Raw genomic sequence first — 128,868 nt, forward strand, 5'->3', positions numbered from 1 at the left:
CAGAAGGAAAAAAACCAACAAAAATCAGCAGCCAAAAAAACCCCACACCTCAAAAAAAATTAAAAAAGGAACTTATACATGTTAATCCAGTTACTAAAAACTTGTCTTAAAACAATAAACCAAAGGTAAATTCTAAAATCCAAAATTCTCTTTTCTGGCTGCAAAAGAAGTTTGACTATGTGTTCTCAGAGACAGGATTTGACTTGACCTATGAATTTCTGAATAATGAATTGTATTATCTGTTAATTAAAGCAGTACATAAAGAAAGCAAGTAATAATCACATTTCAGTCAAATAAAATTCAGTTTAACTTTATTCAAGATTAAGAAGGGGGGGCAGGATGGGGCAGAAACCAAGAGAGCCATGCCATGAAGCCATGCAGCTGAACAAAAAGGAAGTGCAACAATCAGACTTACGAATGTTTCAGCAATTTCTTAGAGGTAATTGTAACTCTTAGCAAACTGAGATCCCAAATGACATTTCTCAAATGCTTTAAGTTTACATAAGAGTCATATAGAAGAGGAGCGGTTCTTCAGCATTTCAGTAAAGGCTAAGATACACTTTTAAACACCACAATGGGCAGAACCAAATGCCTACATTTAATGTTTATTGAGATCCCCTTTTCTAGTTGCATATACACTTTCAATAAAAATTAACATAACTATTCAGCCTTCTTGTTGAAAAAAATATGCATATTGCAATAAGGAATGAGGCACAGCAGAGTAGACATCTCATACAACCTGCAGCAATCCAGAAAATTACACAATGGCACAAGTCTAAATTCCTTTCTCTTCACCCTGGGGTAATACATAGCTAAAGGAGAAAATTGGCATTTGCCAAGAAATGGCAAAATTCTTTCATGACTGTATGGAGAAAGCTTTATTAAAAAAACAAAGTCAAAAGGACTAGGAAAGAGACCTATAGAAAATCATATTTTCATTAAAAGTGGAAACCAAGAGACATGGAAGAAAAGTCCCACACTGACTTGTGGACATTTCAGATCCTGTCTTAAGGCTTTTAGTTAGAAGATCAAAATATTTTATAGTCTATAATAAAAATGCCATTCTGGGGGAATTGTTATGTTTTCCAAAACATTAGCTGCTTAACCACAAATACGCACATTTAAAAGAAATCCTTCAGCATTAAGAGTTAATGTGCTTAAATATTACCAAAGAGCCAGCTGAGATTTGAGAATCAGAGTTTGTTGGCAAAATAAATGTAAGAAATAATTAAAATAGAGGCTCTGTGGAGAGAAAATATTTAGAATCAGGTAAATGGAAAAGCTACACACAAATGGGAATGTACTAAGTACACACATGATGCATTTAAGTGAAATATACAGCAGGTAGTCTGTAAATGCTGGGGATGCAGAGGAGACCACACACTTTATCAAGAACACTATGAGGCTGTTAAATGAACTATAATGCCTAAGACAGAAATGACAGATGAAAAACAAGAGACAGATAAAGAATGGTACTCAGTGCACCTAAAACCACTACTTATCTAAGGCAAAGTATGGAAGTTTGGCATGATATAACCTGAGGTAATACTCTTAGTATGTACTTGGAGTACAGAATGATTGAAGTAACACCATCATTGTAACAGTTTTGAATCCCCTTATAATATTTTGATTAATTTACAATTTATGGGGAAAATTACAAGATTACCTGTATTTTTGTAACCTGCTAAATGGTTACTCAATACCAATTTAATTTCCTTACAGTAAATTAAATATCTGCAAATAAAGGTTACATGCTAGTTGTTTTAGATTTACAATAATGGAACAATCTGGATACTTCAAGCATCACCAACAATGTTAGAATCCTATCCTGTAGCTATAAACATCCAAACTATTGTCTGAAAATCATATTTTGGCAGTAGGTGCTTTCTATATGTGTAAGATATTTTGAAGACTTTGCTATGGGGATTTATGGAAACCTTCATGTAACACAGTATTGTTTCATGTAGTTTTTGTATCAACTGCAGTAAACAGCCATTCAACAATATTATGACTACTACATCTAAGAAATAAACAGAATTGCAGACATTCAAGCTAATAAAATGCTGCTGTCTGGGTATGAAACAAAGAAGTTTCCTTGGTAAGAAAAGTTAATAGAAGCAACTGTGACATATTATATGTATTATTTAATATATATTTGACTCCACTAGTGTTTTCTTAGCACACAATATTGTGTAATTCAAGGCATTTATATTTGGTATGCAACAGTGCACTTATAACCCCATAAACTCCTTCTTGAGTTGCAAAACTGTTACTAACTTATTAACTAATAACAGGCTTTTATTAATATTTTTAGTGCAGAGTTAATTCTCCCCAATACACATTTTTGTAAACTGTTACATTTTCTGTAATAATTGATAGAGGTGCTGCAACATCTCCTTGAGGAGGATATAAAAAAAATAAAAGCAACACTGTACTATAAATTAATTGTGACCTAGTCCATTCATTTAGAAAAACCCCTAATATTGCAAACTAGGCAGCCACTCGTGACTTAAATTGAAATTCTCTGATTCCTTCTTATATTTCGAGTTGTAACACTAGTGATTATGTTAACATTTCCTTTGACAGAGAAATTTGTATTTCAACACAGCCCCAAGTCATATTAAAACCAAAACATAAAGTAACTACTAATTATCACAATCAAATCAAAACTGGTAGAATTGCTCCAAATACTATCATAAGAATTATTCCAGAGTTCAATTTCAGTATCAAAGGTTAAGACAAACTCACTTATATATATATATAGTATATAATAAGCAGTATAATACTGCTTATATAAAAAATGAAATCTGAAATTCTTACATTAAAAAATCAAGGAAACCAAGACAAAACTTGGCAGATTTTTTTTTATGATTACATAATTTTTAATCTAACATCATCTACTTTTCTGATATAGAATGTTGTGACCATAATAAATAACTGGACAAATCTTCCCTCCTTCCTGTTTTTGCTTTTGTTGATGACATTCAAACAGTTCTGCTTGTGAAAGAGGAATTAAAAGGTAGCTGTTGAGTGTTCTTCATCTTGGTGCTTCTCCATTCATTACAATTTTGGCTGATTCTCTCGTACTTCTTCTAGTTTAGAAAGGATCCACTGTGTGAAGAAAAAAGCAAATATTAAAATCTTTCTGTGGTACAAAAATGGACAAAGCAGCTGAAAACTGGACTAGTTTTTGTCATTTCATTGTCTTTTCTACCTGTTCTTTTCCTAACCAAGTTTTAACACAGTGTTAAAAATTCTTCTGTAGAGTATAAGCCCCTGGCTTTCTAACATGAAAATGGAGCCATTTAAGCACCAATATTCAACATTTGATACCATGCACATTAAACTTGTTTCCTGGTTTGCACTTCAAGGAGTAAGATTTGAAAAAAACAGAAGACCAACATCTAACCCCCATCCTGGCTCTGCTTTCATCTACAGCTCTAGACAAATCACAGATGACAACAGAGAAGTGAGGATCACAACAGACAGAAGACAATAATAGGTTGCAGCAGTGTGATAGGTTATTTAAAAAAAAAACTTTCTTTAACTGTATCTTCTTTTGTTTAAGGAATTTCATATTGGAATGTTCACATAAAAGGGAAATTAGTTTCCCAAGACTATTAAGAAAAAAAAAAAAAAGGAGGTCTGGGGGAAAGGGCAGTGAGATGGAAATCTAGAGTAGGAAATGAAGTTGTATCAAGGGTCTGCCATAAAAGGTGTGCATACCGCTTTGAAGAAAGGAGAGTAGATTATTACAAATCAGAACCTACTACTGTATCAGGTTCTATTCCCTCATATGAACATTTATGTTGGTTTTGTGAGACTCCTGGGCAACTCTAGGAAAATAAACACCCCAGTATTTTTGTAAAAGGTGTATTCATTTTTTTTTACCTTTCCTTCCCTTACCTAAGACTTGTGGTATATGTAATATAATGTACTAATTTCACTTTTGGAATAGTTCCTGATTTAGCTTGGGCATAGATGGGATTCCTCTCCCAGAGAGACTAATGGACCTCAGCACTGCCCACCCTTGTTCCACACAGCCAAAAAGAAAAAAATGTAAAACCTCAGTAGCTCCAAAGATTACAGGTAAGTGAAATTCAGCACAGGGCCCTTACCTTCCCGAGCTAAGAGTTAAGTGGTATCACGTACCTATAACTAGAAACTAACCTCACAAAGACAAAAGCAGCCTAAACTGATGAGAAGATGTAAAATCAACTTAAACTAACGAGAGAATGAAATTTTTGCAAGCTGTCTCAAACCATGATCCCAGGGAACCACATATCTCTGAAATATACACAAGATGCATTCTTTTTTTTTTGTGAAAATTACTAGCTACACTAGTTAAAAACATGGCAGAACTTTGACAAGTACCTACCTTCTGGTAGCAGATCTGAACTGTTCCTACTGTCACAGTTAAAACTAATGATGTCAAAATGAATATGTTATATAGAAAATGTGTAACAATAGCAGCAATATCATATATCACATAAACTACTGGTATTTTTACTAAGGATTTTTCTTCATTCTTCAAAAAACCCTGTATTTTAAAGAACAGAGCAGTAACATTGAACCCCTGCCCACCACCTGGAACAAAACTAGGAGTAATTTACAAGTAATTTTGGTCTATTAAAATTCTAATTAATATTCTAGATTGTTTCATTTTTGTTAGCATTACTGTTTAATCAATCTTTTGTCAGACTGCTGTAATTCAGAAGATGTATGTAGGGAAAAGTCTGGTGTTGGAATTGACTATTTTTGACTGGTGTTGGAATTGACTGTACTGAGTAGATTATTGCTATTTCCATGTCTGTAATGGATAGGTGGAAATACTGAATTTTAACTATACATAGTTTCAGGTTAAGAGTTTTTCTGTTATACTTTTAAACAGTAACTATATTTTTAATTGTATTTTGATTTTACCTTAGCATCCTCTGGACTTCTAAAATTAATAATTTTTCCAAATTCTTTGGCATGGAAGACAGACTTAACTCGTTCCTAAAAAAAACCAAAGCAGTAATTCAAAATTGAATTAGTTACTTCAGAATTTAAGATTAGGATGCTATTTACTATCAAGGCAGCTATAATGGTTCAAACAGCCACGTGTACCAAGAACAGTCATCTGAGTATGTTTGCATCACATGCACATACCCTGAGAGAGGCCATTTTCTGCATGAAAGCACAGTAGGTGAACAGTCCAGCAGTAACAGACTCCCCTTTTTACCATGGAGTCCCTGGATAAGGGTCTATAAAACGTGTGTAGGAATGGAAGGCAGATAATGTACATGTGGTAGCAAAATCCATTACTCCCCAAGGTTGTAATTTGTAATTCTCCTTCAAGTCATTACTTGAGTGGACATTCCACCAATACTGACTTGCAAGTAGTGGACACAGGTACTGAAAACATAAACTTAAGCTTCAGAAAGAAAATCGTAAGGAGTTATTTGCAAAATACAGTTTTCAACCACAGATTTCAATAAAGAGGATACTGCAGACATGTTAATGGATTCTGAAATGACTGCTGTGTAGGGGTAAAGATGGATATGTTATTCAGCATTGTCTGAAATGGCAGAAACACTAAGAATTATTTCATCCTGTAAAAGTTCACTTGCAGTCAGAAATCCAGTTTGGAGGATTCCAAACCAATATGGCTCTGCCTTTCATGCTCTCTGCAATAGAAACAAATAATCTGAGTGAAAAACTGAATGACGTTGTGCACCATCAAGACTGTCCTGATAACCAATATGTGCAATTACACATGTGCAGCTTATTAAAAACAGAAACAAAATACTGGCAGAGAAACTTACTGAATGAAACTCAGTTCAGTTAACATATCAGTAAGAATTTAAGATTTTTTGTTAAGAAATCGCCTCTGTAAATAGCCATTGGTGGTCATCTTTCTCCTTATGTCCTTTGCCAGCTTACCAGGGAAAAGAATTTAAAGGATTTTTTAAGGAAAAATTGCAACTACGAGCAAAATTCTTCAATTTGTATTGAGAAGGAATATATGTCATTATGGTCAGTTTGAAGACAATAAACCTTATTATATGCCCCAGAGAGCATAATAAAAATATTCTGCAATCTTCTGAGCCTTTGGTTGTATCTGCATTTTCCAGACTATGAATACACCATGAACTGGGGCAACAAAAAATTCCTACAGATCAAGGAACAATCTCATCTGCAAAGACCAAGTCACTATCCTGCTTAAAACAGTCAGTGACTAATTATCTGAGGAGTTCACCCATGACAAGTTTCAACTCCTTTCTCTGAGTACATCTCAAATACAAAGGAGATCAAGAATTCAGAGGAGAGTGAACAGAAATTTAAAATTCAATTTCATAAATAGTAACACAAAAAGACAACTAAACATGGTAAGAGTAATGTACCTTGGCTTCAATGCGCAATCTTCGACCATCGACAATGAATGGTTCTTTGGTAAATTCATCGTAAGTGTATTGCCATTCACATGTCAGCTGTCCAAAGGCCCCTTTTGTCACAAATAACACACCACTAGGCACCAGAAAATAAAAGCAGTTTTAAAAATTAATGTAAAAATACTTAGAAGTTATCATGTTACCCTTGCTCTAGTGAGTTCATTTGTCATTGTAAAATAGGTTTCATTTCATGATCTCTAACTATACAGCACAGTTTCCAAAAGAGTGAATTTTGAAACTCCCTCTAACATTTAAAATGCAGTGTTTCATAGCAAAACTGTAACACTACTTCAAGCTGTATTTGAGAAGGATGCCTCATACTCCACTACTAGACATTGACTGTTCCTGTATTATCCTTTCTTTCCCTCAATACACCATTGTAAGTGAATCCCACAGTTCAGTTAATTTTGGCCTAACCCAGTTTATAACAAATCCTTCTTGGCTAAAGAAATGTTAAAATCAGTATTTCTTTCCCTTCTTAAATACGAGAGAAATAACACTGAACACTCTCCTACTAAAAACAGTGGCACTGTTGAAGATTATTACCAGCACACGAGGCATGCCTTCCCCATTATTTTGTCTACCTATATGGTGACAGTATAGTTACTGATCAGCAATCATCAAGGCATGCACATTTTTATGACTATTTTAAGTATATACTATTCAGAGTCAAAATTGTTTACCTTTTTGTTACCATTAACAGATCTGTACTGTTGACCATAGCATGTGCAATATATCTGAGTTTTGCAAATCTTCCATTTTCAATTTTCTAAAAGAGATAAAAGTTTTATAGCTTTGAATATGCTAGTAATGTACTAATTTTGTGCTTAGAAGTTATTTATGCTCCAAAAATACAAACCGTAACAAAGCATAAAGCACAGGCTTTTAAATAAAAGGCTACTTTCATTAAGTCAGAATATAACTAACATCTGTAATAGCTAATGTTCATAACTAATTGGTTGTTGTTAATACACCTATGTAAATAATAATCAATCCTAACCAAAACTGACAAGGAATAATATAATTTCTCTAAAAATGTCAGGACTCAGTTTTCTACACACTTTTGGTATACACTGAACTTCTACTAACTAATACATTTCTGAGACAGCAAACAAAATAAAGATTCCTTTCCTACTTTATCACATTGCCTCCAAAACAGTGGCTAATTAACTCTGAAAATAAATCTATACCTAGCTGTATATAAGCATCATTATCATGTAGACAGTGGGACTAACAATAATGCGCTTGAAGTAGTACTTAGCATTCCTCTACATTCTTTTGTTTACTCATGAACTAAACCATTTCCTACAATTAATGTGAATACTGTAGCAGAATACTTTTAATGAGCAATATATTTAAAATATTGATGACATCGGATTAATGACTTTTTAAAAACAGAAGCCCTGGACCTCTCACATGACTCAGTAACCACTGGATTTCTGACTTCCTGAGCAGTGAGTGATTAGTGGTCAAATTAATATTGCTGCATCTCGGCTGGGAATAGCAACACAACTGCTCGCGTGCTTCCCAGCTGTTACAACTTGGAAGCAACAGCAGATTAGTACATACCCGTATGATTCAATAAAGTTTTAACTACAAACATATAGCTTCAGATATGTATGCCAAAATTTTAAAAATATCTAGATTAGTTCTGAAAACAGTTAAGAAAGCAAAGCCATTTAATATGTGTTCCCCAACACAGGAAAATGATGAAGACATTTAATTAGTGTAAAAAACTTCAAATTTGAGTGTGTGGATAATTCCACAATTGCACAGACTTTTTAAAAATTATCTCTTCCCCAAAGATACTGATTCTTTCATGACTAAAATGCATGAATGTTTGAGTAGCAGGTAACCCTAAAGAGAGTTTTCAAAAAAGCTCTTAGAAGGTTCCAATTGTTTCTCTTCCCCCATCTCTTTCAGGCTACAAAATCACAGCTATTGGTCACACACCTACTTAGAGAAGTCACTGCTTCCATTTATTTCTGCAAGAGCTAGTATCAGGAGCAGGATGAATTCTGCAAGAAGAATGGCCTAAGAAATGAGAAACTAAGGGCTTGGAAAATAAGCTTTTTTTTTTTTTTTTTCCTTTTAATTTTTGGAAATATCTTATTCAAGCTTTATCAAGGCATTGCTCTGCCTCTGAAATGTGTCTCTCCCTGCTTCTTGTATTAGAAGCTTGGACCTAAATAAATAAATAACTGAAAAAAAACTCCCTAAAAGGTAGCCCCTACTGCATTCCAGCACATAACATGCTGGATGGTTAGAAGAACATAGCATGCAGGTACATAACATGCTGGATGGTTAGAAGACAAAGGAGGCTATATGGACAGACTATGGACAGCATGGATAGGCTACCTGACCCACAGGTCAAGCTACTAGTCTAGGTCTGTACACTTGTTATGGTTTGACACTGGCGCAATGCCAGCGCTTTCATGGAAATACATTTTCTTAAATAAATGTTGTGAGATGTTATCAGGAACAGAGCAGAGCAGGCTTAAGCTTAATAACAAAGGGAAAAAAACTTTATTAAACTACTACTACAGAAAACACATGAACTAAATTTAGGATGAAGACTTTTTAAAACACCCCTTTTCTTCTCAATTTCTAAAACACCTACTATGAAACATCACTTGGGATTCCTGATCAAATTACCACCCTTCAGATCATCTATTATTAAGGGAGAGAGAAGTCTATTTTGCACCACAGACCCCCCAGGAAACACAGTTGCTACCTCCTGTGTTTCCCTGTCACACATGGCAACTGCCTGGAGAAAATTTGCTAGTGTGACACTCTCCTTTCTATGTTACAGTGCTCTCACTACTGTGTATGGACAGACTGTTTACAGGGCTTTTTTAAGGATGCTTTGCCACAGACATAAAGATACAACAGTTTAGCTTCTTATTTGGGACTACAGTCCCCCCCATTTTCCCCTGGGGCTAAGGGTTTAAGAACAGAGATCATCTTTTTGAAGACAGAAGGCATCACTATTCTCTTTTCAACTTTTCTCTGTTCTTGCTATTTTTTCGCTGGTGGTTGCTGAAGCAGGTATTTTTGGGTCACTACTGCATCTCTCTAAAATGCAGTCTCTATTGCAGGAGATTTTGGTTTAGTTTATGGCTAACAGGAAAAGTCTAGCTAAAAGCTACTCTATCATCTCCTCCTATTTAAAAATTTCTTTTTCTAACATGTCAGGTCCCAGACTATCTCTTTCCTACTATAAATTAAGGAGGAGTAATATTTTACAAAGCCCTCATTTCCCAGAAAGGGTTAAAAGTTCAGACTCCCTGGACGGCTGAAATCTCTGTCTAGCATCCAGTCTCCCACTGGGCATTATCTCCCCCCTTTCTGCATCTCTTCTGCTGGTAAATTTCAGGTGCAGTCAGGCTGTGTGTCACTTTCCCTCTGGGGGGTGGGGACAAAGGTATTTCTGCTTCTCTTTACCTTTCTGTCTGCAGGAGCTGGCTCGGTTCTAGACCTATAGACACGCAGTATATGCATGTCTATACTTTTAGTGGTCACTCCAGGTGCTAATATCTAAACCTAAGTACTGATTGGTTTGACCTAACTTCTTAGAAAAAAAATTTACTTTCATGTCAAACTACAACAACACTGATGGCCTTTCTTAGTGGCCTAGAAAGAATGACAGGGAAATGGAAGAGAGGGTTGATAAGAACTTAAAGAAACATGTGGAAAGAGCAAGGGTGGTTCAGAATAGGTATAGAATATACTTCACTTAACTGCAAGACATTTTGACAATGACACAAATTACTCTAACTGACCAAAAATATAAATATCACACAGAATGACCAGTATCTCTGTTCTATTCAAAGTAAGTATAGGTAAAAGCATTTAGCAATTTAGCCTTATTAGGATGGAGAGGATTTCCCATGCTGGAGAAAGTAACCTTTTTATGCTTTGCATAGCACAGAAGTAAGGCTCTCAATCCAAATATTAATCCCCTTTAAGTGGGACTTAGGAAAGGGGTCCTCTTTCTGTCTTCTGATTAGCTTGCTAGGTAATTTTCAACTAGTCATGTCCCCCTGCTGTAACCTTCTCAGCTTACAGATAACAAATTGGGAATTGTGAAAATTATTATGGAAGTACAGTACTTAATTATTTTTGCACAAGCAAATTATTGTGCAAAATTATTATTGCACAAGCAACAACCTTAAACAAAAGCTACTTAAACCTATGCCAAATTCCACAACAAGTGTTTCATTCTCAAAGTTCCCAGATGTGATTTGTGGAGCACAAAAACATTGTTGGCATGTGGCATACACTGACATAGCTAGCCCGCATTGTTAGCTATGAGTCAAAAATCATAAACTATCTGTGTTTATAGTTTCGTAGGTAACAGGAGTTAATTGGGAAATAAAACACAAGGAAATGCTGCACAGGCTATTTATAAAGGGAACAAGAACTTGCTAATGCTAAGCAGTAACTACTTTTAAATTTTATGCCTTTGGATTTTTCTACATTTTATTTCCAAACTTTATCCCTTTTAGCATTAGACTTTTACCTATTCATTAGGAAATATATCATAGAGGGAGATTGCTGACAATTCTTGTAACAAGCTCACTACTGCACTCTGCTACCAAAGTGCCTTACACAACTCAAACATAAGACAATATATAATTGATCACTCAATAAGGATGCATAAATAGTTCTTAAAACTTTTATGGTATGTAGCTATTGTTTGGAGAAAGACAGCAACTTGGACCACTGTTTGGTGATGCAAAACTATGGTAGGTAACATTAATCAGTCATTTTTTGTTCAATGTTAGTTTCAGCATTGGAAGAAAACACATACAAATCTTTAAAATGCACTGTCTGTATTTCAAATTAAAAACATTTTAATCACCTGGTTAACTATATGCAAATCTATTAAAAAAAGACACTCCAGAAGCTGTAAAGCAGCTTCAGAAGTAACACAAGAAGAGATCCCCTCCTTTGCAAATTCTTACCTGTAGTACAATTACTTAGGTGTCACTGCAATAATCTAACAGTAAAAGTGATCAGTTGTGCATATATATGCAAATATGCTCAGTGTCTTAAAAGTGGTATCTCTGCACTTGGACAGATCACACCACACCCTCTTAATGTAATGAGAAGCAAGCTGAAAGGCCTTTGAAAAAGTTAGAAATGATACAGAGCAAAATTAAGTACTGGAGGCAAAAATTAAAATCTATGAATCTTCTGGTAATAGTTCTAAAAAATTCTAGTAGTATATGTGATACTTAAGTCAGAATGTTTGACAATCTTCTTGAACTCAGTCAGATGAAACAGTATGTAAAAAAACACTGAAAAGGCTGTTACTGCTTAAAAAGTCATTATAAATTGCTGTTCTCGCTTGATGCTCAAATTAATTTTCATCTGGACTACCGGCATATTTCCCTGTGAACCGGTCACTGTCCAAATGTGTGAATTCTGAAGGCAATCCACTGTCGTTGCTACAAACTCTAACCCTGAATGCATTTTTCAGCTCAAATTACAAGGTAATTTTTTCAAAAGCTGTAGAATTGCTAATTTCAGGAGGCTAACCTGGTATAATTACCTATCCAATCTTCCCCACAGAAACATTTAATAGTTCTAAGCAATTCCTAGGCAACTTCTTAGCTTGAATGAGTGTGAAATAAGGGGAAAAACCGTTAAAGAAAAAGTAACATGTAAAACATTCACTTTTCACCATGCAAAATTCTTTCATCATTTATGAATAATAATGACTGATAATCCTTTATTACCTACTTCCTCATTTCAGTTATCCTAATGTGCAATGTCCATGATGTGTTAGCATCTGTATTCAGATTCCATTTAGCCATGCTGAAAAGTAACTCTGAAATCAACCTGGTTTTATTAAAATCAGTGGGAATTTGTGGTCATGGTTCTCATTTAAATCTAAGGCCACAGCAAGACAATAAAAATTAGAACAGCAGCTTTATTCAGAATGCAAAACTCCTTCTTCACAGCAGAAATATAAATTGCTTATGCTGACTGGGAGAATTATCTTAATAAATTTTTGATCTGAATACACAGGAGAATTTGTTTGAGCAGCTGAAATGGAGAAACCATACTGATTTTCACTTTCATCATGATGACCACATCTAGGTGTTCTGTTTCCTGCCAATACAACCAAAACTCTTGGATTCATACCATCTGAAGCATGATTATAGCATCAGCAGGGAAATGAAAGAATATTGTCTTTACGCTTCAGTCACAATCCAGTTAAAAGGAAAACTGAGTAATGCAAGCTTCCATATTCCTCTGGAACAATGGGCGTCAGCTGGTTTCAGACAGCTTCCCATAACTGTCTTCTATTTGGGATTGGGCAATGGCTATGTAATAGTATCCAAATGTTGTATATTTAAGTGTTAAGGATCCTGCTTTTTCCTTTAACCTAGACAGACAAGGTTTTCCAAGTAGGACAGATCATGACATCTGTGACTCAGTAAAGGGACCAGCAAATGAGATGGCATGCATGAATACCTGCTAAGTCTGGATAATGTCAAATAAAAATGAAGTTATTTTAAACGTCATAAATAATGTAATTTTGCAAAGTGAAACCTTAGTTTTAGGGTACTTCAGGATATGGATGTTTATGTTTTGATTTGAAACCAAGCTCAAGAGCAGCAAAAGAAAGACAGCAAGGATTAGCATGACATACTTTTCCAAGTCCTCAGATGTTCTTTCTGGCACACCAAAGTGTGAATACTAAGGAACAAGGGCCTGCTCAAATAACTTCAACATCCTACCTGATACGAAGCTCATGACCAAAAAGAGTCACTAAACCAAAAGCTGAACACCTCCAGTACAAGAGGATATGGTATTGAAGCACAGCTTTGAAGGACTGTTTTCTCTGAAGCAACATAATTGTGCAGCAACCTTATACAACACAGTATAAGCATCTTCACAAACTCACAAGTTATAAAAGAAAATTAAAAATAATAACAAAAATATTTTGCTTATGTTTTGAAGTTGACACAGAGGACCACTGACTGCATGGTGCAACTGCTAATGACTTAGCTTCAAAAGCACAAAACCAGTGTTTCAGCTTTATTCCCTGGCAGGGCCAAGACCTCACACGTCTGTTGCTTCTGGAAATTACTAATAACAATTTATGCATAAATAGTCTACTAAATGATCCCTGAAACTGTCGGAAGTATCCCCTATCACTGAGCTATGTCTACAGAGCATCTTGAGAAAACCAGACCACCAGAGAGGCCTGAACAAAAAGGATGTTCTGGATGACGTCAAAGGTAAAGAGCACAGCCTGTTAATCACCTCAGCAAGGAGGAAGTTATACAAGTCACTGTAAGAGTAAAACTCAACTCTTGGGAAAAGCTGCATTGTCAATTTGTCAAGAGCACAAAATTTAACAATCTGAGACAAAAGGAGGGCACTTAGACCTGGAGTTTTCAGGAACAGTACTGGACTTCAAATTCAGTTCAGCAGTTAAAAAGGCATGGGATGGCAGAATTATGAAGCCAAAAGTTCAACTGTTAAAATACTTTAAATTGAAGAAAAAAAATTTTTGAAAATGTGGTCTCTCTTTTTTGCTAGGTTACTTTAAATCTCTAAAGAAATTCAATGTTTCAGCATTTTTGTTTTAGTTCTAGGGACTTTTCTATCCTGAAAGAACATCAGTCTCTGCTATTAGTTTTCACAGCTTTTTGCCCCATGACCTAAAGAGAAACTAACTACTAATATCCCAGATGGTAAAATTTTTTGTTATCCCAAATCCCCATATCCACAGATCCAATTTATTTCTTTTTCTATGTATGTTCAGAGAAGCCTAGACTCAAGAGAGAAACAAGTAAAATAATTGTCCAAAATGACTATATTTGCTATTAATACAAAACCTTCAAATATAGAAAAATAGAACTATGCTCCGCCAAAGAGACAAAATTTTCTAGGGCATATAATCATATTTGCCAACTCCCTAACTCCAACTGGAGATGTTAGTTTTGTTGGGCTTTTTTTTTAGTTAGCATTCTACAACTTTTTAATCTAGGAAGTAAAGAACAAATTATTTTCATTTATATGCACTGCAACTTGAATTAGTAATATCTGACCCAGAAATACTACCATTCATGTACTAATTTTACCTCCATGTTCTGCATAAACCTGTAGCACTTTAAGTTAAAAAAATTTAAAACCTAGGTCAATTTTTTTGTCAAAAATCATGACATTTCTAAAGCTGTTTTAGAATGAGGAAGAAATATGTTTTTTTTTTTCACAAAATTCACAAGCATTTTCTATTCAGATCAGTCATTACAAAAGAAAAACAATTTTATAGGATAAAAAACCAAACTGCAGTAAAGCAGCGCAAAGGAAAAAGATAATGTTAAGTAACATGATTCCAAATTTTCAAAACCTAGTAAAGTTAATTAAATGTCACAGTAACCTTTCCATTATGCTGCACTTAACAATTTCCTCAACTTTTTGACATCATGTGTCTTTCTTCAGAACTGAAGAGCAAAATTATTTCCTATGTTCTTCAAAGAAACATGGGAGATCCATTTGTACCTGAAACATTCAAAATCCTTCCCACAATGTTTCAGGCAGTAACACACTGCAAGAGAGCCTTTCATCTGTTTCTGCAAGGCATCCTTTTGAGGTGAGAGCATTACAAAACAAAACAGGAACACATGAACTGCAGCAATCATAAGCATCAGCAATTTTAGGTAAAACCATCTCGCAACTTAGTTTGTCCCCCTTTTTCTCGGTGACATTAAGGGCAAAGGATAACTGCCCAAGAGATCACCCTATACAGCAGTTTTTGAATGCACAGTGCCAGAATAACCAATCTTAACAATTTCACTGGTTCTTCCCCCAGAATTTTCATAAATTGAAGCCAACAGACAATGAAACACATAACATTACCTCACTGAATATGCAAACATTTCAGAAGCTCTTATTGTTTTAGAGCAATGCCAACTGCTCAGATGGTGTCAGAAAAATTAATTCTCATTATAATACCTACTGGTACAGAATTATCTATTACAAGATATCTTTAAAGTGCAACACAAAAATCTGAATTTAGTAACAAATCACAAAAAAATAACAAGAAAACTGTGCAAGCATTTCAGTGAATATAGAATAAATATTTTTTTAAGAAACCAGAAACTTGTAAAGGTATTTGGTAGAATTTATAATACCGAATTGTAGTCGATTAGTGTTCACACTTTCCCCTCACCCCCCAATATCTAGCTAAATAAAAAACTAAACACTTTTGCATATTATGTATGTTTTATTACAGAATGTCTTGAAGGACCACTGGTATTTTTTTACATCTGTCTGTGGTTTTTACATGGAGTTTAGTTCTGGGGCAGATTTTTTACTTTTTTTTTTGTTGTTATGAAAATAAAAATATTAACTTACAAAACAAATAATTTATAGTCAAAATAAAAACCAAAATAAACTGTTATTTTACATGTTTAAAGATACCAAAAGTTACACAAAATAAATATTAAAAATTATGGTAAAACAAATGATAAATGAAAAACTAAAAGCTTATGATAATGTTTCTTGAAAAATGTATGTATTTTATCTATGAAATACCTTTATAAGCCATTTACTGTTCTTACACTGTGTAGTTCCAGGAAACATGAGAAACAATGTTGGAACAGAACAGATGAATCCATTTTAGATATACTTTAGACATGTTTATTGTTAAGAAGAAAAGCAGACAAAATACTTTTGAAATAGTAATTGAATAAAACAGTCAAACAGCATTTTAACACCAATAAGGACCGTACAAATCAGTAAAGTTTCACTAAGCACATTTAAAGCAATAGTAAATAAACCCTGTTAAACATTTATATAAATGCAAAAAACATTAAACACAGCTGATAAAAATACATCTGGAAATAAACTCTAAGTCATGGTGTTACTTATGTCTTCATATTATTCAATACTGTTTTACCTAATGTCTGGTTTTATCTGTAAGACTATCTTTACTATATTATTTGCTTATTTGCCTAGCACTCATCATCATATATTTTATTATCCCCACATTTTTTTCACAGTTTAAAAAGTAAGACTTTAGTATCACAAAACGCCGATTTCTCAGCGGGAATTATAGCAGCAACATTTAAAACTTAAAGGTCAAAAGTATGTGACAATGCCATGTATATCTGTTACAATACACATTATCCTAACTGTCATCATCATCACTACTACTGTGAGCCATAGTCCACTCTTTGTAGGCCTGCCTTTTCTGAAAGCATGGTAAGGGAAGAAGAAAGCAGAAGTATTAGTTTAAAAGTACTAGTTTGCCTGGCAAATTTGTTAATTAAAGCAAAATAAAACCACAGAAAACTGAAATTCTGATGTGACATGTGTATGAGCACACAAAATAACCTATATCCTATTTCCTTCGATCAGCATTTACAATCTCGAAATCACCAAAAGAAGTTTTATTCCAGCCTAATCCTGCAATCTGTTGAAAAGCTACAATACAGTGACCACAGTGTGACCAGTCACCAGACCTGTATGCAAAGAAGCATTGCAAAAGGGGAGAGAAATCTTTTTATCCATAAGAAAATATTATTCTACTCAAACTCTTTCAAATAGTAGACGTGCAACACACTGAGTCTCATGCAAAACAAAGTAACAGCTCTAGAACCACAAACACTAAGAACCAAAAATATTAGTATATGTAAGCGTTAAATTAAGACACCGAATATCCTATAGCAGAACTTAATGACTGGGAAAAAAAATGCAAATCTCTATTTTCTTATTTGACTGTCTATAGGAAGAGCTGTCTGCTCTGCTTGGAGCTCTGAAAACCTTTCTTCAAGAGTAATTATGCCTTAGAATCATCAATAGCAAAAACTAAAATGAAGCTAACAATCCTTCAGTTTTAGCTACATTCAAATGTGGCTCCCAGCACAAAATATCAAAGGCATTACACAAGGCCACACCTTAGTGTATTTTAAGCTGGATAATGGAAAGTACTGTACTCAACCATACAATACAGAAAAATTAAAATTACATGTTACCTGGCAGATTTTTGTAAAGGTTTCTCAGAAAAAAACCCAAAATATAAAAACGTACAAATTTAAGAAGCAAATGCAATGTAAAGTCAGCTCATTAGAGTTGACTGTTTGCCAGCATTTGTTTTAGCAATATACTTTAAAACACACAAGGGTATGTTTTAAAATTTATTTTCATAACAAAAAGAGGATAAAGATTAGAAACAAATGTATGCTATCCATCAGTAGTAGCTTCTAACTACTAGAAAGCAGAGCGTAGTTAAGGCTTTATAACACCAATTATAAATTGGAGAGCACAGGTTAAAGCCATCTCATTTAGAAGAAAGGCACAGGTATAGTATTCATTATCAAAGCACTTTCACAGATGGCTGAACTACATGACCAGTGAATGGAACAATGAACATAGCTAAGGTGTCCCCAACAGATCAATCTTGTTCTAACAGAAAATGAATGACAAACTAATAAAATGCAGGAGAAACAGAAACGAGAGTGGAACTCAATATGGAATAAATAGCTGTAGCAATAATCAAAATTAGTCATAAAATGCTCTCCAAACGCTACTACATTCTTATTTACTTCTCCAGAAAGGTTATTCTCGTACAACATTATTGTAGCACACTGTGAATTCTTCCATGCGTATTTTTTTTAATTCTGTTTAAATTTATGCAATCACTCATGACTACTTTATTTGTTATGGTTGAACATTTCTAGAAAGAAGTTTTATTTCTAACAAAAGGAAAAAAACGGAAACCCAGTATGCTGTGTGCATCATAGCTGAAATTATTTCCGTTTCTGAGGGGAATTTTTTGAGTCAAATTTGTTTAAATGGCAGTTTAAACAATTCCATTTGTTTAAATGGAATCATTAAAAAGTGAGGGCTGCTCAGCATATACTTCCTGTGAACAGTATTCCATTTCAGAACTCTTTATGTTCTTTCAAAGGCTTCAGTATGACACAAATACAACTATTTCTAAGTGTCTTTAAAATGCCGTTTTACATAAATTTGAGACTTAAAAGTCACTATTTAAGCTATGTATTATAAAATTACTGAAAAAACAACATGTATTTATCAACAATTTTTACAAAAAAAAATTAAAGGCATAAAACTTTTCATTTGCACATATAAACCTTTCTCTTTCTTCAGAATGCTCTGTCAATAAGCTTTTATAGATATACTGATCTACTTTAGGGTGTCTTCCTCAAAAATTGCACCACAGCAGCCAAATCCCCAATGTGGTTACAAGCCTAAGAAATTAAATTAAATTCTTGACTACTGAGTTACTAGGTAAGAAGTGAATGGACATTTAGGAAGTGGGAAATTCTGAAGTATTTATTTCTATGTAAGATGAGTTTAAATTTATGTCAAAAATTTATATTTCATTTTCTTCACCTGTAACATTTGACTTCCAGTTCCATCTCTTAATCTGTAAGGTCTAATAACTCCATCTTCACCAAAGAAGCGAGGTGGTCGCAGGCTTATCACATCTTCTGATGAATCTGCAACCCTGACAAAGCAGAAAATTTAAGACACGTATCAGTATCTCTACTCAACTATACTATTTAGCTAAGGAACTAAATTATTTTGTATACAAATTAAATATAAGTTGTATAAAAACTATATAACAACAGTCTAAATATACACTTTTGCATAGTAACAGACATTACATAAAACAGCAATAGACTCAGACATCTATTTCCAAGAATAACAATTATCAAATTAGATGGCACAGAGCAGCACATACCTGCAAATACTTAATTAGTGTCTAACTACTGCACTTCAAAACTTCAAAAGTAAAGACAACTGTACCACATAGAATAGAACTGTACCATATTTCATTCTTATATTTTTCTTCCATTTCTCTGCTAAAAAACTTGAACAGGAAAACAAGAGACTGGCATTCTTATGGTAACAGAAGTGATCCAACTTACTAAGAACAGAGCCACTGAACAATGGTATTTAAAGTTACTAAGTGCCTCTTCAAAACAGTCTCCTCCTTCATTGCACAAAAAAGTATGGAATAGTCTTCATCAATGAATTTATTAAAGTGAGACTATCATAATATTTAAATGTAGTCTTAACATAGTTCTGAGACTGGCATAATCTAGTGGTCTTGGAACTCATTTCATAAAGTAGTAATAATATATAAAGTAACTTTGAATGCGTCTGAGAAGTCCTTTTTTTCCTGCTTATTTGATGTAAAAGCTAAAAATCATCAGCTGAAGGAAGTCTGATTACTGAGATATTTAAACTAATTTTTTTCAGTAATGCTAGAAATACCTGAGATTTGCGTCTGTGTTTTTTAAATTATATCAAGTGTGTATTTTGTTAAAGAGCCACTTATTTATTATGTAAATAACATAGAAGTGATACAAAGACACAAGGTACTACTAGTATTATTATGGTCTCTATGCCATATGATATTCTGTACACTTATTTTACTTACTTTTTAATACCCTGAAACGTGCTGCTTGCCATATCTATGATTCCACCAGTGGGCCTAGCTACTGCTCCAACTAAGCCTTTTCCAACACCTTTGAAAAAACCAGCTGCTCCTTCTTCCTGAGCTCCTAAAAGCATTAAAATGAGTAAATCATTATAAACCACAGAGTTTCTCTTAAAATCTTAACAAGTTTTATTACCATTTAATTACAAATCTTATTTGCTATACAACTACATAGGCTCCATACAAAGTTCATGTAAAATATGTTTAAACAGTAAGTCAGCAGGAATATAAAATCTTGACATAGAGTTTTAAAACTCTGATTTACAACAGCTTATCAAATATCAAGAATTTACCATTGTGTGAACAGTTAATGCATCAAGACCAAACTCACCTCTTATTGGTTTTGTAACTATTCCTGTTATGCCACTGACAAAACCCTACCAGGATAAACAAAACAGACATTAAAAATTTGCTTCCATATAATATTTTTCATTTTAAACATTTTTCTTTCTACTTCATTGGTGAATAGCCTCAAAGTACATGTGTTGGGAGTATTCTAGAATTCCCTACAAGCCAACAGAATTAGAGGCACCTGCTTCTACCTTCTTTTCTCCCCTCTTGCATTTTTCTATAAAACTATCACTTAATTGTAGCGATACACCAGCAAAACCAAAATTAAATTTAAGAAACTAACAAAAAACTAACTAAAAAAATTGAAAACCAACAACTAACTCTCTGGTGAATACAACAAGCACCTGGTATTCCTGCCTGCATAAAATTAATTAATTTTTGTTTTCCTCCTTACAGAAACTAGTCCTTTTCCACCACGAGTGATACCCTCTCTCAGACCAGTGGGTTGTTTATTCATGGCTTCTCTCCTTTTTTGCTGGTAATCTTCATCCATAGTTATTGCAGCTACTCCTTTTGCCATAGCACCCGTGATTCTTGAGGCAGCTCCTGCTAATCCACCTAATGGAATATAAACCAAATTAAAATTCTAATTCAATTTACAAATACTCACCTCTATTGTTTACTATTAGGCCAACTACTATTACAGCACTAAAACTTACCAACAGCTCCCCCTACCAATGCTTTAAGTCCTAGTGCCATTCCTTCTATAAATTCCTCAGGACCCTGGATGGCTCCCTATGAGAAAAAAAGGATACACTCATATTGAGCTTTGAATAGTATGTGTTATGTATTTTCAAATCTTACAGTTTCATTGGAATTTATATGTAACAAACAGGAAAACAGGATGACACTGAGTGATAAAGTGTGAAAGCACCCACAAAAGCTCCTGTGACAGAAAGACAATTTTAGAATACTAATTGATTCCCTGAAGTCTGCTTATTTTAAGGAGAAGAGAAAGATTTATTTTAAGGTATGAACTGTAAGAAATGGCCTTTTGGTAGTTAAGTAGACATCTCTGTCCTTTTTAATCTCACTTGAAATTTTAAATTGTAAATCAAAATTTAAAACCAAAAAGGTATTAATATATATTTTCAATACAATGTCCATCCATCTACTTGTAAAAGAGCAGCAGAGAATTTTACCTGGTATGGTTCATAGAAAAAAGCTTCTACTCCTTCCGACAAGCCTCTTATGAATCCAAATGGATTACCCAACACATCAAGGCCAAGAATAAGAATATACATCTGCTTAATAGCCTAAAATGAAAATAGGTATTAGTGAAAATATTTCCTAAATTATACTAAAACAAAGGCAAACAGTGTAGTATCTCAGATGAAAACAGGGAAAGAAACATGAGTTGTATATAAAAACCTCAAAATTGTCCAGAGAAGTAGAAGTAGTTGTACTAAAAAGATGAGAAAATGAGTGAGTAAACCATATTATGTCAGCCAAGAAACAACAGTACTTAAAAGCATTTCAGTAGCCCCTTATTAATGATGGATGGAGAGGACTAACGCTTTTATGCAAAAGTATTTTTGCTGGATTCTCTCCACTGGATGACAGGACTTCTAAAAATATACAAAAGCCAAGAAGGAACAATGATTCAAATAGTACTAATGTCCAAGAAAATGCATTAGTATTTTAATGCCAATCGTGTTCTATCAGAGCTCCATTGTGTTTGCTTCCCCTATCTATTCCAGCAAGCTGTTTTGTTATCCATGCCACTTGGCAAGGAAATAAAATCCTATTAATGAGTAATTGGTTTGTATGCATTTATTTAACCTTTGTATATAAATGCAAGGATGAAAGTAAATTTTATTTTGTTTAACAGAATGAAAGTGCACAGCAGCAGTTTCAAAATAAAATTTATTGGAATACTGACATTTTCTTATTCTCACCTGTTTTGAATAGTGCCTTACAACTGCCGATTGGAGCTGCTGTGTAGTACAGAAATGATACCTGAGCTCAAAGAATGCCAACCTAAAAAAAGAGACAAGAGAAAAAGTAAATCCTTACTATGCATAACAAAATAAAACTCATATGTAATATTGGTATAATCTTTGTGAGTGATTTTTACATTTGTATTTTTAACCTACTTAAAGACAATATCTTGTACATCAGTAAGGGTGGCCCCTATACTCTTCAGTAGGAGATTCAAGGACTGAAATGGTATCAATTCATTTTTTCTTTCTTCTTTGTTACTATCTTCTCCACCCGTACTGAGTGAAAAGCTCAAGTGTAACTGAAGGATATAAATGAGATTGAGAAATAACATGGTTAGTTGTTAGATGTACAATATTTCTATATAATATTTTAGATTATTTAAAAATTGAGTTAAGACATTTCTAGTCTGACTGAAACCACTCAGACTTTGTAACAGAATACACAAATACATAATGTAGGCCAAAAAAATCCCACTGACATTTAAAGCTGAAGTGAAGAATTTAAACTACCTCTAAGAAAACCAGAACTTGAAACTGCTTACTTCTATTTTCAGAGATGGTCTCCGGATTCTTTCAGCTATAATTTAGATTATTAACTCATTTTTAAAACACTTAGTTTGTCTAAGTTGTACCCAAAATCAAAGCAGACAGAACATGACAACACAGCATCGTGTCCAAGCAAGAGCATAACATAAAAGTGTAAAATCAAATAATTATTAACACAGGTTTTGCAGGTGCCAAATAATTACTGGAATATGCATACAGGAAAAATCCTACCTGTGCACCTGAAATAACCAAAGCAGTTGTTTCAAAGAAATCAGAAAAGAACAAAATTCAGGAAAATTGCTCACATGGCATTCATGGCACAAATGGTAGAAATCTATCCAGCAGTTTTCAAAGTCAGATTAAAGGAAGTTACACCTGTTTCTGATGGTCTGAAGACAATATCATGCAACATTAATTATGTTATAACAGAGCTTAACTGTAGCTCATTTCAGTGATACACCGCTTACCTTGCAGAATCATTGTCATTCAATCCATAACCACTAATCTTTTACTAAAAACTCAAGCCCATTTATTCCATCCTATTTCCTCCCTGCATTTTTTCTTGTCAAATAGAATTTCTAACATCTCACAAGACACTGTGAAGAGGTGCAATTCAAATAATTCTTTGATCTACCTCCCATGGATAGATGGGAGACTCTCTTACCAACTGTTATAGAGCCTATAAAGTCCTATCACAGTTGTAATAATGTCAGCTGCACACTAATCTCCTACCCTGGCTGTGTGTGTTTTTTTAGAAATTACGCCATTCTCCAATCCATATTACCCTGTCTTTTTGCAAAGAAGTCATAAATAATAAAACAAAAAAAAATTACTCATAAAGTAAGCCATAGGAATGCAACAGTAAGTTAGTGCTTACAATGAAAATACTTTCTTGGCCTTTTTTTTTTTTTTTTTTTTTAATCAGCTGTTTCAATTGTTATTTCCAGTGCCTACTATCCTGCATGAGACAAAAAAATTTAAGAGAGCAAACTCACTCCATAATGTGAAAAAGGAATACCTTAATTGGAGAGATATGGAAGTATTCATACAAGCTGATTTGTGACGTATCCATTGATGACACACTCATTAGTTCTTCTTGAAGAGATTCAACATCCTTTTCAAAAAGTTGTAGCTGTAAATGCATTTGAAAAAGATATTTCTTCAAAATTTGGAGTATATAAAACTACTAGTCATTTGTCACTGATACAATACATTGACTAATACTACTTATACTCTCTCATGTACAAACTCCTGTCATTGTCCCTGTACCATAACATTTAAAGCCTTCTTTGCATAGCATACAGGATGAGCATAAAGGAAGGGGTCTACCATCTGACTCAGGTAACAGTAAATGAAAACCTCATAGCTTCATATTATTCCCAGATACACAGAAATTAACCAATAATACGGACACAAAAAATAATTTTTCATTTTTTTTTAAATACAAGTTCAATAGTTACAAATTTAAAACCTATTTATCTTCAAACAACAAAAGGTTTCTACCTCTTGGTCACTTGGCACATCAGTCTGTGTAAAGAATTCACCAACTGCATACAGGAAGCCAAGATCTAATCTGAGATCCATCTCTTGAATCAGGACCTTGAAATATCTACACATTAAACAAAAAATAATTATTAAGGTATTCTACAAAAACATGTAACACTTAAAGCTTAGTACAGGGTATTTAGACCACTTACACTTCTGGTACTGGTTTTGGTGGGTTTTTTTGGTGTGGGTTTTTGTTTTGAAGTTTTGGGGGATTGTTTTTTGTTTGTGTTTCTATTTTGTTGTTGGTTTTCTTTTTTAATTTGTTTTGTGGTTTTTTGAGGGATTCATCATTGCTGGTGAAAAGAAGGCTTCCCACTTAGGTGTAAGATAAACACATTTCCAAATAACCAAAACAATTTGAAACATATAGCAGCATTTAACACTGTATATAGCACCACTACACACAGATTTTTTTTCTAAATAAGGATGGCTAAAAATATGCATTAAAAAGACATCTAAAAATCCTTGCTTTACTCTTCAGTTATGTGGATAATAAAGGACACTGAGCTTTCACCTCTCTTAAAATGCTCTGAGTTTCCAAGACTGAGTTTGTGTCAAAATTACTTTTCATTATGTTTGCCTCTGTAATAATTTTAATTTTAAAGCTTGATTAAACATATCCAATAGCAATAGAGATGGAACATGTCAAAATACTTACTTAATATGAGATATTTGTGAGTGTCCTGCAGTTCTCATGACAATACTGACATCAGTAAATGGTTTTGGTGCTATGAAGTTGTCAAATAAAAAGAGATCAGCACAGATTGCTTTATGATATACATAACTTCCTAAGTTTTCTTATATAAATGTCATATACATTCAGGGTTTTCTCAATCCTGTACAACAGGATTACATAATGGATATGACTGGCAAACAAGACAGGACAAAGAGCAGGAAGAGAAAGTAATAGGAAGCCAAGGATGAAATGAAACATGAAAATGGTATTTAACTGAAAATGCACCATTTTCATTTAAAAACAAATTAATATTGATGTAACATTACATTTATGTAATTACTTTATTCATGGAGTAAGATTTTCCAATGGCTGATACAAAAATGTAAACTGAACAAACAAAAATAAATTCTGCAGATTCATGCACTGTAGCTTAAAACCAATCATATTCAGAATGAACAACTGACATCCTACTAGTTTCTGATCAAAAGTGCAAGCAGTATTCTTTGTCTCAATCCAGAATCCCTTTTGATATTACTTAGGTTTTTCAAGTGACTTCAGTGTGAAAGAATTAATGAAAGACTCCAGTTCATCACTTAGTATAGCAACACTGAACTCTATGCTCTATGCTCCAAGTAATGCATAAAGCTACCCAAAAAACATACAAAATATAATCTGATATCTGGAGAGCTTATAAGCCTCACGTAACAACTTTGAGCTTAGGCACCTTTCTTTTCTTAGTAAAGATTACTTCAGATAAGTTACTAGGTAATGCACTGCATGATACTAGGGCAGTAGGAAAATAGTGGAAGACTAAAGACAACAAGTTAATCCTCACTGCCCCTAAACTCCAAATGTAAGTAGCACAGGAACAGTGCAACAGATTCACTACCATCAAAATTAAGAAAACTTATCTTATGAACAGACAAGTCTTCTCATATATTAGTCAGCATTAAATTTTACTGGTGGTCTGAACTGAAAAGCTCCTTTTAAGTTTATTATGTAGCTTTCACGTAATATGTTCTCCACAATCAATTAAGTAATGTGCCAAAAAGATGCTCTTAAAAGGTATGATAATGACAAATAAAAGACATTTTCTTTTTTTCTGTTAATTGTTAACTGTTGAAACAGTGTTCTGTATATCTTTGTAGAGGTAACTGCTTCTTTACTTCTACCATTATTATTTGTATTAGCTATAGTCAGAAAGCTCATGCAGACTTCACCTGATAAAAGTGATAAATCTGATAAAATTATTAACTTCAGTACAAGCAAGTTATCTTTTGTTTTAAATGGAAGGATTATGTTAAACTAGAACAAACCTGAATCCAAGGTGATGGACTTTGGAGGTTTAATAGGATAAAACACAAAGGGAAATATGGCTCCAGGAATCTGGTTTTGTATCTAGTAGGGGTAAGGACAGGACAAGGTGCAGCACATTAGCTTTTCAATAGTGAAATATTTTAAAACCAGGACAAACTCTAGAGATATGATCTTTACCTGCAGCCTTCCACCAATCCAAAAGCAGAAAAAAGCCACTACTGTACTTAAAATATATCTATTTTCAAAATTTAATATTCAAATCCTAATAATTTAGAAAAGCTTCTTTAAATTAGTAGTAATAAATGGTCCAAAAAAGTTTTGCAAAGGATTTGTTCTTAAAATATTGAGCATAACACGACAAGAAATTTCATCTTTTTGCTTGTTATACAGAAATGTTCCAAGAAAAAGCAAGTAAGATGAATGCCAAGTATTTTTTTCTGAAGAGTCATATTTGTCTTCCTTTTTTTCCAAGAAGCACTTAAGTAGTATTTTCAAAGATTGAGAAGCACTAATGCAAAAGCCAATGATTACAATTAAATTGAAAACATAAGAAATCCGAACAATTCTAGAAATGAACCCAAGTTTCCATAAAAGTTGTTCTTTCAGAATAAATAACAACTACTTTTTGACATGACTCACTTGTATCCTGTAAATTTGAATTCTGAAAGATTTCTGATGTGCAGAGGAACTGTATTCCACTTTCAAAGCTGGCAGATAATTTCTTCTGATAGGAATCTCATTTGGCTGTTGAATTGTCATGTTCATTCCATTTGGAGTTAAACATACCTAGTGTATTATTATTAAAAAAAATTTAATATGCCAAGTGTTTTAAAATCCTGCTTCATATAATATACTTAAAAATGTACACTGTTCACCAATATTGTAAAGCTCAGCAGTAAAAGTTCTGTACCTTTTAAGTTAGATGGCATAATTTTCCTCTATTTAAAGCAAACAAATTTTGCCATAAATTAAAAATAGAAATAAAACTACAAAATAATGCATTATTTGGGGGTTACTATCATTTATCACATAGCTATCTAGAAGAAAAGCTGAACAGTGTAATGGACCATGACTGACATAAACATTGGATCATTCATCTATCTAGTATTTATTTTCCCACAGCACATTTCTAATGAATGCCTAGAATTCATCCATACATAAGGACCAAGCATTTGTAGCATAATGTGCTTTTACATTGCAGAATAATTTCTGAAATTTCTTTTTCAATTTTATGTGGTTGAATGACAGCTAAATCATTCCACAACAAGCCACTTTAAAAATACAGGATATCAGGCTAAAACAAACAAATCAACCCCAAACTAATATATTTTCTGGTATGACATATGAACCAAATGCAAACCTTCCTCACTGTAGTTTTATGCATATTTTGTACTACAATGTTACTCTTCAATGTTACAACTCCAAAAACAATACACCACAATTTCAAAGTCAGGCACTAACAACAAAAAGCCTGTAGCAATATATCAAGTTTGTGGAATTTTTCCTGCATTTTTTTAATACAGGGATAAAGAAGTGTTTGCAAATGGAGTAGGTGAATCAATCATCTCAAATTCTACCATAAGTTTTATCAAAGACAGCAAAATTGATGTTTTTCTTGTGCATACATATAAGCAATTGAATTAGAGAACTATCAGTATTACCAAAACATTAGATTCCAGCTCAATAATCTTATTTTCTGAAGGACTTAGCTCACTGTAATCTCTGAATTCTTGTTCTAATTTATCAATTTGCTTAACACTCATTGGTCTCCATCTTGACTTCTTCTTGGGTTTTGTCTCCCACACCACATCAGAGCTTCAAAAACAAAACGAAGAACCAAAAGAGAAGGATTAGCTTTTTCAAAACAAGTTTTCAAGAACACACCTACTTTAGTGTGACTTCTAATATGTTGTAACTAGGGAAGGAGAAACCACAACATAAAGCACCACTATAGCAAACAGAAGCAACCCAAATCATGCACTGCCTTCTTGGAACTAAGCAGAAGCCAGTCTCTCCATTATGATGGAAAAAAAGAAGTTAACAAGTCTGTTTAACTTCCCACTTTGATGAAGATGGTTATGTAGCGATACTAAGGAAGCTCTATCAAAGAAGCAGTACTGCCATCCATTGTCCTACAATCTCAATGTAGTTTTCTGCTTATAGTCCTGCATTTATTTTGGCATTTTAAACTGACTACAAATTGAAAAGTTCAAGTCAAGATAAAATGCCTCCTGCACTGCGTCTTATTTTTGATAAGCGTGTTTATTTAGTCTTTCCATCCAAAATCAAGAGGTGGTTTTGTTTTACATGTTTCCTCTAATGATTTCATGGTGGGAGTTTTGGGTTTGTTTCTTCTTTGGTTTTTTTGAAATGTTATCCTTTCTTCTGTCTCTCAGTTTTATTATTGCAAATAATTAAACAACCTTAAAGGGCATTAAACATTTTTTCCACTGCTTCTGTGAAAAGTTCTGTGCCTGATTTCACCATATAGTCAAACTTAAAGCATAAAAATAGGGCACAAACCAACACTATCAGGCAGGTAGAAGGTACTTCTTTCTACAAATTACTCTCTAGTCTACAAATATGTAGCTTTCCAGAGACAGCCACCTAAGCTCTTTTAGCTATATCTGTGTCTGTGTTGAGACACATCAATGACAGAAAAAAAAAAGGTGAGCTGAAGTTCAAAACCACTACAAAAAAGAGTACTATCTTGATTGCTAACAGTTTCTCCCCTTTTTTTTTTCTTTCCACCTTTTTTGGTCTTGTTTTTGGGTTTTGGGGGTTTTTTCTTGCTCCTAAAAAAATGAAGCCAATTTCAACAGTACTGCCATCCATTTTCAAGAAATCTGACATCTCATCAGGGTTTGACAAGAAAACTAACTATAAGCACTGCTAGACTAATGACTATGGATGACTGCTTTCAAAGAAAAACCAATTTAGTGAAATCTCAACACTATTGTTAATCTCGGCAATCAGCTGCCACTTTTAATGGAGTGTTTCCACTGCCTAAATATCAGAGCATAGCTTTTCAGGTGAGGGCAAGGACTGGAATTTTCTTAGTAAATGATGGATATGATTATGTGAAGCCTATATGTATGAGAAGCTCACACTTGTTTGTTTTTCAGTAATGTGCAAAGAATTAATCAAGAAAAAATAACTCTCACTCTGTCAACCTCATAACTGAATAAAAAGAAGTGCATGGATTATGGCAATTATATTCAAGTGTCCCTTGATGATTCAAAAAAGCCCCTGTTCAAATATATGATAGCACACATTTCCAAAGCATTACATAATTTCCTTTCTGCTTCCCTCTGAAATGTATGATTATAGTAGGAAACACAAGCAGTAGAGTCCTGGATCACCATAATTAATCAACCAAAACTGAAGGGACCTACAAGCTTTTGCATCAAAATTTCCAACACAGAATTCAGCTATTTCTGCAGTGAAGATAACAAAACCCACTGACACAAACTATTTGCAGACCTTGCTCCCTAAAACTCTATTATCACTTCTCAAACTACGTGGACAGGAAATATTTTCTGTCCAGTGTATTGGGAAGTCTGCCACACAGAATTACAAATACATGTTCCAAAACCACATACGTCTAAATACAGTTAGCATATGCATTAGTACAAAACACAGTGAAAGCATTTCTCTTGGCAACAGGAAAATACAGTGATTAGACTTGAACATTATTAACCCAGACCTCTATTCGCTCTTTCAGCACAAGCCAAAATGAAATTCATAGAGTGAAAATACCTGAAGTTAAACATTTTAGACTGTTGCACACAAAGTAAGTTACCTTGTAATTCCAATGTAGGAAACCTCTTGTTTTGTATAATTATTAACCAATGAAATTCCAACATCTTGCAAAGACAGAATAATTTCTTGTTCTGCTAGTTCTGCTTTTACACTTTCATATGTCAATTTAAATACATTCTCATCTTCAGTGATCAGGACAATACGCTGCAAACCTTCATAAAACGACATTAAATAGACCACTTTTCTAGAATCCACACTAAGTACTTCCATTTTGTCCTACAAACGAGAGGAAAAGTTTTTACAACTCTATTAATCATTCTACTTCACCAAAAAAAAAAAAAAAAAAAAAAAAAAAAAAGCCAGAGTCTTAGCAACACAATAATGGAAGATATTTTTTTTATAGTAAAGGAAAAAAAGTAATTACAAAGTTTTGTGACAGCCTCTCACCACACACACACTGACACTTTTCAACTGAAGACTGCTTACTTGAACTTGTTCTGTGTTTGGAACATGAGACTGTTGATCATGCTCCTTGAATACGAAGTTTCATGCATACACTGATGAATGGACATATAAAATTAGACACTATTAAAAGAAGATTTTGATTTTAAAATATACCTCTTTTGCGGCAATTTCCTCGGTTCTATTTCCACATCTCCATTTTAGTTTCCTAGATCCTGTTGGGTCTGCCCAAGTATACAATACTGCCTTATTTGGCTGAAGGCAGTCTTCCAATTCACTCAGGGAGCTAGAACAAAGTAATTTTAAATTGAAATGTTAATGAATATTTTGTGTCAATGACCTTTGCATTCTAGCATTTCAACAAGAACACTAATAATATTTTCAAGTAATGAGAACAGAACAAAAATAACATTATGCATAAAAAAACATGCACAAAAACATTCTCAGAACAGCAATAAGAATGAGGATTTGTACTTTAATATACATACATATACTTTAAAAATAAAGTATATACAGTAGATTTTATATACTCATTTTCTTCCCCCTTTGTGATCAACATTTTCAGACTATTGTGCTTTAAACTCCATTCCCCCTCAGATATAGTCAAAAACTTGCAGAATTGTCTTCTACAGCTCGCTGAAAGAGGGTACCCCAAGAGAAGAAGTGGAGAGATGCTGATCTCTGCTTGCTGGGATCCAGTGATTTGAACCATTCCCTTGCATCTATGCTGTGCCAGGGGAGGTTTAGATTGAATGTTAGGAAGATTTTCTTTAAAAACACTGGAACAGGCTTTCTTGAGAGGCAGAAGATGGCCCAAGCCCTTGACTTGGACAATACCCTTAATAACATGCTTTAACTTTTGATCAGACCTGAAGTGGTGAGGCAGTTGGACTAAATCACAGGCCCTTCCACTCAAAGTATTGTACTTTGCTCTAATTAAATTGACAGTAGGGATGCCCACAATTCATCTAAAAAAGATAAAAATTACTAATCTTTACAGAGAAAAACCAAACCAAACAATTATTTTTCAGGCAAACAGGAAGCAAAACAGGATTTGACTAACAACTCTTCCACCTTCGAAGTAAAAATCTTCAAACAACACTGCTCTGTCTGAAGGGAGAAAAGAGTAGGCTGTTTGGTTTTTAAAGAGAAATAATTCAAGAATGCGGCAGGTATACATTTGTCAGCATTGCATAGTATCTGCATACAGTGAGAAAGCATTACATAAACATTACAGGTAGAGAACAGTGTAACTGTGTGCAGGTGCAGAAGTAAATACTCACTCATTGCAGAAAATTAATATTTGTTAAAATTATCTTAGTTTTGTCCTGGCTTGGCAAAATTAATGTAACTACCTCTCATCCTCTATTTCACATAACTTGAACCCATTCCTTCAGCTAAATTTTCTTTGTTACTTGTTTAGTACAGTCAGCACCTGCACAGTTGCAGAAATGCACATCCTTTGTCCCCCACCAGGAATGTAGATGTCACAAGGCCACAAAATTCATATAAAAAGACACCACAAAGCAGCTCACTTGTAAAACTACCTAGCACTATATAACACTGCTAAAAATTAATTGTCTTCAATTTACCAAGCAAGAGATTTTTGGGTACTCTGACAAAATTTGACAGCCATTTCCTCAAAACAGGCTTCTTTAGAGAATGCATGCTTACAATATACAAAACTAAAGTTCATATGTCTCCATGCAAACATCCACACTAAACCTCTTCACACATACCTTTGTCCATACTCAATAATTTCCTCTTTGGTATGGTTTATCAACAGAAATGGAGCTGCACCATCATGGTAATTAGAAAAGGTAATCACTGTAGAATGCTCAGTCAGATTGACATCCACTGCAATTCCTCCAAGCTATCAGTTGTAAAAATTATAAAGTCAGTAACAGCAGAATGGATTTCCAGCAAAGCAAATGTAATTTAAATATTTTGAAGGCCTTTTCCTCTCATCGTAAGATAAAACTATCATGTAGTAAAACTAGCTGTTTTAGCATACCTTCAAAATACTTCCTTGATCTCAATACTAGGTAGCAGGTATTACAATTCATAATTAAAACTATGCAGGAGTTCTGTACCATGAAAAGTTAAGACTGGTAGTAGAGTAACCTTCCTTATTACAAGCATACACATTCATGCCCTCAAGAACATTATACTACAAAAAACACTCACCTACTTAAAAACTACTGATAGATGAGACTATCTGCAACATACAAGAAAATTTAATGAAGTCAAAGTTACTCAGTGTTCCTTTAGAACTAATATTAATACTTCTCACAAAGAATACTTGCAAAACACTCTGTATTTTATCTCCTGTAGAACTACTCCCCAGAAAAACACTTAAAACAGAATACATTTTTACATCTGTTTGTACACACACAAAAGAGAGAGCATGAGAATATATTTGCATAAACATAATCTTTGCTTAAGCTAAGGTTCTGCAATAGTTGATAGCATGGGAAAACAAAGTTTTGAGAATGAAAATGAAAAAGTGATTTATGTTGTTTTACCTAACATGTAAAAATGGAAGGCAATATGTTACCTTATTGTCCAAATGCAGTAAAAGACAGTTTTCTTGATGATCAAAATTTATCTTCTTTGGAGGGAGATCAGAATTTTCAACTCTAACAAGCAGTTTGTTGGCATCATTTTCAGGCCAAAAGGGAATGCACTATAAAAGAAAAATCAGTAATTTCAAAGTGAGAATACAAATCAGGCTTTAAATGCCATTCACATTAGCCCAAAATCCATCGAATAAAGTCTATCCAAAAGTGTACCAATTGGGATCAGAAACCCTATTAAAAAACCCTGAAACTTTATCACTTACCTGAATACAGTAAATTGAAAGGAAGTCAAGAAACAATTCTGATGACAGTGAAGAAAGTGAGGTGTAAAGGATCTAAATGGGATATTAGCATAAATGCCACCCCAGAATAACTTGACTACACAAGACATCAGCTACTAGCAGTCCTTTTCAAAGTGTTTCATAAAAAGTTTTAATTGTAACTAGTGAAAAGTCTCAGAGTCCTGACACAAGAACAAGCTAAGATTAATAGTAACTCTCAGTTATCAACAGCCAAGTCTTTTTAGACAGACCATCTTTCCTGTATTTCAAACTGTTGACATGCAGCATTCAAAATTTTAGAACCATTTTTCTCTAACACAGTTTAAGAAATGAGATGTCCATATCTAATTGCATCAGAATCCTAGAATCAATTCTTCAGTGGTGAAAGACTAGTTCACCAACTTACCATGCCACTAAGTTCCCTTTCCCATTGTTTCTCACACCACAGGAAGCAGGAAGACAAAGGAAAAAAATATAGTTAAACAGTAAGATTGAAGGTATAATTTACATCAACATGTATCCCACAGAAAAAGGAAATTTAAATTGTGTTGTAAATTATAATAAAATGTAGCATGTAAGTCTCAACGCGGAATTCACTGAGCCCAAAGGAAATTCAAGGAGAATCAGTCAATAGCAAATGGAAGTTTAAAATCCAAACCAAATAAGTAAAAAAGATTGGCTAAACAAGACATTACAGAACCAACTACAGGGAACTGAAAAATTTTTGTAGTAGACTTTAGCCAGAGATTGTGTGACATAATGATGTCATTTTCAAGCCTTTTGCCACACACTCGCTAAGTGCTTCACCAAATGTTATATTTATACAACAATTTTGCTTCCACAGTGGGATCTTTAATTTATATTTAGCACTGGTCTTATAAACAGTCTTCAGCAATGTCTTCTTTCTCTAAGCATATTCGTTGATCAACTGCCTTGCACTACACATAATTCAAAGGACTGTCCTTAGCAAAGCACTGCACACTAATCACTGTCCAATAAACTCTATTGCAATCTTTGAAGAACAATGGATTTTTCTAGAAATAGTGATTAAGGTTTCTGATATATTTACTATTTTCCACAGGGAAAGATGGGACAGGGAAGATGTCTCAGAAAAGATTGGTTCTACATAAGAATTGCTTTCTTTCCTAAAGAGACAAGTTATCTGTCAGTAAGAAAGAAGAGTGAATTTAAAAAAAAAATCAGCAGGAAGGTCTCCACTTAACTTAAAATGACAAAAAATAGAATAGTGGGACAAAGGAGCAAGCCAAAATATGCATTAACATTTCAGCAAGCTGCTTAATTTTTTTTAAGATCAACCTAATGTAAGAGTTATGTCAGAAATACTCAAAAAAATTACAGGCATTAGTTAAAAAAAAATCTAGACTAGCAGAATAGCAGAACTGCTCATCTCAGCAACAGGATCACATGTAAACTTGCTCCTGGAAATTGTTCTGGATTAAAAACAGAGACAAACCAAAGAAAGACCAATAGAGGCTTGATACTACCAACATATAGAAGAAATGAAAGATTGGATATTGGATTAGGCAACTGAATTACAAAAGAACAACCCTGGCAGACCGAGTTGTCACAATATGGATTTTTAGTGACTGCCTCTCAAAGGGAAAAATATCAACACAATGTGAAAACAGGCTTTAGAAGAGATACAGATTCATCTGTTGACCTGTACTCTGTTTGGTCAACTGCCATATCTAACCTTTCAAAAGTTTTTAGGAGTGATCCTAAGATCTACAAGTCTTCCTTGGATTATTACTGAAATAAGGCTAAGATTAATTATGAAACACCTAAGAAACACTGACATTTGTGGGACAAACTAGAAAATCCTGTAGGCATACAAATAAAACAGCCAATATGGGAAACCTAGGGATGATATTGCAGAATGTATTTCAACTATCAAATCTACCTTTGAGTAGTTTTTACAGAAATTGTAGAACTTTTTGTAAATATTTTAGTTTATTCTAATAGCCAAGATATCAAATATAAACCACAAAACAAGAAGTAATACCATCTGAACATATTTCCTAAGAGTAAGAAATTAGATATGAAGTTGCCCACACACATACACTACTATAATGATGTAGTCATTTCAGACCTTTATCAATAAACTAGAGGAGCAATCATACATGTAAAGAACTCAAAAACAATGTAAGGCCAAACAAAAAAGCTTGGTTTAGAGGAACATAAGAATATTAGGAATAGAACAAAGAGGCAGGCGTATGTCAAACAGTCCACTGTTGAGTAAAAGCAAAGAAACTTATTTTGAAAATGATAAGCATAATGGGAAACTGAAGTGACTTCAACATCTAAAGATCTAAACCTTTATGCACACTTAACAAAAATCACAATGCAACAACATATCAATTTCAGTAACTGAAATAAACTGCTATTTAAATGGCGTATCTTTAATGACTGTATCATTAAAGATAATATACACAGCTAAGGAGTATGTACTGCAGGTACCAAAAAAGTAATAGAAAGACCTGGTTAGGAATCAGATTGAACACATTCTTTTAACTTTTGCAATTTGGTTTGCAAGCATTTTTAGTAACCGCTTGGAGTATTTACAATGCTGATATTGAGGTGCTAGACCATGTCCAAAGAAAGGCAACGGAGCTGCTGAAGGTCTGGAGTACCAGTCCTAGGAGGAGTGGGTGAGGGAGCTGGGGTTGTTCAGTCTGGAGAAAAGGAGGCTCAGAGGCCACCTTATCACTCTCTACAACTTGCCTGAAAGGAAGATGTGGCAAAGTGGGAGCTGGTCTCCAAGCATCAGGACCAAAGGAAACAGCCTCAGATGGCACCAGAGGACATTTAAAGTGGCTGTGAGGAAAAAATTCTTCACTAAAGGGGAAGTCTGGCATTAGAATAGACTGCCCAGGCAAGTGGTGGAATAATGATTACTGGAAGTGTTCAAAAAAATTGTGGATGCAGCATTTGGGGATTTATTTTTGTGGTGATTTACTTACAGTAGTGCCAGGTTTGTGGGTAGACTTGATACTTTATCTTAAGAAATCTTTTCCAAGTCTAACAATCCTAGGATTCTAAAGGATTCTAGGATTCTAAAGGAAATCAACTGGGCCTGCAACCACACTATTTTTTAGGCTAAACTTTTTTGGATCGTGCTCTTGTTGGAAGGGGAAGGATTTCACTCTTCCCAGAAGGCACTACAGATCACTTACAGCTTTAAGAAACCTCCAACACTACCCCAAACAAGCACTGCTTTTCCTACATGTCCTGCAGGAAGGCATGATGGCTCCAAGACCCAACTCACGTAAAAAACGTAATTGTGTGATACTGCAGTGCAAACCACCAAGATGCACACCCAGTCTGCAACAGTCTCTGGAGCACAGCCAAAAGCCCTAAATCCATTTTCACACCACTTGGCCTGAGGGCCAGGGATCCCTCCCCTTTCTAGGAAGCATGTATTGAGCACTTAGTAGCAGAAGTGCAACTAGGTCCAGAAGAACTATTCTGAATTGAATCACATGAGGGAATTTCTCCCCCTACCAAAGTGGCTTCATACATACCAGGTCAACCAAAATATTCTACTACAAACCACTGCTAAACTGAACAGAAGCTTTAGTGCCACTGCAGAGACCTAATACAGTAATAATATAATATAGTACAGGTCTTTTTCTCATACTATTTATGATACAAAGTGACAGAATAAAAAATTCCAATTACAATGTAAACCAGCTTTACAGTATGTCCTAATGCAACATTGAGAAATGGTAAAGGACACAGATCGTTTATTGAAAAAGCATGGTATAGTCAGGCATTGTCATGGAACACTATATATGGCTCAGGTTTTCTGTCAGAGAGTGTTCAAACCAGTTTTTTTCCCTTAGTGACACAACTTGGAATAGGTTCCATTATAAGTTTACCTGTTGCAAAACAATGGGAATCCACTTTTCCTTGCCCTCTTCAGCTACTTCCAAAGTATATTTACTTCTATTTGAAATCATAAAAAATGGAGTGAAGGTTACAATTCTAGTAATATTGAAACTGCTATTGTTTATGGTGACACCAACCTGTGAACAGAAAGACATTATTTTAAGGACACTTTTTAAACTCCATTTGTATCTCCTGAAAATAATTAATTTGAAAGATAAATTTAACTCACTTGATATTCCTTTTTATGACTCTTGCATTTCACAGAACCATGACTTCCAACAGTGTCCAGTGAAAACTGATCAGACAGTTCACTGTCAGTTACCCGAAGCTGCACCTGTGAAGAAGCACCCCGAATTAATTTTCACTTTACAAGTCACTGACAACATTTAAAATTATATATATAAAGTATGCATAATGATAAATGGAAATACTTGTGTTTCTAGTGTTTCTATTAAAAAAAAATCAAGATATAACAACTGCCAGTATCATCTAATAAATGTATTTTCTACTATGCTTAGTTAGAACCCATGTGGAATAAGCATTGTAAGTATAAGACATTCCAGAGGAAGCAATCAGATAAGGATTCTTTAAAAAACATCATAATTAAAATTTCAAAGGAAAATCAATGCACTCTTGTAATCTCTTTCATATCATTCATCCCTCAGTAACGTTCATCATTAAAAAACTCAGGAAACTCAAATGGTGAACTTAACTTTAGCATTCTATATACTGAGAACCAATCTACCAACCACCATTACAATTATTAATTTTTCAAGTAGCACTCATTGTTCCAGTACCGCAGCTTTACATCTCCTACACAATTTCTATGTCTTATTTGGAATAAGAACCTTTATTGATGCAGTTTAAATGTAAAAGGAATTTGTTTTATTTAGAAAACAACTTCTCAGTGAACTTCTTTCAAAGTGAGGATCTCTTCCTTAACAACACCTCTGATAATGTAAATTTCCTATCTCAAGCATATTTGACTACACACTTATTTAGAACACTGTTTTTAGATAGAGATATTATAGGTTTCATGCCCTTTACAGAGCGCAGGATAGAGTAAATACATTTTAAAGTGCAAAAATGCTTTCATACAACATAAGGGAGTACAGAGTTGTCAGGTTTACAAAACACAATACCTTGTTATTTTGAAGGAAGTTTTTAGGCTGGAAAGAAAAAAGGAGGGGCTTTTTGTAATCTGGAGGATGCTTGCGGTGAATACCATCTGCTTTGTATTGTAACATTCGACCGGTTTTATTCACCATCCAGTAGGGACTGTGAATTTCTATTATCATCTGCCCAGTTGTGTAGGTCACGTGAACAGCAATATCCAGCTCAGTCTTATCCAGCTCTGTGACACAGTGAAATGTTGTGAAGCTGATATCAGGCAGATTGCTTTTTATATGGTACTCGCTTCTCCAGTCTTGATCAAGATAGTTAAGCAACTGCAAATCTAGTTTTGTTTGGTCCAAGACTGCATTATGAATCTGGGCAGAACATCCTTCTTGTAGAGTGTCATATTTGTTCCCATTTCCCTTAAAAAGACAAGCAGACACCAAACAGGGTACATCTACATGAATCACACACAAAATTCATATCAACTTTTATCTTTTAGCTCTAAGAATTAAAATACAAGCTATTTAGGTACAATTTTAAAATACCCTTTGTGCTATTTAAATATGCTACTTTCCTAAACATCTACCTTAAAACAATATTTTGCAAAGAGAACCTTAATGCATGGTCATCAATATTCAACATCAAAAAGTCCATCTGTCACTAAATTCAAACACAAGTATTCTTACATGACAAATTTCCTCAACACAGTATTTTCTTCAGTAAATTTAAATTTGTAAAAGATATACAGAGACTGTTACTTCCAAACATTTGGTATAAGCCACAGTCTCCAGTCCTAGTAATTGTTAATTGTGATTAAGTTTTACTATTAGATTCTACTATTTGAGTTCAAATATTAATATTAAGACCATCTGAAAAAAAAAAATCTGTCTCCCAGTTGTATTTCTATTATCCTAAGTGACATCAATAAGGAGTTGGACACAATTATACCAGAAGTGCTAAGGAATCAATGTCTACACTGCATGTTTTAGGTATTTTACTCAAGACTGTCTCTCTGGCACTGGAAAGAATGCTTATTAACAGTCAAAGTACACCTAATTGTTTAATTTCATCTGGAAAGAATTTGAATTCTGCTAGTAGGCTAGCTTGCAATTCAAGCCAAAACCTGGCAAAAAGGCAGGCCTGTGAGAATTTGTTAAAAGCATGCTACTGTTGAAAGTCAGTGACTGCATATAAAATACTAACATAGGGTGATCCACCTTGAGGCAGTCTTTACAGAAAAAGCTGCACTATTTAATTATGCTGAAGTTACACTTGAGCAACTGAGCGACTCTTGTAGGGCCCAACTTGTACAGTGTTAAGTTTTTTTTGCATATATATCTAAAGTATGGGTTAATAACACATTTCACATCGTGTGATATTTCAATTCTGGACATACAGACTTTATGTAAGACTTGCCCTTATAAGATCTGTGAACTTGCTTCACAAATACTCCATCAGAACCCCTTTGTTCTAATCTCCATTTCAACCAGCTTTCATATTATAAGTGGAAAACATCACTAAAATTCAAGCATTATACAATTACCTCTACAGAATAAGTTATTTGGTAAGGAAGAAGATTGCGGAGAAGAACAGAAGGCCATAAATGAACAACATATGGAAAATCCCATTCATCTTCTGCACCTAATGAAGTTGTCAGTGCATCTTTTACAGGAACAATATTGATGATAAGTGAGTGGTTAGTTGACCTCACAGATTGGCATTTCCTTTGTAATAAACTGTCAACATTTTTCATAATTTCATCAAAAGTAATTCCTTCACACATATCATATTCTCCACCCACTCCATTTTCATTGGCTAGTGGTTGCAAACTCAGTATGGATCTGTAAATGAAAACATTTTTAGACACTTAACATGCAACTGAATGTTTCAATTAGAAAAAAGTACTATGCAACAGGGACATTCTAATATTATTTGTATTTAGGAAGACTTTTAGCAGTAGTTCATTGCCTGCCTTCATCTTGATTAAAGGAGGAATCAAATGATGTACTAGATCCCAAAATTTCATACTATTTTAACAGCTGGGGTTTTTTGTTCCATACCTCCACATGCTTCCGTTACAAAGGAAGGTTTACTGAGGATATTTATGAAGAGACTATTAGATTTCCTTATAAGTAATGCTCTGCTCCTTTTCCAAGCTAAAGGTCTGGATCAACAACTTACTCCTAAAACAGATGTGCAGAAAGTGCCCTTCTCTTCAGTCACACAAAGCACCAAGTTAGTTCATGGAATATTTACACCAATGGCTTTTATAAGGTAATAGCTTTAATTTAATACAGTTGCTCCTGAATGAAGATGATTTTGTTTTAACACATTTCCTGACTGCCTAGTGGAACTCATCTGTGCAGTGAATCAGAACACCAGTAAATGTTATACAGATGGTCAGAAATACCAATGAATTAATGAATCTACAGTACAGCGCTACTCAAGTAATGAAGGAGATACAAAGCTTTCACTGTAAAAAAATGAGGAGAGTGCTTGGGAGAAAACAGAAGGGAAAAGTCTCTGCAACCATAAAAAATCCATCAAAGCAAACCTACCAACCTACAATTTGGTTACAGTTCAGCTAAAATTTACATTCAAACTCATTGCAGTTTTCTTATTAGCTTTGACTGTGATAATAGTATAGCTATGCTATATGCCAAGTTTCTCTAAGGTTGATGAGTCTTTTTTAACATCTTTGATAGAGATTAAGTATATAGCTTTTAATCTTTTACTTCAGAATCAAAAAATCAAAAGAAGCCTTTTCAGAAAGAAACAAAAAAGCTTCACTGATTCACCAAACATCACCCACTAGGAAGTGTACCATGTGAATTACAATCACTGTGTCCCAAAAGTACCTGAGCTCAGATTTAAATTTTAGCAAATTTAACTTGCTCATAAAAATGGATTTCAAAATACTTCCAATTCAACAATGAAATAACATTTTATTTAACTAAGACTACATGCCCTGAGAAGATCCTACGTAGCAATGACAGTATTAGGTAGCAAGGGGAAACAATTTTTTTAGCATAATTGTATGGATACAATAATAAAAAATGTATAAACACATTCTACAATAAAAGAAAAAGACAATAAAGTACCTGTAAGAGGAAAAGGGGATGTTGAATTCATTTGCTGGTGAAGCAGTCCCTAAACATCTTCCTTCTTCAAAAACATTTAATGGGATTGAAAAGTGATTCCTGATCTATGTAAAATAAAAATCCAGCAACACACGTTAGGAAAAACTGTAAAGACAAAGTATTTCGAGCTTAGTAAAGCAAGAATGAGAAGTCTTATTTTTTATCTTACCCATATACCATTCAAGGTCAGTATTTCAGAAGAACTGAATCTTAGCAAAAAACAGCAAATCTTTTTAAATTATCTGGTTGTGCAGTTTAATGCTGTCTTTTATTTATGAAATAAATATTTTAATTGCAAAACACTTTTCAATAAGAAACACAAGACTTTGAAGAACCAAAGACAAGTAAATCTCAACTATATGATAACTTTCCAAACAGTGGTTTCCTAAATATATAATAGATACAAGGTTCAAAAATCCAAGTGTAAGGAAAGTCAGAAGTTTCAGGTTAAATCATTCATGTCCATTCCAGGGCATGTAGTTATCTTTCTTGCAAACGTTCTTTTTTATTTATTTCATTATGAATTTAATGGCATTAATTAGCTCCTAGAAAGAAAGAATTTAGAAAAGAATAAAATAGTAAATTTTGTTATTAATCAAGTCATAAACCACTTTGAGTGAAAAAGAGCAACTGAAATGTAACAAGAACACTATCTCCATAGAATTGTAATATCTAATTCATCGCTGTAGCTATAAACCATATAATGTCTATTAAAAATACTATGCAATCAAAAGCCATATATACTCAAAGGTCTCACTTTTCAACTGACACTATTAAATTTGAAAATAACATATCAATGGTACAGGATGAAGAAAATTAAATAACCTGACTGAAGGATAACTTGTGGAACAAAGGTAAGATTAAAAGAAGTTTCATCACTTCATACAAAGCAAACAGTTCAAGACCAAAATTACAACCAGTATTAGTTAACATTACTAATGAATTATCCTGATTGACGTCTACCTGCATTCAACCCATCTGTCACTTTGAAAATGCTTTTTTTTCTTAAAAAATCTAACACAAAGCAAAGTTATATGGACTATTCAGGTAAGTTTTAAAGTATGTTTTTTCAAAGTTTATTTAAAGACTACAGGATCATTTTCATTCATTTAATTTTTTAATGTATGGATATATAATGACCTGAATAGGGGAACGTATAGTTATCATCTTGCTTCCTTCAACAGTATCAATTTGACTGACGATGGACCTTTCAACACCTGATTCCTTGTGTCTCACTTTGTAAATACATCGACCCACTTTAGTCAACGGAATCTTTTCCACAGCAGAATGATTATGAGGACCTAGAATTTACAAGATGAGACATAAAACACTCAAAAGGAGCATAAAGAAAGAGTTGAAAGACAAAAATGTGCATTCAATAGAATTTTCTGTGTCATTCAATCTAATAATAAAAAAACCACCCACTGGGTGAAAAAGTACAATCAGCACACTTAATACGCTGCTCTTGCAGTGTTACTAAGGAGACAGTAAAGATTCTTTTCTTGCCACAAGGAAAAGAGTAAATGAGTCCATCACTCAAATATTTAAGTGGGTTTTGCTACTGCAAATAAAATTAGTGTCTCACAGGAAATGTTTACAACATGTAACAGCTTATTAACAAGGTATATATGGTATTATATTAACAAGGTATATATGGTATCATATTGTAAAAACAATTCATCGTATGGTCAAGTTTGAAAAACTGTCATTTGCCACAATAAATCAATTTAAATTTTAAACAAACACATCATTAAAAATAGCTAAATTTAAATTTTAGGTTTAGCTATGGTTGCTTAAAATTATTTAAAACAATCTTTTTTAAAAAACACCCCTCTTAAGAGTAACTTCTGTAAACACACATATATACAGAACTCAATTTTAAAACAAAAACTATTTTGAGCAGCTGAATCCTGCAATAACATACAAATGCAAACAAATATCTGACCCAATAAATATTATTACATAAATAATTTATCACAGTAGAAAACCTGTGCTGCAAAAATTAAGAAGTATGATATATGCAACTTTAAGCTGTAAAGGCTAAAGCAGGATTTCAAATACTGCCATGCATCTAGAATTCAAACAGATGCTCCTTTCATGTTATGTTGTCCTCCAACATTTATTGACCTGTACAAGATGTTGTATTGAGGATGATAAATATTTACAAAAACAGAAGATGTATGAACTTCGGAACTTACAGATCTGAATGTAAAATCTCTTGCTACTCAGTGTTGTCATTGCTGTGAACTGGTCACTCTCATTTCTACTTCTGACAAAATCCATATTTAAACTCTCTTTGTCTTCTAAATGAAATATTTTTGCTCCGAATTCAGCATTAAGGACACTAAAGGAATCACTAGGCAAGACCGTGATGGGAACGCCTAAAGAATTTATTATTACAAATGGTGCTCGGTCTTTTTTGAAGATGTCTGAAGTTTGACTTGCTGCTTCAGCAAATGCCTAGAAAGCAAAGAATCAATACAAAACATAAACATTCTGAGTAAGACTTCACCAAGATGATCTCTGCAAGTATTCATCTAGCAACTCTAACACCAATTAGTTAAGAAATCTTTCTTACCGTGCCCAAGTTACTCAACATTTGCAGTCCTAACTTGGACAGTGTAATGTTGAGCTGGTCTTTTGAGGAAACATTTATTACTGTTTTATATTCTGGAATTTTGTAGTTCTCTTCTTCTTCATCATCTGATTCAAACAGCGCTTTTTTAGCCTTCTTCATCTGAAAGGAGACGTTTAAAGAATTCTTATCTGACCACTCATTCTGTAGAAGAACATTTCACCTCAAGATTCTCTGTGTCTCCCTTTCCCACTTCTATGTCCTGCCACAGTTTTCTTTTTTTGTTGTTTAAATTTTTATTCTCAAATAAAAACCAAAGGGGAGAGAATAAGAGACAAATTATATATTCAGGAAGTCAATGAAATTCCAGTAACTAAATTTATGATTATTTCAAAGTAAAGAAAATACATACTAACTACTAACATATCCAGTAAGTACTGTGTGATAACATTCATCTTAATCTCTTGAGTCACACTGTGTAAAATGTTACACATAATTGACTTCCTAGTGTTAAAACAGTCTCCAAATTTAGTCTTTATGTTTCCAAATCAAACACCTATTTTGTTTTCATTTCGTTGAAAGAAAAAAAAATTTTAAAACCCTGATGGAATACATTTCTCTAGCCTTCAACACTTCTGGAAATTACATATTTCCAAATGTTTTATTTCATACTGGGGTCAGAAGACATGAGGTTTGACTCACTATCTTCTACCTCTCTCCTGTATTATGTCTTGTACCTTTCTGGAAAATTGTTGGGGGTATTTCTAATAGCAGTTTCTTAACTGCAGTATCTCAGTCCATAGTCTTTATCCTTCTGAGGCTATCACTGTAGAAAGTTTTTGATAATGACAGTCCTAGGAAAAGGGTGGGTCTTCAGTTCTGAGCAATCCCTCAAGTTAAAAATACTTGAACAGTTTTGAAGAAAGTCAGGAAACAATGAAATGAAGCAGTTAAGATGGAAGGAGGAAAAATAAAAGGTACCTCCCATCCTTTGATGATGCCTTACGTAGTTTGAGACCAGAATCTAGACTATTTCCATGAAAGATGAAAATTAAATGGTAAGAGCACTACTCCCACAGTACTCTTTGTGCTACTCAACAGCTATTAGTTTTTCCAATACAATTTTGCTACACATACTACTGTGGAACAAGAGCAGTGGCTTGTCTTTCCGAAGTCACTGAATGCATCATTAGCATATGGCCTAATAGGACAAACTGATATAAAGCTGTTATGATTACCTTATGCAACTATAGTAATATTTTGCCACTTGAAAGACAATATTTAACAGATCTGTGTGTCTGGATCTATCCTTGTATAAGAAGTGGTTTAATTTACTCTTTGGAAAAAAACTCTTCAGTAACCAACAAGAAGGAACAAAATTGTTGGATTAGTCTTAAAAATGAAAGGTGGAAAGCATTTGTTTTTCTTAAGGTATCATAATGCGATATTTGAGCTCAGCTTTGTAAACTATACCTTGATTTCAAGAATCCATGGCTTGAATAAGTCAGTCTTCTCAACTTCTAGTGGTTCAAGCAAAGGTTCCCACACGCCAAACATCTCATTAAAATAATGTACCTATCAAAATCCAGAAATCAGGAATTTACATAAAACTTAAATTAAAAGTTCTGATTTACAGGTATATTAATTATTTTGGTAATCTAAAAGATTCATAATGAGATTGCACTTTCAGCTGCTACCAGAAGATGAAACAAATGCATTAGAGAAATAAATCAGTCAGCTAAGTCTCTACTGCAAAGTTCTGATTCCAAATAAGTGGTAAAAATTGTGCCATTTAAAATACAATTTTGGCTTAAATTGTAGCTGCACTACCATTCAAAAGCACTACAAATAAAGACTCTACCTACAACAATCACTGAATTTTGCCACTAATTTCCAAATATGAGTCAGTTTGGATGTTTTATGAACAAAACTGCATTTTATAGAAACAATACATTATACATTCTACTGTAATAATAACTAAAGATTATTAGGGACTTTTAGCCAGCTGCCATTCCAACATTTAACACTAATGCAATACATCTTTAGGAACTTGCAAAGAGTGTAAATGTGAGGCTGCATAACACCAATTACTGTGCCATTAATTAACATTACATCTAGTGCAGTAGATTTTCATTTTAATTTGGCTATCTTAAGCCCTCATTCCCATCATGTTCCCACAACACATACTTGCAGGAGTTTAGTCACCAGATATATGGGTTATTTTTCTTTTATTGTTTAAATAATATGTATGTAAGATTTAGACAATAAGGTTTAGCATCCTAGGAAAACTTCTGTTTCTTAATGTAATATTCCTCACCTCTAGCTCAAGACGAGAATGTAGGTTGATCAGAGTACTCCAGTTCTTGACTTCTCCAACAAATGAGGACTTGGCTAAAAGCATTGGCACTGTTCTGTGCCCAACCCCAGCTTCAAGTGTTATAAAAACAGATTCTATATTAATTTTCAATGACTCTCCTGTGGGAACCAGTTCAGTGTTTGGATTTTTATCTTCATTTGCATTAGTCTCTTCAAGAAACCACATTTTCAGATTTTTTATATCTTTCTTATTCCACAAGTCAGGAGGAATTTGATTAATCTCTTCTTTTGTTGTTTCTGTAGTTTGATAAAGGGCTGATGTAATAGTAATTACTGTGTTTATGATTATTGGTGAAACCTATAAATAAGAAATTGGAATAACTGGAAATGAGAATCTAGTACAGAAACAGCGAGTTTCAGACACAAAAATATAATGAGTATGTTACAATAACAAAACATTTCCATTTTCTACAGGACTCTCATTGGAACATACTTCCCTTCCACAAGCAATAGGTCAGTCTTTCCAGATTTGCTATCCCTGCCTTATTTCCAGACTGAAGCTTTCTAAACTACATCATTCAATGATTTATCTGAACACTTCAAAACTTATCTCTGCACACCAGGCATTTTATAAAACACAGATTCAAAACTGAAGCATAGTGAGAGAGTTGTTTATTTTCAATTTTATTCATTTTGACATGCTCAAAAGGTACGTGACCTAATGAAGAACAGGAACAATTCACCACTTCAGTCATTCCTGAAGCAACTTCATAGCCTGCTAAGTGGGAAGTAGAAAACCACAAACACAGTACAAGTCTACTTACTTCTATTGTTAGAGATTTAATGGTTAGATCAGCTGTCTGTGGATTAGTACCTGACTGTTTCATTTCAAAGAAGAAGTCACAAGGCTGCAATACCTATATAATAAAGTAAAAACACATGTCATATATAGAGAAAAATATTTTCAGAAACCATACACATAAAAAGAAGTTTTTTATGTTAATAAAAGGTTCTCTTTCTTTTTACTGAAATAAAACTTAACAATATTTGTTTCTTCAAAATTAAGAGAAATCTGAACACTAGTAACATGTTGAAAGAAAAAACAAGTATCCAGAAGCATCACCTCAGCCATTCTCAATCATTAAAGACTGAAACGTCAACTACAGTAAAACGCATTACACTTCAGTAACTCCATTCTTATGGTAGAGTCTGCCAATACCTTCAATGCACTGCACCATCATGCCTCTGACTTTTGGGGAGAGCCAGTTTTTCAGTTGCAACAGAGCAACTGACACAGCTACAGTTTTCCTGAATAACAACATAACCGTCTGAATCACAATCACTCAGTTTCAACTTTGTTTTGCAATTAGTCCCTGAATGTTTTCACTTGCCAAATTTACCAAATCAGAGGTATGCTATAAACAAAACCAGTGCAATGCTATTAACAGAGGATTCACATGTAATTAGACTATACTAACACAGTACAGACAGGAAAATATGCTCTCAAACCCCATCTGAGATGATCAGTCTTTCAAAAACTATAATTTCAAACCATATTGATGCAGCAATCTTTTCTGCCATCCCTATCCATATCTGAATCAGATGCTGGAGGCATAGATATACCCTGAATCAGTCTGACCACACTTTTCCCAAATAAGTCTGATCTAACAGAAGTTTTTGTCCATAATAGTATTTTTTACCCTATTGCTCTAATTACCTTTTTTTCTTACTCTGTATTACATTCGGGAACCAAAAATAACAGATTTCTCTTTAGACCAACACACATATGAGAAATACACAAAGAACCCCTCATCATTCATGCTATTTTAAATCTGGAGGTTAGTTTCCCTACTTGACATCAGGACGTAACACTTAGGGATATGGTTTAGAGGTGACTATGGTAGCGCTGGGTTGACAGTTTGACTAAATGATCTTGAAGGTCTCTCTCAGTTTTGATGATTTTGTCATCAAATGGATGAATTCATCCAACCCAATTACTTTCTGTCTTAGGTTACAATGTAAGATGTACCCGAAAGTATGTACTCTATTACTATCTTCATAAGCTGTTAAAACCAGGTGGGGCAGTGTTCCTTATCTCCTCCATGACTCATCCCTGATAACTCCCTCGGGAGTATGGGGAAGGGGGGCAGATATCTTCTGCTAATGGGCCATCAAGCCTCACCGCATGACTGATAAAATCACATCATTCTACTGCAAGATGCTCTGCCCAGGGGGAGGAGCCAAGTATTCCTACCTGGATATAATCTTAAGTTTGAACACCCAAATGGCCACTGGATTCCCAGAAGACAGGAGCTCCATAGCCACCACTGGACTTTCAGTGGAAGATCAAACCCTTCTACGGGATCACTGCTTCAACAGAACCACATCTGACACTTCAATAGGATTGCAGCCACCATTTAATCAGACTGTTACCAACACCCTGATGAACACAGTGTCAGGCTGTTTTCGAACTCACTGTTTCTGTATTATTGCATTTATTTTAATTTTCCTATTAAATTGTATATCTGACTTGGGATTTCTGATTGGTTTGCTTTCAAACTAGCACACTTTCCCAGACTAAAATTAGTTTACAGAAAAACCTGGGTTCAGAGGTTTGCTTACACACGTTTTTAAAAGGAGCAGTTATGCTCCTACCTGCAGGTATTATGTGGGTTTTTTTGGTGGTTTTTTTTTACTCTTCTCAAGAACTTTCTGAATCTTTCAAGGTACTCTTTTAAGCACTGAAACTAGTGTCCTCTGAAGTTTTTTTCCCTATCTATAGCACAAGCATCCTGTCAGATTCAGGTCTTTTTCCTGTTTCTACAGTCTGAGATAAGAGATTCCTTCAGAAGATACTCCTGTACAAGGGAAAACTTGGTGTCCAACAGCTTTCTACAAAGAAAGTAACATTTATGCCACATATGCCAGCCACAAAACCAGAAGTCAAACAACCTTGCATTGTGGCTATCAATGCTAGTGCATCACTTTCTAAATGACTAGATAAACATTTTAGTGGAATTAAAGACTGTGTAAACCCAAGGAGTAAACTGAGGTGCTATGATTCTACCTGAAACTGAGATGAAAGCGAAGCCCCAGTCCTTTCTGCTTACAGCTTTCCTACATCACTCCACAAGTAAGCAGGCATTAACAGAGAGCTGAAAAGTTTTGCTCTTCAAAATTCATCTGTGGTCTGAGGACATGGGTAACTGTTGTATATACAGTCACTTTGAACTTTTTCTCTGATGCAACAATATCATCACAGAGTTAACTGAGGAACAGTCTGCTGTAGAGGCAGAAAAGCTGTAAGAAGCTCCAGGAATCAATGTGATTTTTACCTGGTCAGTAATTAACAAGTCTGATTCTGTTGCCAAATATTAATAGGCAGCTTTACTATAATAGATATATAGACCTTAACATAAAGGAATTTATGAACAGCATACAGTAAGTAAATGATTTCTCAAAAAGCACTTCCTTTTTTTTTTTTGTGACACTGTTATTCTCTTACATAGCTACTTAATACAAAGTTTTAGACTGATAGCACTCCAAATTTATTATACTGCATTTGATATAGCATACACTTACAAAATTCTATTTATTACACTTACATGGGATATATGAAAGATAACTAAGATTATACTCCTTGGGGCTCTGCATTGTAGCTTGTTATACAAAGCAAACCCCAATGCCATAGATCAAGATGATGCTTTAGGCATATCAGACAAAAGAATAAAATCAACAAAATGTTAGCCAGGAAGTTTTACTTATACTGTAAATCTACACTACTGTATTGTAGTAGACATTTTAATGATGAACATTTCAGAAATGAGATTCAGTTTAGTTACACAGCACCTTTTAAATACACTGAATGGTTGCAAACTCACCGTAGTAATGTTCCCTTTCCTTTCTTCTGGAAGAAATGGACATGCTTTCATCTGTATTTCCTTAACAGCAGCTGTCATGTTGTACCTTTCAGGGCTATTTTTAATGAACACCTCACACTGTGTTGTAACCACCAATGCAGGAGCATCACTTCTTGTTAAGTCAGCCACAAACACAATCTCTGGATTTTTAACAACAATGTTCATTTCCATCGTAGATACAGGCTGCACAGATGCTTCAGAAATATAAATTATATTAGTTTAATTGTTCAAAGATTAAATCTTAATTATTTTCTTGTTGTGATTTAATTATTAATATAATTATTATAATTAATAACATTAATTACAATAATTATTTAATTCTTGTAACTTACAGGGAGGCACTGACTATTTAGGGGTAAGATCTAGCATGACTAGTGTTAGCAAATCTGTAGATCCCTGCAACTGACATTTCTAGGCTCTTCATTACAGGCACAAAACCATTTAATATCTAATTACTCTTGGGTACAACAGAAGACTCCATCCACAAATCTTCTCTGTCAAAATGAAAAGGATAAACATTGTTGAGTGAAAATGAGGAGTATCACCACTGTTACTATCTCTGACACTAACAAATACATCAGCTTCACTCCATACGTACATCTGCCAAGTCTGATAAGAGTCTTACAAAATGCTGGGCACATTTTCTGATCTCTGGAGTAGCAGAAAAACCCTCATTTTTCCACAGGACAATAATGCCTTACTGATGCCTAATGTAAACACTTGCAATAAAAACATACTTTCACATAAGACCTCCTTATCTGTTCAGACTTTGATCATCAGCAAATAATCACAACAGGCCAGGCGGACAGGGACACAACTATAATATTTAGGGCACAGGAAAACAACACCAAAAAAACAGGGACTTGCTTTGGCACACCTGATGAGAACTACCTGAGGCCTGGAAGCATAAAAAGAATATTTCCTGCTCTGATGCATAATTGACCAATTTTTGTTGTCAGGTACTCAAGCTAAAAGTCTGGTTTCTGATGTAGGAAGAAATGCACATCAGTGGACAACTGAAATGTTCCAGGCAGCGATTTCAGGCAGGCCAATTCCACGTGTAAGCACAATATAATACTCCCCATTATTAACCTCATTTTATTTTAAAGATACCTAAAAATGTATCTTCTTTCTATAGTAAGACAAGACTTCATTTGGAAACAAAGACTAAAGGTCATGAATCTATTTCCATGATGCAAAGAAAGCAACATCAATGGTTAAAAGCTATTCTATATATATAAACATAGGAAAGAGCATAAAAGGAGTATTGTATTTTTTACACAGTATTACAATACCAAAATTAAGCTGATATTCAAATGCAGATTTTAAACTATTTCCAGTGTATACTGGTATATACCTTGGTCTTTTACAGGTAATGACTGTTTGAGATTTCTCTGTGCAGCAGCACTTTCTGCATTAGCCTTTAGAAATATATCTGCTACAGTAAGTAGAAACTCCATGCTTGCACAAAGGTATATCTCTTGAACAATAACATCAAGAACAGTGCCATCTCTCCCCTGTTTGTAGTTTACATCCACCATAACTTTCTTTTCAAATCCATGTTTCATTTCCACCATTCTGAAAGACAATTACAGAGGCATTTAATGAAACAATAAAAAGCCAGCCACAAATACTGAAAAACTCTCAAGATTTTCATTCCAGATGCAATACATTAACAAGACTGAATTTATAAAACAATACAAATAATTTTAGAACATGACTGATACCAAGATTAGCACAAATTTTTTATAAATTTAAAACTAACTGGAATCCCATACACTGGTAACTAAATATGTTAATAATTTAACAAGACAAACCATTGTAATTCTTTGTTTACATATCAAAAGTACTACATTTTACTGAAGTTTGTTACAATTCATGAGACATTATTTCAGTCTTACTTAGAATTTCATTAAAGTGGAAAGTAAAATTGTTTTCTATGCACATATTATATTTATATTTAAAGTTCAGTTTATTTCATTTTTTGTATCCAGCACTGGTCTCTTGCAAAGATATGTGGAACAGAAGGCATGTGAGATATATAAATGCACAGTAATAAGTACTTTAAGAACCCCTACACTAAATCAACTGCAGTTTTAAGAGAATACTAATAAAACAAAGATTATGAACTCTGTGTCTAACTCTAATAAATAGTAAGTTATGTAAAATTACAGACCTTGGTGTAGCCTTCTGGATTGACTGTCTTTTATCATCTAATGTACAGTTTGCCAATTTGACTGAAGCATTCATTGAACCATCTGATAACATTTTCAGAGCAGCTGACATGAGAACTAATTTAAACTCTGCAAGCTTCAAAAGGTCATCTCTCTGATCCAAACTGTTAACCTGTTTAAATGAAACATTTGTAGATTTCATTACAGGTAGCAAAAATAATATATAGGTATAGGTGTGATATACATATAGGGGTGTGTGTGTATATATATATAGGTGTGATACACAGTTTTACTCTAACTGATGGTATTTTCAATAATAACAAATTAAATAAACCCACTAATAATTCAAAAGACAGCCACAACAACAACACACAAGACAAAACTTTCAAAAAGCAAAGCTTTGCCCTTCTACCATCTTTCTAAAGCAAGTTAACATAAGTGAGAGAACTAAGTGTATAATAAATTAGAAACTTTTAGTTGGAAGTCTGGTAACAAGTTTTGTAAGTTTAAACCAAGATGAATATAAATGCATTCCTACTGACAAATTTAAGAATCTTTCTCCACTATTTTGTGTGTGTCCATGTACCCATCCCTATATGTAACTAATGAATATGTTCCATTCCTCTGCATATTTTTCTCCCAAACTATATTTTAAATTAATATTAATTTTCATCAGATTTTTAGTCAGGTGACAGAAGATGCCATGTATTATGTCCTACCACTGGTTATTCTATTTCCTGGAGTATCTGCCAAGCAATTTAGATAAAATAGCTGTTCTCTCATTTCCATCACATTTGTTATTACTGCTAGAACACACTTTCTCTGTCATAAATTAAGCTATTCTTGTTCAGAATTTCCAGGACTCTAGGCAACTTTAAAGCTGTTGATTACTCTTTGTAACCAAAATTATACTTACCTGTTTTGAATTTGGACTATACAACACTAAAGTGAGAGAGTCAAATCTGAAGTCCAGTTTTAGTGTTGTTTTTATTTTCATAGGTGAATGCAATTCCACCACAGCTGATGTCACAACAGTTACACCTTTCAGGAATCAGAAAAATGGTTAATATTAAGAAAATTACCTGACTGCAAATAAGGAGAAAATAAAATTAAAAAAAAATACCATCACTTACGACCATAAAGACAGCAACTCCCCTTTTTCTCCACATGTAAATCCACCCACACTTAGCATATGTTTATCATGCTTTATGTAACTACTTTTGGCAAAATCATACATTTGAGAATATAAAACACCTCCCTTACATATTCTACATAGGATTTTTACCATCTTTAAAACTCAAATATGCAACTTCTTGTTAATATACACAGTACTGTGTGCAAGAGTGTTACAAAGAATACAAATTCACTTTCCTCCTCATTTGTTCATCTGCCACATTGTTGCTGGTTTTCATATGTAATAATGCACAAGAACTGGCAGCCCAATGGAGGCCAGTGAGCAAGAAAACAGGCAAAGGGGCATCGATGAATAAAGAACTTCTGCACTACTTGCATATAAGCAGGAAATACATAGGAGATGTAGTGTAATGCATATAGAGAGGTTGAGGCTAAGTTGAGACAATGAAGCCCAAGGCCCATCATGAAGTAGATTTGGCCAAGGGTGTCAAGGACAAGAAGAAGGGCTTCTCCAATAAGGAAAGTAAAACTAAGGATAACGTGGGACCATTGCTAGATGGAGGGGGGACACTGGTAACAGAGGAAGTGAAGGAATTACTGAATGTCTTCTTCACATCGGTCTTCACTGACAAGACCAGCCCTCAGGAATCTCTGACCCAGAGGCCTGAGTAAAGGAATGTTGGAAGAAAGCTTTTCCCTTGGTCAGGGAGGACTGGATTAGAGAACAACCTTGACATCCACAACACCATGGGCCCAGATGGTATAGGATACATTTATGAATGCTGAGAGAGCTGACTGTACACATTCATCTTTGAAAGGCTGTGGTGATTAGGAGTGATGTGTGAGGACTGGAAGGAACCAAATGTCATTCCAGTCTTCAAATAGGACAATAAAGGAGAACCCAAGGAACTACCAGCCAGACAGCATCACTTCAATCCCTGCAAAGGTGATGGAGTGCCTTATTCTGGAGGCCATTTCTTCTATCGCCAAGGAAGACAAAAATGTGGTCAGGAGTAGTCAGCATGGATTCACCTAAGGGGAATCACATTTGACCAACATGATGTATTCTATAATGAAATAACTACCTGGATGGATGAGGTAAGAGCAGTTGTTATTGTCTACCTTAACTCCAACAAGGCTTTCAATGATGCCTCTCACAACATCCTGACAGGCAAACTCACAACTGTTGCTTTGATCAGTGGACAGTGAGGTGGACAGGGCAGAAAGTTAGGGACAGGAAGCTCCAAATAGAACCTCTTTACTGTGCAGATGGCCACACACTGGCACAGACTGCCCAAAGAGGTTGTAGAGTCTCCCTCACTGGAGATATTTAAGAACTGTTGGGACAAAATCCAATTCCATGTGCTCTGGGATGACCCTGCTTGAGCAAGGGGGTTGGACCAGATGACCTGTTGTGGTCTCTTCCAACATGACCCACTCTGTGATTCTGTAAGATCCTCTAGACTGATTTAGCCCCCTGATTATTACCCACTTCTGTTTGTACAGATTGGAAATCATGAGGTTGAGGAAAAAAAGTCCTACAGCAATTTGAAAGGACTTCAGGATGACTGGTTGAAGGCACAGGAGCATAAAGTGGTGTTTTCCTTGATCCCATCAGTAACAGGGAAGAATGCTGAAATGAACAGGACAACCCACCTGATGAGCACAATGCTTGAAGGTTGGTGACATCAGTGGAATTTTCTTGTTTTGACCATAAGGCAATTGATGTAATACCAGGACTGCTTGGGACAGATGAGGTTCATCTGTCTCAAAGGGGTAAAACAATTCTTGCCCATGAGTTGGCATGAGTTAAGAGGGCTTTAAACTAGGTTTGCAGGGGGATGGAAGAAGACCAGGCTCACTTAAGATGAGCTTGGGGGTAGGATTCCAGTGTTAGGAGTAAAATCAGTAGCCCAACTGAAGTGCAACTACACCAAAGCACACAATATGGGACACAAACAGGAGGAGCTGGAGGCCACTGTACAGCAGGAAAGCAATGACAGAAATGTGGTGGGATGACCAGTGCACTGCACTGGATGGTTACAAGCTCTTCAGCAGGGACAGGCAAGGAAGGAGAGGTGGTGGGGTGGCTCTGTACATTAGGAAGCGTTTTGATTGTACAGAGCTCTAGGATAGTGATGAGAAGGTTGAGTGCCTATGGGTGACAATCAGGGGGAAGGCTGAAAAGCAAGATATCCTGGTGGGAGTCTGTTATAGACCACCCAACCAGGATGAGGAGGTGGATGAACTATTCTATGATGTGATGGTGATGTTTCATGATCGTCAGCCCTTGTTCTTCTGGGTGATTTTAACCTGCCAGATGTCTGCTGGAAATTCAACACCAGAGAGGAGGCAGTCTAAGAAATTGCTGGAGTGTGTGAAGATAACTTCCCAACACAGCTGGGAAGTGAGCCTACCAGAGGAGCTGCCCTGCTGGATCTGCTGCTTAGAAACAGAGACAGGCTGGTGAGACGCCGTGGTTGGAGCCATCTTGAGCACAGCAACCATGACACAAGAGTTTTCAATACACAGGGGTGTCAACAAAATCTTGGACTTCTGGAAGGCAGACTTTCAGGACACTGGTTCAGACAGTCCCTTGGCAATAAGCCCTTAAAACCAAAGGCGTCCATGAAGTCTAGATGTACTTTAAGAATGAAATCTTATAGGTATAGGACCAGACTGTCCATATGTGCTGGCTTGGCTGAACAGGGAGGAACTCAGGGGGAAAAATGAGAGTTTATGACTTTTGGAAGCAGGAGCAGATAACTGGAAGAAAAGTACAAGGGATGCTGTTAAGTCACACAGAGAGAAAATTAGCAAGGTTAAAACTCAGCTAGATCTCAATCTGACCACTGCTGTGAAGGAAAATAAGAAGTGTTTTTATAAATACATTAACAACAAAGAGCAGGCAAAGGAATAATCTCCACCCTTTATTGGATGTGGAGGAGTACCCGGCCATCAAGGATGAGGAAAAGGTTGAGGTACTTCATGCCTTCTTTACCTCAGTCTTTAAGAGTGAAAATGGTTATTCTCTGGGCAACTGGCCACCTGTGCTGGTAGACAGGGTCAGAGAGTAGAAGAAAACTGCTGCAATCCATGAGGAAGTAATTAGTGACTGCTGTGCCACTTAGATGTTCACAAGTCTATAGGTCCACACAGGATTCAACCTAGGGTGATGACGGAGCTGGCAGAGGGGCTCACCAAGGCACCCTCCATCATTTATCATCAATCCTGGTTAACTGGAGAGATCCCAGATGAGTGGAGATTGGCCAATGTGATGCCCATCTACGAAAGAAAGATCCAGAGAACTACAAGCCTGTCGGTCTGGCCTTGGTGCTGGGGAAAGTTATGGAGCAGATCATCTGGAGTACAATCACATGGCACAAACTGGACAACTAAGGGATCAGGTCCAGCCAGAATGGTTTCAGAATGGCTTTAGGAAAGGCAGGTCCTGCTTGACCAACCTGATCTCCTTTTTTGACTAGATGACTAATCTAGTTAAAGAGATGTCTAGTTAAAGCTGTGGATGTCAGCTACCTGTACATTAGTGAAGTCTTCAATACTTTCTCCCACCGCATAGTCATGGAGAAGCTGACAGGCCAGAGCTTGGACAGGTAAATTCTTTGCTGGGTTAAAAACTGGCTAGATGGCTGGACCTAGAGAGTGGTAACTAGCGGAATTATATCCACTTGGCAGACAGTCACCAGTGTTCTCCAGAGCTCAATAATGGGACCAGTTCAGTTTAGCAACTTAAGATTAAAGATTTGGATAAGGATATCAAGTGCCCCTCAGTCAGTTCACAGATGACACTAAGTCGGGCAGGAGTGCTGATATGTTGGAGGGTTGGAAGGCTCGGCAGAGGGGTCTGGACAAGCTGGATAACGGGCTGAGGCCAATGACATGAGGTACAACAGTATGAAGTGCCAAATCCTGCTCTTGGATCACAACAACCCCAGGCAGTGCTACAGGCTGAAGACAGAGTGGCCGAAAAGCTGCTCAGAGAAAAAGGACCTGAGAATGCTAGTCAGTAGTGTCTGAACATGAGCCAGCTGTGCCCAGGTGGCCAATGTCATCCTAGCCTGTATCAGCAACAGTGTGGTGAGCAGGACCAGGACAGTGATTGTCTGGCTGTACTCAGCCAGTACTGAAAGAGAGGCCTCACTTCAAATCCTGTTTCCAGTTCTGGGCCCCTCACCAAATAAAGACACTGAGGTCCTGAAACATGTCCAGAGAAGGAAAATGGACCTGCCGAATGGTCTGGAACACAAGTTATATGAGGAGTGGCTGAAGGAGATGGGGGTGTTCAGGCTAGAAAGGAAGCTCAGAGAGAGAGACCCTATTGCTCCCCACAACTACTTGAAACGAGGTTGTAGCAAGATGGGCAGCTGGTTTCTTTTCACAGACAGGTAGCGAGTGACAGGGTAAGATGACACAGCCTCAAGGTGAGACAGGAGAGGTTCAGGCTGGACATCAAGAAGAATTTCTGCAAAGGAAGGTGGTAGAATCACCATCCCTGGAAGATGAAGATCTGGACATGGCACTTAGTGCTACGGTTTAGTTGACATGGTGGTGTTTAGTCAAAGGTTGCATTTGATGATCTTGAAGGTCTTTTGCAAACTTAATTATTCTGTGATTCTACAATATTGGTGTACATAGATTAATCTGGCATCCATTTTTAGATGCAATTCCAACAGAAGCCATATATTGACAATAATACCTAAAAATGCCAGATGATGTAATTTTAGAAAATATTACCTGCAGTGTGCTGAGAAGTACCTTGCATTTCACTAGAATGACTAGTTGATGCTTTCGATTCTGGCAAAGCTGTTGAGGCACCAGAGCTTTCACCTGCATTTTCATTTAGTGTCCTCAGTATTGTGGTAATATCTTCCTGACTGAGAATAAGCTTTGAAAAAGATTGGAATGGAAATCAGAACAACTCTGTTCGCATAACTTGTGGTAACTAAAATCTGAGCTTACAAGCAAACAGATAAATCAAATTAATCTCATCTGAGTTTCTGTTTAGGACCCTGAACATTTTTCTCAAATTCACACAACTCCTTACAGTAATTTCTAGAAATCAGAAATCAGTCACACGTTATTTTGTTTTCATCTACAAACTTTCCCTACCAAGTTACAGTTTAGAAACTGGAATGTCAGAACACATACACATACAGTTTGACTAATAGTTGACCAAAATTTTTATCTGCATTTAGTCACAAGGCACTTTACAGTAATACTTATGAGTTTTATTTCAAAATCTGGCAAATTGGTTTTCCTCACACACTTCACAACCTTTCTATTTTTAATGTTAAATTTAAATTATGTGCTGTTTAAATTTCAATTTACTTCTCTTTTTAATGTTAGATTTAAATCATGCTAGGATTAATCCCATCTGGCCCCATAGATCTGTGAGTGTCTATGGGACACAGCAGCTCACTAATAACTATTCAGGCTAATAATTATTCAGAGGGACAAATTCAGCACTGCAATTGAACAAACCAATAAACCCCAACTTTTCCAATCCTTCATTGGAAGACACTGACAGATAAAAGGCAAGAATAGAATAAGCATTTTTAACTAGTAACAGTAATTCACAGTACAAAGTCTAGCTGGAGTATCGCAAATGAAATACACACCTTAAATCAGACCTGAAATCTATTCATTTCCTTTTCCCCTGTGAAACAACAAAAGCTGTTCTACCTTAATGTCTTGAAATCGTACAGTACTTTAACTACTGAGCTTGGACTTTTATAGAGAAAAATGTATCTGTTTTCCACAAATATTTTAACAGTTGCTTTCAGAAACAAGTGCTTACATTCATAGGCTTAAGTCGGCCGGATATTTCAATATCAGGAACTTCATTATACCACGCAGCAGCTAAATTTCGTTCAACAGCTACTTCCAGATTGACTGGCTGTAGCAACTGTACTTCAGTTTGCAAAGCATCTTGCTCATAGTAAGATCTGTGAAAAGAAGCAAAACACTCCCAGATTTCACATATTTCGCATTCTAAAAGCCACATTTTTGTCTTTTCCTCATCCTTTTAAATAATGCTATAAAACTGCCTTTATACTACTCCAAATAGCTCTAGTTGAAGCCTTACTCCACCAAGTAGACCTCCTTCCTTTGTAGGGAGGTGGTATCAGGCACATACCAGGCATGCAACACACAAACCCTTGCAAGTCAGGACCTCTTACCTGCTCTCCAGTGGAGAAAAATTCCTTCTTTCTTCAGTACTCTTCAACTGTGTTTGAAAAGCCCCTTGCATTCCCTCTCCCTCCATGAACCCCCTGCACCAAGGACCATTTTCAAAAATTCTTAATAGCTATTTAACTGAGGACCTTTACTGCTATGCATAGCTTGAAAATCTCATCAAAACAGTCTAATACAAATAGGTGTAGCCTACTGCAAAGTAATGAATAATGCATAACTCTACAGTACTACACAATTTATCCTGAATATTTACTTCTATTTAAAGATGTGCAGATTGCTCTTTTACCTAAACCGTAAATTTTCATTGCTTTAAAAAATATTAATTTGCTGTTATATTCCAAGATAACAGTCTGTCAGTCACAAACCATTAACTAATTATTTAACTACTCCTTGAAGCTCTCTAACTGAAGAATCCCAAAAGGATTAAATGAATTCTAAAAAAATTGACATTACATTACCTGTATAACTTCAGTTCACTCAATTTCACTGTCATAGAGTCAATAACAGGTGGAAGACTACACCGTGTTTTTGTTTTAGCAATAAAGAATTGGTTCTTCACGGTGATTAGACCAAGATCAGCCACCAGGACATTTGCAGACATTGCTGACTGTGGAATTATCACAACAGGTGCCTTGATATTGATATCCAGCGCCAAACGGGAACTACGCTCTGCTAACTCTTTTACACCTGTAGCTGCTTTCTCTGCTGTTCGAACAGTTGCCTCAGTGAGAGCTTCCTTGGCAGTTTGAAAGTTATTTATAAAAGCCTAGGAAAGGAATACATAACTCAGGAATTAGTTATTAAGAATTACAGTACTTCAAAAACACTATGAATCATAGTTATTTAAATAGCGAACCATCCTAAAATGTTATTTTTGCTATACATTTTGTCCAAATTCTTTAAGAGGATACTCTTCTCTCAAATATGATAAATCATGCATATATAAAAATAAATTTCTATACCAAATATTTGGAAAATTAGATGGTAAGAGCAATGACCGTGTAACATGACTTGTAGGAATTACATTTTATTTAATCATATGAGCAGCAGAAGATTTACTTAGCAGTATTTATGGAAAGGGCATTAATTTTCATTGTTTCTTACTTATATTTCAGTGCTATAAATAATGAATGGTATGTATATTTAACAGCTGTGACAAGCTATCTAAGAAAAACATTATTATTAACAATAGTAAATCTTCTTGCTTACTCATCTGCTCCACAGTAACAAACATATGTAGAAGAAAAATAAACCATCAAGCCCAACCATCAAGCCCAGTAAAGCTCTTATATAATAAGAGCTCTTACACAAATTGACACCACCCCATATGGAACATTTATCCCTTTCTTGCTCTGACAACTTCACCTGGATGATAAGAAACAGCATCCAGAAAATTTAACTTACCAAAACAGACGAAACAAACTTGTTGACAAAAACTACTTGAATACACCCAACAGTTAGGTAAATACGATTGTCAACAACATCCATATTTGTATATGCAATGCCATCTGTAGCATTTACATATGATACCATTCTGAAGTTGAAGACTTCTTTTTCTGTGATGTAAAGAGCCTTAAGAAGAAAAAAAAATAGTATCTTAACTGTAAAAACTTACATACTGGAGAAACTTAACTTCAAAACAGAATGTAGTGCCTCACACCACTAAGATATTTTTACTTCAGGTATCTCAACAATGTATGAAAAAAAATCAAATTTTAAAAATCCATTGAAATAGCTGAAAATATTCAGCTGACATTTCAGCTTGAATAACTCTCTTCACAAAAGTCAACACAGTAAGAGGCACAATGAGCAGCTAAATATCACAGTTGCACAAATTAATGTTGGTCTAATAATTACTGGTTGTGGGAGCAAAATCAATCTGTCATATCAAGAATACTACTCCCAACAAATACATAAAACATGACTGAAAAAAGTCACAGTAGAGAGTCTAAAAAGTAAGTTTAATTTAGCATCCATTCAAAAAGAAAATCAACAATACATGCATATGCCTACCTTTTTATATAATGCTTTCTCATCAGAATCCACAATACTGATATTCTTCAATTTTGCAGTCACATCAGTTGCTGCTTTCTTCATGATCACTTGGCTATCCAGACCTCAAAAACAAGATATACAAAATCTATACACTATTATGGTTACAAAGTTTTGTGTCTTTGTGATTAAAGGTTTGTTCCTACCTTCAATGTGAATTTCAGCTATTCTACGGTTTTTCTCTCTGATAAAAATACGCAAACATGATAAATCCGCACAGATAATGAGGTCAATAACATCTTCACACTTCGATTTTTTTGATGCTATGGGAAATAAAAAATAACAAAAGTTACCATTCTTCAATGAGGACATGTACTGTTTTGGTATCCCGTTGAACTGCACAGCAAGCAAGAGGTTAATGCTCCTCAAGTATAAGGTAATAACCATAAGGCCATCAAATGCTTTAATTCATACCAGGAAAGAAACTATAAAAACCTGACAACAATTTATGGCTTTTCTATTTACATTGACTTAGCGCTTTACATAGCAAAGGTATGCCTTGACCTATATGTCAGAAAACTGCACATCGCTAAGGATACAACCATATAAATATATATAATTTGAAGCAAAATTTCTCATATCAAACATCATTGACAGGCTTGCAAAAATAGAAAGTACATTTGTTTTATTTCTTACTTAAGTGAAGAGAGAGGAATGAAAGGAGGAAAAAATAAAGAAACTTACTTAATTTTTTAAGAACATCCTTCTTCTCCTCTGGTTTTTCATGGACTGGTTCTTCCACAACTTTAGTTCCTTGTTTAGGCAGGAGATTATTCAGATAGTTCATAGCATTCAGCAGAGCTTCAGTATGCAAATGAACATCTAGAGAAGAAAAGTTCACCTAAAAGAAAAATTTCTTTTTATCCAGTATGCCTCTCCTTCCAAATTGAGGAAATTATATTAAAAAGAACTTTTCATACCTTTATTTTCTGTAGAACATTCTGACAGACAGTTTTCAGTTCTGGTCCCTTAATATCAGTCTATTTCACCAGAAGCGTACATAAAGCAAACAAATCAGAAGTTTGTAAATTTCATTAAAAAAAACTTATTTTCAAATCCACTACAACTTAAGACTTAAAAGTTATTCCTTTGTAGGAGCAGAGAGACTTTCCACATGACACTCAAGACATTAAAAACATCAATAAGTAAGGAAAAAAGCTTCAACATCTGATGCATTATTAATGTGATGCTTATGACAGGCTTACAATTCAAAAGCAAAGTCTACTGCTTCCTAACCTTTGTATACTCCAGAGTGAGAAGATCATCTTCTACATTATCCAGTGTAGTAATTATGTAAACTGGCTTGTCATTATCATCTAAAAAAATAAGAAAAAAGAGAATACAGAAAATTACTTATTTTAAAAGAAAAAAAAAAAAAAATCAAGACTTTCTTCATCTATAAACTGCCAGTAAGGCTACTAGCTGTCATTGCTGCTTAATAAAAAAACCTCTTTTGCAGACGTATAATAGTTAAAAGGCTACAATAATAACCAGCATATTTACCAAAGCACTAAAAAGCGGATGAGCTCCTGATTTACTTGCCCTCAGTCCTGCATTTAAGTTAGGAAGCAAATCTTCCTTATTTTACAAAAGTCCTACAGAGTTTTTGAAGACAAATTCACAGTGTTATTTGTGAAGAATTCCTTGACCAAATTATAAATACTTACCAATATACTCTGGGCACAGAAGACCAACTTCACGAAGGAAAGCACTCCCAGTCATGTCAAATGTTCTCATTTTAAGTTCAGTACCTAAGCCCAAAATATCAAGCTGGAGCACAGGCATCTCAGTATCACCAGTAAGACGGCATAATTTAATTAAGACCTAAAAAAAAAAGAACCAAAATACACATCCAAAACTAGTAAGGGATATAAGAAGTATAGATAAGAAGTATAAAAACTGCTTAGTTTTTATACACGATATAATATATTTACTTCAATTTTATTGGTTAATGTCTATTTGCGTATTGATCATTTAACTCTATACAGCAAATGCCTTGAAGAAAAATAAACAATTCAACAAGCAGTACTGGTTGCTGTTATTAAAACAAAGACTTCAAACATGCATGTATGTAATACCAAAGTAACAGTTGCACAAACTAAATTATTTTTCAAAAAAATTCTGCACAGCACTCAGTAATGTTCAATACAGTCAAAACTAGATTTTCAGTCAGCACAAAGTGTTTACTACTTTCACTGGAATTTCTCTGAATTCTCCTGCTAAGAGTTAGATTCCCAAGCTGAACATCTGGCAAGAGGATTTACTACATTTTCATCAATGCATGACAATACTGTTGTTAAATAAATACGTAGCTGAGCTGTTGTATCTGACTTTGACAACTAAACAAATATATGTATTCTTCCTTTCCATGTAATGCTGTCTACAAATAAGGAAAATCAAAACAAAACCCAGTAAGCAATTTGAAACTATGAGGAAAACAGAGGTGATTTCTAATAGATTCCCAAATTATTTTTTTCTTAAAGATTGTAAGTTAGTTGTCATTAGAAAATAATGTAAAACATAGCATCCTCATTTTAGACTAGTAGTTCTAAATAAGGTCTTATCATCACATAAACAGTACATTTCAGTTTTATTTGTAGGAAAGGTGTAATATATAGTAATATATAATATTACTATATTATAATATATATAGTACTATATTATATTATATATATATTATATATATACTATATTATACTATATATATTACTATATTATAATATATAGTATTACTATATATAATATTATAATATAGTAATATAAAAGTTAGCTGTGGTGTTTTGAAGACATTCTGTAAGCCCTAGCATAAAACAAAATTTGTAAAGTTAACTGAATTAGTATGACTTATTTTTAAAATAAATGTAAAGTAAAATACACTGAGCTGCAGGAATACCAGTGTCATGTCCATGACGGTCTAATGACAAAATTAATGGTAGCGTTAAGAGGTCACCTCTTTTAATAGAATTGATACAGTTAGCAAGTGTTCTTGCATTTGGATAAAGTACTCTTCCCCCCCCACCAGCAAGAACACACAAAACTCTTCATAATGAAGGTGCTACAGATTTACATGTGTGGACGACAGAATCTGGGAAAAACTAGAACAGAAAAATAAGGCGTTTGTTACAACATAAAACATAAATAAAGTTTTCCCATTGACCACAGCATTATCTGGAAAAAAGGTGCCACAAGCACCTATTTAGCTAAACAAAGATGTAATGTGATTTCTGAGACATAGGTAAAGAAAATTCAGTGAAAAAGTGAGTTGGGAAGTCAAGTGGATAAATCAAAGTGCTTCAGTGATGACAAGGATAAAGAAGCACAATTATGACTTGGAAAAAACTCTGCATAATAGTTTCAGGGAAAAATGGGGAATTAGTATCTCTCCACATGTAGAATTATAAATACAACAAATATGGAAAAAAATCACAGTCCTGCTGTGCTTCAGGGAAATTTTAAAAAAATAATTTTACCTCAGCTACTTCAAACTTTAGCTGGAAATCTGTCATATTTTTCAGAGATTCTTGTTTGTGTAGGTTTTTTCGCCTGGTACTGACAGCCTGCTTGAGGGAATCAGATGAGACTTCAAAAAATGGCATATCTTCCACAGGACTGCTTAGAGCATCATAAAATTCTTCTTCTGATTCTAAGGATTAATTCACAACAACATTACATATGCAGTTTACACAGCCAATACTTTACAGTATTATGACCTAGAGTTTTTACATCTAAAAGCTTAAATGTAAAAAGCTTAAATGTACAAGAATCTAACTGACAACTAACAATCAAATCTGTTTCCATAACAATCTCAATGCCTGCCTCCACAACTTTACACCCACCTACAGCTGCCTCCATGTCATCATAAACTTCAGATCTCATTAGCTAATTCTTTCATCAGCATTCTCTCCTGGCTTTACAGCACAATCGATGCTTTGACTTGCCTTCAGTGTGACCTAAAAGCTTAACTCATCTGCTGATCAGACTGCTGTTGACAGTACAGGAGCCTTGGCCTCATTATCAGCCACAGTACTTGGGATTTCTCACTGCTGTAGATTTCCCATTTCAGAGAGACTCCTAAGAATTATCAAGCTTTTAATCTACTTTACATTAGTGCAGAAATATAACCAAGATAAATAGATTGCACTATAGATTGTCTTGTGAAGGTCTTCTTCACCTCAAAATCATAAACACTGAAGTATAAGGTAATTGTGGAAGAAATATCCTTCTAAAAAAACTTAACAAATTACATGAAGTATTTTGTAAAGCTTAAAAGCAGCCCTGAGATTTTGGAAGGTGAAGATAGAGAACTAACATAAATCACTTAAAAGGACTGTATAGTATAGATTAAAAATCAGACTTGATTCAAATCTAAGTCTAGCTATTACTTTCTCAAATTACTTGTTGCTAGCATGCATTCTCACTTCAGCCTAGCATTTAAGAACTGAAAGACATTTCCACTCTACCGTTGGACACTTAAAGGAGCTTATATAAAAACAGATGTAGATGCATAAATACATATTTTTACACATACTGCATACACGCCAAATTTAAAGCTATGAAATAGACATAACTTTGCTGATAATTTTGCTAGAGTTTGCTAACCACACAAATCATTAACTTGAGAAAGGAGTAGTAGTCTGTTTCTCCAGTTGAGTGTTTGGCATCACAAACATGACTGACACTGAAATAACACTGATATATTTGATTATTTTTCTAATGTAACTACTAGATGAAATGTTATCTAGCTAAGCTACTTTGAACAGCAAGGTGGTATTGAAGACAACTGGTTCTCCCACGGTCAATCTTCTGCTTTATCCAGTACAAGTCAAAATGTTTGTTTATAAAAACACAGCAGTTTCTAATGGTCATAATTTCCCTATCTGTAATTTAAACAAATCCACCTAAATAGGAGAGAAATCCTTCACCATAAGAAAATAATTAAAACCATCATCAGAGAACTAAGTACATGCTAAAGCTAAAAATTTCATATTACTTCAAATGCCCTGAATACAGATCTGCAGTAACATATGCAGACAAAAATAAACCCACCGTACCAAACAAAATTTACTACTATACCCTCAGGAAGGAAACAACAAAAACAAGCATACAGAATTTTATTGCTATGAGAAAATACTCAAGTAGTTTGTACAGTATCAAGCTATTTATAAGCTAAACAGAATATAACACTACTCAGCCCTCAAAAACTTGAAACAAAGCCCCATATCCTTGCTTACAGCAAGAATAATAAATTAATTCAAAGAACTCAAAAACTTCTTGATTTGACCCGCTCCTTAAGCAAGACTTTAAAACAAATTATATACTACCTGACTCAGCAAATGAATGAAGATCCAAAACAGGATACACGCCTTGAGACAAATGTGGTCCTGAAAGCACAGGGGACACTGTAGCCTGAAACAGGAGACATCATAGAATTTTTTTCTTGTATTTATTGGTCATGCTATTGCATGCATATATGCTACATCCAAGTTTTACAACTTAGGGAAACTTAGCTTAAGTGACATTCAATAAAATTAAACACATTATAAGCATGGGGAGAAATGAGGCGTAAAATAGCTAGAAGAAGCAGCTTTTGCACTTGCATCTATCTAGAGGGAACACACTACAAAACACAGTGAAGAGGTTCAAACATTCAACTTCACAGACCAAAAGATAGTTAGAAATGGCACATTATAAGAAAAGTCATAAAAGACAAAACCTAGTCCCTCAAAGGACTACAATACAGCAACTTCAGAGAATAATAAAGATCAACAGTTCTTTACGAAAATAACATAAGTGCTGGGTGGGGAAAAAAGAAAAAAGAGATACACAAAACATTAGAGCAGACAGGACTGCTTTCTGTTTCATCGAATCACAGAAATATTTAGGTTAGAAAAGACCCTTCAGATCACCAAGTCCAACTGTAAAACTAGCATGGCAAGAGACATGGTTTAGTGGTAAGCTTAAATGCCACATCTACAAGCCTTTTAAATAGCTGCAGGGATGGTGAGTCATCCACTGGGCAGCCTGCTCCAATGTTTGACAATCGTTTTGGTGAAAAAATTTTCCTAATATCCTATCTAAACCTCCTCTGGAGCAATCTGAGGCCATTTACTCTTATTCTGTTACTCTTTACTTGGGAGAAAAGACCAACACCTCAGTCTTTCTCACAATGAGAGCCCAAAACTGAGCACAGGATTCAAGGTGAGGCCCCATCAGTGCCAAGGACAGGGGGACAATCACTGCCTTGGTCCTGCTGGCCACACTATTGCTGTGGCCAGCAGGAAGGCCAGGATGCCAGTGGCCTTCTTGGCCAACTGGGCACACACTGGCTCATGTTCAGCTGCCTGTTAACCAGCACCCCAGTTCCTTATCTGCTGGGCAGCTTTCCAGCAACTCTGTCCCCAGCCTTTAGCACTGCTTGGGGCTGTTGTGACCCAAGTGTGGAATCTAGCACTTTGCCTCATTGAATTGCACTGCTTCAGACATTAGGGAAAAACAAAAAAACTAGTAAGGTACTGAGAGAAGGCCTCACAGTAGTTCTCATCTTTCTCAGAATAGGAAGCAAAGGGGCAGACACCGATCCCTTCTCTCTGGTAACCAGTGACAGGACTCAAGGGAATAGCATGAAGGGGTGTCAGGGAGGTTTATACTAGGAAAAGAGCCCTTCCCGATAAAGTGGTTGAGCACTGGAACAGGCTCCCCAGGTAAGTGGTGAATGCACCAGCCTGAGAGAGTTCAACAAGTGTTTAGATAATGCTCTCAGGTATATGGTGTTGAGTCCTAGGGATGGTCCTGTGCAGGGCCCAGAGCTGGACTTCAATGATCCTTATGGGTCCTTTCCAAGCCAGGATAATCTATGATTTGGAGTCTTCAACTGTGAAATGCAGTTATGCACAATTCAGAATAGTAACTGAAAATGTGTGACATGCCACTAGAGTGCACTCTAGAACAGGAATCCTCTCCACGTGGTTTCATATATGATAGAATTAAATGCTCTTACTATCCAAATGATTTATTTATCATCAAGTCTCAGAAAGCAATCTCAGCAATCTGAGTTCATAAAGAATTCTCACCTGCAAGTTCCATATGCACATGTATTACACATGTGCCTTGCGCAAAGTAGCAAAGTAAGAGAACCATGCACTGTGTGCCCTTTCTTCTTGAGTGCCTTTGACCCTGGACTACACGGTTGACAGCAATTCTTTCCCTGCACCACACCTTCGCCTCTCCCGTTTAAACTGCACGTTTCAAAGGTCAGGCTCAGACAATTATTTACAATGTCACAGTATCAAATCTATACATTATGGCAACAAGAGACACTAATCTTGAATACTGTTTCAAGGCTACATTTTTAATCTCACTCTCAACATTCCCACATCTCTCTCGTCTCCAGCCTACGTAATCTGACTTTACTGAATATATTCATGTCTACAAGTAATAAATAGACAAAGTTTTTAAGAAATATGTGAAAATGTCTCATCTGTAAGACTTCCACATTCTAAGAAAACAAGGAGAAAAAACTGAAATTTGACTTCATAGTACCAAATAATGAAAAATAGTCTTACACACTGAAATGTCTTCTTAGACTAAAATGCTGAGCACAAAAATGTAGAATGTTCCAAAATGTCTTCCATTTTCACAGCTCAAGAACACTTCCACCACTAACTCAGAATGTAAAGAAGAAAACAGCAGTCTGAAAAGAATTTCACATTCTTTTCAGTTCAGAAATGATGGGATGTTAACAAAGTTCAGAAGAAATACAGCTGTAAAGATGAAAGCATGGTAGTACACCTGCCACCATCAAAGTACAAAATCCACTCAAATTAACTGAATTAACCAGCAATTGAAGTCTGTTATATTTTGAAGTAAAAGGAAGCTTGAGCAGACAGGTTAAAGCCTAAGTTTTGCTATGGATTCACATATAATGCAAATATATTTATACTTGGTCCACAGTCTTTCCTCACCTCATCTACTGTATATCACAACTAATGTACAGGTAATACTAACTACTTCAAGGTCACTTAAAATATCTCAGATGTAACAGTTGAATTCTATAATTAAATTCAAGTATAGTCATTGTTAGAAAGCACAGGACAATGTGCATCTTATACATGCAAATTCTATTTATGTAAAAGCAAAGTCCCAATACCTACCCTGAAAAAAAGTTAGTCTGTGATTAGTTGCACAAAACAACAGAGACTAAGGTGGCTTTGGCTGGGTATACTATTAGTACACGAAGAGTGAAAGAAGTCGTAATTAGCTAAAATTTTAATGGCACCACTAAAGAGATGGCAAGAACCACATGAAGAAAAACAGCCTTCACTGTATATATACACTTCCAATAGGTATGCATATCTAATTGTTGCATTTACTGTTACTAAATATTATGCTAATATAACCCACAGAAAATACCAAACTGCAGTAACAGCTTTGCAGAACAGTGCAGAATAATTTGTACAAAGATGGAAAGATAATTATCAAATAATAATAAAAAAAAAAACAACAATACAAAGATGACCATTATTCCTGTAGAACCAAGTTCATGAGTTACTAAATAACAGATTGTTAGAAGTATTTACAAACAGAAAAATGGACAGCCAAACTTTGTCTTTGACTTTTTTAAAAAAGTTCACATACATTCTAATAATATGACTGCTTTACACACATATACAACATAGCCAGATCACAAAGACTAGTCATGTCAAAAATTAGTAACTGTGAGTTAATTATCCTAATTTTGTTAAGAACAGCTCAAAAGGTGAAATATATTTTTCAGGAATAATAAGAAGGGGGCAAACTTCTGCTCTGAAGAAGGTATAAAACAGTGACCCAAACCATTTTCACCAAGGAAAGGGGGTGGTGAAAGAGCAAGAACCACTCTCCAAAGTCCTAATTGATACAAGCACAAGGAAAAACTTCCACCCCTGAGCTACATTGTGTAAAGGACTTGAAATGGGAAAAGCACTGAAGTCGGCTGAAAAAAACCTGCTATTTTTGCCAAGCAGGCACTCTTTATAAAACAGATAGTGAGTATTTTTTGTTTGGCTTTTGTAACTCTCATCTAACATCACATAATACTTGAACTTCAAAAATTTCAGCATTTTAATGTTTTCTTCACTACACAAAACAGCTGAACCCAAAGTCTGCAGCATTATGATACATTTGTAAATTTGAAGGTACAATTGAACTAATCCTCAACAAAAGTGAGTATGCTTGTTAGTCAAGATTATTATGAACTACAAATTAATTCCCATAGTAGTAAAACTGAGGGGTTCTATTTTGATCCAAACATTGGACAATTATTTCGTAATTACTGGCTAAAGTTCACAATAAACTAACTAAACAGAAAGAAAATTTTCTACAGCTTTAGAGAAAGAGCTAACTTTTTCAAGAGGCACTAAGTCAATGCTTGTTCATAATTTTTTTGTGCATCTCTCAAAAATGGAATGCTAATATCAAGAAGGTATTTTTCTGATAATTTTTAATGAAATCTCTTTTAAAAATCTTACCTCAGTCATTTTTGGAGGAGAACTGGTAGGAGGTGCACTTTCTGGCTTAGGAATGCTATCAATCAGCTCCAAGATACTTGTCACCTTCTGGTCTGATATTTGAATAGAAAGTAAAGGCAACTGTCCTGACAGTTTGAACCTGTTTTTAAAGAACCAAAGTCAGAAGTTCCACAGTTAATTAATCTCAAAATTATTTCAGTCAAAGCTCACATTATTTTTCTTCTGAAAAACATGAAAGTCTTCAGGGTCAGAAAATTCTTCATGTAACCACTGCATGTATTGTGCTTATATACATATATGTATATGTATATATACATGCAACTCTTCTGTTGCACACAGAAAAGTTACTTCATCAGCAACTCTCCACTTAGTAGCATAATTTAGATTCCATTTGCTACAAAATCTTGTGGATCAGGACCACAAATAGTATTCATAACCACTTCCGGTTTGGTTATATTAGGCACAGTTTCCTTACAATCAGAAAATGCCCCCTTCATGTTCATGAATTTAATTACTTACCGTAAAACTCATAACTGAGCTTTTACACAGTCTTTTGCAGAAGAAAAGGTGGAGGGGTTTTTTATTACATGAATGTTTAGGGCTCAAAACATTTAAAAAAGAATACAAAATACTTCCTAGAACTCATGTATAGTTAAGCAGATTATAGCAATAGTCTAGATATTTAACAAAGGAATAAGCATATAGCAATATAGGGTATAAAAGAATAAAATAACCATCTTTAAAAATGAAAACAGTAAAACATATTTTAAGTGTATTTGAATAGGATTTGGCCAAAAAAGAAGTAGAATCACATCAAACATACACACTGAATTTTTAAAGACTTAAAACACTACTTTGTTTTTCATACAAGTGAGTGTAACAGAAGCAGAAAATTTGCTCAAATAACATATTGTGTTACTATTAGAACTTCTAGTTGGAACAGATAAAGAGGTCTGTTCAACAGGTAACAGGGAGCACCAGATGCTTAATGCATGGTTTGTAAGGAACAAGACAAGCTATTTCCTTCCACTTTTGATGTGCTTAACTCACACGTCAGTCTTCAAATTGACATAAAATGTAAGACTGAAGAAGATGTGAGAATAAAAAGCTCCATATTTTCAACCAATCTCAGCTTACTCTGATACTGTAAGAGTATCTGAAAAAACAGTTTCTGACACTTAAGGAAGCATACAATTGTACATGTTAAATTGTGATAATAACTAGTTTTCTTCAGCTTATTAATTTCTTCACATCCTTAAACTTACAGGATTAATTCTCAACTACTATTCTAACTCTTAATTCCAGTTCTATTAGAGAGAGATTTAGACTCTTCCTTCTTTTTTTTCCCCTTTTTTTCTTTTATTATTATGGAGAGGGTTAAGGTAGATGTGTAACTAACAGGTTTGAAGGACCTCTCTCTACTGCGCTCCTCAGCTGATGGAGGAGCAATAGCAATTAAATATATAATAGCAATTCTCACGTACATTGCACTTAAACGTCTCAACAAAAATTTGTGTACATTGTTAAGACATTTTTCATGAGTGTTTGCACAACAGACAGCCCATACAGTCAGAAGGAAGGCACTCAGATACAAAGCAGACAACTGCAAATAATCTGGGCTCTCTACAGTGCTCTTTAAACAAGAGATTTTAAGGTTTGGAAAATCTCCATATGAAGAATCAATTACACCCCATTTGTGCAGACAGGCACGGGGAAGCGAAGTGCTTCAATTGATGAGGAAATCTGTGCAGAAACTTCTTTCAAGTTCAGTCTGGTTGTGTTTAGAAAGAAAGAATGCCACCATCAAAGCTGCAAATCAGTATATTCCTTCCCAATGGAATTTTTATTGTGTTTATAATGAATGCTATTATATAGGATGCTCTTAACATTGCTATCCTAATACTTTCTTCATACACCTTCAAAAACCAGACAGACAGACTCTCAGATACCTCTTTTCCAGAAAATGGAGGAACCATACAACAGGATAAAACAAACATAAAACAATACAAAACCTTACATTCTGTAAAACTACAGAATCATATCAGTGCTTCCAAATTTCAAGTAACAGAAACTATAAGGAGCAGCCTACTACCAGAAATTAAAGAAATGCAGATATTCACATCCAACCAGAATGAAAGTCCATTTTAATGATTAGGAAGTATGAGTAGATGAAAACACAGATGAACAGTGAAAGTCCTTTGATATAGTAGTCATTACCAAAATTACCTAAATTAGTATTCTCCCCAAAGTAGCAATATACAAATGTGCCTTTCTAAACAAAGTCAGGACAAAGCCTGGTAAATTCGTTACTGTTTTGAACAACAAAATTGCCAGGAATTCAAATGAGTTCAATGGTCACTGAAAGACATACAATCAAAGAATCAAAATACAGAGACACCACATCATCTGCTTTTCAGATGACTAAATGCAAACCAGGGGCCTTCCAAACTAAGAAACTAACTTGTAAACATCTACTACATTAAACAACAATTCTGATAGTAGGTTTTGCTGTAAAAGTAACATATTTCCACTCATTTTTCTCAACAGAACTATGCTGTTCTATGCAGGCAGTTCCAAATATTAATTTTAAAACTCTGGAAAAATATAATATTGGGTTTACATGACAGTATACTTATAAAAACTGAAATATAAAGGATCAGATACATGTACACTAAAAATACTTTATATATATATATAATATATTTTTTTATATATATATATATATATATATATATAAACTGATGTAAGCATAATATTTACCTATTCAACCCTATTCAACTATACTAAAATTTACAGTTTAGGGGATTCTTGCTGACACAAAACCTGCAGTTAACCTTTATCATTTGTGCCCAATGAGATATAGAGAAAAATTATGCAGAAATTTTACAGAATCAGTATGACATATTAACTGCCAAAGCACACCCGGTAGCCAAGACAGTTAGACAGGTAGTATTGCAATACTGCAACATGTGTACTCATTAAGAGAAGACACTCCTTAATCCAGGTTATATCAGTGTAATTTTTGAGAGATGTGAATTACAAACCTACATTAAAATTATGTCATTCTGTTATATGACCATAGAAATTAAATCTCACTTTCTAACACAAAAAGATTCCTGTGAATTGCATTCCCCTTATTTGACCACCTTCACCAGAGAAAAAGAAAGGAGGGAAAACATTAAGATGTTCTGTAAGCCTCAAAATTCAGAATCCGGCCTCTCAGGTTTCCAGAAGGTGGCAGCATTACATCATGCAATCACCGATCGTTATTAACAGTACTAATAATTTTCGTCTGATTGGTACAATTTCCATAACTAACAAGATTTTGCTAAACAACCCTAAGTGCAAACTCAAGGCATTAAGAATTGTTTCCCTAGCAGGTAAACCAACTAGAGCAATAAGCCAAGTGAAAAGAGAGGGAGTATGACAGCACATTACTTTTCAAAATACTTTTTTGTATTTATAGAACTGATTTTAAATTCAGATTTTTAGCTCCTTGGTAATTTCAACAAGAACTGAAATTTAGCTATTAGGAAGACTGAATTAGAAGAGGCAGTAATATCTTTAATAAAAATCATTAAATATGCTAAGCATACTACTATTCTATCACCTTTTCAGTATCTGAAAACTTTATGATTTATTTTCTGTTTTTCTAGATAAATGTATTTTACTTTCAATATTTAAATACAGCCAATGCAAAAGTGCACAGGTATGACCATATCCTTATTTTTTTCCTCTTTTTCCCCTCAAAAAAGTCATTTACCATAAAATTTCAAAACTGAGAAAAATACATACCTGGGCATTCTTGCATCTGTAACAACCATAGCCCTGCTAAATTCCAGTTTTACATCCAAGGGCTGCAAGATACACTGAGATGAGTTTTTCAGCTTCCGAGCTTCTCGCCAGTTCTCATCTAGAAGAGCAGAGAAAACCTACTTTAAACGCTGAAAGATATTCCTTCTCAGTACACATCACAGAATTCAAGTATCTGATATCAGTACGTATTCCTAAAAAATCAGGTGCCATGATCTCTTTTACAGTTCTATCAACAGATGTATTTATACAGGATCTGAACTTCAGACATATAAGACTAATTATTCATTTCTCCTATTCTTATCTTCACAGCTACAGCATCCATGGGGTAGACTTCTAAGGACACAATTCTTAACATGCATCGTACTGGGAGTTTAGGCTCTGGGTTCTCCCCTGAAGAGTTAAATCATTAAATTGAATTAAATCCAAAGGATTAAGAATTAAATTATTAAGACTTCTCTGATGATTGACTCTATGTTGCTAGTTCCCAAAATACTAAAGTTTCCTTTGATACCTTATTGAAGTAGTTCAATTCTCGTGTTTTCTTTACCCTCAAAAAAATTATCAAACCTACAACTACTTGTGGATTCTGCTTTAAATCTGGAGAAAAGCAAAGGCACTGAAGAAAAACACCATAAACAAAGTAATTACAGTCTTACACTTATTATGCAACAAATCAAATGAGATGTCTTCAACAAAAAGAATTTTATTATGAGTTTGCTAAGATTGGAACTGAAGTCCTAAAGGTACGTTTTGGAAATTCATCACATGTTCATAGTGAACATTTGATGATCAGAACCCTTACTTTTGAAGAAGTACATTCCAAAAGATTCTCCACTGCTTCAGTTAAAATTATGAGGCACAAGCACCACCACATTGTGTTTAGTCATATAAAGAAAGATTACTTTCATGAATACTTACCATGTTTGCTGTACAGTAACTGCATGCTGCTGAGCTGGACATCAAAACTGTCATAAGCTCTGGACATTATATCTTCAATAGAGGTTTGTCCTACTTTGATTTGTGATAAATCAGAACGGCTTTTGCTTGTCATCTTAAAACATGTCAAAAAAAAAAAAAAAGGCAGGATAAATCAATTTCAGAAATATTCAAAGCATTAATTCTACAAACACTTCCTCCTATCACAACAAATTATTCAGTCCTCACTATAGGTCACAGAGTCCTGCAACTATCACAGCACAGCAAATACCTAAAATTCCTAGACTGCACCAAAACAAAAAACAGAGTATTAACACCATTTCTTCCTCCAAAAAAGAAACAAAAAGCGAATTAAAATATATTATACACTATGTACAGAATAATTTTCTTTAATAAGTGGCTTATACTTCAAAGTATAAAGTCCCAAACCCTTTGTAATCAGTAGAATAATCATTCAGAATTTTTATATATAAAATATTACTGCATTAAACAACTCAGATATGTGAAAGGTATTTCTGAACTCTGTTGAATTCAGTTGTGACACATTAGAGAGGAAAAGATGATTTGGACTGTTCATCATCAATGTCTTTCCTTTAGTATCAGTCAATATTCCTCTGATACAGCTTTGGGGCTCCCATACTTCTTTGGTATTTTACATTTGTATGTGCCCTCCCTGATGTTCATCTCTGCTGAAATGTGTCTGTCCTCATCCTTATATATCTAATAATTTTGGATTCATATTTGGCTTTGTCAAACCTGGGTAATATTCAAAAGAACTAAAAGAGGTTTAAAAACTAGCATCAAAGACACAGCATTTATTTTTCAGTACTGCTGGACCCTAAGTCCACTGTAACTTTTATGTTAAAAATAACTTGGAGATGCAAATTCAGAATGACTAAATTAATAACCCTATTTATCTACTGAGAGACAGTTTTAATTTTACATGCCATTTTTCCTCCTGGGGCTTGATCTTTTCCAGTATGCAACTGAGGGAAAAAGATTATTTGTTTTGTGATAAACATGCTCATTAAACAAACTACCCACCTCTCACTTAAGCATGTCACTCAAAGTGAACACAGAATTACTAATCATATCCTGAGAGGCAACTAAATTTTCTCTTATGGTACTTCTATATTCTATTGAATCAGAGGAACCAATCTAGGAGTCACATTCACTACAAAAATTACTCATCCACTTCAGGAAAAAGATGTCACACACACTGAAATCTGATTTTGAAATGTGTTCTTCTATGTAATGCTTCCAAGAGTAATCTTGTATGGGTGGAAAAGGAGGTGGGCTATTTGATCTACGATTAGATCCAGGAGGCTGTCTCAGGCACACAAAAAACTACAAAGTGCCAATCCTACAAACTGCCTACAAATGACCAATACTCAGAAGAGCTGGTGAAATTATTTGTCACTGAAATAACTTGTATTTACAACCAGATCATATAATTTTTAGTATCTACAGAACAAGTTTATTCATTAATTCTACTCTGTGAAGCAATCCAACACATTTTTTTTAAACATGACCTATCGCACAGACCTGTACTTGGACTGGAGCAGCCCATTACCAAAGCATGGTACCACCATGACTGATGCACCTGATCAGAGCTCTGGTGGGAACATGCTGCCACCCAGGTGCCAAGCTGCAAGATGCGCCCAACTCATGCCAACACCACACAGCAGCAGTGAGCACACCTGTGGGAGGTGTGCCCAAGTAGACAATCCCTCTGTTTAGTGACATAGCTCAGGGAGGAGAGCAGCAGGCCAAGCTAATTGCCAGCCATCTGAATGAGAGCCAGTGAGTGCCCAGGTGGACAAAAGCAATAGTGTGGCCAGCAGAACAAGGGAAGGGATTGTCCCCCTTTAGTGGGCACTGGTGAGGCTGCAGCTTGAATACTACACTTTATTTGGAGCTCCTCACAGCAACAAAGACATTGGGGTGCTGGAAGATGTCCAGAGAAGGGCAACAGAGCTGGGGAGGGATCTGGAGAACAAGTCCTGTGAGAAGTAGCCAAGGGAGCTGGAGTTCTTTAGTCCAGAGAAAAGGAGGCAGAGTGAGGCACTTACCTTAAAACTACCTGAAAGGAGCCTGTAGCTCTTGAGAATGTGGTTCAGGAGTTAGGCTCTTACAACAAGAAACAAGCAACTGAACATGCAGGAAGAGCCTCAAGTTGTACTAGGGATGGTTTAGAATGGATATTAAGAAAAAATTCTTCATTGAAAGGGTTACCATGCACTGGAACAGGCTGCCTAGGGACATGGTTGAGTCACTGAACTGGGAGGAATTTAGAAGCCATATAGACATAAGGCACTTAGGGACATCATTTAGTGGTGGACTTGGCAGTACTGAGTTAATGGCTGAACTTAAGGATCCTAAAGGTCTTTTCCAATCTATGTAATTCAGTAGTTCTATGATCAATATAGGCTGCTCACAATGGGACTGAGAGTTGCTCTATGGAGTAGGGCCTGGGAGTGCTGGTGGATGAAAAGCTGGATGATACCTGGCAATGTGCACTCACAGCCCAGGAAGCCAAACATATCCTGGGCTGCATCCAAAGCAGTGTGACCAGCTGGGCAAGGGAGGGGATTCTGCTCTCTACTCTGCACCTCACCTGAAGTACTGCAACCTGTGGGACCAGGTCCACAGAAGAGCCAGAAAAGTGATCAGAAGGACAGAACACCTCCACTCTAAGAAAAAGGCAGAGAAAGTTGGTGCAGCTCAGCCTGAAGAAGAGAAGGCTCTGGGGAGATTTTTCAGTAGCCTTTCAGTATTCAAAGTGGGCCAAAAAGAAAGATGGTATCAGACTCTACCAGGACTTGTTCTGACAAGTCAAGGGGTAACACTTTAAAACTAAGAGTAGATATAAGGAATTTTCTTAAAATGAGAGTGGCAAGACACTGGCACAAGTTGCCCAGAGAGGAGGCAGATGCCCACCCCTGGGAACATTCAAGGTCAGGATGGACAGGCAGATGAGGAACCTGATCTAGTTTAAGATGTCTCTGCTCATTGCAAGGAGGTTAAACTCAATGACCTTTAAAGGTCTCTTCCAAGCCAAACCATTCTGTAATTCGAACTCCAATCATAGGTTCAGAAAGTAATTATGTGGAAATTACATAGAAAACTAACTCTATTTAGCAAGATTTTAGGATTTGAAACAAATTTTTGCTAAAACACAGACAGTAATCTAAATAGATAGTAAGGGGAAGAATCAATTTCACCCAGAATACAAGTAAATAAAAAGTAAATTGCCTGTGCACATACAAGATCATTTATCCTGAAGAACACAAGTTCATCAATGAGTAAGAAGACTGCTAATATTATGGACAAAGTCTCTTCTAATTTATTTCAAAGTCTATTTCTTTTTTATAGTGATAAATTATAATTTCACATACCTCATGCAAGGGAAAAGTCAAAAAGATAAATTATTATCTCAAACATACCTCTCATCTCATCCAAATTATCTTAAATATTGTGAGTATGTTCACTTTTCTTATTTTAAAGTTAATTCAGTGATTAAAGGGTAAGTAATAATAATATGAAAAATAAGAATACCATTTAATCATGTAACAAAGAAGTTCACTATTTTATATTATAAGGCAATGTAAAGAATTACTAGACATTTTCCATGTAGCAGTCCAAAGTATCAACAGTAATTTCATACTAGGGAAGGAGTATTTCCTAGCAATTCTTTTGCACTGAACGATTCCACCGAGAAGAGTTCGGTAACTTTTGCCTTGACTAGAAAGCACTTTAAAATAAATATCTAATAAATAAACTGCAAGAGGTACTCTTACTCTTGTAAGAGTAAGAGTAAGTACTGTGAGACTCCTCACTACCATAAAACTCAAATTAAGAAACTGTAAATCAGGTAAAAAGCTGAATTAGAATTTTTGGTTAATTACTGCATTACATAAATACATACTTTAAAACTACCAAGATCCAGAAGTAGTAAATTTGATGTATGATCATAGAATCCTTTTTGTGGAACAATGATGTATGAAGCCATGAGGTTTATTTTGAGGTCAAGAACTTTCTGGGTTTCAATAATATACAACAAACCTGAAAAAATAGTACAATTATTAAATACAAACAAACAAAAGTAATTCACACAGAACCTATAGGATTAAAAGAAAGCAACAATAAGAAAATCAGGTCTAATTTTAAACAAACTCTTAGTTATCTGTATGCCAGATAACTAAGGTACATATGCTCTTCATATTTCTTCTGAACCATTCATTATAGACACTCCTTAAAGAAGAATCAAGTAGATGAAATGATGATAGCAAATGGTGCTAATTGACAAGTACAGACAACAACGTGACATATGCAAACTCAAAAACGTTTCCCACTGAGCAGAGATTAAATGAGAAGAACTGGAATGTGAACTGCAACTTCAAAAATAATGAATTAACCCACTGTGTTCCATAGATTCAGAAATTTATTTGCTCTAGAATTTCTTATTGGGAATATCCAAATCCACTGGTCAAATTGTGAGTGTTTTTTGATGCTGAAATACACAAGTTTACACTAACTCTGCTGACAAACATCTCCATCTTGAGATACCAAAGATATGCAAACATATGATCTTACAAAAATTAAATTTAAAAATCATGCAATTAGCTGGGAAAATCAGACATTCATACTATTTGAGACCAAATTCTGCTTTTTTGCTCTGCTGAAGAGTGAATGATATTGCTTCAAGTTAGCTCTGGAAACTGTCTTATAATGCAGCCTCAACTCATTAAATATTTACAGTTTACAACAAGCTGATGATCACATAAGTAGAGATAATGAATTACAAAGATGACAATATGACAGTAAACACATCCACTGGTAAGAAAACAATTAAAACTGTTACATTATCAAAGGTTGCACTGTCACAGGAGAGCTAGGCTAGTCAGTAAAGAACTGGATTTTATCAATTTGCACTGCCTAGTTGAATTTGAGTGATGTAGAAAGGTCAAGTAAACATTTTCTTGTTTCTTTTATTTGGGAAGAAAATGTAGTGGAATCCATAAATTTAGCTCTGGTAAACCAAGGGTTTTTAATGTATTTTAATGCTGAAAATCATAACTACTCCAGTGTAGCAGGTTCCTTCAATTTTGCAGTTCACAGCTCCCCTATATTTTCCAGCTACGTTCTATTGCTTCGTAGAAAACTGTTAAGAACTCATTCTTGAGGACTGCAGGTCCAGACATATTAATTACATTTATATGTTCCCATTTTTCTTATTCTACCTCTGAGATTAGCATAGTCTCCTGCAATAGAAATATTCTGCAGATCAAATCTTTTTTCCCTGGCAATTCTCTAAGACTCAAGACAAGATTACACAAGCAATGCACTGCAATATTTTTAGATATTCTCATCAAATTTTTCATTTGTGACTGGGAAAAGGTTTTAGGTTACTCTGGACAATACAGCATTCTTGTGAGGGTCCAAACAGTGTTGGATATACCTTTACAGTAACAATATGCTCAAACTGTAATAAACACAGAGCATGATTGCATATTTCCACAAAATATTAATTATGATCAACACCACTATATCTGGTGCTAATGAGCAGAAAACCAAGCATATTATATCTAAGCAAATTTTAACTTTTATCTCAGAAATCAACAATCAACTGTTGTACCAATATACTCAATATTGCTCAAGACATTTCTGAAAGAAAAGACAATCAAGCTGATCCATGTAATTCTAGTTAATCTGATATTAGTCCTTAATTCAATAGTTCACTCGAAAAAGAACTAATGAATAAAAATACCACTGAAGTTTGATTTCCCTCTCAATACTAGGTTGATAGAAGCAATCAATTAAATAAACCTTTTCTTGAGTTTTCTTTAAATCTTTATCACTTGAGTATTCAGATTTTTTTATATTTACAATTTAATTATTAATAGGTTAAGAAATTATAAGAGGTTTAAGAAAACATCCATTGTTTGGTTTTTTTTCCCTTTTAAAAATAATTTATATATGAAATCTCCCCTCCGCATCCACTCCCATCCACAGAGACAGGACACTGTGCTGGACACATCTCTGATTTACGAAGCCTCAGACATCCTTACTGGAACAAATAAAGTCCACAGATCTCAGTGCTAGTCTTCACAGTATTCAGCATTTGCATTCATGTCTTAAAATACAAGATCTCTAGAGATAAACAGGATGAAATGAAAACTAGTGTAATGACTGTAAATCTGAGCAGCTGTAAAGCAGATAAATACAGTTTACACAACCTGAACTGAGTCAATGCAAATCAAAATCAATATTCATCAAGGAAGTCAGAAAACCAAAAACACCTATGCAAAAGTATAATGTCCTGAAAAACGCGAAATCTGAAGAGGATTCAGAGGTTAACTTAGAGGACTATGATCTCAGAATCAGTATTTGAGGAGTAATAAATAACTAAGGCCTTTTATATATCAGATGAACAAAACAGAAGATGTAACAAACTTTTTTAACTCTGTATGGAGTAAAAATATTGAAACACTATCTGTGGCTTTGGAGCATATTTTATAAATAAGTCATAAGTATAAAAAAAGTAGAAATAGTTTAAGTTAAAAGAGATACACGCATAAATGTTTATTGCAGTATGTCTATTCAATACCTAGAATAAACATACTACAATAAGACTGAAAAATTCAACTTGTTTAGGTGGTGTGTTAGAAATCTATGACTTGGATGCACACATCTCCATAGGGAAAGATACACTCTTAGCATTCCTACGATCTAAAATTTGTCTGAGTGTGCTGTCAGAAGAGTGTGCCGTCAGAAGAGTATGCAGCACTTGCCTGTTGATGTTTTTTCACGGAATTCTTCAAGTTTCATCAGAGTTGCTGATGTCAATTGCTCTAAATGTACATCTTTTGGTGGTCTGAAGAAATCCACTAAGTTATTTACTGTCATCTGTTAAAAAAAAAAAAAAAGGGTAAATTTACTATTAAGCTGGACTTTTGAAGATTTATAGTTTATTCAAATATTTACTTACTGCATCATATACTATTTCCAGTGGTTGTGATTCTATTCTAATCCTCTGGTCTGCTTTCTCATCCAAAGGGTTAGTCTCAAACATTATGCTTAAAAGTGAGGTACTGTCATCTGAATAGACCGTTCGAGAAGACAGGAGACGGGGTGTACACTTTTCTTGAGATACTCCTGTAACTTCAAGAGAGGTAATTTTTGTTTCAAACCTGTAAAAAAATGTAAGTAGACTGTTCAGATGCAATATCCATCTGGCTAAGTACAATTACATGGCAAGAGTATAAAAACTTAGATGGGAAAAAAAAAAACAAATCACAAACCAATACAACACATTTCTACCCTACCTTAAGTATAAATAGCTTATTCTAAGGATATAATACATCCATCCATGTGTTAACTCTTTTCCATTTCATTATCTTTTGTGTCTATTAGTTGCCCCTATCTAAATACAAAAGGGCATCCAAGTTATTTCCTTCATACATTTTTCATGAGGACAGGTGTCAGGGCAGGTAAAAGATTCTGCAAAGTTGTAGAATTCAAATGAGAATTCTTTAGTACGACTTCAGGAATTAGAAGGTGTATTTATAGTGGGAAACAGACATACAGCAGAGAGAAAAGGGTTCTGGTGCAGAGAAATTAAAGAAACAAAGATAAACAGTCTAATTACTCCAAGAGGTACTTTTTAGATCTTGAATTTTTTTTCCAAGATGCTATCCATCTCTGTAACAGCTCTGAGTTGAACACTTTTTTATCTCCCAACACTCTAAGAAAAATATTTCACTGTAAAAAATGTAGTGGTTTTTTCCCCCTTTTTTTAGTACTATAGCATTGTCAGGGCCATTTAGATGAACAAGAGTATCAACAGAAAACACTGATGTAAAATCTTAGAAAAAATTATACATGAAACTAATCAAGATCTATAGTATCTTAATATCATATATATATTATATTTATATATCTCAAAGTAGAGGGAACAAGGTTTAAAACAGGAGGGTTACCTACTCCCAGAATTTTAAAGTCATTACATTTGAAATAAAATTGAAATATTTCAGTAGATGCTTTTCACCACGTACTGTGAGAGCACAAAACAAAGGAAAAATCATCAGTTGCATCTTTCTTCCCCAAATCTCAAGGTGAACTGGGAACACAAGAACTTTCCAGTCATGTTAAATGCCCACGAACAAGTGGTTGCAAGATCACCTTGCTCAAGTTTAGTTTCAAAAGGAAACTTAACAGTCACTTTTCAAAGCAAATAACAATAACTGGATTGTTTGCACATAACAATGACAAACTGAAAAACAAAAAAAAGGAGTATATCCATATTAGCACAAAAAGCTCTGGAGACGCAGAGAATTCAATCATGGGAAGAGTATCCATGATTCATCCCTTAGCCGCAGAATAATTCCACTCCAAACTGCACAAGAAATGACACTTAAATACCACAACACAGTCTTAAAATGCCTACCAGTCATCATCATAATTTCATGAGAGGCAAAACCAGTTTGATAGAGAAAGCTCACCTTATAGCTTGTGCACCTGGTCGTTGGGTAAATACTGTACTCAAGTCAGCTAATGAAAATTCTATTAGCTTAGGAGTTTGCTGGTTTTCTCTTATTGATATCGACATGCTTAATAAGTTCACAGAGAACTTCATGGCTTCATACTAGATATGCCAGAACAACAACAACACAGGAATATAAAATACATTAATATACATCTTGATACAGTTTAGGAAGAGATGAAGGCTACAACTAAGTTTGAAACTATTGCTTTCATGCATAGCTTGTATCATAGCTGGTGTAAAAATCTACAAAGAGGCAAGGCTTTTATATTTTTACCACATTTTATGAAAAAGACTCTCTGATGCAGAGGTAGAAAGCAGTTCATCATGTCATCCTTAGTATCTTACAGTAAGAGAACTTATCAGACTATTTCCAAACAGTTCAACTATTTCAACAGTTCAACATGTTACTCTTTCCTAGTACAATCCTTGAATCATCTCTTTCCTTATATAATATATAATCACTTATATTTTAGATTACAGTGCACTTCCTGATCTTTGTTAAGATTCCCTAGTGCATTTTCTTAAAAACCTTTTGAATATTGTAAGATAATATATGAATATACTTCAATATTTAAACTACAGTACACTACATCTATTATCTTATTCTTGTTAGAGCAAGCAAAAATTTATTCTTTACTATTTCAGAATATCCAAAAGTAAGCTTTGTAGCCACTATACTGAAACTGCATCTAAGATTCAGAGGTTAACTTAGAGGACTAAGATCTCAGAATCAGTATTTGAGGAGTAATAAATAACTAAGGCCTTTTATATATCAGATGAACAAAACAGAAGATGTAAGGACGCAGAAAACCAGCATGCAGTATCAGAACAATATTCAAATACAGAGACAAAGCTTCAAGTAATTTAAAAGTGATTCCATATCATCTTTATAGATTTTTGTTGGTAGATAAAGCTACTGTTTGTTACCATATAGTCAGCTATGACTCACTGATTTTGGAAGGGTTGGATCCACAGCTGTTTCACTATATCCAATTGCTGCATAAAGTTTAGCCTTCTCTTCCTGTGTCATCAGTTCTTCAAGACCTGCCACATATCAAGAGGTTAGTTAAACTGAGTGTAGGTATCTGAAAAATGCAAATACTGTTATACACTTTCCAGTGCATGGTAGCTCTACAATATACAGTAGTCTTGCGAATCTAAAGCATGCTTTAAAATGTTCTTATAATTTTTTCCTTACTTATTCTATTTCCTATCTTGCTAACAACAGAAGCAGCCTTTGAAATTTACTTTCTATGTTCCATAAACTTTACTAGGTGCCTCATAAATCAAACATAAAATACACAAATTTTAAAATGAATGCAAGTAAAATTGTTTACATTCTGTTAACTTATACTGCATTGAACACGGATCAGAAGGAACTACGGAGGAGTTGTACAATTGTACAACCTCTATTACACACAATTAACAATTATATCAGCAAAAGAAAAGGCTAAGAGAAAATGTATACAGCAATCATTTGATAACAAGTTCCACTGCTAGTACCTAGGACTCTAATAGATTCCTAGTAACAAAAAGAATACCAGTAAATTATCATACTTGAACCCTTTACTTCTTGGTTTTGTTCATCCTTTTTTTGACCCGACCAGCTCCATATCCAGCTAAACCAGCCACCAGAATTTTCATCATCTTGTTTTACTCCTGGCCTGTAGATTTTCAATCCAGCCTTAGTTGCCTTAAATTTTAAAAATATTCAGGTAAGTAATTTTCTTCATGCTTTTTTATTCATTTTCCTAAGAAAAATATAGACCAAGAGCAGCTCTAACAAATCAGAACATCATTAGACAAGCATTGAAAAGGCAAAATGTTTTTATTTAATTTCCCTTCTAGTCACTTTTTCAAGTACACAGTGTATTATGGACCAATTTTATTTTGCATAGTAACAACCACCTTTACAACAGAACAGAACATGTAAAGGTCAATAAACATTTCTTACATAGCAGAATTCTCTCCAGCTTTCACCATATACATTATATGCAATGGCTTTCTAAAGGATAATTTAAAATTCATATTAAGCAATTAAACGGCCATCACAGGTCAAATTTTGTATTAGCCCTATATTTTTCATTTCAAGATGGATACCCAAAGCAATTAAAAAAGTATTTACACTCATAATACAGTATTTACTCTTAACTATTCCTGCATGTGATACATATTGTTAGAATAGTAAGGAAGCCCTCCCTCCTCCCACACTCACTATTTCCACAAATAGAGGATGCCCTGTCTGATGCCAGTGATGATTCCAATACTGGGTCCTCACAGAAAGTGTAGGCTACATACAAAGCTGACCACTGAAAGTTTGTCATGGGGATGGCAAACAAACATCAAGTGATCCAAATTTGTTCTCAGAACTATAGTGATCCACACAAGCTAACTTTCTTCGTGACTAATACAATCCAAAAAATACACAATCAGTTGCAGATAAGCCCTAAGTTTAAAGATACTAAAGTGAAAGTGAGACAGGAATCCCTTCTCAGCATTCAAAACCCAAGTATCTCTGCAACACAATTAGGAAAAAAACAGCTGACTATAAATCGGTACTCTGTAGGGACTTGTCACATCTACATACCTACTGGACAAAGGAAGGCAGGACTCACGACAGAAATGTAAAGGCTTCTAGATTTATACTATTGATTCACCTCAGAGAGATGATGCAGAATGTGAGCTTAACAACACAAAGCTACAAAAAGTTTGAACAAAGTCCTCAATAGTCCTCTTTATAAAGGTTACCATGTCATCAAGCAGAAGTTACAAAGTGAATGACCCAATGGAAAAATGGATAGGCCTTAGATATAAGGAGGTTAAATCTGTGAAATTACAGATTTCTGGGATACTGAGGGGTTGGTGCTGAAGGACAACTGCCATGGAGAATAAGTGATGTTTAAAGCTATGACTCTTTCACGTGTCTGAGGCAGAAGCAGGCACCAGAACCCAGGGAAAGAAAGACTGCAAACAGAAGCCACTTCTGCAAAGATGAAGGAAAAAAATCTGTTCAGTATAGGAACTACAAAAATTTGCTAAAGAATCCTCTTGAACTTTCCCTCTCCTCCATTTACAGTGGTTTAGTAATCAACGCAGTCATAGACTTAATCAGCAAGGTCAACTACTTTGACAGAGAACTACCTGAAAGGTGGGTGTAGCCAGGTAGGTCAGTCTCTTCTCTTAAGTAACAAGCAACTGAACATGCAGAAACAGCCTCAAGTTGTGCCAGGGAAGGTTTACATTGGCTGTTAGGAAAAGCATCCTCACTGAAAGGGTTGCCAAGAAAAGCAACCTGCTGCCCAGGGATGTGGTTGAGTCACTATCTCTGGAGGTATTTAAAAGGCACGTAGAGTGGTGCTCTGGAGCATGGTTTACTGGTAGACTTAGCAATTTTCTGCTAACAGTTGAACTTGGTGATCTTCCACGTCTTTTCCAATCTATATGATTCCATGACTCTGTCCTGTGTTCTTACTGAAATAAATCCTAAAAGTCTGCCCTAGGTTGAAAGGATAACGTTTCTCAAGCTGATACAGAAACTTGATGCTTAGCTCACTGAAGCTACTATTTGGCACTTCAAACACTCATGATAAAAAAGCAAAAATGGTCTGAGGTTTGGAATATAAAATTCTGGCTACAAAGTTGCCTGAAAATCAGCACTGTGATCACAAACATGGTTTCTGAGGAGCTTGATTTCAAGGTCTAAATAAAAGTAAGCCCTTGAAATTCAACTCTTAGGTATGCTTTTAAGAAACAGAAATGCTTCACAAACAGCAGGATCATTTGCCTGGCTTTACTCAGCCCACATCTAATGGGTGATCCTTTAAATACTTGGCAGACCTACGGCTAACTGTCAGGATACTAAAGTAGTAGTAAATTTGTCTCTTCTAAGTCCTTTGAATCCTTTTTCAAAGGTATGACCTGATAACAACACAGATGCGTCCTGACAGATGGAGACAGAACACAGCTTAGAATTACTGTGACCTGATTTTGAATACTTTGAAATATATTCAGATAATCAGCCAGTACATCTTTCAAGATGTGCTTCCAACATTTTTCAAATGCAAGACTTAAAGCCCAAACAACTGAAAATTCATTTTCTTACAACCTACTTCTAAGTGTTACAGAAATGTATCTTAAAACTCATAATTTGAAGGTAGTTAGGAATGCAATATGACATAACCTTTTGTAAGCAGCATAATCACACTGGGGAAGGAAGAACAAAACTAGATAGGAAATATTTCAAGATTTCCATCAACTTGCAAAAAGTAGAAGGAAAAAGATAAAACCAAGAGAAACTTTCCACTACAATATAAGATTATTCCAAAATCAAATGAGAACTAAACCAAAACCAAACCTTCCCCCACCCCTTGAAAAGCACTCCAGTCTGGACAAACTGAAGGGGAAGAGTCATGAATATTTCTTCTGGTTCTGTTAAGAGTCTGGATAATGGTAACACAAGCATTCAAATGGGGGTGTACATACAGACAAATAGAAGGAAAAATCACATTTATAGATTCCTCTTCACAGTTAGAAGGACAACATCTGTGACTGGAGTAATTGCATTTATACTATATTTAATATAATTTGCATACAAAAACAAAAAAAATCAAATTTTTTTCAAGCACTGTCGTAAGTAGTAACCGAGCTTTATGAAGTTTAATTATTAATTACTGCCTTCTTTCAGATTGTAAACTTATTCTGCTTACTTTTAGGTGCCTTAATTATTAATGGAGAAAGATTACAGATTTCAGAAAAACTACAAATATTTCACTTCAATGTCCCAGAAAGATGCTCAGATACTATATGTAAAACTAAGCAGTACATTAGCCTAGGAAAACCAAGGCTAACAAATTAAGCATAACTACTCAAGTCACATTATCCTGCCTAATTGTACTAATCTATTTAAATGTATTCTGCATTTGCTGTACTCAAGAGTAACATTTGCAATCAGAAACACCGATTCTCTTTTCAAAGAGCCAACATACTACAGGTGATCACTCAATGTAACACGGTATCATGAAAAAAAGGAATAAACTAATAGTCTAGACTGTTGTGGGGAGAGACAGCTTTGGGTGTAAGCATTTCCAATTTAACTTCAGTCATCCTTTGGCCACATTTTCCACAGTATTATCTTTCCCACCAGAAGTAGAAAGGGATTTATCCCAAATCAGTCATTTTGAAGAAAGAGTATATGGAGTCATTAATTTTTGTTTAATTACAAGCTGAAAAACTAACTATGCCTTATAACAAAAAGCCATTAACAAGGAAAATTTAAAGACTGTATGATACACAGTTCAATCACCATAGCTAAAAGGCGTCTGCCTAAAATCTCCACAACCTCATGTTTCAGTTATTCACAGACTCATTTAAATGATGTCATTTTACCTCAACTTCTGCTTGTTGCCTTGCTAAAGTGATGTTAAAAATATCCAAGGCCTTTTCAAATTCCTAGAAGAGAGATGAGAAATTATTTTTGACAATTTAACAATTGTTACATTCCATGGCTCGGTTTTACAGGAAACAACAGCAAGCAATTCAATTCATACAATCCAAGTTAATTCGCTCAATCTGAAAATTTAAACTTAAAAAACAGCTTAAGGTGGCATGCTGCAAAAGAACAGCACACCACCTTAAGCTGTTTTTTCTTGCAGTTTCTGATTTAAAGATTTACCTCATGTATTCGTTAATACTACTAACAAAGAAAGGTAGTGACAAAGTTGCAAGTATGGCCACTGAAAGTTTTATTTTAACTTAGAAGTGATACAGGAACATTTTAACATTGAAGTTTGAACAAGTATCAGGATGAACAATATTTAAGCCTTCAACAGACAATTACTAACCTCCAACAATTTTAAGATTTCTTCACTAGGTTTTTTTGATGTTATCTTTGTTTTATACAACTCTTTATAGTTCTTCACTTGCTTCCTATGATGTGAAATATGTTCCCATGACCACATTTGGAGCTTAGGTTGAACATTTACTCCAAGGACACCATCAATAACATATTTCCACCTAGCAAAGAAAAATGTATAGCTTATCTTTCTTTTGGCATATTAAGGCTTTGCAGACTCTCACTTAATACAAATTCAAGTTGCCAAGAGTGAAATCCCCTGACTAATAGCGTACTTCTGATCAGCTGAGAAACCTAAGTATTTTACTTAGATAAAATAAGTAAGTATTACTTATTTTTCCCCCAGACAAAGTTGACAGACTACTGGTTCCTAAAATTCAAAAGTAACTATGTTTGAAAAGTACCCACAAATCTATGCATGCACATGTGAGAATAACAAAAATATATTTGTAAGGAATCTTCTGAAAAGAAATCAAATCTTTACCATCTGTGTTGCAAAGGTTTGCCTGTTTTTAGATGATAGCAATGTTCTTGTGGAACTACCTAACATATAACAGTGGCTTTCACTTAAACAAATTTATGATACAAAAATACTATCAGACTTAAGTTCCTGATAATGGTCTTTAAGAGAGCAATCACAGGTTTTCAAATATTGTGTCCACAGCTTTGGTTCGAGGTCCTCATCACCTTCCTACAATACTAGCTCAAGAAAAAATACTGAAAACAAAAGAGAAGACTTCCTTTCAGCAGGAAATGAGTTCTAACCTTCTTAAGTAAGAAGCAATTCACTGGTAATTATTTCAAGTTAATAACTAACAAATTATTTTCAAAGTCTAAGGTTGCCTACCATGTCCTGGTGTTGTTGTGCACTGGAATATCAGGTCTGTACTTCCTATATGGCAGATTTCGAGTCATCATATCAATAGACTCAAGAAGCTCCATAACACTGAAGTACTAGGCAAACAAATTCAAACTGAGCATTATTATCTTTCTGAGAACAACACGTATCAAGCTACTCTTTGAAGAGAAAATCAGTTACAAAAAAAAAAAAAAACAAGACTAAGTTAATAGATTCTATATGTACACTATAAAATTTCAGACCACCTTTTTTATTCTGCAAACTAACTTTTTTACAACATTACATATAACTTCAGAAAAATAGCTGGTACCTGTGGCTTATTGAATTCAACAGTTATATCCTGTAAGTTTACATCTAGATCTATTTTCGGTGATGAAAAGTCAACATCAGATCGAGGATTCATAAGGAGCTTGGCTTTAGCTGAAATTGGGCGGAATACTAAAAAATACAAGTTGATATAAAAAGTGCAATTAAATTATATAAGAGTGCAATAAATTATACATATATTTATCTTAAATTATGCCAGCCTATTAGTTTTAGAATGCTAGACTTGGAAAACATGAACGACTTGAAAAACATGAACTGCACCAACAGAACTTAAAATAGAATATAATCTATACTCAATTTTCAGTTTCACTCTGGCAACATTTACGAAACAAATTTTTGCAGAACACCACCACAAACTTTCCTGTATGCTGAATTACATGCAGATGTTTCAATAAATAGTTTATATTTGTAACAAATGGAATATTTTTTGGCTATGATACATTTATAGTATGAGACAGTTTCAAATATAGCATTTATTGCACTATAGGAACTCTTACTCCTTAAGATTTTTTTGCTATTGTTGCTGTTACAAATGCTTTACTCTTCAATAAATTATACTCACAACAATGGTTAAAACCAAACATTCCGTATTTCTAATTCCAAGCCCAAGTAAGCATGAACAAAATCAATATTACAAGAAAAAACATTCAGAGCAGAAATATTTGATCTGTTCCATAGTTTGGCAATATCAGGCTTTTGAGGCCAAGTTTAGTTCAATATTTTCATCTGTTTCAGCAATTGATCCAATAGCAAGAATTTTTATATTATCTGAGTTCATCAAAATCATATTTTTTTCAAATATGGTTTCTTTCATCTCAGCAAAAATACTGATATATTACCTACATATCAAATATTCCAAATTCTCTGAAAGGTTCATAGTAGTGGACACATGCATTTTTGCAAGAAGAAACCATTAAACTTTTAGCTACACCTCTATATGGTAGCATTTCAATTAATTTTCTCCCTGTATTTAGCTTCCTAAAGTCCATTTTTTTAATGGTTCTTATACATAAGAATGTTCTTATACATGTTTCTATTTACATGAAGTGATAAAATAAGACTTCATGCTTATTACCTTCCTATCAAGGTTTTAGACTTCTAAAGACTTGCCCCAGACAGGACCAAATTTTCATTTACCACAGTAAACCAGCACGGTCAGTATTTCTGATGGCACTGCTGAATTTTAAGAGTGTGAATCTTGAATCCTAAGCTTTACATAAACCCATTTTGAACTTACTACATAAAGACTTAAACAACTTATAATGTCTAACATTTGTTTTCTTGCAAAAAGAATCAAATCCAGCAACTAAAAAAGATGGGTAAGGAATCAGAAGAAATTACTAGATAGCTCTCTGTCAGTCAAAATAGAGATACTTTTTGGGGAAGGTAGCAGCATAAAACTGACAGTGCCTTTTTTAACCCTGGCTATAGTGAACTGAAGACTTTCCTGCTAGAGAACAAGCCACTTCCAAGGCCATTCAGACTTGTGAACAGTTTCTAAACAGTCCCACAGATGCACATGATAAACACAAACTATGTATTTTCCATACAATGGAAAGCAAACTATCACCATGTTTGAGTGATGACAATGTGATTTTCAGACTTAAGTAAGTCATACTCAAAGCAATATAACTTGCAATAGTCCCACTAAAAAAAAAAAGGAAATTAATGTTTCAAAGTTGTGTGATTACTATTTTCACCTCTGATGGAAAAAAAGATACTCTGCATAAAGCAGGTGACTCAAAAACATACTCAAACTAATGTGAATTCACCAAACTTACACAGTGTGTATGTTACTGCTAAACTTCTTAAATAAAGGAATTAATTGATGGATGTTAACAATGAGAATCTATGTACTACATTCCATTAGAATGATACATGACTCAAGACTCACTTTGATCAAGGCTTTTTTTATATAACTATAGAATACAGTATTCACTGTCAGAAAGACAGTTACTCTTCCAGGTTTAAACTGCACTCCTTAGTAAGATTTTTGAGTAACAGCCAAAGTGACAACCTCTGAGACCCAGTAAAAATTACCATTAAAAATGAGTATTACAATTAATTAACACTTACCAAAATCATAACCGCTTGGAATCATGTTGTGGCTGGCAACTCCCTGTTTTAAGTTAACCTACACACACAATGAAGTGAACAGGAAGTTGTATTTCTATTTCCAGATAAAGTTTTTGAAGTACAAAATGTTAGCATTTTTAAACAGTTCTCAGATAATCCCTCTGACCCAAAGCAAATTCAAAATACTCATCTATGTTTTAAACAGAATGATATGTCTATATTTAGCTAATAAAATAAAACTGAATAGTGGTAAGATGACCATCAATTGTCTAAATTTGGATACTCATAGAAAACTGGTTTTTTTAACTTTCTCAGATGAGCATTATACTTCCATCACATAAAAGCCTTAACATATACTGTTTTTTCCTAAAAACACTTTTAGTTAAAAACAATTCCCCAGGACATTGACATAAAAAGAAGCAGGCCTGAATGTGAAGCATGTTCTCTGCTTCCCAGTTTCAACTAGAAGACTAGATACACTATCTTACCAATGATTCATCCCAACCACCACGGTAGAACATTTCTGATTTCACATTCCAATAAGCAAAAAGGTTATCCAGTCGCACAAGCTGTAAACACAACAGAACATATGTATTGGTATCTACAAATTTTAGATTAATAATTTGGATTTCACAAAGTCTGGATGAATAAAAACATTCAGAATGTTACTTCTGCTATACAGCCTACACAGTTACATGTTTTCTTGATCTTACTTTCAGAAACTCTAATGCAGCTTGTTTTATTAGCAATTCTTTCTTTAGCATACAATCTACACTGTACCTTGTGGAACAACTTGGCAGTTTCATCATGTAAACATGGATTCCAATTCTTATCTGAGGTCTGAAATGAGAATTAAACAAAAACACTGCAATATCTATAGTTCATCAACATGTTTTAAGTACAAAAAAAGAAAGTAACATCATCATAACAAAATACCATGGATTTAAGATGATTAATCCATTACTTTAAGCGAAAAATTGAAAAGGCTAATTCCCCCAAAAATACGTACATGTACATACACTGATACGCTGCACACAAGAATCAAAGATACTTTAAGATTCTGTTTTCAGTATTGCATACTGTTTTCCTTTACACCAATAATATTTTTAGGCAGGCTTTTTGGACAGAGATAAATAAGGGACTGAATTCTTTTATAATTCTGGAAGCAATTAGTTTTAGTTTGAGCCTGAAGAAGACCCTTTAATGTGCTAGGAACAAGCATTCACAAAATGACCATTTCATTCAAGAAAGTAACATTTATTTAAGACATATTTTCTTTAGGACTAGCAGTTAGACAGCAAAAACTATTGAATCAGAGCAACCCAACACAATCTACATACTGCTCCTACTACACAGTCTTCCAGAAAAAAAAATGCATGCCATCTTGTGATTACTACTCTTAGCACCTTAAAGTGCAGCTCACAGACCAAAAAAATTAGCTCCAGCTGAGAAAAAGATGTCATCTTTTTTTTTCCTTTTTCCTTTTTTTTTCCTTTCCCACCACTCCCTGTTATCAGGCAGTAACTTCCTTTTTTGGAGCTCAAGTCAGTTTCAGTAAAATATTCAGAATGAACAGCCCAAATCCAGCAAAGTGTATTGGAAACCACAAAAAACAGCAGGCAAAGATTAAGAATTTTCTCCTAAAGATCTACTTTAATGCTAGCATTTTATCTTTAATGGCACACCCACCACAGTACTTATGCTGAATTTGATAAACCAAGTAGTTACCACTGTGCACTGCTGATGATTAAAGGTGTATTTTCCATTAGACAGTATTGTTACCATAAAGCACAACACACAAAAGCACAACTTCACCTGTTGGTATATATTAACAAGTTTTTCAGATAAAAGGTGAGATATAAAATTACCTGCATACTTAGATTCTGAAGTGAAATCCCAAATGACAAGGGGTTGTCACGATTTGTGATCTAACAGAACACAGGAAAAGACAAAAAAATAATTACTTCATACTCTGTAAGCATATGTTTGTTTCTCTTTAATCAAACTAATAAAATTCCACAACTTTACTAGTATTCTCTCAACATGAAAAGCAACTAGAAGAAATCAGACAGGTTCCCGATTTCATGGTACAGTGCACAAACCCTTACGCTAAGATAAACAGAAGTACTTACATCATCTTCATAGCGAATATGGATGTTAGAAATTTTCAGCTGAAGATTTTTGATGACCTGAGTTACTAGCTTTTCTACAAAAGTGTCTTGTTTCTCTTCTTTTACTTTATCTATGTTAAAGGAAAACAATTTAATAATTTGTTTACATTTCAGTATTTTTTAAAATTAGACAAATCAATAACACAATAAATTTAGCATGATAAGTGTTTGAATTTTATATTACATTGTACTCCAGTTGTATAGAAACATGTTTGGTCTGTATGATCTGCAACATTTACATTCTCAGATTAGAAGGTTTCCTAGCTTTATTACCTGCAGAGTGAAGAATCAGGTAGTTCAAAATTATGACCAGCACCCACCAATACTCTAGGTGAGCAAATCATATTTCTTGGAAGTACCAGAAGATGAATTTAAAGATAAGAATTCGCATGTAATGAAGAACAGATTGAAACAAACCTTTAAAAAGCTGTATTAGTAAAAATGCTTTGATACTGGAAACAAACTGCTTCTCATGAAAGAGGAAAGAAAATGTCAGGCAACATATGATACAAAAGCAGCATTTCAACAGCACAATTTATATCAGATCACATCAACACTCAAACCTTTTTATTTTCAGAATGCTGGTTCTGCAATACTGATGGCAATTATACCTAAAAAACCATAACTAATAGGTTTTTAGGTAACAAGGAAAAAACAAGAATCTAGAACACATTGACAAAGTCTGCATCTTTCTGGATTAAAGTAAAGAAAGAAGCAGCATCACTTTCATTAGCTTTTCCCACTCTTACCTTGGTCAGCTATCTTCTGCTTTGCTTCTTCTATTCTCTGCAATTCCCTCTGTCTTGCTTCCAAGAGCTGCCTGGCTTCTTTTTCAGCATCATATTTTATGCCTAAACACATAATGTAAAAATGCATAATACCAAAAAGCCTTATATATTGTTTTTAAAGATACTGTTTCAAAAGCTGTAATTTTTACATTTGTGTAACAGTCACATGTAACAGTTACATAGCAAAAAAATTAGGTGATAAAACGTAAATTACTGAAAGACTTCCACTCCATTATTTAACTGTAATTGCTGAAAGTATCTACTAAGAATAAAGATCATGAAAACATTATCAACCCATTCCAGATAATTCTGAAATCCCATCAATCTATAGTCACTTCTTCCTATAAATTAACTTACTGGCTGTGGGCACAATAAGCAAATAAACTCCATCAAGGACTGCCTCAACAGGTTGAGTATAAAGGTTTTGCCATGGAATCTGTAGGTTAAGTTGACCTACAAACACAAAAGGTCAACGTATACAATTAAATAGTTGACTGGAAAAGAAATGCAAAGATAATTCATATTAAACACAAAATCTCAACAATTATTATACTGGATAGAAAATACTCCAGTGCACTTGAGGCAAAAGATGCCTCAGTTGGGTAGTATTTTCTTACACAATACACAAACAACATGAGAAGTTGCTCTGCCGCAAGCAGAACTATCAAGTCTACAGTCTTTCCTTATTTGCCTGAATTACATTCCTCCTCCTTAACAGCAATGTCTCCCTCCTTGAAAATCCACTGCAGCACCCTCAAAAACAAGAAAAGCATATGGGCAGCTTACACATTATCAATCATAAATACTAGGTTTTGTGAACACAGGAAGCATAAGGTTACAGTGCCTCCCAAGTGCAAATTTTAATAAAATACTAAATCAATCACAGAAAACACATTAATCCAGGGTCAATTTAAAGGAAGCATAATGGCTTTAGACTTAGTTTACTTTAAGAAATCACTTTTGCAAAACAATCAACTTGCAACAAGAAAACTTTTTATTTTAGCAAAAACAAGGAAGGAAAGAGATGAAAAGTCATGTGAAAGGTAAAAATCAGTTGTGGAGTCTTGTTAAGACAAGGAATGAGATCCAGTCCTGCCCAATTGCTCCTATTTGCTGTGTTGAGCTATTTTCTCATTAATATTGAGGTGATTAAACAAGACTCCAGTATACTTTATTGAAAGGAGCTCCCTCGAAAAGTTTCTTTTCAGAAGAGACAACTTCAGAGTGTACAAAGTATACAAATCAACAAACATATGGAAATTACTTGCTTAGGATGCCTAAAGTCACTTGCAAGGAAAGGTAGTACTTTTAGAAACTCCTGCATGTGTATGTACAAGATAAAATGTAACTTACTAATATGTCCTGCTTTAACTTTAAATGGCACATCCAATTGACTCTGAAAGAAAGATGTTTAGAAAATTTAAGCTTAATTCAGCAACTTGTGAAATGTTCCAATGCAGGAAAAGGTATCATGATAACCTTAACAAGCTTACCTGTCAACCTCATAAGAAAAAAAATCAGTATAATGGATAAGCTATATGAGGCTAAATACATTCCCAAAAACCAAGTCCTAGCTTCATGAGCTATAGAAAAAAAAAAGGTCTTTCAGTATTGCTAAAAGTACACCGACCTAAGCATATTCTTCTAGCAATTGCTGAGAGCTCTCTTAGGGGGAAGAAAAATGCATACACTTTAAATTTCATCTCAAATTAATCAGATAATCTATATAGGAGCAGAGAAAGCAAATCAGTAAGCTTCCACTTAAAAGAAAGTATATCCTAAAATAAGAACCGAAAAATGAACATTAAACCCATTAAACACATAAAACATAGCTCAGGAATCATTTTTGCAAGTATTACTGTTATTTTCACTAGCTTACCAGTGCATTTTCTTTTATTTCCAGATTCTTCAGTGCTACAGCTCCTAAAAGAAAAGAAGCCAACAAGAAAAACTGGAATAAGCAAAGTGGCAAATACCACAAGTCCCAAAGTTTCAATCTGTGGGTTACAGAAGCCTAGAAGATAAGGGTCCTAATGTATGTCTCAAACACCAATGGAGGAGAGCAGTGGAGTCAACCAAGATTACTTAGTAAGAACATGCCATGAGAAAGAACAGGATGTGGCAGGAAAAGGTGGCCATACAGACATAAGCCGGAATTATTCTTGGACAAAGGTCATTGTTCTGGCTCCTGAAAAAGAGCATAAGCAAAGGAATGAGGACAATAAGCAGGAATGGACTGTCAACCTAAGGTCAATCCAGTAAGGAGGGATCAGGACCTCCAGAGACCCACAAAGGCCTCTGACCCGTTCCCAGAAAGGTCTAGAAGAACGAACTCCAGATGGTAACTCATTTTCATAGTAAACAAGCAAATTAGCTCCATGGCACAGAAATCTTAACTGTATAAAGATAACCCAGAAACAAACCTGGACACACATGTGCCCCAGGACCCTGGACATGCCATCAGCTGCATTGACACTGGAGTGAGGACTGCTGATGTTCTTTCTCTGTACCACACTTTAATCTCTGTGTTTCTCTCTCTACTCTCTTTCACCCATCCCTTACCCAAGACCTACCACCATATACTATGTTTATATTGTGTTTACCACCATATACTGTGTTATATACAGTATACCACCATATATTGTGTTTATATTATAAGGGACTAATTTACACCAATTTCCACACTGTGTGTATAACTTATTAATAAAATCTTGTAAGTTTTTACAGACACGCCGACTTCTGTTGTTTCTTTTTGACCATGCGTACCTACAAATTTTGGGTGTTCCCTTCCCCTTCACAGTGGTGCACCCCAGAAGTCCATGACCTATGGTTCCCAAAACTTCTACTGTGGAAGAGATCCACATCCTACATGTCAAATATCCATGAAAGATGATTAAGACCATGAAAGATGATTAATCATTCCACAAAATAATATCTGAGATTGTCTCATGGAGCTTGCATGTCCATGAAAAATAACCTAAAATTACTCAAAGATGCTGGAAAACCCTTTCTCAATTTTCTAAGGACCCATTTTGAAATCAAAAGTTAGCTTCTTTTTCCTCAACCATCTGTCTCCTATCCTTGTAGAAATCTAGCAACAGTAAATGTGAGTGGAATTCTGGCCCTCAAAAGATCTTATTCTTGCCAGTTTTATTTATAGGTCTACAAAAATTCACAGGAAGTATTTCAGTAACCTAAATTTTAAGGAGAGAAATTCAGTATACTGTGAACAAAGAAAATTTAAATTGCAAGATCAGTTTTACAATATACTTCACATCAAACACTTGCCATAACAAAAGGAATACTGGGACCAAAAAACTCATAACCTAAACATGCACAGAGTCCAAAGCAATGTCTTCTGCAAAATCTGCAAGAAGAATGGCACTTCTATGATGTTTACTTTCAAACTAGCTGTAGAGCATTAACACATGCACATGGAATAGACATCCGATACAGCTGAGCAAGGGCATAAATGAGATTCCAGAAACCAGAAGAAGATTACAGGCCTGGAAGGGAATACAACTAGAGGTTGCGAACGAAGATTGAATTGACCCAAAATGCTTTTCTTTTGGGATGCATGTTAGAAATAGCAAAATGTATGGGGAAATGGGAGCTCCAATTGCAAGAATATTCTTGTAGTTATATAATACTAATGGCAACCAACAACTGTTCAAAGTAGCACCAATTTTGCGAAATTGAATCCAAATCTCAAAAGTGTATGCACTATAAGAGTTGGCTCAAGTTGTTGAACTGATACGGAAAAGTTGATTAGGTAAACTAATCCATCCATCTCATAGCACTCACAAAGTACTCTAAAGATTTGAATGTTTTAATTTACTCATTGCAGCAATTTATAATCACATTCCAGTAGAAGTCTATACATCTCATGTGTCCTAACATCAGCCTCTCCAGAGAAATACTACATGCAGAAAGATGTTTTCTGACGGCTGATGCAGCTGCAGTTAAGCCTTAAAATACTTAAAATACACACACATTGCCAGGAACAACAGAAAATAAACAAAACAAAAAAAAAAAAAAAACCAAAAAAACAAAAAGAGAGCATTTCCAAAAGTAGTCTGTAACTACTCCAGGAACCAGAACTATATAGTCTTTGTAGGCAATAACAAGGTGATACTTTTATATACCATTGGTTCAATTCCATTCTAAATTTATTCCCTGATAAAGCTTACTCTGCAGAGACCATTTTAACACAAAAAAAAAAAAAAAAAAAGCCAGTTTTTTTTTTTATGTCAGACATTCATCCAATGCATGATTAAAAATTACCCAAATAAGCAACCTTAGAAACGGTATGTACAAGTAGTTAGAGTTGTATAAATACCTAGGGTTAAGCATGCAGGCTACCAGCCAAAACAATAATAAAAGCCAGAACACTTACCTATAGTAAAGTCTAGAATTTATTTAGGCTACATTATAAAGCAAATTTTTAGATTTACTGATCTCTGGACAATGTGAATAATTCAACAAAATAAAACAGCTGTCAAAATTCTAGAAAAATAGCTTTATTGTTTTAATTTTAGATGCTCAAAATAACTTAATTAATGTAAATACATGAACCAACACCTACTACCAAGGATTCAGCGTGTAGAAAGAGATCTAGTAAACTATTTCACCAAAGACGTTTAACAGAAAATTTTTTATGGTTGTAAACAAAAGATAAAGGGGGGAATAAAATTTATTTACATAAAAATCCTGTCGATTTTATCTAATTAATCACTCTCTGCTGTCTTGCAAAAAAAAGGAAAGGGGAAGGAAAGCAGACAAGAGAGAGATAAAAGATCAGAAAATGCAAATACCTTAGCTAGTATCTAATCAGTATCCAACACTCCTGTTCAAATATTTTAACAAAATTTCTGCTTTTTTCCAACAGCATTGTCAGCTTGTGAACACCTCTGATCACTTAACACAAACAGCTGCTTTTGCTAGTCATTTCCCACTTGTGTTTGTGCTGTTAATTATTTCTGTTTAAGCATGCCCTCTAGAGACAAGTTGCAAGCCTTTGAGGATCAGTGTCTGCCAAATACCTCATCTATTGATATCTATTGTAAAATAGATCATGAAAGACAGTAAAAACTACCAGACATTATGTATCCCTCCAGTGAATTCAAATTACTATTATGTAAGAGGAGGGGAGGAAGTTGCACCTGCTATACCTAGACAAGCCAAAGTAAACAAAAGTATTTGTCTTTCACTATAATAATAGTTGTAGGCAAAAAAAAAAAAGTGTGCACTCACAAACCTGCCAATTATCTGCCTATATGATCTTACTAACACAGCTGCCCCAAAAAGAGACACCAGCTACTCAATAATAAGTTGTGTTTAGTAAGACATGCTAGAGATGTTATGCAAGTGTGCCGAGTCAACCAAGATTTAAGCTTTTTAAAGCACAGTACAAAGGGTCAGACCAAAACACTGAAAAATTATTTAGACATAGGCAAAAAAAAGAAAAAAAAAGCATCATGAACTGTAATAAAACAATTGTTTAGTCTCTCAGTACTGGAAACCTCACCGGCATTTCACTTCTTGTCAAAGATAACTGCATGCATCTCACATTGCTGCAAGCATCTTTCCAAGTATTTTAACTTGACCAGATCTAGAGCATTCAAAAACATTTAACTCACTTAAATACTTATCTAAGCGGTTTATCTAAGCCAAGTACTTGCACACTGGTTAACACAGCTCATTGAAACTATCTTTCTTAGCAAACACCAAAAAAAAAGAGGTTAAAAAACACTGTCCTTCCCAGTATCAGCCATCCTATAGCTTTCTCTGATGGCTGCCTAACACAGTAGTCTTTTACCTTGCTTCATATTAAAGGAGTTCCTTAGGCATATGATTTTCTCCCTTTACACTTTTTTCTGAGCCTTGGCTTTTCACCTTCAAATTACTTTTTATACCTGTGTAGGTTGAGCTACCTTCAACTTTCTGCACTACCTTTTATATTTCAGGTCATTCAGTTCTTGCAACATTCTCAGCCATTAATGTTTTCAGATATCACTTTTTTTTCAATACTGAGACAGTCCACATTTTTACCCTTCAATCTGAGGGTTTTTTTAACAAGAAAAAAAAAATCATTAATATAATTATTTATGTGTTCATGTATTTTCTGGAGCAGCATCATCAAACAACTTTACTACACAGACTGAATATAGAATCGCTTTAATAGTACATGATGAAGTCTCTCATTCATGAGAACCAAGGTTAATATTAGGCGTGATCATTAAAAAGTCATTAATAAAGCTCTGAATTTACAGAGGCTGAAACTATGTAAAATTGGGTTTTATACATAGATTCAGTCTATGAACAGGTTACTAACCTTAATTCAAACGGGCCAGCTGTAAAAAAACACAAGGCCATAATTTGCTCCCCACAGCCTTTCAATATAAACCACTCTGGGTTTTAATCATTCAGAGGCAGAAAAAAATACATGCCTTTTAAGATTTAAGAAGATAGATAGATAGATAGATAGATAGATAGATAGATAGATAGATAGATAGCACTTGTGCAATGCTCTAGCATCCAAAAAGCAGTGGTGATTTGTTACAGGGGGAAAAAACCCAAACAAATTTCCTTTTTTTTTTTTCTTTTAATTTGATGGATTTGGGGCAATTTCATTTAAATAGTACATGAATTATGTAAAAATTAGCAATCAAGACACACAAAGACAAACACTGTAAGAAAACACACAGCTGTAATGGAAATGCTTTCAGAGCATATAGGCAAGCATGAAAAGCTATTAAGTTTACACAAAATATGAAGGCAAAAATAGTACTTTTCTTTAAAAATACATTAGTTACAGAATTTTAGTAATTAGCAAGCAAGCTTAAAAAATTATCCATAGACTTTAGGTATACTGTGAGTGTAAGGATTTGCTAAGCTATTATGCACTCCATATAAATGTATTCTACATTTTCTACTGCTGCTACTACTAATAGTTGCTGCCTTTTACATAGCAGAATGCAATTTCTAAGTCCTTTGAGATATTTTAAATAAAAGAAATATTGTAGATGCACAGACCATTAAATATTGACTTAATTTAAGTCAAAAAATGTGATAGACCAGGAAAAAAATAAAATTCCACAGGTGATGCCTTACCAACACAACACAGCTGTTCTGAGCCTCTTAGAGCAAGACATTGGTAGCTCCATATATCAGTATACACTATAAACAAGTCAACAGGCTATGTAGAGAAAAAATAATTTTATTCTAATACATAGGCACTAGAGAAGCAAGAAATTTAGTTTAAATAAAAATATACTACAGCCTCTAAAATATAAGAGCTTCTTGAAGATGCAATAATAAAAAAGAAAATTAAGTTGCACAGACATGGAAAAATATGACAGCTGAATATCAAAACTTCAAAGTAAAATTGTTCAAAGTAAAATTGAGGAGTTTTTTTAGTTTTTGTTTGAGTTGGGTTGTTCGGTTTGGTTTGTTTTTTTTTTTTTTAGTTTTTTTAAATTGAGACAATGTGCGTGTAATCTGTTAACAGTTGCTTCACAGAGGCATAAGCTGCCATGACTAACCATCAGCAACCTAGAGAGCTGGTAAAAAGAAGCTTTTATCTCTTTTGCAATGTACAAACATTCCCCAAAACATTTACAATGTTCCATATTTTTCATTAGTCTGTCTTCGCTGAAGAGAAAGAAGAAACTATAGTAACTTCAGTACACAAATCAAGCAATTAGCTTGACGCAGCTCTACTGAAAGGTGCAATTAGTCAAACCTTTCAAATAAGGCTCACCTGATCAGTAAGAGATATGCGATATTAAGCCTTACTGCTACAGATTAAGGACTAATACATTGTCTCCAGCAGTTGCATGTGCTGTTGCTGTGTTAAGACTCCTTATAGAGACTAAACTTTACAAAGATGCTATAAACACCTTGACTAACTGAAGGGAAATTGCTGCAGAGATGAAACTAAATAAGGACGCCATTTCAGAAAACAAGCATGGAAACAAATATGTCCATGATGCAAAAAGCTCCAGGAGAAGCTTACAAAATTTAGTTAATGTATTATGAGTGCCTAGGAATGGATTTGCAGGTAGGCACGTATGTCGAGGATGTTTCACACCTACTGTATGAATATACCTGTAAAAAAACCCTGAACCTCGGTTTGCTTTTGCTGATGCTGCAGATACCTGGGGTGCACATTCAAAACTGAGCCAGCACTGATCACTGCACAGGCATTCGTTCATGGTCTGTGTCTGACAGACCTTTGGTGCTGTTTTCTTGTAGGTACCTTACTAAGGGGACCTCAGGAGCGCACATTCAAACAGAACACTTTACTGCCTTCAGAACTGGCATGATCATTTAATTCCACAGACCACTGCTTACCTCGCCTAATACAGCTGGGCACCGCCTTTGCAAACACCTAAGGCAGTATCTATTCCTGTTTCTTTAAGGCTAAAAATAACAAGTATTCCAGACCTACAGATGAAAGCGCCAAGAACGAATGGGATGTCACTGCCGCTCGCGGAGAGGCCACTCACCCCCACAAGAACTAAAACGCCGGCAAAACCCTCGGCGTTTATGCACGGCTTATTTCCGGGCGTGGAAAACGCCCGTAAACCAGTTCAGTTTCGCATTCCCAGAACCAGGTCAGGCTCCCGCCTCCAAGCTGCCCGCCCACCAATTCCCAAACTTTCCGCGAGCACCAGAGACACCGCGGCCAGCCAAGGTCCGTCCTCATTTAGGAGACAGCACGGGAGGCTCCATACGGAAAAACAAAACAGAAGCGGCCGTTCATGCGCCTCCAGCACTTCGTCCGGTTTCTCTTGCCCCCGTTCTGCACCTCCTCCCGCTCCGCCGCCGCCCCCCGCTGCCGCAGCCGGCTGCTCCGAGGACGCCACCTCCCCAGCCCGCCCGCCTGACCGCCCCCGGGGCTATTTTTAAGCGTCCGGGCAGGTGGAAAGGCGCCAGAGTTGTCGGGTGGGCCGGCGGCCCGGCCCGGCCCGGCCTGGCAGTGCCCGGGGACACCGCCCCGGCTTCCTCCCTTGTGCGGGCGGCAGGGCGAGCCCGGCCGGGCAGGAAGGCACACGGCTGCATGAGGGCAGGCAGGCGGCTCCCCCGCGGCGCGCCAGGCCCGTACCTCCCCAGATGCCCAGCTTCAGCTGGGAGCTGTCCAGGTTCACCACGTAGTCGCCAAGGAAACGGTTCAGGACGTCCACGACCAGGGACTCAAACACCATCCTGCCCAGCAGCAGCACCGCCGCCGCCCAGCAGCAGCGCCGCCGCCCCGGCTCCGGCCGCTCCCCGCCGGCCCGCCCCGCCCCGCGGCTCGAGGGGGCGGCGCTGCTCCCTCCCCCGCCTCTCCCGGCTGCGGGCGCGGCGAGGAAGGGGCGTGCCTTGTCCGAGGCTACGGCAGCCGGTGGGGCTGTGCAGCTACGCCCGCCTCGGGCCTTTCCCGTCCAGAGTCGCTCCGTACGCGCGCCGGCTGCCCGCTCTTGTAAAGGGACGAGTTATCGCAGAATGGGTGAGGTTGTAAGGGAGCACAGGGGATCATCTGGTCCAATCTCCTTGCTCAAGCAAGGAGAGCAAATGGCACAGGATTGCGAGCAGGTTGTTCTTGAATATCGCCAGTTAGGGAGACTCAGCAACCTCTGGGGAACCTCTTCCAGTGCTCGGTCACTGCACAGTTAAAGAAGCTATTCCTCATGTGTAGGTGGAGCTTCCTGGACATCATTTTCTGCCCATTGACTCTTGTGCTATTGCTCGGCACCACTGAGCAGGGTCTGGATCTGCCTTCTAGACACCCTTCTTTCAGATACTCACAGACATTGTTAAGTTTTCCTCTCAGTCAGCTCTTCTCGAGGCTGAGCAGGCCCGACTTCCTCAACCTAAGAGAGGTACTCCAAACCTTTAGTCATCTTTTTGCTCTCCACTGAGCCCATTCGTTTGTCCAAGGGATTTAAAGGTGGCATAGCCATAACAGTTTTTTGAGTATTTTTCTCTTCCCCAGGCTAGGCAAATATAGAAATTACTGGATGTCTTGAGCTGTTCAAAAGTGGCTGAGCTATTACTGGCATAATGACTAAAACAAACAGAATTTAATTTATCTCTCCAAAGAGCTTGACTCCCAGCGTGTTTTCTGGCTTGGGTGTCAGCTGAATCACATGGAAATAACTGGGCCGTGTTTGCCCTGAGTGGCTGTGCCGTGGACCCCTGAAGTCACAAGGATTTTTAAGGAAACTTCCCTGTCTGGCCATTCACAAGGCTCCCTGATAGCTGCACTCCTGATGCCAGAGATTGGCTGCTAGGACCGAAGGCCCTTCACAGCAGGTGGCTTCAGTGAGTCACTGAAGTGAGCCACTGGACTTCCTACACACACCTCACGTTCTCTCAGTGTTGCTGAACCTCTGTATTCACTATAAAAAATTAAAACATTGAGGGAAAAGAAATGAGAAAACTGCCAGATAGTACACACCTTTTGGTTCCTTTTTACATAAATAAAAGAATACTGCCTACCACTTCTGACCTTTCCTTTCACTATGGGATTTATAAGTCTGCTTACCACAACCTGCCACACCAGCAATGCCTTGCATCCACCCAATATGCAGAATAAAATAATTTGGAAAGAAGTATCTTGATATAAAGAAATATATTTTTATCAGGGATGATACTGTTTTTTATTAACACAAGAAAGTGGGAAGAGTGATACTGAAGAGTGATAACAGAAGATGCACAGTCTTATTGAGGCTTAGGTTCCTCTGAAGTTACTTTGTATTGTTTGGAAAAATTGCAATCTCAGCATTTCCAGTTCTTGGGTTTAGCATCTTTTTCTATTGAAAAACAGCAGTAATTAAAAAAAATTTAAAAAAAACCCACACACAACCCACAACTACATTAGAAAGAGATTAATTGGACCAATCAACCTGAATGTGATCAGCAGCTTGTGCACACCAAATGTAACTGTGTCCATGCACTAATACATGAGAATCTCTGTAGAATCTCTAGCTGGCTTTGTATAAATTTCTTAACAAAGTCAGACATATTTCTTATAAGCTATCTCTAGAGAAAAGTGTGAACACAAGGCTTTATTTTGTCACTCAAATCACATATCTTCCTATTTAGTTGTAGAAAAGCTAGATGTTAAATCTATTTCTGTCCATTTACTATTCCAAAATTGGGCTTTGGCACTATGCGTCTTCACGACTATCTTCTACCAGTCAGTTTTCCAAAGTAACTTTATTTTGTAAGTCTACAGCTCCTTAGGGTGTGGGTAAAATTTCTTTGTCTTGTTCAAATAATCTGAAGAAGGCTTTCTGAAGTCAGGGGAACAGAAGTGTCCTAGGTCAAGTGCAATTTCTTTTGATCACAGTGATACAACTTTTGTTTTGTTACTGCAAAGAAAATTTTATGGTATGATGGATTTTTTTGAATTCACAAAGTGTGGGTGAATCTTATACAGCAATCAGCAAGGCTTGAAGCTCTCCACCTGAGAAAAACTGCTTAGTGCTGATGAACTGCTAGGCCTAGGGTAGGTGACCACGGACAAGCATGTGTGTCCTACGAGTGACTCTTACCTACTTAGAAATCCATAACATTTGCAGACTCATGAAGGCACGGGGTTCTATCTTTTTCCCTCTTCATTCCTCTTCATGTCCCACAGCTCACTAGCACTGGCAGGAGCAGTGTAATTTCAAGCCCAGGCTAGAGCAGTATCTGAGAAATAAGGAACAGAGTGCATCAAAGAGTGTTCCATCTGTGGGTCATCCATCCAGTCCCATGAACCAAAGTTTCTCCCTGGCATTTCCACAAAATTTGGGAACTCTGTCTACATACACAACACAATCAGAGCCAACATGACAATCAGAGGCACCTGGACAGCAGTTTTTCCACTTGAACTCTTGTCCTGTATGTTCCTGCAGTCTCCATTGAAATCAATTAGTAATCACTCTGCTTTTCTCATTTTTGTAACCAAAGCTTCTGAAGTGCTTGATGGCACTTTACACCTGTAACAAAGCTGTTTAACATGTGGCTAGACATTAGCAACCAAGATTCTGGGTTCCCTGCTCATAGAATTTCTGCAAGCTGAGCCTGGAAGCCACAGACTTCTCTGAGACAGTGAGGGATTCCATGTCAGCTTTCTGCTACCCTCTGTGTGAAGGCTGCTAAGACTTCTATTGAAGTGACTTAAAACCTCACAGGTCTGCCAGGATGGCAGGTCATCTTCAGGTGAGTGTTGTCCTTGCTTCAGGACAATCACAAGCAACCTTCTCAGCCACATATTAGAATTCAGGAAAGTTGATTTGCTCATTAAAAAAACAAACAAACAAACAAAACAACAAAACAAAACAAAAAAAAAAAAACCAAAACAACAACAAAAAAAAACCCACACCCAAATAGAATCTACTGTACAAGAAGTTTCTCCTTTGTTTATACTCTCCTCAAAAACTTCTAATTTCCAGTATCTAATGAAGTTACATGTTTAGGCATACTGCCATGATTCTATGCATTTTCATGTTCATAAATATGAATGTTCTTACCCTTGTTTCTTCCATGTTGCAGATAGTGCTTTCAAAATAGTTTTAATTCAAAGAAGCATGAAGTGCAGTGAATGGAGCAGGAGAAACTGTGAACCTCCTTATTTTGTCCCCGAAAACCTAAAAGCCTAATCTCACAGGGCTTTCAAAATTGTTCAGCTACTTCTTAGAGATTTTTAGAATATAACTGCAGCAAAACCACACACCTCAGCAGTGCCTTATTTCCTAAATCTTTCAGAGTCACTTGGTTTTGAATCTCCTTCAGAATCAGCTGAATCATGGTGGAATGTTTGCTCTGCTTACACAAATTTTTCCTCAAGACAAGGTGAAATGTGTAAGTTGTACAATCCTTCAATTACACACACAGCAATGTAATTACTGCTGAAACGTGTAGTAATCTTGGCAAGTCAGTCGTACTGAGTGTGAACTGCTTAAAGACTTTGAAATCCAAAGACAAAATCAGATTTTTTTATCTGCTCAAGCTATGCAATAAAAACTCCGGGGTCTTCTTATAAATAAAACACTTCAGCTAAATTTTAAAGCCAGTTCTTGCAGTTCAAGGAACAAACTAGAGAGTTATTATATTCTTCTTGTCATCATCAAAGGAGTGCATTCAGTGGTTTGGTAAAATAGAAGCTTTAGAAGTCCAGTAGCCTTTTTAACACTGTCACTGAGAAGACTGTTTTTCAAGCTTTGTTCAAAATTGTAGTCTAACATGGCAGTAGATAAAACAGGCTGTACCTCAGCAGCAGATATCTCAGTATAGTACCAGACATAACCTTGGGACAGGGACATGTGTTGGTCCAAGGAGAGTGAATTCACCACAGTTGCCGATTCAACAGCACGACATGTTTCTTTATCTCACTTGGTTTTCAGCTGCTTTGCAGCTTATCAGCTAGAAAGTACCACCAAGTTCCTCCCTCCTCTGTAAGGGTGTCAACAGAGCCTGGTCATGGTGTCCCACTCCACCCTTCCTTTAGTTCACTTGAGACTGTGTGGTGTGTGGAAGGTCAGGTATGCTGGCCACGTTCCATCCAGGGAATAGCAACTGTATTTTCCCCTGTGCTTTTCATACCATTATCTTTTTATCCCATCATTTTCCCACACAAGCAGAATTCATGGATTTTGTAGTTCACCTATCCTTCTCAGAGTAGGCATATATCCAGGGTTTACAAGTGATGGAAGGAGAGATGTTTTTGTTTGAGGGAATTATGTAGAATTGTTGTAAATTAAGAGCCTGCAAAAAGGGGGAAAAACAATCTGAGTGGAGACTGAGACAATATGGAGAGGTCCTACAGACATATAGTTGGGGGTTTTTATTCAAAAAAATTAATACAAAAAAAAAAAAGCCATGCTGATATACAGTTCCAAACTTATGGATTATGGTTTCAGACAGACAAAAACTTTTGATACTTTTTTAGTAATAGCAGTAATTTTTTCCATCAAATTGGTTTAAAAGGATTTACAGTTTTATACATTTATAAATAAAACCATTATTCTATCAAAAAATTCACAGAAAAAGGATCTCTTCTTTGTTTTATACCATTTGAGAGATTAGTTCTTGCTCCACTACTTTTCCAGGTCTTTGATTACTGAAGCCCATCAAAGCATCTTTTACTCTTTTTAAGTATGCAGTTTCACTGAAGCCCAAGTATTATCGTATGAACAAAAACTTGGAGTTGACAGTGAAAAGGGAATGAGACACAACTGCTCAGTTTGAACACACATAGTACAACGATTGCTTCAGTATTAAAGCGCTTGAAATGTTGAGACCTTTCAATGTTGAGACCTTGAAATGTTGAGACCTTTCATCTTTGAATTGTTAGACCCATATCAAACCTATTCCTACTGTATCTCTCAAAGGATTTTGAGAGCTCTATCCTGATGCTTACTTTTCCAGTATAGATAAAATATGGGGAAAGAACAACTCTAAAGAGTTCCAATTGAAAAAAAGAAACATAGAAAAGAAGGCAGCAGCTTTAGCAACTCATCTTAAAAGTGGCACTTCCCTGGCACTTCCATCACACATACTCTGAAGTTCCCAAACAGTAAACTTTTGCAGTAGCATTTGTTATATTGTCTGTTTTTGGAAGAGCAGTGTTAGGTGTCATTCCAAGTGATCCCCTTATTAGCAAAGTAAACAGATGTGTTACCACCTATTCCAGTAGAAATGGCACCAGGACCCCAATAGGGCAATTCTGTGTATTAAAAATACAAGTAATCTGTATTTGACATGACAAATTTGTGCAAGAGAATGTATAAATAAAATTATTCAGAGGATACAGGTACAATTGACAGAACTGTTCAGGGCACACTACCTGATATTTTGCGTGACATAGACCTCTTTTTGACACAAAGGGCAGGTATATGTTATTTCCTTAGTTTTGAGAAATCAATTCATAGAACTTATTTGCCATCCTCATCTTCTTATTTTTTATTATAACACAGCTCCGTATATTCAACCCCAGTGTGTGGCAAGCACATTTCTCTCTCTCTCAGGATTTTTTATTGAGGTGCACAGAGAGAAATGAAAGAGAAAACAATTTCTATTTCTGCTCCTTGTTTTTCTCTTGTGGAATGTGTTTGGAGAATTGTTTACCCAGAGTGAGCACTTGGTTGGACCATGGTGGATTGTTTGGGCCTGACAGCCAGTCGGATCCACCTGTGTCTGGGCTCTGGAGAACAGGGTCACGAGTTGTGAGTTAGTTAGATATGATAGTTAGAGAAAGTAGCATGTAGTATTTAGTATCCTCTTTTATATAGCATATTAATGTATTATAACATAATTATAATAAAGAAATCATTCAGCCTTCTGAAATTGAGTTAGACATCATCATTCTTCCCATTGGGTTCGCCGACATCTACAACACCAGTGTACATTCCTGCTGTGCTACACAGACAAATACCCATAAAATGCTGCATAAATACCTACAATATGCTGCATATCCTGCTCAATGTGTAGAACTTTGCCTCTGTTCATATATGATATGTAATTATTGAACATCTTATTTGTGTTTTAATTAGACACTAATCACTAGTCTTCAATGAAGCCTGCACTTCTATACTGCATTCCCACTTCTGTTGTGCTACTGAACCTCAGTTAGGTGATATCATTGTGCTAATGCAGCTGCACACTGGTATTGCTCAAGGCTGGTAATAGCAATAATCAAAGAGTAGTCTACATCCTAGATTTGATCTGTAAGACTCTCGAGTCTGCTAAATGCATGTCTTGATAGGGGAAAATAGGAAGGGAGACAAGAGAGAAGGTAAGTGTGTGGTGTCAGATCTGAAGGCCAGCATATGGGTAAATATTTTTTCACCTGTTTCAGTTGACCAAACATCAAGGTTTAATCCCAGCTGGCAGCTAAGCACCACCCAGCTGCCCACTCACTCCCCTGCAGCAGGATGAAGGAGAGAATTGCAAGTGAGAAAACTCATGAGCTGAGGTAAAGACAATTTAATAGGTAAAACACAAACCATGCACACAAGCAAAGCAAAACAAGGAATTCATTTGTCACTACCCATTGACAGGCAGGTGTTCAGCCACCTCCAGGAAGGCAGGGTTCCATCACACATAACAGAGACACGGGAAGACAAATGATACCACACTGAAAGTCCCCCCTTCTTCCTTCTTCCCAACAGGATATGGTCTGGGATATCCCTTTGGTCAATTGGGTTCAGTTGTTCTGGCTGTGTCCTCTCCCAGCTCCTTATGCGTCCCCAGCCAACACACTCGTGGGGTGCTGTGAAGAGCAGAAAAATCTTGACACCTTGTAAGCCCTGCTTGGCAGTAAACATCCCTGAGTTAGCAACAATGCTTCCAGCATAAATCCAAAACATAGCCCTACACTAGCTACTGTGAAGAAAATTATTTCAGCCAAAACCAGCACACCAAACCAGAAAGACGACTCTTTATCATGAAGTGTGCATTGCTGGAACTGTTTTGCAGAAGAGAGAGAGGCAAAGCTCAAATGCTAGTAAGAAGTCTTAACCAGAATGGAGACTCTGGATATTGAAGTTGGCCTTTGTTTTTTTACTCACAAGATTGCAGGAGTCAGAGCAAATGATTGATTTTTCTGGTTTTGTGAAGGACACTTGGATGGGAGAGTTAAGTTATGGAGGTAGCACCATCTGGTGGCTGTACACAGATTTCTGTGTTGTTTTCAACACACATAGTGTTGGACTGATGGGCTCAAGGATTTAATGATAGTTTATATTCCAAAAAGAGATACAGTTAATATTAATAACTTTTAATTATGTTATGTCCCTTTTTAAATGATGTGCACATGGAAAATGTGAATTCTCACAACGCAAGGTAGTTGCATTTGGAGTTGGCCTTGGATAGTTGCAGTGGAATTGGTGTTTGGAAAGCACCCTTGGCAGCACAGCAATCGTCTAGCAATGAATGGGTGTCATCTATGTGGAATTAGATAAAGACAGTGTGATTTTCCCATGTTGCTTTTTCTTAGGTACCACATGTAAAAGAGAAGACAGAACTTATTGCAAAGACATTCTTACATGTTTATCGCTGTCTACAGGATAAGTAAGACAATGTAGATACTAAAAATTTTTTCTAATAGTCATAGGGACTAATGCCACACTTGTGTTCCCTTTTGAAAAATCATGGATATTGTAGTCTTTGGAGAGTCCCTGAAGACAAGCCCTTGCAAAACTGTTCTTCAGAGTAACATCTGAATGTGAACCATGACTGCCCCTACTGAAATGGGGTGTGAACTTAGCCATCTCTGCTCAGACAAGAGGGACTGGAGCTATCACTGCTATGCTTTGCTTCCTGCTCTTTCTGCAATGTTACTCAATCTATGGTTCTAAATGAAGATACTTGGATTGCATGGCTCAAATAGCAAATCTTAATCCTATAGTTCCTCTGTCTGAGCTTTTTCATAGAAAATGGTTGTATGGGCTCTTGTACTCCAGTGGCCCTTCAGAGAGACCTTGACAAATTAGAGGGCTGGGCAATCACCAGCCATATGAAGTTCAACAAGGGAAAGGGCCAGATTCCGCACCTGGGATGGGGCAACCATGGATGTACAAACAGACTGGGGAGTGACTGAGCCCTGCAGTAAGGGACCTGGGGGTCCTGTTTGAAAGAAAGTTGAACATGAGTCAGCAGTGCCCTGGCAGCCAGGGCCAACCCTGTCCTGGGGGGCATCAGGCACAGCATCATAGCTTGGCAAGGGAGGGGATTGTCCTGCTCTGCTCTGAGCTGGGGCAGCCTCACCTCGAGTGCTGCGGGCTGGTTTGGGCACTGCAATATAAAAAAGACATTAAACTGTTAGAGAGGATCCAAAGATGGGCTGCGAAGATGGTGAAGGACCTTGCGGGATGAGGAGTGGCTGAGGTCACTTGGTCTGTTCAGCTTGGAGAAGAGGAGACTGAGGACAGAAAGACCTCATTGTAGCCTGCAACTTCCTCATGAGGGGAAGAGGAGGCACAGACATTGATCTCTTCCCTCTGTGACTAATGACAGGACTCAAGGAAATGGCATGAAGCTGAACTGGGTGGGGAGGTTAGGTTGGATATTAGGAAAAAGTTCTTCACCCAAAGGTGAAGCTTGAGCACTGGAGCAGGCTCCCCAGTGAAGTGGTCACAGCACCAAGCCTCTCTGTGTCAAGAAGCGTTTGTAAAATGCTCTCGGGGTACATGGTGTGATTCTTGGGGTGTCATGCATAGGGCCAGGAGTTGGTCTTGATTATCCTGATGGGTGCCTTCCAATCCAGTATATTCTATGATTCTGTGATTCGGTGATTCTGGGTCAGTTGGCTTAGAACCTCTTTCACAAAGCTGTCACGTAGGTTTCTTATAAATCTTCTGTCCTGGATTGTACCATCTGTGTGATGCTCCCAGTTGATTTCTGGTAAGTTGAGGTCCATCATAAGGACAAGGGCAATTCAAAGTCAAACATGACTTTGAAGTGTCTTTTAGTTTCTCAAAGAATAATTTGTCAGAATTATCGTCCTGGCTGGGAAGTCTGTAGCAGATGTCCACAATGATATCCACATTATTTGTTAATCTCTTGATTCTTACCTAGTGTCTCATCTGTGCCATTGCCAACTGTAAGCTTCATAGATTCTATTATTGTCATTACATAGAATGCCACCTCCCAGCTTCTTCTGTCGTGCCTGTAACCATCCAATAGGACACTCCTATCCCACCATAAAGGTGATTTATTGAAAATGTTATTTTCAGACTGAACAGGGTAGGCTTGAAGTGGTCACCATGCTAAAGAAAATTATATGCTCATAAATTGTGGTATGTTAGCATGCACGCATTTTGGATTACCAGACCACTAACTCGGTTGTATATATGCACATTAATTAATCTATTTTCCTAGAAGTTAAGGTCCTAGTCCATTTGCAGGTCAAGCTTATTTATAATTAGCTGGCAAGCCCTTGTGTTATTGTTTTGTACTCCCATGTCTTCTGATGTTTTGAACCTCAATTTAGGGCCTTGTCAATTTAGAATTTAGGGCCTTGTCTCCCATTTCATGCCCATGCTCAATTCTAGTTGATTTGGGCCTTGGAATCTACTTTAGAATTCTTCAGATTTCCCCTTCCACTTCTCCTAGTACTGCATTAAGGTTGATCTTTAGTGTCCAAAAGTATGCTGTGCTCTGCATGTCCAAAGGGCTTAAACCCAAAATTTGTTTTACAATGTTTTGGTGGTTTTGTTGCTAAATCTAGTTTTTGTACAAATTTAAAACATCAGTACATATTAGAAAGACTATACATGTGTATCATAAATGACATTATATAGTAAAGTGTATCTGTCACTGAAAGCTTTTATATATTTTAGCATCTATGCAACATCTGTGCATCTGTGCAAAATATGCATTATCAGTATTTTCCCCTAATTCCTTTTTTGTTGCTGTTGTCAAAACTTAATGTATGTTTTTTGTAGAATTGGACCTGTGAGATATGAACATTTTTAGGAAATTGGAAAGTAGATTAGTGTATTTAATTTTGAGTTTGTACCAAAGAATTATTTGGGTTTGAAGAGAAGTATTTTTTGTGGATTTTTAGGAAACCAGAAGATGGCAGCAAGTGTTGATTAGAATTTTGTGCCACTGAACCTCTTCACATCTTCAGAGCAAATCAATATCCTTTGTAATGCAAGCATTTGCTTTGAATGTGATGTGTAACAGAAAAGAGCTAATTTACATTTATATCAGTACCATTATTCTTGTACAGGGATGTAAGAGGGCTAATCCATTTCAAACAGATTTATACATTTGAAAAGACTAATACTGTGAGGGGCTATCAGTGTGCACATGCCAAAGAAATTATGCAATAATCTGTTGAACACATAAATACAAACCCATATGTATAGTGACTTTTTCTCTTTGTACTGCCATCTCTGGAGCTTTTTGCAGCATGTGTTTGCAAGATAGATGGGGTTTCTGAATAGGCATATCAAAGGTTGAAAGTATTAATGGTGATGGAAGATAACCTTTTATGTTGATTTCAGGATAGCTCAGAATGAGGGTAGTGCTTCCATAGATCTTGGTGGGAACACTTAAAACTGAGGTCTAATTCTCAGTGCATCAGTCTGTTTCTGGTTTGGCAGGGTAGATAGGATTGAACCAGCAGACAGAGGTACAGGAGGTTTAATATTTTCTTTCTGGATTTTGAGTACTGTATATGATGTTAGCTTGTGGAAAGGTAGGAAGAAACACAAACTCCCTGTACAATTTAATCAGAATAGCACTCTTGGCCAGAGCAACTCAGTGGGATAATTTTTAATCCTTTCTGGAAATTATCTACTGGGCCAAACATTAAGGCTAGCTTTGAGTAGATAGCTCAGCAGATCTTGGTAAAGTTCAGGCGAGAAAAATGCTCCCAACTTAATATAAATTACCATGGATTAGAGAGGAGCCAAGAGAAAAATACTATTAACCTCACATATAATTAAATAGTAGTGCTGTCATATAAGCTCCTTCAAAGTGCTTACATTTAATTAATTGCAGTGTAACTATTTTGATGTAAGGTTTAAATATCATCAAAAGTGACCTGGAAGCCACTTACAGTTTGAAAAGCCTGCTGCATATCTTGTCTCATCTGGGCCTTCATAAGTGTGAAGAATCTTAATCTATTTATTTTCTTTTCAGACAAACCATCCCATAACTTTTATTATGCCCATTGTCTTTATTTTGTTTTTCCACTTTACCTGTTCAAGATACATATGAGCCATGAGTGAATAGTGGTATATTGATGTTTATTTTGTGACTTAGTGATGTTGCCTGATATTCTTTTCCTATTAAATCATGACATTTGACTTGGTTTTCTGTATCTGCTGGTAGTCCAACAGGCATATACTGAGGGAAGGAAATGAAAGCAAAATGCAACACTTCACCTGAAAAAAATTAGTGTTTTTCCACGTTGCAACATCATGTTCAGGAATTAATTTCACTTCTAAATAGAACAGCTGTGAAACCTTTTATTATTTCTCCTCTACTGAGTGAGTAGATTAGTGGGGAAACAAAATGGACAAAACTTGTGAAATCCCAGGTAAATTAAGTGGCCATACTAAAATTATAGGAATAAGAAGAAAAAAGATCATATTTGTTGGATAGATGTTTGTAAAAAAGATTCTGTGTTACACTGGTCAGGGGAATATTAGTAAGAATTGTTGAGGGATCTGAATGCCATCCAGCTGGTAGAAAAACATATTCAAAAAATAATGGTTTGAAAAGTGTAAATATTCAAGTGTCTTAAATGACAGCATCATCCATCAATACTATAAGATTGAAAAAGAATAAGGGTTGTTATACCTATCTGTTATAAAAGACATGTCATGCTGAAAATTAGGTATGACTTATTTCCAAAATCAAATACAGTAGAGGAAGTACTGCAACCTTTTTAATTGGTCCTTCAGGATTTTCTGGTTTAGAGACAAGTTATCAGATTTAGACAGGAAGTAATTACACTTTTTTTCTCTGCTAGTTAATTGGTTTGATCAATTGAATCAGTTGGTTTGATTCTTTGGTTCACTGTGTGATTGGTGAAACTGTGAGAAACTTCTCTCACTTCCTAATATAAAAACGCTGTAACAATGATTCTAAAATAAACCCATTATCCCAATAAATATGCAGGTCTAAGAATATGTTCTTTCATAACACATATTCTGTCCAGCACTGTTCTTGGCAACATGGATAGGGCGATGAAGTGCACCCTCAACAAGTTTGTCAACAGCACCAATCTGTGTGGTATGGTTGACATACTGGAGGGAAGGGATGCCATTCAGAGGGACTGTGACAGGCTTCACAGATGGGCCTATGCAAATCTCATGAAGTTCAACAAAGTGCAAGGTCTTGCACCAGAGTTGGTGCAATCCCAAGCATAAGTACAGTCTGAGTGGGAAATGGATTGAGAGCAGCCCTGAGAAGAAAGACTTGGGGGTGTTTGTGGACTACAAGTTCATTGTGTGCCCACAGCCCAGAAAGCAAATTGTATCCTGGGCTGCATCAAAGGCAGGGCGGCCAGCAGGATGTGGGAGAGGAGTCTGCCCACCTGCAGTGCTGTATCCAGCCTGGGATCTCTTGAGAAAGACATGGATCTGCTGGAACAAGTCCAGGGGAGAACCATTAAATTGATCACAGGGCTGGAACACTTCTCCCATGACCACAACCTGAGAGAACTGACGTTCTTCAGTCTGGCAAAGAGGACCCCAGAGAGAGTTTATAGCAGCATTTCAGTACCTGAAGAGGGTCTGCAAGAAAGCAGGAGAGGGATTCTGTACAAGGGCATGTAATAGTAGGATGAGAGGAAATGGCTTTGGGCTGAAGGAGGTTTATATTAGATACTGGAAGAAATTCTTTACTGTAAGGGTGGGAAGGCACTGGAACAGGTTGTGTAGAAAAGCTGTGAATGTCCAATCCCTGGCAGTGTTCAAGGCCAGACTGGGTGGGGCTCTGAGCAACCTGATCTGGTGAAAAGGATGAATTTCTTTGAAGCATGCTTCTTGCGCCACAGCAGGTTCATAAAATCCATTCATTTACTTGAGATATTTTCTTGTGCTGTTCAATCAACTGGTGGAACAAGAGAGAGGTAATTGAGAATGAATGTCAAGTAGTGTCAAGATTCTTAGTTCATAAAGTTGATAACTCTTTGTGTGATTACATTTGTGTCTTTACAGCTGATATGGTTTCTGGTGTCCCTCTTTACAAATCTTTAAAATAAGAACATGTATTACTCAACAAATACCACATCTACACTAGCGCTATTATATTTGCTTCTGAGCAACTAGAAAATTGCAGAAATGAAAACAAGTTAGACCTTGATTTTGAAGGCCTATTTTTTTCTAATAAGAAAAAACCCCTAACCCACATAATGAATTCAAATCAGTGAAGCATGAGAACATCTCAACTGATTTTTTAACTATATGAATGATGAATTCTGATGTCTAGTAATGTCTAGTAAACAATGTTTCATTGTTCTGCTTCTTCTGGTTTTGGCTTACCTTATCGATCATTACCATTATCACTCTCCTACACAGTCTCTCCTATTCCCATTCAAATTAATTTCTTAGTACACAGTGGAATATAAAGCCTCTGGAGAGTGATTCACTTTTATAGTATCACAATTGCTTTTTGGATTACTTAATCGGTAGGGCAATAATGATATAAGCAAATGCACCACAGCTTCTGTTATTCAAAGACATCTACACAGAAAACAGGTTTTACCACCTGAGGATATGAGACATTTGAAAATAATTTTTTTAAATTATTTAAGGTGCAGATGTTCCATTAAATGTATCCCAGTGAAATTGAAGGAAATCTATCATCTCTAGCTGCCCTGCTGGAAAAGACTATAATAGATTTTTGTCTTCACAGAGCGTAAAGAAGTGCCAAAAACCCAGAAGGCCCTTTTGGCCAGTATTAAAACTCTTCTATATTTTCTTGATATGAAGTTAATCTCAATGAAGAGGTATACTTTAAGAAACGGTACTATTATATGTACATTCACACTTTTTGTGCTTTTTTCAATTGCAAGAAGAAATCTCAAGTCTGCAGTCCAGATAAGTTTTTAAATCTGATGTTATTTTTTCATCTCTTTAATAACACATATTTTTCATTTTATATACATTTCAGTTGCCCACATCCCAACAAAGCTTTCTTGCAAACCATCAGTCATTTACATTTACTGTACAAAAATTCATGTCCTCACACAGCTACTGGCTGCCCAAGATTTTCCTCCGTTTTCTTTGTTTCTTCTTCAAGTAAGTATCTTTTTTTCGTTTATCTTGTTGGAATTCTTTCCTAAATAATCAAGGTTTCAAAAGCATGAGTGAAGTCCTCTTTTGTAGTCTAATAATTTATTTGCAGCTTCAGTGTTGGTGTCTCCTGCCAGGCAGCTGAGTATTATACCAGTGCACAGCTTACAAATTGCAGTAACTGATCTTCAGATAGATGTGAGACCAAATTAAAAACAATATTATTAATCCTCTTGCTTTTGAAAGCAAAATTCTTTTCACTGTTTTATTTAAATGATTTCTGTGTATTTTTAGTGAGGAAACAAATTTGGAAGTTTCACCTATTGATTTTGTAGGAGGATCATGCTGTGGTGAGACTACTGAATGACAAAGAAGTTAGGCTGAGAGGAAATTCATAATGAAAATGGATGAGAGTCTGATTATTTGCAAATTCCTTCTTTTTCACACCACTTTTACTTCTCAGACTTGTCAGCATTGTTATCCCAGCATTGTTAGGTGTTTGCTGGTTGTTTAATTACAAAAAATTAATAGTATGAAATAGCATTTCATGAATGGCATTTGCTAGGTCCCTAAGCTGCCTCTGTTAGATTTTTTGTAATAATGTTTCACCCCCATTCTGTATTTACATGCATTTTTGGCAGTTCCTGCAATCACTTTGCTCACAAAAGAGTTTTGTTTTGTTCTGTATTCAGTTATGACCTCTAGTTAATGAACTTGGAAGCAATTGGTGCTGAAATACATTTGCTGGCACAGCTATTAGACTGCAGAATGTATTCTTCCCCAGTAGTGAAGCCTCATAAACTAGCATGCAGTGACAAGCATGTAATAAATTTAACATCAGTATTTAAGGATATTTATTATCCTTTCAATTTTCACAAATTTCAGCTGAGATGTTACTGTATAATCTAACCTGATAGAGAAAAAAAAAGACTATTTATTTTGCACTGGTGCATAGTCTTCTATGTAGCATGCATAGCCATTTGGCTTCTGGAGTTTATGTAGTCTCTACTGCTTTTGTGTACCTATCAAATGGTATCACCAAGAGTCAAACTGCAGTTTGTTCTGGCCACATATAGATCTGCCTAACAGTGTGAAAAGACATGATTGTTGTCTGACACAACTCATGCCTGTCTTAAGACCTGTGACAGATAAACATATTAAAATGAAGCTAGAATTTCTGGTTTGTTTTTTGTTGTTTAGCTCTTTTCCTGATGCAACTTTACTGCTAAGTGCATGCAATGTTATGTATTTGCTTTGGAAGCATTTAAATGTAAGTTTCTTCTGTGTGGATGCTAGCTGTTTCAAATGCAAGAATATATTTTGGTGCATTTTCAGGAAAAAAAAACAGAACCAGATCTCTGAAAATCCTAGAATTTCATATTGAGAAATGCCTTGCAGTTCAATTTATTTAGTATTCATGTTTGCTTAAATTTGTTTTCCCTAAGTCAAAAAAAAGAGGGTTTTTTTTTACTAAATTCAAAACACGTACCTATATCTTCTAGCCTGAACGTAAGGACAAACACATACCTTCCTTCTGTGACAAAAGTCAGTTAGCAGACATAACCCTTTCACAAATTAATTCTGAAATTGTAAATATGGGCCTACAATTGTCAAGGAGCAATTTTTGGAACTTCATGAGAGTGAGAAAACCAGTGTATGCTGGGTTGACCACATGACTGTCCACCATATGCCCATGAAGCTGCTCTATCATTCGCCTTCCCCAGCCTCATAGAGGGAGAAGAATACAATGAAAGGAACATGGAATGAGATAAGAGGAAGGGATCACTCACAAATTACTGTCTCAGGCAAAACAGACTCAGTTTGGGGAAATCACTTTATTACCAAACACAGCAGAACAGGGTAATGAGAAATAAAATCAACTCTTCAAACACATTCCATCAGCCAACCCTTCCTTCTTCAAAGGCTCAACTTCATTCCTGATTTGCACTACCTACACCCTCCCAGTGGGACAGGGTGACAAGGAATGGGGCTTGTTGACCCTCTGTGCTTGCTCGTTACATGCTATCTCTGCTGCTCCTTCCTTCTCACTTCCTTCTCACTCTCTTCCCGTGCTTCAGCATGGGGTTCTTCCCATGGCTGTCAGTCCTCCACAACCTACTCCAGCATGGGTCCTTCTCCTTCCTGGGGGTTGAAGTTCTTCACAAACTACTCCAGCATGTGTCCCTTCCATGTGGTACAGTCTTTCAGGAAATCACTGCTCTAGCATGGGTCTCCCTTCAAGGATGCAAGTCCTGCCAGAAAATCTGCTCCAGTGTGGGCTCCTGTCTCCATGAGGCCACAGGTCCTGCCAGGAGCCTGCTCAAGTGCAGGCTTCCCATGTAGTCACAGCCTCCTTTGGATAGCCACCTGCTCCATCATGGGGTCCTCCACGGGCTGCAGGTGGGATCTCTGCTGTACCACAAACCTCCACAGGCTGCAGGGGCACAGTTCCCTCACCCTGGTTTTCATCACAAGCTTCAGGGGAATCTCAGCTCCTCCTTCCCTTCCTTCTCCACTGACTTTGCTGTCTTCAGGGCTGTTCTCCCATGTGTTCTCACTCCTCTCTGCTGCTTTTTGTGCAGCAGGGTTTTTTTCTCCCTTCTTAAACAAGTCATTTCAAAGGCACTAGCTCCATCATCGATTGGCTCTGCCTTGGCTTTTGACAAGTCCCCCTTGTAGCTGGCACTGGCTCAGTCAGACATGGAAGAATGGAGGAACTTTCTAGCGCCTTCTCTCATGCCTTTAGTCACCCTGCTATCAAAACCTTGCAAACCCAATAAACAGTATTAAAAATATCTTTGGCACCCTAAGATTGAAATATGTCCAAGTCATGTTTTAGGAATACATCATTCTGGGGATTTTAAGTACTGCTACATGTCAATAAATTATAAATATATGCAAATAAATATTTAGTTGTTCAGAGTTTTATTTCAATGCATTTTGTTGATCTTTGTATATAAAATAAGTATTTATAAAATAAGATAGTATATATTTTATAATTTTAAAACAATAATAGTCATATGTATAAAGGATGCAGCACAAGTCTTTTGAATTAACAACTGCTATTCATATATGAAATTGAATCTAACAGTGCTTAAATGGAAACTTTGGAAATTTGCCACGTATGTTAGCTAATTCCAAGTTGAACATTCACAATACCACGTGAATAAGTAACACTCAGTTACAGCATTAAAAACATTAATTCACCATAGCAATTTGAGCAACTTTCAAATTTGTTTTATAAAGTGAAAGAGTGAGTCAAAACTGAAGAAGACTTTAGCTGTTAAAAGTTGTTTGAAGCCCATTGACCATGAACCAGACTACTGAATAATGCAGACAAGATAATGAACTGGAGACAAATGAGCCCAAGCCAGCCCCTGCTGAGTGCCAGGAGAATATGTTTATTCGGTAGATTTATTATCTCAACATCTTTTTGCAGTGACCTGCAATTTAGAGAAAAACCACAAAATATTTATAATCTGTGTGTTTTTATTTGTAACTGCAGGACGATGTTACTCTTTATCTAGGGCAGATATGAGTAGTTGTCTGTTAAAGATGGTAGAATCAGTTTGCTAGGTTCCTCTTTTGAGTATGTGAAAGTAATTAAGAATTTGAATAGGAATACCAGTCAAATATGTTCATCGACAAGCAGTTCAGACTGTTAATCTATCTTCAGGGCAACAAACCCACTAATTTCTGCAAAGGTTGTGTTTTGAGACAGTCTTCCTTACATAGAAAACCTTGCTTTATAAACATTGTTACTGTTATTTATTTCATGTTTTACTATTAAAAAGAAGTGTAGGAAGAGTTGCTTAATGCAGGACATAAGCACTTTCATACAGAATTATCATGAAACCCTATTCTTGAATTCTGTAAAGTATTAGAGTAACTGGCTGTGTTAAGGTTCATTCATCAGAGTCTGTGCTGAGTAGAAACTCCTTCACGTCTGTCTTCCAAAGTACAATGTAATTAATAGTATTTTTTATTCTCTTTTTTATCAATTTCCACTTCAATGATACATTATTTGGAAAATGAAATAAAAATTTTTAAACATATAATTATTTCTACATATTTATATAGTTATAAACCATATAATAAAGCATTGAAAAGCATAAAGGCATTTCAGATTCAAATGTCAGTTCCATATATTTTTATTTTAACTCCATAACTACTTAATGTCTACTGCTCTATAGTATTTTCCACTTTCAGGCAGCTCCTAGGTATACACCATCTTCCTCTTCAGTTCCCAGAAAGGCATCCTTCCCAGCAGTGGGACTTTTGGCCAAACAAAGAAAATGCAGTTAGATCTTTTACTATTAATGGTTCATCAACAAGAGAGCTGGTCCTGAAGGTCTTGAATGGGTCCAGGAGATAATTTTCTTCACATTCCACTGTATACTAGAATCATATTTCCATGAGCATATGGATTTAAGCCTAGGATTTCATATTGTCAGAGAAAATCTATTGCACAGCATCTTATTTTTTGAGAACATCATTTAAATTACACAGTTTTGCAATTAAATCCTCAATTCTTCTTCCCTAGGCCTAGACACAGAAATTGTAAGCAAAAGACATATGCAAGGATTGCAATAACACCTTTTTTCTGCTATTAGTTTTTTTTCTGCTGCTAGTGCTAAAAGAAGCAGAGAGTTATCTCATTTCTTGGCTATCCTTTCAACATCCAGTGAAACCTGAAATATTTCTGCACTGAGGTGACTACCTTGGTAAACAAAGGGTGAATGGCCAGGCCCAAAATACTATGATCACTAGTGGTTAACACAGTGGAAAATACTGGGGCCAGTACTGCTTCACATGTCATCCATGGCCTGGACATTGAGACAGAGTGCACCTACAGCAAGTTTGCAGAGGAAGCAAAACCGGAACAATTAGCATAAACATCAGAGGGGCTTTGGCATGCTGGAGAGTTGTGCTGGGAATAATCTCCTGATATGCAAAAGGGGGTAAGAGAAAGATTTGCCTCTTGAGAGAGATGCACCAGGACATTCTGGGGGCTGTTCAGCTGCAAAGTATCATTGCAGAGAACAACCTGATGGACAGTGGACAATGAGTTGAAGATGATCAAACAGCCCCTGGAGTTGCAATATGCCAGCTGTTGTCAGCAGATTGAGTGAAGTGATTCTTCCTCTCTGGGGAGGTACATCTGGAGTTCTGGGTGCAGTGCTGGGGTACCCAGCACTGCACCCAGAAGAGATACAAGAGTATCAGTAAAGAAGAGATACAAACATACTGGAGTAAGCCTGATCAGGGTGTAGAAGGTGATGAAGGGATTAGAGCATCTTTCATGTGAGGAGAGACTGATAGAGCTAGAAGTGACCAGCCTGGAGAGACTGGCTCAGGGAGCTCTTAAACACATATGTAAATGGCATATGGGAGAGAATGAAAATGGAGATAGGCTCCTTTTACTGTTGCCCACTGCAAAAGCAAAGACCATAGGCACAAATTAAAAAACCATGACATTTCTTCTGAGCATAAACATATTTTTATATTGCGAGGATGGCCAAACACCAGCAGAGTTTGCCCTGAGAGGCTGTGGAGTTTTCTTCTGTGAAGATATTAAAAACCCAGCTTGGGTAAGCTCAACTTACCCAAGTTGAGCTTGGTAGCTCAACTGCTACCAAGTTGAGCAGTAGGTTCCAAGAGATGATCTCAAGAAGTCCTTCTCTGCCTTAATGATTCTTTGATTCTGATAGTTTTTGGGAAAGGTGAGAACAATATGATTTTTTACTTGCATATGTGCAGTGTGTTCACTGCTTTTTCTGGAAAACAGAAGTTTAGCTCCTGAATTCTCTGGGTCCTGGTCATATAGGTATTTATAAGGACCTGGTTTGGTGGTAGGAAGGAGGTAAGAGGAGAAGAACAAGGAAAAGGAAGATGTCTTTTTAGTTCATTCTTTGTTTATTCTGCACAGGGCTATCACCAGTTTTTATCAATATGACACACATTTCAGTTAATTAATGGTATTCAACAAGTTCCTATGAGCCTGTACATAGAGAACAATTAATACATTTTAATATCCAAATGAGAAAATATTATTTTGTCTGTCACTTAACATATATTCATAAATAATCATGCATACAAACATATTAAATCATGGAGAACAGTAATGAGTAATTTTCAAGTCCCTGCAACCAGCAGGATTCAATTGGAATATACTGTTTGGCCTACTTGGCCTCATTAAAACTTTTGAAGAAGGGGCAGCATGTCCTGTTTAATCTGTTTCTCAATGAATAGTAGTAAATAAATGAACATGAGATTGGTGGGTATGACAAATTAATATGCACACTGACAACTAATAAACACAGCATTGCTTAGGGAATTACTATATGAATATATACAAGCAATTATATGTTTTAAATTATTTATTTAATTTTCCAAATAATATACCACTGAAGTGGAAATTGATAAAAGAGAGAATACAAATACAATATTATATTAACTTTTTACTGAACTTATTAAGTGGAGGGCCCCTTAATGAGGAAATTAATGAATGAAGCAGTTCATTATGGCTAAGCATTCTTTGTTGTCGTTAAGAATTTGCTGGCATAGACCTGTTATAGTCAGTTTAATTGTGATTAATATCTTATCTTGAATTCCATCTTCATTCAGATCTGAGAAACAAATGCAAACCCTATTATATGATCAAAGTTCATAAAATAGGGTAAGCTGCTGATGACCTTATATTTTATTCATTTTCCCATTCATATTTATCAGTTTTTATAAGAACTAGTGTCAATCTTTCAATAGTTTTTAAAAATGCATTTATTCATTTATCCTTTTTCAAATTCAATAACTACTATTTATTATCAATTTAAAGAAAGATAATCTACTTTTAGTCTCTAAGATTTACTCCAAATAAGACCTACTAGACTGTCTAATTTAAATTGATTTTATTTAGCCAAAGAACTCATAAACATCAGTGCAAATTGTACTTCAGCTGTAATCAAGGTTTAATCTCTTAATTCTGTGGGTTTTTTTCTCTGTATGTGTGTCCATGAATTGATGAATGGGGAGTATTTTTTAATTAGTTTGTGTTTCTAAGGTCCTGAAGGTAATAATTGGCCCACAATTTCCAGTATTTAACCATATATGGAATCAATAAAGTCTCATCCACTTATGAGCTAATAGTTCAATCTAAAATAGTTCCTATGCTGTCTTTGGCTGTGTGGTACTGGTTACATTAATATTATAATTTTATTCTCTAATTTCCTTCACAAAACACCTTAAAAAATTGTGCAGACACTCCATTGATAATTCCTCGTGCCTTCAAGCCTCCACCTTTCCAGAGAATTAAAGGTCTAAAAAGAATGAAATTTCTTTGGCTTTCATTAAACATGAAACTGAAAGTACTGGATGGTTTGTGATAACTGAAAGAAAAACTGAGTACATATAAGAGTCATAGGCTCTACAGAATGTAGGAAGCAAATCTATAGTGTCCCAGCCTTAGTACTTCCATTGTTCAGACAAAACTTTGTTTTCTCTTGCAGAGTTTCAAAACAAATTGTTTTGCCATTCCTACAAAATCAACATATGGAATGATTTGGAAACAAAGAATGAAAATTTTTCACCTACATCTCATATGTATTAACATAAGCCAACAGTAATATGAAGATAAAAATACAGTCTTCTAGAATCTTTATAAGAGCCAGACTCTAAGGGGAATTGGGATCTGCAACTTCTTTTTCATGTAACTTCTAATAATTCTTAAAATGTTATCAAAATAGTGAATTGATATGGTATATTCTCTTTAACTGGAATGTTCTTTTCATATCAGTATTTGAGAATAGAGACTGATCGATGCAATTGAAAATTACTTGACCTAAATTTACCTACATTGGGAAAATTTTCTTAGTCACAAGTATTTGTGCTTTATTGGTTTTGTGATGTATTATTCAACACCAAAATGTTGTGAGTTCAGTTCAACTTGTCTCAACTGTGTTTGGGACCAAAATCTTCCACAGTCCTTTGAATCATTCTCTACTCTGTGTTTTTCTCCTGAAAGTGAAGAATAATAATTTGAAAACCATCTTGTTCCACTTCAGATCCCTACTATAATTAGAAACATGGGTATCTCATAAATGTATAAATCTGTGAAGCCAAAATAGTCTGTATGAATGAATGATTTGAAAGATGACATTTTAGTTACGACTTCCCATAGGTATTTGGGGTCATATGTTTTAAGAGCTTGTGATGTACATGAACATTATGTCTTTCAACAGTCTCCACTACTGATTTCATTAGTCTGACCTTTTGAAAAGCACCCTCTATCACATTTATGATGTTGT

General features: G+C 35.6%; 1 protein-coding gene across 2 annotated transcripts; it reads right to left on the bottom strand.

Moving 5' to 3' along the window:
• Window positions 1-294: 294 nt before the first annotated feature.
• On the bottom strand, window positions 295-106,059 carry VPS13A (vacuolar protein sorting 13 homolog A). 2 transcript variants are annotated; one of them, XM_054002516.1, is made up of 72 exons: window positions 105,943-106,059; window positions 98,713-98,756; window positions 98,187-98,229; window positions 97,191-97,286; window positions 96,795-96,896; window positions 96,007-96,116; window positions 95,743-95,802; window positions 94,655-94,714; window positions 94,363-94,443; window positions 93,875-93,932; window positions 91,782-91,909; window positions 91,460-91,566; window positions 90,602-90,773; window positions 90,147-90,209; window positions 86,319-86,454; window positions 85,711-85,805; window positions 84,718-84,860; window positions 83,205-83,406; window positions 83,008-83,122; window positions 80,142-80,278; window positions 76,196-76,328; window positions 75,257-75,374; window positions 71,462-71,600; window positions 67,277-67,361; window positions 65,426-65,598; window positions 63,623-63,779; window positions 63,192-63,271; window positions 62,876-62,935; window positions 62,640-62,796; window positions 62,102-62,218; window positions 61,917-62,020; window positions 61,308-61,475; window positions 60,362-60,669; window positions 59,506-59,653; window positions 58,443-58,593; window positions 53,470-53,594; window positions 52,556-52,725; window positions 51,737-51,957; window positions 50,341-50,573; window positions 47,284-47,376; window positions 46,461-46,817; window positions 45,617-45,718; window positions 44,147-44,305; window positions 43,767-44,028; window positions 42,709-42,869; window positions 41,530-41,633; window positions 39,972-40,269; window positions 38,452-38,847; window positions 37,539-37,643; window positions 37,300-37,446; window positions 33,098-33,226; window positions 32,280-32,413; window positions 30,697-30,826; window positions 30,119-30,354; window positions 27,978-28,131; window positions 26,956-27,102; window positions 26,316-26,397; window positions 24,982-25,051; window positions 24,279-24,384; window positions 23,794-23,907; window positions 22,383-22,528; window positions 22,185-22,266; window positions 21,429-21,542; window positions 20,946-21,021; window positions 20,681-20,844; window positions 20,267-20,312; window positions 19,876-19,999; window positions 18,822-18,936; window positions 7,118-7,203; window positions 6,387-6,510; window positions 4,924-4,998; window positions 295-3,111 (listed from the first exon to the last, which is right to left on the bottom strand). In XM_054002516.1, the coding sequence occupies exons 1-72, from the start codon at window positions 106,040-106,042 to the stop codon at window positions 3,061-3,063; spliced, it is 9,588 nt and encodes a 3,195-aa protein (XP_053858491.1). In that variant the 5' UTR covers window positions 106,043-106,059; the 3' UTR covers window positions 295-3,060. The 2 variants fall into 2 exon arrangements, with proteins under 2 accessions (XP_053858491.1, XP_053858492.1); XM_054002517.1 differs by lacking the exons at window positions 295-3,111; window positions 4,924-4,998; window positions 6,387-6,510; ... (9 more) ...; window positions 23,794-23,907; window positions 26,316-26,397 and having other exon boundaries at window positions 24,295-24,384.
• Between the last annotated feature and the right edge of the window lie 22,809 nt (window positions 106,060-128,868).

Source organism: Vidua macroura, chromosome Z, assembly GCF_024509145.1.
Source record: "Vidua macroura isolate BioBank_ID:100142 chromosome Z, ASM2450914v1, whole genome shotgun sequence".
Lineage (NCBI taxonomy): Eukaryota > Metazoa > Chordata > Aves > Passeriformes > Viduidae > Vidua > Vidua macroura.

What these genes read in the sequence shown, in the direction of transcription:
- VPS13A (XM_054002516.1), bottom strand. Translation starts at nt 106,042, where the DNA reads ATGGTGTTTGAGTCCCTGGTCGTGGACGTCCTGAACCGTTTCCTTGGC. An exon ending in ATCCAGAAGGCTACACCAAG is followed by an intron (nt 51,958 to 52,555) that starts GTCTGTAATTTT and finishes ATTGTCTTTCAG; the next exon opens with AATGGTGGAAATGAAACATG. An exon ending in CTATACGTTCCCCTATTCAG is followed by an intron (nt 41,634 to 42,708) that starts GTCATTATATAT and finishes TATTTTACATAG; the next exon opens with ATCAGGAATCACTTTTCAAT.